The 142,941-nt window shown below is 51.0% G+C and overlaps 1 protein-coding gene, 2 long non-coding RNA genes and 1 pseudogene across 3 annotated transcripts; all 4 read right to left on the bottom strand.

Moving 5' to 3' along the window:
* Positions 1–10,343: 10,343 nt before the first annotated feature.
* On the bottom strand, positions 10,344–11,378 carry LOC116527723 (annotated as a pseudogene).
* A 23,303-nt stretch (positions 11,379–34,681) lies between these two features.
* On the bottom strand, positions 34,682–117,334 carry SMAD6 (SMAD family member 6). Its single transcript, XM_032244590.1, has 4 exons — positions 115,371–117,334; positions 107,768–107,824; positions 103,346–103,423; positions 34,682–36,407 (listed from the first exon to the last, which is right to left on the bottom strand). The coding sequence occupies exons 1-4, from the start codon at positions 116,164–116,166 to the stop codon at positions 35,869–35,871; spliced, it is 1,470 nt and encodes a 489-aa protein (XP_032100481.1). The 5' UTR covers positions 116,167–117,334; the 3' UTR covers positions 34,682–35,868.
* Positions 66,952–77,212, bottom strand: LOC116527578. Its single transcript, XR_004258615.1, has 3 exons — positions 77,202–77,212; positions 69,359–69,363; positions 66,952–67,030 (listed from the first exon to the last, which is right to left on the bottom strand). It is a non-coding gene; the product is annotated as an uncharacterized LOC116527578 (long non-coding RNA).
* On the bottom strand, positions 99,447–103,336 carry LOC116527579. The gene is made up of 2 exons (XR_004258616.1): positions 102,072–103,336; positions 99,447–101,952 (listed from the first exon to the last, which is right to left on the bottom strand). It is a non-coding gene; the product is annotated as an uncharacterized LOC116527579 (long non-coding RNA).
* Positions 117,335–142,941: the final 25,607 nt, after the last annotated feature.

Genomic DNA, 142,941 nt, shown 5'->3' with positions numbered 1-142,941 from the left:
AAATAAGAAGGCAGAGCACTTGCAGTGAAGGCACAAGCCCAGCAAAGGGGTGGCAGCAGGTTATATGAGGCATGGCAGGGCCTAGAGGCTGGGACATTGCCTGGGTGGCAGATGCCCACAGTGCTGAGGACTCTAGGGGCTGCTGCAGCCCTCCGAGGCCAGCGGCTGTGTTGGCATCCTCCAGCAAGAGCTACGTGGCTTCTCCTCCACTCAGGCCTGACGTTCCTCAGCACCCAACTCCTGAGGTGATTTGCTAAGTTCACCTGCATATGGCAAAAGCTCAAAAACCCTCCTTTCTTCCCCATTCCTGCAGACCCCCAGTTCTCCTCCCTCAAGGTCACCTTTGCTAGTGCAGGTATGTGTGGTTTTTTCTTTACGCAAATAATAGCTTTCTGCATTTACAGGCATGCACCTTGCTTCTTTCACATATTGTTAGATCTTGGGTTATTCCGTACCAATCCATGCCACTATGACAGCTCCATTAGCATGTCATAGGAGTTCCACCAAATGGGATGTGGGGGAAGCACACAGCTCCCCAGCCTTTGCTGGAGAGAACAAAACAGAAAGCAATCTCTTGTCTACTGACTGGGAAGCGTGGGAACCGGGGCTCAGGGCCTGTGTCTGTCTCATCTGCCTGGGATGCCTGCTTCCTTCTCGTTCAAGATTCAGCGCTTGTGTCCACTACGCTGTGATGCGTTCCCTGACCTCTGGGTTCAGAACTGATTGTCCCTCCCCTGCTCTGTGCAGGTGGCCAGCAGAGCCCCCATCATCTGCAATCTGTAGTTAAATTGGTTGCACATGGCCAGGTGTGGCGGCTCATGGCTGTAATCCCAGCACTTTGGGAGGCCAAGGCAGGTGGATCACGAGGTCAAGAGATCGAGACCATCCTGGCCAACAAGGTGAAACACCGTCTCTACTAAAAATACAAAAATTAGCTGGGCATGGTGGTGCGCGCCTGTGGTCCCAGCTACTCGGGAGGCTGAAGCGGAAGAATCGCTTGAACCCTGGAGGTGGAGGTTGCAGTGAGCCAAGATCGCAGCACTGCACTCCATCCTGGCGAAAGAGTGAGATTCCATCTCAAAAAAAAAAAAAAAAAAAAAATTGGTTGCATACATGTCTGTATCTGTCCTCAATCGCCATAATCATGCTGCATAACAAACAACCCAAAATTGCAGATTTGAACGTTTATTATTTAGCACAGAGTTTGTGGGGTTTGGCTGATCTGGGTTGGGGGTCTCTCCTGTATAGGTCAGCTTGTTGATCTATGAGGGCTCAGCTGGGATGACAGAGGGGACTTGGCTTGAGGCCTCATCTAGTCCTTCAGCAAGCTAGCCCAGCCTGGTCTCATGACAATGGCAGAAGAGAAAAAGCAAAAGGGGAAACGTGCCAGTGCTTTGCGAAGCCTCTGCTGTGCCAAGTCAGCTACCGTCCTGTCAGCCCAAGCAGAGCACAGGGCTGAGCCCAGAGCCCAGGCTTGGCAGGACATTTTACCCGGGGCAGGAGGGTACTACAGAGTTACTTGGCAAAGGACATGGTTACAGGCAGTGGGGAGGAGTAGCAGGGCCCTGCACGCGGCTGATCTGCCACCGTGTCCCTCTTCTCCACTAGACCATGCAGCTGTTCCTGAAGCGCTGACTGACCTTCGGTGGACTCAGACTTCTGCTCAGGTTCATTGGATTTGGGTGTGAGGACAAAAGGCAGAGACCTCGCCATTTCAATCTCTGTGACCTTGAGCAAAAACATCTGACTTCTGCTCCAAGTCCTGGTTTCCTCATTTGTAAAAAAAGGAAGATGGAAGCCTGCCCTCTAATGTCACAGAATTGCAGGAATGATGGCGACCTGGGATCTGCCCTGGCCATAGAAAGAGTGTCACTGCATCAGGCTAGTGATTCATTGTGGTTCCAGGCTCCTGCCCCGAATCAGCCTTCCATTGGCTCAGGATGTCACAGACACCCTGTGGCCCCCAAGGCCCCGAATGTCCCATTCCTCCATCCTCCTTCTCTCTCTCCATTCATTCCCTCTTGCTTGCCTTTCTTTCCTGCCCATAGGACACAGGTCTAGGCTGTTCCTAGAAGTCCTCCTTCCTATTCTTCCTCTGGCCAGCTCACCTCACCTGTCCTGTCTCGGCAGAAGCCCGGTCTGGAAGCGGCCTGGGGCAGCACAGCTTCTGGAGCGTGCGCCACACCACCGCTCCACTCTCCTAGCCGTGGATCTTGAACAAGCCTTTCCACCTATTGAGACTCAGTTTCCTTACCTGGAAAATGGTGAGAGCAATGACACTCACCCCACAGGAACGTGGTGAGAATCCAGTTATCAACGATCTGGTGCTTCGGGTGCTGCAGCCACACAGCAAGTCCTGGCCTTTGGGAAGAGTCAGCGCTCACTGTAACACCTCGTTCTTTTCTTTCCACGCACTTGCTAAATTTTGTAATTTTGGTCAGGTGTGGTGGCTCATGCCTGCAATCCCAACAAGCTGACGTGGGAGGACTGCTTGACGGCCCAGCCAGGGCAACATAATGAGCCCCCCGTCTCTACAAAAATAAAATTTAAAAAACTTAGCTGGGTGTGGTAGCGCATGACTGTAGTCCTCCTGGTTACTTCGGGGGCCGCCCAAGCGGGAGCCTCCCAAGTTGGGCCGGAGAATTGCTCGAGCCCAGGATTTTGAAGTTAGAGTGAGCTATGATCACACCACTGCATTCCAGCCTGGGAGACAGAACAAACCCTGTCTCAAAAAAAACTGTAGTTTTGTGTTTATTTGTATTGATGTGTGTGACTATTTGTTTAAGACCTTTCTCCTCCATGTGGACTGTAAGACCTAGGAGGGCAAGACTCATCCTCATCTGGAACTGTATCCCCAGGGCTGGGAACAGAGAAGGGGCTTAAAAAATGTTTGTGCGGTGGCTCACGCCTGTAATCCTAGCACTTTGGGAGGCCAAGGCGGGTGGATCGTGAGGTCACGAGATTGAGACCATCCTGGCTAACATGGTGAAACCCCATCTCTACTAAAAATACACAAAATTAGCTGGAAGTGGTTGTGCTCACCTATAATCCCAGCTACTCAGGAGGCTGAGGCAGAGAATTGCTTGAACCCGGGAGGCAGAGGTTGCAGGGAGCCAAAATCGCAACGCTGCACTCCAGCCTGGGTGACAGAGAGAGACTCCACCTCAAAAAAAAAAAAAAAAAAAAGGTGTGGAATGAGTGATGGCATGAATGAATGGTGGATGAGAGGAAGGAGGGACTGTGGCCAGGGAGGGCACAGACACAGACCCGGTCAGGGGTCTGGCGGGAGTAAAATAGGCTTCATTATCTGTGGCCGGTGTGGCCTATTACAAGGCTTATCACCAGGTCTAATCTCCTTCTATCCGCAAATCTTAAATGTCACAGGAACCTGCTCCACCCACTTCCAGGCCCTGTGCAGGGAACGCACCCTCTCCTAGGAGTTGATCACCCCAGCTGCAACCCCAGGCCTCGGCACCCTAAAGCCTGGGGTCTCTCCCCACCAAGTGGGGCGGGTCACACACTTGGGCTCACTGTCCACTCCCCCACCCCTCACAGCAGCCCGCCAGGGGGCTAAAACAGCCAGTACTTCCATTTCTTACAGGAAGAAATTGAGGTTGCTAAATTAACGAACAAGTCTGTCCCATGCTCCACAAAAACATCCAAGAATTAGCTCAGAGCACCCCGGGGTGAGTGGACGTTGAGCAGAACCAAGCTTGGGATCCACGGCCTGCCCAAGCCTTCACCCCTGAGAGTGCTGGGGAGAAAGAACCTCAGGCTGGACGGTTCAGCAGAGATGGGTTCAGCCCTGACTCCAGCCCGTAGGGGTCTCCATGGAAGGGACTCATTTTCTGCAGCTTCCAAAGTCCTCTACCCCCAACCAAAACTCAAGTCCATATGCTCACCAAGCAGGCTGCCTGACTGCCTCAGCCTGGACCACAGCCACCCCGGGGATGCCTCGGTTATTTCAACCACAAGTGCTGATGGGCAGTTATGACGGTCTTGGATCCTTAGAAATGGGAATGAGGGGCCGGGTGCGGTAGCTTATGCCTGTAATCCCAGCACTTTGGGAGGCCAAGGTGGGTGGATCACGAGGTCGGGAGTTCGAGACCAGCCTGACCAACATGGAGAAACCCCATCTCTACTGAAAATACAAAAAACTTAGCTGGGCGTGGTGGCGCATGCCTGTAATCTTAGCTACTTGGGAGGCTGAGGCAGGAGAATCTCTTGAACCCGGGAGGCAGAGGTGGCAGTGAGCCAGTGAGCCGAGACTGTGCCACGGCATTCCAGCCTGGGCAACAAGAGCAAAACTTGATCTAAAAAATAAATAAATAAATAAAAGAGAAATGTGAATGAGGATTTCTTCCCAGTTACTGGGGAGCGCACTGGCTTTCTGTACTGAGGCTCTGCTAGGCTACTTTCTGCACACCTTAGAGCGCCATCAGGTGAGGCTCATATTTCCATTAGGCAAATGGGAAATCTGAGGCTGGAGTTATTATTAGTATTTTTTAAAGATGAGGTTTCACCCTGATGGCCAGGCTGGTCTTGAACTCCTGACCTCAGGTGATTCACCCACCTCGGCCTCCCAAAGTGCTAGGATTACAGGCGTGAGCCACTGCGCCCGGCCTGAGGCTGGGGTTATTAAGTGATTGGCCCAAAGTTACCCAACTAGGCAGTGATGGAAGTTGGGGTGTCTTAACTGTCAGTGGCTTTGGAACCATTTTCCACTTATTTATGCAAATTCAGTTGCTTGGGTTGCCACAAGGGAGGGTTGGGGGTCATTCCCTTTTATGGAATTTTTCTTCTTCAAGGACTTGTCTGGCAAATGTAAAGCTTTCAAAATACAAGATGGCACAGGGGAAAGTGAGATGGTTCCTTGGTGGATGTCCAGCCTTTATATCAGGCTCAAGTCTCCCCTGTAAAGGCCCCTGGCCTTTGCTCCTATTCTCTGGTCACAGACAGCCCACCACTTTGGGGGTCAGTGCCTCCGTTCTGGCCGAGCCTGTGAGACCTGCCGGCCTGGAGGTTCCCAGACACTGCCCTACTCAGAGATGCAAACATGTTCTCCTTAGAGCCCGTGGCCTTGAAATTGTCTCTCATTTTCTGAGGCCAGCCCATTCCTTTCTTCCCAGGGAGATCATATGTGCTCACGTAATGGAGCTGTGGTTTCCACTCCAGCCTCCAAAGCCAAACTCCGAGGAGTTTCAAATATCCCCAAGGTCTCCAAGGAGGAAGGCCCTGAGCATATCTGGGGAAAGGGCTGCATCTGGTCTGCGTTATCCAGTAGCTGCTGCTGCCTCAAACCCTGTCAGGGAATGGAGGCCCAGATCGAGGGGGGACCTGGAGGGAGGACCTGGAAGGAGAGGTCTCCGCTCCCTGCTAGCCTTCCTCCAGCTGTGCCAGCCCTTTCCATGGGACCAAAGAGCTGGGGAGGCCCTCTGCCCTCATTTCGGCCAGATGCCCCATTTCCCAGGGTGGCACGGGTAGCTCTGTGGCAGGACCATGAGGCACTCGGGGCTTCTGATACTAATCAAGAGTTCTTTCCACTGCCCCATGCCAGATGCTTAAAACCTGGCAAGTGCAGGGCAGGGCCTTCTCTCTGGAGGGGGACACTGCCCTGCTGCCTCCTCACCAGTCATGCTGCCTCAAGATGGCATAGGCAGGCGGCTGCTGGAGACCAGCCTGGGCAGAAGCAGAAATTGGCATTAGAGGTTTACATGACTTCAAGATGAAGTGGGGAAAAAAACACCCCAATGCTGCAATAAGAAGAAATGATTCACAGAAGACTTGTGCTTCCCAAGCCAGCAACAGAAAGAGTTTCTTAAAAACACATGCTTTTTGACCTGCAGAAGCTCCTCCCTACCCCCAAGCCCATCTTCACAGACGGGGCTCAACCCACATTTCCTGAACTCCTGCCCCAGGCCTGGTCCTCCCTCCCACCAGTCCCACGTGTCATCCTGGTGGGTTTTCCCAACAGCTCCATTTCACAGATGAAGGAACTGAGGCCTCTCTCCTCTCTGACCAGGTGATCCTGTGCTAGACTGGGGAGCCAGCGTCACGGGCCTGGGTTCTGGGGATCTAGCCATTTATTTCAGTTGCTTCCCTGCACTTCTGAGCCTGAGCCAAGGCATGCGAAAATCCACTCCTGGGGTTTGCTGGCCTTGCTTCCTGATGCCCGCCAGACCTTTGTCCTGGGGCTCCACCCAGTGCGCAGCGGGCAGGGGCAGACAGCAGAATGCTTATGACCTGATTTTGTTTGTGTGCCTGCTCTCGGGTCCTGAGAAGCCTTCAGCACAACACTTTATATAAACAAGAAAGAAAGAGGGTGTATTTTTGGAGATGAGTTTTCTACCTCCCTACTCACACCCCGCAACTAATGATTTAACAGTTTTAAGTACAAAAACTTTAAGGAGTGCTGGAAAAATGTAAGCAGCGCTCATTCATTATCCTCAATTTCTGACTAAAAAATAGGAAAAAAGGAAGAAAGAAAAAAGAAAGAGAGAGAAGAAGAAAAAGGAAGAAAGGAAGCAAAAATGAAAACTTCCCGAAACCCACGCGAGCACAGAATGGAGAATAAGAGCCTCAGGCAATGCTGACACTGTCCTGCTCGGACCGTGTCTTGGGAGTACAGAATTACGTGGGCTCCCTGCTCTACCATAGGATTCTTTAAGAAACCAGCCACCTCAGGGCACATGGTCCAGCCCCACATGAATTCTCTAAACCTTTGGCTAGATGTTTCTTATTTTTTCCCCATTATACGTCTGAAACAAAATTAGAAAGACAGAGAACACTGGAAATGTGAATTGCCAATATTCCTACCATCTATTGCAATCAAACACACACACACCCACACACATATACATTCAGCATATTGCTTTTTTTCCTTAGCAACAGACTGACAGATTTGTTTTAACCCCAGCTTCAGGCAAATTGCTTTGTGCCTCTGTGCTTGTTTCCTCATCTATAAAATGGGGTAACAGTCATGCCATAACGAGTATGTGAGATAATGTGTGGGAAGTGCCTGGCCATGGTGAGGAAGTGGTTCATTAACGATTGCAGTTATTAATGCTGTCATCTTGGATGCTGCCTCTCTAGTACCTCTTGTGGGCCCCAGGGGACTGAGATGACCTCTACACTCTTATCCATTCCATAGCCACTCAGAGGGTGTGTGCTCTGGGCCAAGCTCTGCGCTGGGTGGCAAGGGCCCAGAGATGAACATGACCAGGTCTTGCCCCCAGTCCAGGAAGGAAGGCAGATACATAAACAAATAAGTGACCATCTTGGGTGACAAGAGCGTGGTGGCCACGTAGGTGGGTGTTGTGGGACTCCTGAGTTAGGAAGCCACTCAGACTCTGAAAAGAAGGTGATGGAGCAGCCAGCTCAGGAAAGAGGAAGAGGAGGAGATGTGTAAAACAAACACGTGCAAGGACACGTCAAATAGACAGGAGAGCAACTGCCAATCCCCAGAGGCCCTTCCTGGGAATAGCAAGTCCTCGACTGCGGCTAAACAAATCTAGCAATGTGACAATTAGGAAGTCTCTTCCTCTCCTTCTGGCTGTCGGTTTCCTTGTCTCTCACGTCAGATGATTGGGCCAGGTGACCTCTGCATCCTGCCCTTTCCAGTCCTGATTCTCTCTAGGGTCCACGACGTGCACCGAACCGCTCGCAGTCCTAGAATACGCCATGCTTTAGCCATCGTCCAAGCCCTGCTCGGGCCATGTTCTCACCCTGGAATAGACCTCATCTTTGGGGGCTTATCTCAAACGTCCCATCTCAGAGTCTCTTCCCAGGCTTACCCCTCAGCGAAGCCTGCTTCACATTGCACTGCACCTGCAGGGTGTCAGTGGTTTCTGCCCAGGAGGTAAGTCTCACAAGTGTAAGTCTCATAGACGGTGAGCCCTGGAGAGGGACCAGTACTGGAACTTCTGAGTCTCCAGTGACCAGCAGGGAGTGGTGTACAGCAAGAGCTCAGCTTTTTGTTCATTTTTTTCTAACTAATAATATGAGCAGGTAATATTTATTGAGGCCTTACCTCTAGCCAGGGAATATTTGAAGCACTTTCCATGGAATGTCTTATTTCAACCTTGTAACACCCTACCCACGAGGTAGTCACTATTATTGTCCCTACTTTACAGATGAGAGACCTAGACCTGAGATTCAGAGAGGTTAAGTGACTGAACCAAGGTCACACAGCAGGTGAGTGATGGAGTCAGGATTGTATCCCACGTCCGTCACGATCCAGAGGCCCTGTTCCCTAGACAATGACTTGATCTCTGTCAGATATCAAAGCCCAGATGTTGCCCGGATGCCAAGTACAGCTAGCCAGTGGTCACCGTCTAAGGCCATGGAACTCTGTAGAGCTGCCTTGCTTTTTTTTTTTTTTTTTAAATTAATAGGCTTCATTTTTTAGTAACAGCTTTAGAGAATAATTAAGCAGAGAATACAAAGTTCCATTAACATCTTGCATCAGTGTGGTACATTTTTTGCAACGAATGAACCAATATTGATACATAGTAACCAAATTCCATAGTTTACCTTAGGGTTCCCTCTGTATGTGGTTCAGTTCTATGGGTTTTGACAAATGTGTAATGTCACGTATCCAACATTACAGTATTAGAATAGTTTCACTGACCCAAAATCCTTTTGCTTCACCTATTCATCCCTACCCCGAAACCCCTGGAAATCATTAAACTTTTGAGTCTGTAGTTTCCGCCATTTCTGGAAGAGTTAAATCACACAGTATGTAGCCTTTTCTGACTGGCTTCTTTCACTTAGTAATACACATGTGAATGGCTTCCCGGCCTTTGGCTAAGATGGACTGCAGTAACATGCATTTGAGCTTCCTCCATGTCCGTTCATGGCTTAATGCTTCATTTCTGTTTATCGCTGAATAATGTTCCACTGTGGAGGCGTACCACACTTTATCCACTCACTTATTGAAGGACATCTTGATCGCTTCGACTTTTTGGTAATTATGGACAAAGCTGCTCTATAAACACTCATGTGTGAAGGTTTTTATGTGGACATAACGTTTTCAACTCAACAAGTACCTAAGAGTACAATTGCTGGATTGTGTAGTAAGAGCGTGTTTAGCTTTGTGAGACGCTGCCAAATTGTCTTCCAGAGTGGCTGCACCATTTTGAATTACCACCAGCAACGAAGAGAGCTTCTGCTGCTCCACATCCTGGCTAGCACATGGTATTGTCGGTTTGGATTTTGGCCATTCTAATAGATCTGCAGTGGTATCTCACTGATGTTTCCATTAGCATTTCCTTAGTGATAACTTATGTTGATCATCTTTTTTTTTTTTTTTTTTTTTTTTTTTTTGAGGCAGAGTCTTGAGCTCGTTGCCCAGGTTGGAGTGCTGTGGCACGCTCTCGACTCACTGACTCACTGCGACCTCCACCTCCCGGGTTCAAGCAATTCTCCTGTCTCAGCCTCCTGAGTAGCTGGGATTACAGGCATGTGCCACCACGCCTGGTTAATTTTTGTATTTTTAGTAGAGATGGGGTTTCATCATATTAGCCAGGCTGATCTCAAACTCCCAACCTTGTGATCTGCCTGCCTCAGCCTCCCAAAGTGTTGGGATTACAGGCGTGAGCCACTTCACCCGGCCTCTTCTGCCATTTTAAAATTTGCCTGTTTGCTTACTGTTACATTTTAAGAGTTCTTCATATATGTATTTTGAGACAGGGTCTCACTCTGTCACCCAAGCTAGAGGGCAGTGGCGGTCATCACAGCTCACTGCAGCCTCTACTTCCTGAGCTCAGGCAATCCTCCTGCCTTAGCCTCCTAGAGTAGCTGAGACTACAGGCATGTACAACCATGCCCAGCTAATTTTTGTATTTTTTGTAGAGACGGGGTTTCACCATGCTGCCCAGGTTGTCTTCACATATTTTGAATACAAGACCTTTATCAGCTACGTGTATTGCAAATATTTTCTCCCAGTCTGTGGCTTGTCTTTTCATTCTCTTAACGGTGTCTTTGGCATAACAGAGCTTTTATTGTTAATGAGGTCCAACTTAAACATTTTTTCTTTCATGGTTCACCGTTCGGGTGTTTTTTTTGTTTTTGTTTTTTTTCTGAAAACTCATTGCCAACCCAGAGCTACCTAGATTTTCTGATATCTTATGGAAATTGTATAGTTTTACGTTTTACATTTAGGTCTATGATCTATTTTAAGTTAACTTTTATGAAAGGTGTAAAGGTCTGTATCTATATTCTTTTTCTTTTCTTTTTTATTTCTTTGCATGTGGATGCCCAGTTGTTCCAGCACCATGTGTTGAAGAGACTGTTTTTTTCTCCATTAAATTACCTTTGGCCCCTTGTCAAAGATCAGTTGACTGTATTTACATGGGTCTATTTCTGGGCCCTCTATTCTGTTCCATTGACCTATTTGTCATGCTTTCATGAATATCACACTGTCTTTATTACCGCAGTAAGTTTTGAAGTCAAATACTGTCACAAGTCCTCTGACTTCTTTTTCAGTAATTGTGTTGACTATTCTGTTAATATCAAAAATAATTCACTGAGATTTTAATTGGGGTTGCACTGAATCTATAGAACAAATTGGGAAGAGTGATCTAATGATATTAAATTTTCCTAACTATGCACATGGAATATCTCTCCATTTTCTTTTTTGTCTTTTCTTTTTTCTTAATGGGAGCGTCTCACTTATTTCAGACAAAGTATTACACTTGCCATTAAGAATTACCTCAAAGTGATCACTGCTAGTCATTACCACAAAGGTAGTGAAGCAGGAGGGAGGCAGATACTGCAGAGCCACCAGCATGCCCAGAGCCGAGGCCAGCCCTAAGTGTTCACCCTTGTAGCCTCTTTCTCAGCCTTTCCCTCAGCCTCCTTCTCCTCCTCCACCTTCTCCTCCTTTTCCAGCATTGCTACAATCTCAGCCACCTGACTGGTAGAGATATAAACATCTTCTCTGTGCACAGTTCCATCACCTTAACGAGATTGTTAATGTTGAGCTTGCCATTCTTATTTTTATCCAGTGTTGAGGCCAAGCTTATCAGCTTGTTTTCTGGAATGTTCTTAATTTGCTTCTTGTTGCTGATGAGCTCAGTGATACTGATGACTTTCTCCCCTACTCCCCCTGAGCCCTCTGCCTGGCCCGGCTTGCCAGGCCTCTGATCCATCTCCAGCTGTGCAATCAAGCAGTCTATCCACCAGATGATCTGCTGAACTCTGTCTGTCAGTCTCTTGCTGGCTTTAGGTTTTTCCATGTATTTTTCTTTGCTGGTCTCAACTTCCTTCTTGATCTCTTGCAAGTCATCACTACAGTCCTGGACATCCTCCCTCGGCAGCCCCAACTCCTCCTTCTCCTTGGTTAGGGACTTCTTTTGCTCCTTCAGTTTAGAACTGTCTTAAGTGAGACAGACTTAAGGCTGGAGGGGAGGCCTTGGGTGGTCTAACCCCAATCAGAGGAACCAGTCAGATAAGGCTCTGATAAAGTAGTTTCTCTGGAGGGCTGGCCTTTGTGACTAGGAAAGCTCTGGGGGTATTTCAAAATGGTGATTTTTCCCCTCTTTCTGTCTGGAATGAAGAGGTAAAACCCACTTAAATATTGAAGGGGTACCTACAACTAGGCCCCCAGAAGTTTTAAATTTACAAATAAGTCATTTTTAATTTCCAGAAATTCATCAAAATTACCAACACTTCAGGTGTTCCCAGCAGTTCCTGGTTTCTGCTTCAAGCAAGCCTTGATCTCGGCTGTATTCACTCATCTCCCCAGATTTCAGAGTGGCAGTTTGCCCTGTGACCTTAATTCTCTGATGAGAATTAAGAAACATTGTTGACTTTCAGTTTGTTCAACTCATTTCATGATGTGAGGATGGGCCTGACAACTTCCAAACCCTTTATACATCAGAGCTGAAACCAGAAGTACCCCCCGGCTGGCGTTTTAACATATCTGCCAAAGGCCTGCCTCCCAGTCATGGGACAGAGGGACAGAAAACTGCAGGGGAAGCAAAGCCAAGAGGAGCCAAACCCATGATAGATCCATTCAGTAGACCTATCCCACTGCCCTGCACAAAGGAGGCCCAACCAGGGAAAACCAAGGCCCTAGGGAAGGAGCCATAAGCTTCATGCACCAGATCTCTCAGACTCCCTGTTCCTCTGCCAGCCCTGGCCTCTGGATCCCCCTCTGGGGCTTGGGTTGGTTTGCAGTGGAGGAGGAAGCATAGGGCACATGAGGGTGGCTGAGGTTAAGCCGGCCACGCAGACGCCACCAAGCATGAGCTACACCCCTCACTAACTGCAATACCTTGGCTTGGTCACGGCTTTCTGGGGCCTCAGTCCTCATCTGTAGGATTATAATATAACAGCACTATCCTGGTATAACTGTGGCAGGGAGGAAAATGCCTGGCACTGAGCCTGGCACACCTCAGTGTCATACAAACACACCTTCTTTCCCCTTTAGGAGTCATCTCCAATGCAGTATCCCTGCCTTTGCACTGCTTTTCCTGACTCCTCCCAGGTCAGCACCACCTTCCCTTCATCCCACCCAGCCCACGGGCCACCCAGAGGAGGGAAAGATGGAAGGCTGACAGCAAGTGGCAAATGTTAATGGCATTATGTGGCAACCATTCTTCTAAGCATGCTGTATGTATTCACTTAGATATATGCACCAAAAGAAGGTATGATCTAGAAAAACTCTTACCACTGTACTACAGAAAAGGAAAATCAAGGTGCAGAGAAGTTTAGCAATGTCCAAGATCACAGTCAGTAAGTGGCGGAGCCTAGGTTAGAACCCAGAACCCTCATTTTAGGAAGAGACATAAAGGAAGTGAAGATCCTCCGCCCTGGGAAGTGGCGACTCAGCAGGGTGAGAGCATCCCACTCGCTGTACTAGTTTGGCTGTGGGGTTTTAAGGGCTGGAGGCTTCCTCCAGTGACCTCAACTTCCTGGGTTAACTGAGGGGATGCTTGTGCCAATGAGGAAGGCAGAGCCCCTGTGGAGCTGGACCGAGCATGGTGCAGATGCCAGATCCCCGTTATCCTGCAGTGGGTCGGGGTCAGGGATCTGCCGGCGTGTCTGACCCAGGACTTCTTGAACTTGAATGTGCCCACAAATCCCTGGGGATCTTATTAACACGCAGATTCAGATTCAGCAAGTCCCAAGTTGGGCCCACGATTCTGCCTTTTATTTTTTTTTTATTTTTATTTTGTTTTTCTGAGACGGAGTCTCACTTTGTCACCAGGCTGGAGGGCAGTGGCATCATCTCAGCCCACTGCAACCTCTGCCTCCCAGCTTCAAGCAATTCTCCTGCCTCAGCTTCTCAAGTAGCTGGGACTACAGGTGCGCACCACCACGTCCAGCTAATTTTTGTATTTTTTTTTTTTTTTTAGTAGAGATGGGGTTTCACCATCTTGGCCAGGATGGTCTCGATCTCTTGACCTCGTGATCCATCCACCTCGGCCTCCCAAAGTGCTGGGATTACAGGTGTCAGCCACCGTGCCCAGCTGATTCTGCATTTCTAATAGGCTCTAAGGCCTTGTCGATGCTGCTGGTCCAGGGACCACATTCGGAGAAAGAGTTCTCTGTGGGACCCTAAGTCTCTCACAAGCCTCACTTCCTTCACTTGTCTTCCGGCTCCTCTCACTCCGCTTGCCTGATTCTCCAGCTCTGAAGTGATCGTTCTCCCCATTGCTCCACCTTTCAGGTGGCAGGACAGCTTCTGAAGGGCATTTTAAGAAAAGTTATCTGGGGAATGGCCAGCCAGATGCCATACTAGTTAGCCAGCGTGGACCAATCTCTGAGCTGGGCCTAGAACCATCCATCACTTCTGAGAGCCCAGAACTGTGGCTTCTGGTGAAAAAGCAGCATTTATATCACCTGTAAAGTGGAGAAATGATCATAGAACCTGACCTCAACAGGTTGGCTTGAGGATTAAACGAGTCAGCATATGCAAAGCCGTCAGCTCAGTGCCTGACACACAGCACTGCCTACGCCTTAGGTCTCACTTTGCTGAATGACTCTTTAGCAGCTGTGGGTTTGATGTTGGCCCACAGATGACTGCATGCAGTAGTTCTCGAACTTGAGCAGGCATCAGAATTGCCTGCAGGGCTTGTTAAATACGAATCACTGAACTGCACCCCAAGGTTTCTGATTTAGTAGGTCTGTAGTAGGGAGCTGAGGATTTGCACTTCTATCAAGTTCCCAGGCGTTGCTGATGTGCTGGCCCAGGGACCAACTTTGAGAACCTCTGATCTAAGAGCAACTCCTGCCCCTGCCCTACAAGGAGCCTGAAGGCCAGCGCTGGCAGTGCTGCGCCAGGTCACACCCAGAGTTAGAAGCCCTACCAGCCAGGTGCCCTGGGCTCCAAGGACACCAGAGAGGGGCTTGTCTGAGGCCCGATGTCCCTCCAGAGGCCTCTCCTGCAGGCCCCTGCCTCCTTCCTGGCCCAGTGCCCTGGCCCTCGGAAGGCCCCTCCGCCCAGCTTTGTTCGCATTCCTGGAGCCTGCGTCAGCCTGAGCAGTGGGCATGTCTATACAGGCTGGCCTGGAGCAGCTCTGATGGCTGGTCCTGCACTCCAGGCCTTCTGGGCTGGGGCCACAGTGGCCACACTGGGCTCACTTTGCAGGCTGGTGACTCATGCTTCCTCCCCGATTCCGGGAAATGCCTTCCTGCTGCTGCTGCTTTTTTCTTGTTTAATGAGAAGTTCTCTGCAGACTTCCATGACAACCTCAGAATGGGGAGGCAGGGGGAGGACAAGACCAAATCCATTCCCAACAGGGGCCCCGAGAATTCCCATCTCTCTCACACATGCGAACATGCTCCCACCCTGTTGCCAGCCCTGGCCTGAGCCCCCAACCCACCGTGGTGCTTTGGTCCTGGAGGGCCAGCCCCAGAAATGCTTGCTTTTATTAAAAGGAATGGCCTCACAAAGGCACAACTGTAGGAAAGGTTGTAATTTGCCCAAATAAAACTTAATTTGATCCATGAAATAGCTGTGGTTTATTGTGTAATAGATGTGCTATGTGTTTCAATTTAATAGAAGTCAATATAATAGGAGGCAGTAGGGGCCTCCAGAGGCCCACCTCTTCCCCTACTCACAGTAGGGCCACGCAGCCCACCCCAATGTTGAGACCCTCCACCAGGAGAGGATGGAGAAGGGCTGGCCATAGACCTCTGGCCCAGACCACGGAGGCTCACGGGAGACAGCCTGGGAACAGAGCGAGTATGAGTGCTTAAAGGGGGAAAAAAGAGGAAAGAAATGAGAACCACCCTTTTTCCAAAGCAAGGCTGCGGGTGTGCGAGTCTGAGGAGGGGGCCGTGGGGGCTGAGTCACTTTCCTGTCCACTGCTGGAATTTGAAGGGGGGGGTGCCTCTGCTAGGGGCTGTGGGAGAAAGAAGCCTGGGTCTGTCAACTTACAGGAAGTGTACAAGGAAGAGCATGTTGAGGGGTCCCTTTGAAGAGGCCTTTAGGGACAGTTTCTTGGGTGGTGGGCAGCTGCTTCGGTCCCCAGGGCCTGTGTGTGCAGCCTGTGCGCGGGCTCAGAGCAAAGGTAGTACCAGCCAGGGGTAGGAGGAAGACAGGAATGGGGCTTCGTCGGGTCTGGTGAGGCTCCCAGAGGTGGTCCCATCCAGCATCCCCTGCCCCCAGCCCACCCTGGTGGTCAGACTGAGGCCTGGAGAGGATGAGTGAACGAGCTCAGCTGGCCCTCCTCCCACAAATTCTTAGTACGCACTTAGATCAGGGACGGGGGTAGGGTGGGATGCCAGGCTGGCTTTACAGGACCCACTTCCAGGAGTGCGGAGCCGCTGACAGACAGCAGCAGGGGAAGGGACAGCAGATATTACTCTAAGCATGTCATGTACATCATCTCATTTAATCCCCATGACAACACACTATGGTAGATATTGGTGGCCCCGTTTTTCAGCTGAGGATATTGAGGCTGGGGCACCGGCTTGTCCAAAAATCACAGTGACCCCTCAAGCCTCTGCTGCTTCTTGTGAGTAGAGACAGTACCCCCTCCATCCCCCCATCCTTCTGGATTCTGGGACTCTGGCCCCTACATTTAAGTTATTCCTCATTCATTCTTCCCATTGGGTGCTTTTCTTAAAAAGGCCTTTATTTGGCTCACCGTAACCTTGGGCAAACTTCTGAGCCTCAGTTTTCTGATTCGTAAAATGAGAATTGCATGCATCTCACAAGGGCTATTCTAAAGGTTAAATGAGATACCACATGAAAAGCACCTGAGCCAGGGCTTGGCATTCATTAGGTACTCACAGGTACTCATTAAATTCATCTGTTTCTAACAACCCCCACTGAGGATATCATAAACCAGGTAAGTTCTGGATGTTAATTTGAGAGGGAGAATGACCGGGATTTGAATTCCAACGCTGCCATTTACTCACCGAGTATTGGAACACGATCTCATCTTACCTCTCTGAACCTCAGTTTCATCAACTGTAAAATGGGCATAACATTACCCATCGCAGGGATGATGGGACAATTAAATAAGATAATGGATGCCACATAAAAGGTGTTCAATAGGCCGGGCGCGGTGGCTCACGCCTGTAATCCCAGAACTTTGGGAGGCCGAGGCGGGCAGATCACCTGAGGTTGGGAGCTTGAGACCAGCCTGACCAACATGGAGAAACCCAGACTCTACTAAAAATACAAAAATTAGCGGGGCGTGGTGGCACATACCTGTAATCCCAGCTACTGGGGAGGCTGAGGCAGGAGAATTCACTCGAACCCAAGAGGCGGAGGTTGAAGTGAGCCAAGATCATGCGACTGCCCTCCAGCCCTCCACAGAGTAAGACTCCATCTCAAAAAAAAAAAAAGGTGTTCAATAAACAACAGCTGTTATTCATCATCATTACTACTGCTTTCTAAATGCTGTTCTGTGGGCTGGCCCCCAGGGTAGATGACCAACGTGTCTAGTGTGACGTTCCCCCCTTAGTCTTGGGCATCTTGGCTCCTCTCATAAGAATTTTTCAGTCTGTCTGTGAGCTGGGGTTTCTGCCCTGAGGCTGAGAGAGCCTCTGTGTCCTGTCTGCCCCAGAAACAAATCACGCATGAATTCAATGACTGAGGAACGGGAAGCAGTTACCCTGGAAGCATTTGCAGGCCACAGCCTTCTCTTTGGTTCTTCCAAGGAAATGCCACCGCACTGCCAAACCCACTGTTGGGCTGAGAAGGGCGGGTTGGGGGGCAACACGAGGGGGAGAACTTAGTCAGGGACGGTGGCAGGAAGCCTTCTCTGAAAGCCACGAGAGATGAGATGCCCCCAGCCCCTCATGAGGACCCTGGGCTGCTCCTTTCCTCACCTGCTGTCCTGACAAATCCCACCAGTGCCCACTGGACCACAGGGAGGCCAGGAGGCCCAGTTAGAAAGCTGGGCTGTGACCAGATGTGGTGGCTCATGCCTATAATCCCAGCACTTTGGGATGCCAAAGCGGGAGGATCACAAGGTCAAGAGTTCAAGACCAGCCTGGCCAATATGGTGAAGCCCTGTCTTTCCTAAAAATACAAAATTCACCTGGCGTGGTGGTGGGTGCCTGTAGTCCCAGCTACTTAGGAGGCTGAGGCAGTAGAATCACTTGAGCCTGAGAGGCGACAGTTGCCGTGAGCCGAGATCATGCCATTGCACTTCAGCCTGTGCGACAGAGTGAGACTCCATCTCAAAAAAAAAAAAAAAAAAAAAAGAAAGCTGGGCTATGGCTCATTCATCGAAAGCCGCACTCTGGGACTTGCATGAGACTGGAGCCCTTGAAGACTGTGATTCACCCAAGGCCACAGCAGGTTTGTGTGCACGTGTGTGTGCATGTCTGTGTGTGTGCATGCGTGTGTGTGTGCGTGCGTGCGTGCATGTGTGTGCGTGCGTGCGTGTGCATGCGTGTGTGCGCGTGTGCGTGTGCGTGAGTGTGTGTGTGTGTCTGCACCTCCTATATCCATATGGCGAGTGATTTCCCTTCATCTCAGTACTTCACGGCGTGCTACAGGAATCAAGGGAGGCGGTCATGTGCGGAAGTCCACTATTAAATGATACAGATGTGAGGATTTATTTATTGTCTTTTAATAGAGTCAAACATCAATTAAGCAGAACACTGGCAGCCAGAAATGTTTAACTGAGATTTAATGGCAAATCCTTTTTGTTCAACATTTTTCGTGGAGAAACTTTTTATAATTATAATTCATAATGAAGTTTAATAGAATGAAAATGATATATGATCTGTGTAGGAAATTTCAAAAATGTGGGAAATGATAAAAGAAAAAGGATACAAAAATAATTCCCAACTCCAGAACCCAGATGTATTCACCGGTTATTATTTTATATTCATATATGCAAGCATTTATATCATTAAAATCATTATTGTAAATTTGTATGCATATATATACCATTTTATTATGCCAGGGACTGAATTCAGTGCTTACGACATTATCTATGTATATATGTATAAATGAAGTATCACATTATATGCATGTATGTTTATTATCTGCTTTTTTTTTCCATTTAGCATTATGTAATGATAATTTTTCTTTTCTTTTTTTTTTGAGATGCAGCCTTTCTATGGCCCAGGCTGGAGTGCAGTGGCGCGATCTTGGCCCACTGCAATCCCTGCCTGTCGGGTTCAAGCAATTCTCCTGCCTTAGCCTCCAGAGTAGCTGGGATTACAGGCGCTCACCATTATACCTGGCTAATTTTTGTATTATTAGTAGAGACGGGGGTTTCACCATCTTGGCCAGGTTGGTCTTGAACTCCTGACCTCGTCATCCACCTACCAAGTGCTGGGATTACAGGTGTGAGCCACCGCGCCCGGTCTCTAATAATTTTTCTACATAATGAAAAATATTAGCCGGGCGCGGTGGCTCAAGCCTGTAATCCCAGCACTTTGGGAGGCCGAGGCGGGTGGATCACGAGGTCAAGAGATCGAGACCATCCTGGTCAACATGGTGAAACCCCGTCTCTACTAAAAATACAAAAAATTAGCTGGGCATGGTGGCGCGTGCCTGTAATCCCAGCTACTCAGGGGGCTGAGGCAGGAGAATTGCCTGAACCCAGGAGGCGGAGGTTGCGGTGAGCCGAGATCGCGCCATTGCACTCCAGCCTGGGTAACAAGAGCGAAACTCCGTCCCCCAAAAAAAAAAAAAGAAAAATATTCTAAAACATGATATTTTTCTTTGTAACAAGAATACATGTGCATGGTAAGGTAACTAGTCCAGAAAAATAGAAAGTAGAAAGAAAACAACCTACTTGTACTTCCATCTCCCCAGATGCAAGTGCTAGTAACAATTAAGCACAATGTTTAAAAGTTGCATAATATTTTGACACATAGATGTGCCATAGTTTCTGTAAATTCCTATTACGGGACATTTAGACTGCTTCAGAATTTTTTCTGTTATAGAAAAATGAATATTTCTCAGGAAAGATCCCCAGAGGCAGCCTTGCTGGAACAAAGGGCACAAACATTTTTAAGACTTTTGATCCAGATTGAGAAACTGATTTCCTGAAAGCGGCTGCCATTAGAGCCCCGTCCGAACGGAAGGAGAACATGCTTTTTGCCCATCTCATTTTATCTCGGCCCCAGCGAGCATGCCTTACAAAAAAAAATGCTTTGGCCCAAGTGATCAGCGAAAAACCACATCTCCCTGTTTTAATGGAATCTTGTTTTCTACTGAGATGAGGCATTTTTCCCATATACTTAGCCACTGAAATTTTCCCTTTTGATTTTGTTTTTATATCCATTGCCCCATTTTTCTGTCATTCTGGGTGTTAGACTATTTTTCTTTTTGATTTGTAAGTGCTCTTTACATATTTCTTTTTATTTTCATTCTGTTTATGGTGTGTTTTGATGTACAGAAGTTTCTAATTGTTAAGTATTCAAATATACGCATCTTTTCCTTTATAATTCCTTCCATTACTGCTGTGCTTGGAGAAGCGCTTCCCAACCAGAGATCAAAATCATGAACATTTTATGTTAGTTATTTTATGATTTCATTGTTTTCACATTTTGTAGTCTCATCCATCTGGAATTTATTCTGCTCTGTAGTGGGAGGTGAACATGGAGTTATTCGCTCCCCTCCCCATCTCCCTCCACCATCTCTTCGGTTTCCCCAGCTCCACTTCTTAAGCAAAGCTGCCTTTCCAGGGAAGTTCTGTGAAGTGCGGCAGCTCCAGGCAGTGTGCCGTCACCATCTGAAGACCCCGCAGTCCTGCAGCATCACCTACATTTACCCACCATGTGCCACCGCCCTCGCCTTCTCCTGGAGACACAGACCCCAACACGACACAGTTGCCACCCTCGGGCAGCTCCCAGCCTATGGAGACAACAGGCCTGTGAACAGACAGTCACAATACCATGTGCGAAAGACTGGCACAAAGGCAGGGGTCTGGGGGCTGTGGGAGCCCTTGGGGAGGACTCAGGGGTCACCTGTGCCAGGTGAGGGGAGAGCCTTTAGGGGATGCATCCCTGAGGAAAGGACAGGTGAGCAGGAGCATTATCAAGCCAAAATAATAAAAGAATCGAAGGCACATACCAACAGGTAACCCCAGGGGATCACAGTGGCTGGGCCTGGGCTGGAGGAGACGGTTGTCACTATGTGCCATTTGGTCCACATGCATGTATCTCTTAATAAAGACATGAAATGGGGCCAGGCGTGGTGGCTCACGCCAGTAATCCCAGCACTTTGAGAGGCTGAGGCGGGCAGATCACAAGATCAAGAGATAGACAGCAGCCTGGCCAACATGGTGAAACCCTGTCTCTACTAAAAATACAAAAATTAGCTGGGCGTGGTGGCACGTGCCTGTAGTCCCAGTGACTCGGGAGGCTGAGGCAGGAGAATCGTTTGAACCATGAAAGTGCAGTGAGCTGAGACCGCACCACTGCACCCCAGCCTGGCGGCAGAATGAGACTCCGTCTCGAAAAAAAAAAGACATGAAATGTTCACAAGATCACCATTTTAAATGAACAGAAAGGAATTTCTGTTCTGCAGTTCAGCAATGGAGTGGGTGAAGGGCCTTCTAGGAAGAACATAAATCAAGGCTTGGGGTCACAAACCAGGAAGGCGTGACGGCTCAGCCTAGGCAGGGTGAGGCGCTGCAGACTAGGAAGGGCCTTCCATTCCCTGGGAAGAGCTCAGACTTGGGCGGGCAGCCGTGGGAGGCTTTGCACCAGCACTGTCTTGGCCAGGGCTGCATTTTAGAAAGACCCATCTGGCTGCATTGCAGAAAGAGGAACCAAAGTCACTCCTGGGGTAAACGGAGGGACCCAGGATGAGACAGCTATGGTGATGTCACAGAGAGACAATTATGTACTCAGAGCCGTGGTCCCGGGCTGCCTCTTCCAGTCTGGAAGCTCCTTCTGAAAGAAGGTGAACCTGTGGACATCTGGCATTTGGTCACTTTGGGATCCTACCATGGGGGAGGATTCTGGGTCTGCTCTGCCCAGGCCCCAGCCTCAGTGTGCTTGGTTTCTCTGGCGGTGAGAGTTAGGGGCTAGAAAAGCTGAGGCGCCCCAAAACAATTAGTCTCTGCAGCAAGAAAGATCTCAGGCCAGACCCTGACTTGGTCTCTTCTTTCTCGTGAGAACTTAAACAAATGGCTGAGATCCTGCCAGCCTGATTTTTCTGTATCTGCACAACACGACAAAGGGGTTAGTGAGAGTGTCCAGTGTGAAGTATCCCATTAGAGAATATATAGAAGGTTCCATGTGCATGGGCTCCCGTTACGTCACATGTAAAGTACAATGCCACTGCTCTAAAGAGGAGGAGTGCTTCAAAAGGAGAGTCTGGGCCAGGTGCAGTGGCTCACGCCTGTAATCCCAACACTTTGGGAGGCCAAGGAAGGCGGATCACCTGAGGTCAGGAGTTTGAGACCAGCCTGGCCAACATGGCAAAACCCTGTCTCTACTAAAAATACAAAAAATTAGCTGAGCATCGTGGCACATGCCTGTAATCCCAGCTACTCTGAGCTAGACTGAGGCATGAGAATTGCATGAACCTGGGAGGCAGAGGTTGCATGAGCCGAGGCTGCAGTGAGCCAAGTTTGCACCACTGCACTCCAGCCTGGGCAACAAGAGCGAAACTCCATCTCAAAAAAAAAAGGGGTTGGGGAGAGCCTAGAAGATGCACTGCTTAACTCAAAGCCATATCTTGGATTTCAGGCACAGGAAGGCAGCTCGTGAGAAACCCTGGCCCAGACTCTGATCCGCCCTCTCCACTCTGCTCTGTCCATCCCAGGCCCTCTAGCAAGCCTCTCGTTCTCTCCTGGGCCACGTCTCAGACCATATCACTGTCCACATCAGCACCTCCCATTTTCCAAAGCGCTTTCCTGTTCCTTAGCTCATTTTCTCCTCACCACAAGGCCTAAGCATGTCTTAGCTCCATCTCACAGATGAGGCAATGAAGATTCCCCTGTGAGGAGGGGTAGGGAACCCACCAGCCGCTCCATGCTCCCCCAGCCTTTAAGCCTCCCAAGGGTGGTTTCCAGAACCAAGAGACATGAAATGCCACAGACAGGGTCTGTGGGGCCCATGAAAGAATTCCAGCAGTTAGCCACGCATGGTGGCTCACATCTGTAATCCCAGCACTTGGGGAGGACCACCTGAGGTCAGGAGTTTGAAACCAGCCTGACCAATATGGAGAAACCTCGTCTCTACTAAAAATACAAAATTAGCCCGGTGTGGCAGTGCATGCCTGTAATCCCAGCTACTCAGGAGGCTGAGGCAGAAGAATCACTTGAACCCAGCAGGTAGAGGTTGCAGTGAGCCAAGATCACGCCACCGCACTCCAGCCTGGGCAACAAGAACAAAACTCTATCTCAAAATTTAAAATGAAAAACAAAATCGCAGCACCTTGAATGAGGGAAAACTACGGAGGCTGAACTTAGGGAGCACCGGAGCTGAAGTCACGTAGACCTGGTTCCAGCCCTGTGCCAACGCTTTGTTGTGTGACCTTAAGTAATCGCTTGACTTCTCTGATCTTTTGCTTCTCCTCTGTAAAGCAGGCACCATCCCCCAGAAACTGAAGCATCACTGTGAGCATAAAACAAAAAGCCTGATGGTGCAAGAGTTATCTCTTACCTATGTAACAAATTATGTATCTTTGAAGAGGCTGCCTGAAGGCAGTCGGTTCAATCTGTCCTGTTTGTCTACACCACCAGTCAGGTGCCAGTCATCACTCCATGGGATGATGCATGCTCCCCCCGCCTCCTAAGGCGTCAGAAGAACGACGCGTGTGGGGTGGGGCCAACAGCCATAAGTGCTGACAGGTGTTTTGCATGGCAGGTGCAGGAGCTGGCCTAGCTCATGCTATTTCCTCTAACTTCTTAGTTCGGTAAGGTTAAGGGAAATGGCGATCAGATAATGGTCAGAGCCGTCTGGTGGAGGATGATCAACCCTGCAGTCCTTTAAATGTAAGGCACTTGCACCAGTTTGGGAGAGCTGCACCAGGCATCTTCCGCTGTGAGAAACACTCTGGGATCTAAAGTGTCCACGCCTTCCCAGGTGCTGGGGTGTTGCTTTCTTCCACCGACCCAAAAGCACCGCAGTAGCTATAAATTCACCTTTTTTCCAGTTGTGCCTTACGTGTACCCACACCTTTCTTTCAGAAGGTTCAGGTATGAGAGCAACAGGGTATTTGTAAAAAATTTAATCAGAATTCAGTTTGAACCCCCAAGAGACCAGCATGGGCAACATGGCAAAACCCCATCTCTACAAAAATACAAAAATTAGCCGGGTGGGGTGGCAGGTGCCTGTGTCCCCGTTACTCAGGAGGCTGAGGCGGGAGGATGGCTTGAGCCTGGGAGGTCAAGGCTGCAGTGAACCTCTTGGCCAAGCTAGCAATTGTAGGTTGTATCAACTAGGCTGGCCATTCAGGGGAAGTCAGAAGTACAAGGCCCAGGAATTGCTATGCTAGAGCAGAATCTCAAAATTTCCAAGTTGATCTTTTTTTTTTTTGAGACAGGGTTCTCACTCTGGTGCCCAGGCTGGAGTGCAGTGGTGCAATCCTAGCTCACTACAGCCTCGACCTCCCCCAGGCTCTCCCGAGTAGCTGGGACCAAAGGCATACACCACCATGCCCAGCTAATTCTTGTATTTTTGTAGAGATGGAGTTTTGCTATGTTGCCCAGGCTGGTCTTGAAGCGATCTGCCCACCTTGGCCTCCCAAAATGCTGGGACTGCAGGCACAAGTCACCATGCTCGGTCTCAAAATTGGTCTTTATAACGCACCGACCTTTCTCATCCTGGTCATTATCCAGGAAGTGGATAATAATAATCCCTTTGTGGGGTCAGCCAGAATCAATCACCAAACTGCCTTACTCAGGTGTGTAGATTAGGAGATGGTGAAACAGAGCTGGAAACCTCCACCCAAGTCTTGAGGAGGTTGCTCCAACTCTCAACAACAGTATCGGATGCCGGTGGATGGCGGGAAGCATGGAAGGTCATGGAATACCTTGATGGTCAGCCATTGTTGAGAGCTTTCTGCAATCAAACGCACATTCTTTTTTTTTTTTTTTTTGAGATGCAGTTTTGCTCTTGTCGCCAGGCTAAAGTGCAATGGCACAATCTCAGCTCATTACAACCTCCGCCTCCTGGATTCAAATGATTTTCCTGCCTCAGCCTCTCTAGTAGCTGGGATTACAGACGCCCACCACTACGCCCAGCTAATTTTTGTACTTTTAGTAGAGACAGGGTTTTACCATGTTGGCCAGGCTGCTCTCGAACTCCTGACCTCAGGAGATCCACCCACCTCGGCCTCCCAAATTGCTGGGATTACAGGCGTGAGCCACCGCGCCAGGCCCAAACGCACACTCTTATCAAGCTGTAAATTGTCCAGAAAGCTGAAAACATGACAGAGATAAGTTTCAAGGACTACAATGTTGTAGCTGGAATTGGCTGGTGAGACTGCCACAGCAACCCCAGAACCTGAAAACGTGTCAAGAGCAGTGAGGGAGCCAACAATAGCTACCAGATGGGGCAACGCTCCAAGGTGGTCAACCTGTGATAAGCAGACGGAACCCTTGCCCACTGAGAGACATCCAGGTCAGCTTTCGGCAGGAGTCACGAGTCTGGCTGGCAGTGGTGGAGGCATGGAGTCCTTTGCTTTGTATACCTCTATGAAGTAGGAGTGTTGCCGTGTCTGGCAGGATGACAGGTACAGGCAGCAATGGGGGCACTCTGGGCAGAGCAAGCTTGCCAGTCAGTATCAGAGCACAGGCCTCTTATGATGGGCATCTAAAGGAGTGACCCAGGCAATTCGATCAGCAGCCTCAAACGTTTCCAGTTGGCAACCCCAAAGAGGGCTGTCTTTAATCTGCCAGTCTGTGGTTTTCCAAGTGGTAGATCAAACAACCGAGCCGTGGGTTACGTTCGAGAGTCAGTAAAAATATCACAAGTTTCATCCAAGGGAGTTGGCCTGAACTGTGAAAACAGCATGAAGTTCTCCTCATTTCTGGTTCCACAGAGCTGACACCGAGGTTGGACAGCCACAGCAGCCTGGTGGACACCGTTGGGTTTTGGCCCAGTTGAACCATCAGTAAACCAGGTCAAGGCATTTGGGGGAACCTCTGTGGATCAGGGTCCACGCTGAGCCAGCAGCTTCGCTTCAGGTGGCAGAGTGGGGACTGAGATGCTGCCGGGCCAGGCGAGCTATGTTGTTGAGTCCACCGTTTCCATTGGATGAATAGAGCTTGTTGGACCCTTCCCACCTTGTGAGTCATTGAATCTGAGTTGACCCACTCCAAGTGGGAATATCAGATCATCCCCTGTCCCATAAGTATCTCCCTCACCTCAGTGGAGGTGCCTTACAGGAGAAGAACCCTGGACTTAGGGAACCCAAATCTTTCATAGTGGGCAGTAAACATGCCTGCCCTTTGTACCAAAGGGAGATACTATATCTTCTAATGCTTGTGGCTATCATCTATCCTTGAAAAGATAGTCCAGAACAAAGGCCATGAGTTCTTCTGCTTGCAATATTTGCAGAGAGACCCATGGAGAATTGTCTCTAAACACAATATGCTTTCTCCTTTGATTCCTACATGGTAGAGGATATCATCCCTATTTTACATATGAGAAAATCAAGGCCCAGGGGAAAATAAAATGCCTAAATTCACACAAACTGGAAAATGACGGAGCCAGGATTCAAACCTGAGCCCACTTTCACTTTCTCTGAAGCTGGCCCCTCCATCATCATCAGTAGCTCAGGAATAAGGCTTGATGGAGAAAGTACAGAAATCTCTCTGTTCAAGGATGATTTTCATTGACTCTGTGGACTTTAGGTGCCTAGGGTCTCCTCTCTTCCCAACCATGGGAAATTCAAGAAGAAACTTACGTCAAAGGCCTTTGGTTTCTCCTGTCCACTTGGGAGCCCACACCCAAGGCTTAGAAACTGTCACAGAAGATGTTTGATGACATCTCTTGCTTCCTCTGGAACCTGGCCAACCCTCACCTAGCAGAGCACTCAGGCTCAGATTCAGACAGAACAGAGCTTCCCAGATGTATGGACTGACAATTCCTCGATTTAAAAATCTGCATGGCTCAAGTCTGGTTCTTTTCTGCAAGCTGTGACAAGGACACCTCTCATCATGGCCAGGGTGGAGCAGAGATCCTAGATGTGGGCCCAGATGGTGCCAAGTGGCCCAGGAGCCAGAGCTCAGAGCCCCTGGGCCCTAGAGTGATTAAGGCTCAGGAGCCACCAGGGCAGACCCAGTGCCACTCAGCTTTTTGGGGACCTGATGTGGCTTTTGATATTCATTGATATTATATTTGGGGCAGCACAAAGCAGAGAATTCTTAAAGGATCAAAGTAGTTGTCATCAGGGCCAGGAAGGCAAACATCCTTGCCCCATGGGTAGAGAAGGAAAGGAAATAAGGAGTTGCGGGGGAGTCACCACTTCCAAAAGATCAGCTTCTAATGTACACGCTCTGCTTGGAAAACACCAAAATGCTGCCCATTTTAGGCAACTTAAGGAACTTGGCCAACATTGAACAGCCTATTTTGGAGGATATTTTTTTTTTTCTCCTCTACAAAAACTCATGAATAGTTGCGTTTCCATTACAATGTTAACAAAAGTGCATCTTGGACTGAGTGCATATATGCAGTGGTGTTTATGTGCGTGTTTTCCCGGGTATTCCAAAAACTCCGTTTTGTTCATTGCTCAATGATGAGAAATAGAAAGCAAAACCACTTTAAAAATAAACAGTTCCAATTTGCTGGTTCAAGCAGAACTGACCAAAAAACTGTCAACAGACATGATACTTTCTTTATTTAATTTTTAATTTTTTAAAATTATAGACAGAGTCTCACTATGTGGCCCAGGCTGGCCTCAAACCCCTGGGCTCAAGTGACCCTCCCACCTGGGCTTCCCAGGTAGCCAGGACTACAGGCGCACATTACCGCACTTGCCCAAATGGGATTATGTTTAAAAATTCAACAAATACTAAATGTCACTCACGATGGGCCAGGCCCTGCTTAACTACTTTACAATATTAACTAATTTAATTTAATTTCCCTGACCACCCTATTCTTATGCCCATTTTAACAGATGAGGAAACTGAGGCTCAGAGATTGTAAGTATCGTGCCTAAGTCACTTAGCTCAAGGAAGAGCTGGGCCTGGAGCCCCAGAAGTTGGCTCCAAAGCCTGTGTGCTCAGCAGCTGTGGAAAGTCAAGTTCAGAAGTGCTGCCACCAGCAGGGGTGTGGGGGTAGGAACAGCAGCTCCGGGAAGGGACCTGAGTGTGAGATCCCGCTCTGATACTTACCAGCTGTGTGACCTTGGCAAACTTGTTTAACTTCTCTGAGACTCATCTATAAAATGGAATAAGGATTACATGACATAATATAAACATAACAAGTACATAACAAGCCCCTCAGTAAATGATAACTGCTATTATGATCACTAAGCAAAGTAAGAGTTCTATTGCTAGCAATTGTCCTAGCTTCTCTCAGCTGGTTCCGCGTGAAACTTCACCTTACCTGCCTCTCTTGGAGCATAAGACTTTTGGGTGAAGGGCAGGGGTTCTCTTGAGTTCCTCAGTTCCCCCAGAAGCCATCTGACCCAGACTTTTCTTTTCTTTTCTTTTTTTGAGACAGAGTTTTGCTTTTGTTGTCCGGGCTGGAGTGCAACGGCGTGATCTCAGTTCACCACAACCTCCACCTCCTGGATTCAAGTGATTCTCCAGCCTCAGCCTCCCCAGTAACTGGGATTATAGGCGTCCACCACCACGGCCGCTCATTTTTTTGTATTTTTAGTAGAGACGGGGTTTCTCCATGTTGGTCAGGCTGGTCTCAAACTCCCGACCTAAGGTGATCTGCCCCCCTCAGCCTCCCAAAGTGCTGGGATACAGGCATGAGCCACCATGCCCAGCCAGACTTTTTATCTGAGGGGGCAATTGAGGCCTGGGAAGGGGGGAAATCTCCCAGCATCACTTACCCAGGTCTCCCATGGTACCCCAGAGAGTCCAAGGAGGTCAAGTTGAAAACCATCTCTCCTCGGCTCAGACCATAGATTCCCAATCTCAGGCTCAGAAATCCCGGACGCTTACTCTATACTCCACTAGCCGCATTGATAGTTGTTTTGAAAATGGTTAGAGAGGCTATAAGGCTGTTTCAAAGGCTGTGTGCCTAGTGATGATCAGCCTAGTCTGAACACCCCCTCCCCACCCCCGCACAGCCTCCTGCAACCCCCCAACTGGGCCAAGGTGACACGCACCCTCCTCTAGGCTCTCAGGGCTGCTGGAAGTCAGCAAAGGCTCAATATCCCAGGAAGAAGGATTTAAAAACCTGTCTTCATTCGCCTCTCATTGAAAAGCGTAGGGAATGCAACAATGAGAATGCGCTTAATGCCGCAGGACTGCGCACTTAAAAATGGTTAAAAAGGCACATTGTACAGTATGCATGTTTTACCACGGTAAAATGTAGAAAATACAGGGAAGATGGAAGCGATTCTGAAGATGGATGGGGGTGATGACTGCACAATAATATAAATGTATTTAATGTTGCTAAACTGTTCACTTAAAAGTGGTTAAAATGGGGAATTTTAGTATATATATATTTCACTTGAACATGGCTAAAATGGGAAATTTTAATATACATATATATATGTATATTTCACTACAATTAAAACAAAATGAAACATATGATCTGCACCCCAACCCTTCTGGCCCCTCAGCTGCTTTGCTCAGGCCAGTGCTGGCTTCCCAGACGCCTTTGCTGCATTGCTGAGGCTGGCTCCGGAAGGAGCTTCAAGTCATGCGCGGGCCTCCATCTGCTACTGCCTTGCTGTGTGACCCTAGTTAGCACCCTGCCCTCTCTGGGCCTCAGTTCCGGGATAGCCATGACACTAGACGTACCCTGAGGCCTTTCCCAGTTCAGATGTTCCCCAAGTCTGTGGTTCTAATCCATCCCATGGACCCCTCCCCACCTCGTCCACCTCCCACCACAAACCAGGAATTATTTTTTTTCCTCCTGTACTTTAATAGATGCAAACAGCAATTCTTTTTTTTTTTTTTTTTTTTTTGAGACGGAGTTTCGCTCTTGTTACCCAGGCTGGAGTGCAATGGCACGATCTCGGCTCACCGCAACCTCCGCCTCCTGGGTTCAGGCAATTCTCCTGCCTCAGCCTCCTGAGCAGCTGGGACTACAGGCACGCGCCACCATGCCCAGCTAATTTTTTGTATTTTTAGTAGAGACGGGGTTTCACCATGTTGACCAGGATGGTCTCGATCTCTTGACCTCGTGATCCACCCGCCTCGGCCTCCCAAAGTGCTGGGATTACAGGCTTGAGCCACCGCGCCCGGCAAAACAGCAATTCTTGCCACTACACTCTCAAGAAGGTAGAATAAGGCTGCGGGGCATGACCCCCCCAGAACCCCGGCCTGAGGGTGGAGGAGGGGTGAGTGATCTTCAGGGCCTGCAGGGAGAAGCCAGCTGGGGGTTGTCATGGAGACACATGATGCTAATAAACACAGTCCCCTCTACATGCATGCTTGGTCCCTCAGAGTTTACATAACTCGCCCACACCTACTACCTCCATGGTCTTTTCATCCCACAAACATTCAGGGAGTCCATCCTTTGTATCTGCCACTGGGCTGGCCCATGGCCATGGGGGCAAGTAAGATATGAGACATCTCTAGCTCTCGGGAGTCTCCAGGGGAAGAAAGAGTAGACAGCGGTGTGGTCAGAGCCGGGATGGGGCAAGCTGGGAGATGGTTGAAAGGAGGGGGCAACTTGGGCAAAGGCCTGAAAGACAGACAGAGGCAGACAGAGATCAGCCTGGAGTGTGGTGTCTGAAGGGGGCTGTCTGGGGTCGCGATGGGGCAGAACCCGATGCCCCTGGGGCCTCACTCTGAGAGGCAGGTCTACAGCCTGCGGGTACAAGGAGTCATCCGGGCACTGGGAGGAGGGGCGGGTTGGATTTGGGTACAGATCATCCCAGCGGGTGGAGGATGGAGGTGGCAGGAGAGGGGTCAGGGGAGGGACGCGACTGTGGATCATTGATTCTACTTCGCAGCTGAGGAAACAGGGGTTCACACAGGTCAGGTGACTGCCCAAGGCCACCAGCAAGTTGAGGGATCTGGATCTGAGTCTTCACACTTGAGGAGTCCCCACACCAAAGCTTTGCCCACCTCCCTGAGCTGCCTTCCAGGCCCCCAAGTCAGACCTGTGAACACCTGATGAGTGTCTTTACAGGCCAGGTCTGAATGCCTGACAGGCACGAGTTCACCTAATCCTACCAACAACCCTAGGAGGTAGATACTCTTATATAATTGTTGCTCACTTTTGCAGATGAGGAAACTGAGACAGAAAAGTCAAGTAACTTGCCCAAGGTCACATAGCTGCTGAGTGGCAGGGCGGGGACTAGAACAAGGCGGCTGCAGCCAGAGGCAGTTGGAGCTTTTATGTTCCTTGCGATGTGTGGGATGGGAGTTTGCAGGAGGGGACAGATGGGCAGGGAGTGAACTATGGCAGTGTGGAGCACCAGGAAGTCTCCAGAGATGAATAATGTATGTGCATGCTGTGTGACCTCAGGTCACTCACACCCCCTCTCTGGGCCTCAGTTTTCTGAGACAAGAACCCCAAATCTCCAGGCTCCATGCTTGCTTCCCATCTGTTCCTCTCATTCCTTCGGTCAACCCCTCTATTCCTGCCCTCAACATACACACCCAGAGACTAAGGCAGGGAAGGTGCCGGAGATTGGGGGGCGGATACGGAATGGATGGGAGAGAATATAGGGACGAACCCATCTCCAAAAACCTAGTCAATTGCGGGAATCCTCCTAGGGCATCACCTTGGTTTTGGGAGGCAGTAAGTCCTACCAATCTTGCCTCCCAGGGCCTGCAGGGACCGGGCTCCCCCCAACACTCTGCAAAGACCCAGGGCTTGTTTAGAAAGTGTCTCTGTCGGAGCCTGAGTCACCCAATCCCTGGGTGGTCTAGGGAAAACCGCATAGTTACCGGGAAGCCATGAGACTAGGAGAGGAGGGAGGACGGCAGGTCCCGCCACGGCTGAACTCAGCAGGAGACCAACTCCCAGAACTCGGGTTCCTCATCTGTGAACTGAGGGGCTGGAACTGGACTCTCAGACCCTCAAGAAGGCAGCCACAGGGCTTCTCCCTGACACTCAAGGCCAACCGAGGACCCCAGGGAAGTCCTCAGCTTCGGAGCAGGAGATAGCTTCAAGGTTGAGTTCCCTGGGTCCCCAGAAATCGGTCTTTCCGGTGTACATATTGTCCCCCGAGGGACAAGCCCACTCCAACAAAGCCAATCACATCCAGGGCATGGGGAGAGCTCCAGACTGGCATTTGAGACGGGGCAGGGGGAGCTTGAACAAATGGCCATTAATGTCATCATCGGCTTCTTTATCTGTAAGGGCTCCCAAGCAGTGAGTTAGTGTCACTAGTCATTCCTCCAAGCACATTCTCACATAGAGCAGCCAGCTATGAGCTGGCAGAATTCAGACAGAAGGGCCAAGGCCTGAGCAGGGCAGGACAACAGACTGCAGAGACAGGCACCGGGACTCCCACGCTAGGTTTGGGCCTCGGGGTTGCAATGGGAAGGGGTGTAGGAGTTTGGGCTGGCAGCAGAACCGGGAGAGTTTTCCTTGAAGGGCAGGGTAGGGCCAGTAAGGCTTAGCTCTGAGAGGCAATGTCTGCCGGGGATGGTGGCTCACGCCTATAATCCTAACACTTTGGGAGGCCCAGACGGTGGATCATCTGAGGTCGGGAGTTCAAGACCAGCCTGACTAACATGGTGAAACCACGTTTCTACTAAAAAAATACAAAAATAAGCCGGGAGTAGTGGCAGGTGCCTGTAGTCCCAGCTACTCAGTAGGCCGAGGCAGGAGAATCACTCAAACCCAGAAGGTGGAGGTTACAGTGAGCCAAGATCGCACCACTGCACTCCAACCTGGGCGACAGAATGAGACTCCATCCCAAAAAAAAAAAAAAAAAAAAAGCAACGTCCTCTGCCTGGCTGATTGCGCTCTGAGAATCTGGGGGACAGACAGGGAGAGGATGTGGGATCAGGAAACCTGGGTCACACTCCCTGATTACAGGCTTGAGGTGAGCACTTCCCTGCTCCAGGCCTCAGTTTCCTCACTAATAAAATGGGGCTTCAACCCCCGATGATGTCAGATCATAATGATCACTTCCACATCCAGGCATTGCGGAGTGGAATGGCAAGGAGCCCCTCTCAGGAGACTGGCATTGGTGGGCACCAGGCTCAAGGGGAGCCAGGAAGGGTTCAGGGCTCAGGGGACCCTGCAATGATCCTTAGGAGGCCCAGGTCTGCTCATCTCCCTAGCCCACTAAGAAACCAGCTCACCTTCCCCATTGCCCCCTGAAGATCACCCTCGCTCCTCATCTTGGTGTTTGAGGCCCCCCAACTACCTTTCCAGCCCTGGCCCTGTGTTAATAATACCACCTGGGTCAGGCGCGGTGGCTCACGCCTGTAATCCTAGCACTTTGAGAGTCTAAGGTGAGTGGATCACCTGAAATCAGGAGTTCAAGACCAGCCTGACCAATAGGGTGAAATCCCGTCTCTACTAAAAATACAAAAACTGGCTGGGCATGGTGGCACGCGCCTATAATCCCAGCTACTCGGGAGGCTGAGACAGGAGAATCGCTTGAACCTGGGAGGCAGAGGTTGCAGTGAGCCAGCCTGGGCACAGAGTGAGACTCTACCTGAAAAAATAAATAAATAAAATGATAGCTGCCGTGTCCTGCTGACCAGACAGGTGCTGCGTGGCGTGCTTCATTCTCCCAGTTCGTACCTACTTCTGAGGTGGAGACAGTCTTAGTCCCATCTTACAAACGGTAACACCAAAGCATGTCAAGAAGTCATTGAGGTCACTCCGAGGGGCAGAACTGGGATTTGAACTCGGGCAGCCTGGCCTCTCCTGCTTCCGGGTTTCTGCCACCCCCAAACCCTGCTCCTGCGCCTTCTGCCAACCTTAGCCTGCAAGCTTGCTGCTCACTTGTCCTGTGAGGCAGAGGTCAAAGCACTGAGCCCTCCTAGCAGGCCTCCCGATTCCCCTCCTCGGCACTCCCACGGAAGCGGTTGCTTATTCCTTTTGGCTGTGCACCCACAAACTGCCTGTGAGCCTGAGGTGTCTCCCAGCCCGCCGCTAGACCAAGAGCTCTCTGAATATTCACTCCAGTGAGACGGACATCTCTGCCGAGTGTCTTCAGAGCAGGGCCTCAGTGCGGAGCACCTGGCGTGGCCAGCTGTGGTCAGCCTAGAAGCACCGGCATGCCTCAGTATGGGGACAGAATTACGGGGCGGGGGGCAGCCTATTGGTAAATAACTTTGGGAAACAAAGTTAAACGGTTTGACTTCTTGGAGAATGTGGCGGCGCTCCTGGCATTCATGTCCTTGTGTGATCCCTCCCACACTGTAAAGAGTTGGTTTGTATGACTAGTAAGTATGGCAGAAGTGATGGTACGTCACTTCAGAGATATAGTTACAGAAGACAGCAGCTTAGGTTGGGCATGGAAGTTCGTGTCTGTAATCCCAACACTTTGTGGGGCCGAAGTGGGAGGATCACTTGAACCCAGGAGTTCAAGACAAGCCTAGGCAACATGGTGAAATCCCGTCTCTACCAAAAATACACAAATTAGCCAGGCAGGATGGTGTGCACCTGTAGTCCCAGCTATTCAGGAGGCTGATGCAGAAGGATCATCTGAGCCCAGGGAGTCTGAGGCTGCAGTGAGTCACGATGGGGCCACTGCACTCCAGGCTGGCTGACAGAGCAAGACCCTGTCTCAAAAAAACAAAACAAAGCAAAAACCCAGCAGCTTCACCCCTGCTGTTGATCACTCGCTCTGGGGAAGCCATGCTGCAAGGCCCAGGGGAGAGGCCCACGTGCAGGGACCTGAGGGACCCTGCCAGCTGCTACGTGAGCGAGCTTGGATCAGGTCCCCCAGACCCAGTCAAGACTCAGATGACTACAGCCCTGGCCGACAGCTTGATGGCAACCTCACAAGAGACACTGAGCCAGAACCACTTGGCCAAGCTGCTCCCAGGTTCCTGACCTACAGAAACTGTGGGAGATAATAAATGTTAGTTATTTTAAGCTGCTAAGTTTGGGGATGATTTATTATGCAGCAAAAGATAATACATAGGACTTCTCAGAGCACTTAATATGTTAAATATAAATGTCCAAGAAAAAAGATACACAATGCAACATTCCTCTTCATTATCTGGCCAAGGAGACCTTCTTTTTTTTTTTTTTTTTTTGAGAATATTCTTCAGAAAGCTGATCTAATGATATGGCTCTGGTCCTACAATTTGATGTAACTTCAAACCTTGATTTTGTCTCATGAGCAAGTCATTTATTCTTCCAGAACCTCGACTTTTCCCTTTGACAAAGTTGAAGTAAACCATCTGCCTTTACATAGATCATTAATACAGCCCTGGATGGGCAGATTCTGAGCTATTTTTGGCTGGGGGTGGGAAATAGCCTGTCTAGGTCCTAAGAGAATCTACTCACCATGGGCTCGAGATGGTTCTGCAAGGCAGCAGGTGGGTTCAAGGCCCATTTCAGTCTTTGTTCCCCAGGCTGTTTCCACAAAGTGGTGAGCAATAGCGTCTTCTTCAGGCTTGCTCATAGCTCAAAGATGGTGGGTGTGGGCCTGGGCCCTTCTAGGCTAGGACATGAACCTCCTCCATCAGACTGGAAGAGCTTGTCCATGATAAAGTGGCCAGTGTGTTCTCCCTTTCCCCACCCCCATCCCTATCCGAGAGACACACCACAGCCGTGGGCAGGAAGGAACAACAGAACCTTCTCTGGTTTACTTCGGAGTAAATGTGACTTTCCTCCCTTTTCAACTTGTTCTATCTTTATCCAATAAAAGTAAAACTTGCGAACTGAGGTGAAGTTTCAGAGTACATGGCGGGTTGGAAATCTGCTGAAACCCTACCTGCCCCTCTTCGTAAAAAGAAGACAGTTTAAAAAAAAAAAAAAAAAACTACAATGCAAATACTTTATTATCGAGTGACTGGTATTAGCTTTTGTCTGCGCGTTCATAGCTCAGAAACCATACACCAAGCCCAGGCTCTTCCACCTAGCTCTGCTGTATCATTTTATATATATATATATGTGTGTGTGTATATATATATATATAAAGGAAAGAAGAGGAAGGAGGAAGAGAAAGAAAATATATCTGTATTGAAAGAATTATAAGCCAAAGTGCGTCTTTCTTGTTTTGTCCATATACACACATTGCACCATACATAAATAATTACATTGTAAAAATGACTCCATAATTACAAGTATAATAGATATTTCCATATAATATATAAAACTTTATATTAAATCTAGGTAGATGCTATCTGGGGGTGCTCGTCCGTGGGGGCTGTGTCTCTGGGCCGCGGCCCCCCACCTGCCCGTCCGCCGGGGCCGCCGCTATCTGGGGTTGTTGAGGAGGATCTCCAGCCAGCAGGGGCAGGAGGTGATGAACTGCCGGGAGTAGCAGGGCCCCCAGCCCTTGGCGAAGCTGATGCGCACGCTGTTGGGGTCGTAGGGGCCGTCGGCGGCCTCGGGCTCGGGCGCGGGCTGCAGCCCCGAGCGCTGGAAGTCGAACACCTTGATGGAGAAGCCGGGCGGCACCTTGCGCACCACCAGGGCGCGGCCGCCGGGCACGTCCAGCGTCGGGGAGTTGACGAAGATGGGGTGCCCGCCGCGGTTGTAGGCCCACACGCCGTCCGGCTCCTTGCTGAGCAGGATGCCGAAGCCGATCTTGCTGCGCGTTCGCCGCACCGCCTCGCCGCGCTGCTCCAGGTGGAGCTGGCCCAGGCAGAAGCCGCTGCCCTGAGGTAGGTCGTAGAAGATGCTGACGGCCTGGTCGTACACCGCGAAGAGGCGGCCCACGCGCGTCCGGTGCTCCCAGTACGCCACGCTGCACCAGTGGCTCGGCTTGGTGGCGTCCGGGGACATGCTGGCGTCTGCGGGACAAGCACAGGGACCGCCGCGTTATTTGGGGTGGGGAGGTGGGCGCTGCTGTCCGCACAGTGGGCGCTGGGAAGGTTTCCAGCGTCCGGTGGTCATGTGGGCACCGACTGTGTGCCAGGCTATCCGCAGGAGACGCAGCACACAACGGGACATCTTTCTCACACGCAAGAAGGAAGAAACAAAGGCAAGGAGCCACAGAGGGCAAGCCAGAGCGTGCCCGCTCTACGCTAGGTGCTGTGAACCAGTCGACGTGAACCCACGAACCCTGCCCCTGACTCTCCTGCCAGCAGGAGACACACAACTGCCTGCACCCTCGACGGAGGGATGGACTGCGGGGCACCCCCGGGGACCAGGCGTGGAGCACCATACTTCTTATTCACCACGGCACATGGAACTCACGTGGTCCCCACGATCACTCTGCAAGGCGCCACCTTCTCCTCGTTCTACAGAGCAGGGCACCCCGCCAGGATTTGAACACACTAGTCCAAGCCCCAACCCGACAGGGCTAGGCTATTGGGGGATGGGGGGGTTGAAATCACCACATTCCAGGACTCAAGCACGAGGAGGCGGGCTGGGGGTGGGGGGATTTGCCCCAGGATCCCTTCCTGCCTGGAGCAGTGGGATTCCTGCGGTGGCCTTGTTATAAATATGACTGCCTGACTGCTCCCTGCCTCAGCCTCAGTCTCCTGCTACCGCCCACCTGAGTTGGCGTTCTTGGCAGGAAATGCAGGTTGGCACCAGAACTGCAGTCACTTCTGCATGGCAGAGGAGCTGAGGGTCCCTAAATGACAAAGAAAATGGCTCCTTAAGGGCTCTGGAGATGGCCAGCAGTTCTGAGGTGTGTGCTGCTCCTCTCTGGGCCTCAGTTTCCCCACTGTATAGCAAAGGGGTAGCTGTTACTGAAACCCCTTGTCACTCTGACTGGGGGCGTCTGTGTGTCTGGAGGAGTTTAACAATTTTCTGAGACCAAAGTTCAGACCAGCACGGGCCAGGGTGCTCCCTGCTCTCTGTGGCCAGCTTCTCAGATTCTGACATCTGGCCTTTCCTTGGAGCTCACAGCTCTGAGAAGCAGGCAGGCACCCATAACTTCGAGGTGAGGTGACATGATTTGCCTGCCACACCTGCTTCCACACAGGTCACTGGCCAGGCCTATGCAGAGGGAGGCATTCTGCTGGAGGCTTGACAGAGCAAAGAGAGGTGCTTCATGGCTGTTTCTCCGAGGAAAACTGATCAAAGTCCAACCAAATCCCAGAGGACAACACTTCTAACAGCTTCACCTGGGAGCTTGAGTGAGGCCGGCTCCGGCTGCCTTTGCCTTGCCCTGGCTTTGCCCCTGCCTAGAGGCCCCAGAAGAACTGGGTGGCAGGGCCCCTGACATCCCCTTACACACTGGGAGGCCCACCCAGCCACCTGGCAGGAAGCTGTCTGCCTCAGGGGTATCCTGGAGGCTGACTGCTCTGCTGTGGCTTTGGGCTGGGCACAGGCCCCATGAGTGTGCCCCTTGCCCTGTGCCTGGTACTGAGGTTCCAGACACAAGTCCCCAGGCCTGCTGGTGATAATCCAAGTCCTCACACCAGCCCACGGCTTGGATCATTTTGCCTCACAGTCTCCAGCGAGGACTCTGATGCTTTCAGCTGATGGTCAGGATGGAGGAAGAGGTCCTGCTGCATCCTGCCCTCAACTGAACTGCCCCTTAGCCAGTGGGCAACAGAGACAGAAACAGCTCAAACCCATGGGAGGTCATCAGGCTGCAGGCACCGGGCCAGTCTCAGCAGGGGGGCAGTTGGAAACAGCCAGCCTGAGCTCCAGCCACCCCATGCCAGTGCCCCTCTCCCCACTCATCTATCTGGCATAGGTCTGGGAGCCTCCAGGGGCCAGAAAAGCAGCACTGTGCCAGCCTGGGCATGAAACTCCAGTACCCACGCTGCTCACCAACCAACAAGAATTCCATGAGTATGCCAGGTAGGGATGCGAAGAAGCAACGTCTGGAGTAACGAGGCAGGACGGGCAGCGGCGCTGACGAGTGCCTCCTGTGAGCTACACCCCTTCTTCACAACAGCCTCGTTTCACCTCTACTAGCACCCCATTTCACAGGTGAGGAAACTGAGGCCCAGGGTACACCAGTGAATGCTGGGGCCGCCTCAGTGCTAGGCCACATTCTAGAGGGGAGCTCTTCTCCACTCTCCAGAGTGTTCAGCCCTGGCTCCCCCCTAAAACCTGCGCACGAAGCAAGTCCCTCTCCCTCCCTGAGCATCAGTTTCCCCATTGGTAACCATGGCTGCTCTCATGGTCCATGAGTCCTAGAGGTGACTTTCTACAAGCTGGGGCGTCCCTATTCCCACCCTTGGAGGACTCAGTTTACTCTCACTGAGGGAGCAGTCACTGCTACCCTCTTCACAGACAAGGCTCTGAGACAGCTGCCCAGCCACGGAGTGACAGCATTACCTGTCCATGGAAAAAGGCAGAGTCTAGCTGGGGAAGGGCAGGGGCGCAGGGCATGGGTGGTGTGACTTTCTTTTTCCCAGCTTCTGAAAGGTTTCTGGCTGGGAAGTCTGGGAGGCTGAGGCAGGAGAGTTACTTGAGCCCAGGAGTTTAAGCCCAGCCGGGGCAGCAAAGCAAGACCTCATCTCTACAAAAAAACTTTAAAAAATTAGCTGAGCATGATGGTGTACATCTGTAGTCCCAGCTACTCGGGGAGCTGAGACAGGAGGATTGCTTGAGCCCAAGGCTTTGACGTCACAGGGAGCTGTCATTGTGGCACTGCATTCCACAGAGTGGGACCTTGTCTCAGAAAAAAAAAAAAAAAAAAAGAAAGGCTTTTCGGCCAGGTGCGGTGGCTCACGCCTGTAATCTCAGCACTTTGGGAGGCCAAGGCGGGCGGAACATGAGGTCAAGAGTTTGAGACCAGCCTGGCCAACATAGTGAAACCCCGTCTCTACCAAAAACACAAAATATTAGCCGGGTGTGGTGGCGGGCGCCTGTAATCCCAGGTACTCAGGAGGCTGAGACAGGAGAATCGCTTGAATCCCAGAGGCAGAGGTTGCAGTGAGCAGAGATCCCAGCCTGGGCAACAGAGTGAAACTCTGTCTCAAAAAAAAAGGAGGAAGAAGGAGAGGAAGGGAGGGAAGGAAAGGGGAGGGGAGGGGAGGAAGCTCTTCAATTCAAGGACAGATGAGACTTCCTATCCCCCTCCTCTCAGTTGCCCCCATCCCAGCCAGGTCAAACTCCCCCCGTCCTCCCACCTCAAAACCTGTGTCCCCAGCCTAGCCCCAGCGCTCCTTATGGTACCCTATGACTGGGGATGAAGCCACAGAGCTGCCCTTAGGCCTCGCCTGCCCCAGCCATCCAGGTCAGGGACACCCAGGGCAGGAGCCAGGCCCCATCCCCTGCAGCTTCCTTGGTTGAACAGACTGGGTTACACCTCATCAGGTCTGTGCTCCTAGCCGATTCTCCCAAATTCAGGGAGACAGACTGCCACCTCTGGGAAGCCCTCTCTGACCTCTCCCCCCTCGGGCACCTGAACTGCAGCTCCTCCCTTGGCCTTAACAAGTGTCTGGGCTGCTGTTCACTGCCCCCGGGTTGGTCTACACTCTGACTAGGAAGGGGTGGGTCTCCATCTAGCCCAGGGCCTCATATATCCCTAGGACGCTCTCTTTGGAACATGTTATTAGGTTGGTGCAAAAGTAACCGTGGTTTTTGCCATTGCTTTCAACGGCAAAAGTCACGATTACTTTTGCACCAACCTAATAAAAAGGAAGGAGCCAGGAAATAAAATACATCCCAGTGCCTGCACATTGCCCTCACCCCACGGGAATCCTGCCCAGCAGGTGGGCTGGTGGGCTCAGGCCCTCGGGCACTGAATGGTGGTGGGTAAAAACTAAGGTCCCGGGCCGGGCGAGGTGGCTCACGCCTGTAATCCCAGCACTTTGGGAGGCCGAGGCGGGTGGATCACGAGGTCAAGAGATCGAGACCATCCTGGTCAACATGGTGAAACCCCATCTCTACTAAAAATACAAAAAATCATCTGGGCATGGTGGTGCGTGCCTGTAATCCCAGCTACTCAGGAGGCTGAGGCAGGAGAATTGCCTGAACCCAGGAGGCGGAGGTTGCGGTGAGCCGAAATCGCGCCATTGCACTCCAGCCTGGGTAACATGAGTGAAACTCCATCTCAAAAAAAAAAAAAAAAAAAACTAGGGTCCCTTGTCTGATCCGGAGAGGGAGCCACCCACTCTCAGCCTCCCTGTCACCCCCCTACCTGCTCTCAGTCTCAGGACTTCAGAGCTTCAGCATCCGCCGACATTGTCTTATCCAGGAAGACCCAACACTTAGGGCTTCCACAAACCAACACGGTTTTTAACAGGGGAGTTGGGAATGACACAGGGTTACCACTGTAGCCTCGACCTCCCAGACTCAAGCGATTCTCCCACCTCAGCCTCCCAAGTAGCTGGGACTACAGGTGCCCACCACCACACTCTTGTTTTTTTTAATGTAGAGACAGGGTTTCGCCATGTTGCTCAGGCTGGTCTTGAACTCCTGGGCCCAAGCAGTCTGCCTGTCTCGCTCTCCCAAGTGTTGGAATGACAGGCATGAGCCACTGCACCCGACCTACCACTGCTTTGTTTTGCCACGTACAGACTTGTTTTCTAACTGATTTTTATTTCTTTCACCATGGACCAATGAAAACTTAGTCTTGAGACTGACCTGTTGGGACCACAAATGGAGTCCAATAATCTGGTGTCCCAAAGACAGTACCCTGGGGCGTCGAAGGGCTTGCCCAAGGACACACGGCAGTGGGTGGCAGACCTACGGCCAGAACATGAGAACCCAGAATTCTACTTTAACCCATGCTGCGTGATCCAAAAGGTTTCCCAGTGAGACCGACCTAAGGCTGCCACCATGGACTGGATGCGAGGCCATCGATCGATACACTGCTAAATGTCCCCAAGCCTCAGTCTCCCCGTTTGTAAAAGCATTGATTCATAATAAAGTGCCCCACCATTCACACATCTTTGAATTTTCTGGAAACTCCAGCAAAATCAGCTGGGTGCAGAAGGAAGGAGCTACCTTGTTTATGGGCCCCAGTGTTGGCCTTACCCTTCAGGGGCCAGGGATCTTTAGTGGGGCCGGGGGTCGCGGCCCAGGGTCACCACTATGGACGGTCTCAATACTACTGTGGTGACAAGGCCCTTTGAAAACTGCCAAGCATTGTACAAATGTTAGGGGTTGGTCCTTAGCCTGGCACCTATGGAATGGAAGAACAAAGCAATGAATGCCTGAATAGACGCATTCCCTCACACACGTGCATTCAGATTTCATGTGGGGTGTCCAACACAAGCTGACATGCTCTCTGTGACACCACGAGTGAGGTGGCGCCCCCCTAACCCATGGGCCCCCCTCTGTACTTCCCACAGCTGCACAGCCCCTCCTGCTACGTCTCTGAGTCATAAGCCTGGGCTGCCACTCAGGTGAGGGGACAGTCTCTTGCAGAAGGATCTTTTTCTCCTGGTGGCTCTTAGGTTGTGGTACCGCCATCTCCCACAGCCATCAGCCTAATTAGGAACCAGCTCTTTAATTGCAAATAAATACCAGGGAGTCAGACCCGAGTGAACAACATCAAAGATGACCGAGCTTTGACCGAAACTCCCGCTCACTGCCCCCTGCTCAGGGCCTGGCCTAGTTCCCAGCCCTGCTGGGTCCTGCTGGGAGGGTTCTGTGGGGAGGAGGAGAGGAGCTGTGTCTGGGGTGGATCTGGCAGAGTGGCACTGGCCTGGGAGGAGTCCTGCTTCCTGGCCCTGATCAGCAGGCCATCTCCCTCCTCTGGCCTCAGTCTTCCCATCCGAACAATGACGTCATTACTCTCCCCAGCTCTAAATTTCCATGGTTTAGTTAACATTCCTAGGACTAGCAGCTCTAGTCCTAACCACCGAAACTCAGAAACTAGCTCAGATATCTATCAACAGAAAACCAATAAACAAAAACTAGGCACATCCAGCCAATGGAACACAACTCACCAAGAAAAAGGAGCAAGCTACTGACACCAGCAACAAGGTGCATGAATCTGAAGGGCATCCTGCTAAGTGTGGGAAGCCAGACACAGAAGGTTCACGGTGTATTTCCACTGAGGCAAAACTCTTGAGAAGGTAAGCTAATCTACGGTGCTGTAAACCAGAACAGTGGCTGGGTGCGGAGGCTCATGCCTGTGATCCTAGCACTTTGGGAGGCCGAGGCAGGTGGATCACATGAGGTCAGGAGTTTGAAACCAGCCTGGCCAACATGGTGAAACCCCGTCTCTATTAAAAATACAAAAATTAGCCAGGCGTGGCAGCCCATGCCTGTAATCCCAGCTACTTGGGAGGCTGAGGCAGGAGAATCGCTTGAACTGGGAGGCAGAGGTTGCAGTGAGGCGAGATCACGCCACTGCACTCCAGCCTGGGTGACAGAGCGAGACTCTGTCTTAAAAAAAATAAATAAATAAAAGCCAGTGTGGTGGCGGACACCTGTAATCCCAGCTACTCAGGAGGCTGAGGCAGGAGAAGAGCTAGAACCCCAGAGGCAGAAGTTGCAGTGAGCCAAGATCGTGCCATTGCACTCCAGCCTGGGCAACAAGAGTAAAACTCTGTCTAAAAAACAAAAATAAATACATAAAGCAAATCAGAACAGTGGGGAGAGGGAGACGGCTGGGAAGAAGCACAAGAGAACTTTCCAGCATGATGGAAATGTCTGATTTCTTGATTGGAACCCGGGGAACTTGGGCATCTGTGCTGTAAAAAGCCACACCCTGTACACTTAAGAGCTGTGGATTTCATTTTAGGTGTGATACCTTGAAAAATTAAAAAAGAAGAAAGCGGCAGTGTCCTGTGGCTGTCCTAGAGTGGCCCTAGCAGGGCTCCACAGCGGCCCGGGGGACAAGCCCTGTTCCCTCGCTCCCGGTGGCACCCACATTCCTGCCACCAGAGGGTGGTGGCTGGCTGTGCCGAGGAGGAGGCGACCGGCCCCAACAACAGGCCTCCTCCCAGCACAGGACTCGGCCCTCCGTGGCTAGCATTCTTTCCTCTTGGCCTCTCTGCCCAGGGAGGGTGCTGTGAGCCCAACATGTAATTTTGTGGGGGCGCGGGGGCACCAAGGGGGCTGACTGCAGTCTGAGGGAGGCGGGGAGTGCTGAAATCCCAAGAAAAGCCTTTTCCTTCTTCGAATCAGCAGTTTTCTGTCAAAACAAAGGCCAGGAACGCTCCTGTGTGCTCCCCTGCGGACTGCATGCTCCAAGAGCCTGCGCACAAACTGCCGCCTGCTTTCTTCCGGCTTCCCGCTTTCCTTTTGGCCAGACTGCCCTGGACTCAGCCATCCCCTGCAGGAACCAGCGATGTGCCCAGCTTAGACTCCAGGGTTCAAGCCATTCTCGGGAGGCTGAGCCTGAGTCCTCCAGGTCTTCGGGGGTCTGGCCGGGCGGTCCCTGCTCCTTCACCTTCCAAGTCTTTGCTGCTGTTTCACACCCACGTGGGCCACGGCCGCCACCCAGGTGGCTCTCTAGGGCTGGACGGAAAGGGACCCACTCAGCCCCTCGTTAATGGGCCTGAAACAAGGGCAGACAGGCCCAGGCCCCCCTGAGAGTGAAGAAGAGATACTTGAAGTCTCAGAAGCCTAGACAGGTTAAGTGACTTGCCCAGGGTCACCCAGCAAGTTGGTGGCAGAGCGGAAGAGGGGCCGAGGGCTGGCTTTTTCAATCCCGTTTGCACAGGGCTGCACTGAGGCCTCCCACCCCCCTGGAAAACTCCTTTCTTCTGTCCCGTGTCATGCCTGTGGCTTCAAGTTCCTGTCCAACCGGCAGCTTTTCATCTGTGGCTCCCAGGCCTGGGAGTAATTACGTGGCCCTGCATCTGGTTAACCTAACACCCCTTTTAAAGCCTTGTTTGCCCATTAGATAAGTAGTTTTTGTTATCAAACTTAGAGGGAAAAAGGAGTTTCCACTTAAGTCTCCTTTGTCGTTTTAAGCTACAGAAATGGCTTCGGGTTTTGCAGCAAGTCTAGAGATGCAACATTAATTAGACGCTCTTTTTCTTTTCTTTGTGAAAGGAGGGGAAGACCAGTTCTTCATCTACTGGGCTCCGGTAGTAAACGCAGAGAAGGAATATGTAGAGGGCCATGTTAATGGTCAACAGCTTAGAACGAGCCTCTTTGCTGAACTCCTTCCAAAAGCTGGGCCCAGCTGACAGGAGTTTCCTCTTGTTCGCTCCCACCCGCCCCTCCCCACCCCCAACCTCAACTCCAGCACCTTTGGCTCCTAGAGGAAGCCCGGCTTCCAAGGGGAAGCTCCTGATCGGTCATTACATCACGGGCGGTCTGGCCACCACCGCAGCCTGCCTGCACAGGGCCCACCTCGGGGCTCTTTTGGTGGCTGGGCTCTACACTGACTACCACCCTCCAGACAGCTGCTCAGCTGGTCTGCTGGAGGTGGAGGGATACCCACAAGACAGGGAGTGTGATGGGAACAGGGAGGCCGAGTGACAGCATCAGGAGGAGGGACACGGAGGAACGTGCAGTCCACATGGCTGAAGTGCAAAAACAGGCCCAGAGGTAAAGTGACTTGCCAAGATCACAGTGGAAATTAGCAACCCAGCTGGGACCAGGATGTCTCCTGCATAGGGTTAAAAGCACGGACTCAGGAGCAAAGGTGCCTGCGTGTGAATCCCAGCTCTGCCACTCGGCAGCTGTGAAATCTTAGGCAAGTGCCTTCACCCTTCTAGGCCTCAGTTTCCTAACCTGTAACACCGGGATGCGATCACTGGTTACTTCATCAGGGTGTGAGGATTCACTTCAAGTGTGTCAAATAATGCCTGGCTCAAAAGAGGTAGTGCATCATGTATGATTACTAATAGTACCACCATGTAGCCTTATTCACATACGTCTACAAATCATATGATAGAGTGCGCCTGTACAGTTCACAAGGGCATTCGTATTGGGTGGTAACACCTGCAAACAGAGTATCTGCCAGCAGAGTTGAAAATCAAGGGGAAGTAATAGGAATCATGATAATATAATAAACTAGCTCACATTTAAGAAACCCTTACCAAATAACAGGCAGCGTCTGAAACTCTTAAAATGCACTACCTCAACATTCATTCTCCCATCTTTTTATTTATTTATTTTTTGAGACGGAGTCCCGATGTGTCGCCCAGGCTGGAGTGCAGTGGCACGATCTCGGCTCACTGCAACCTCCACCTCCTGGGTTCAAGCAATTCCCTTCCTCAGCCTCTTGAGGAGCTGGGATTACAGGCGCCTGCCACCACGCCTGGCTAATTTTTATTTTTAGTAGAGATGGAGTTTCAGCATCTTGGCCAGGCTGTCTTGAACTCCTGACCTCATGATCCACCGGTCTCAGCCTCCCAAAGTGTTGGGATTACAGGTGTAAGCCACTGTGCCAGCCAATTCTCCCATCTTAAGATGAGGGAGCTGAGGCCTGAAAGTCTGGAAACATATCCCAACTCCTCAGCCAGGAAGCTGCAAAGGGGGATTTGAGCTTCCATCCATCTAGGCTTAGAGGCGTGGACTCCTTGCATCACTCCTGCGGTTGCAACGTGTGGGCTGCCCAATCCCAGAGGACGTCAGGGCAATGGCACAGAGACCATGCTGTAAGAAGCCAGCCACGTCCACTCCAAGTCATCACGTGGGGGTTCTGCAAAGACTGGACGTTAAAAGGGGTCCTCAGGGGTGACACCGCTAATGACAGTGCCCCCGCGGCATGCTGTCCACCTTCCCAGGAGGGCAGTGGGCTTTTCAAATACCACGCCCTAACAGCTATTTCTGGCCCCCTATGTAGCCCTGCAAACACACTTTTTGGCTTTTTTTTTTTTTTGAGATGGAGTTGCACTTTTGTTGCCCAGGCTGGAGTGCAATGGAGTCATCTTGGCTCACTGCAACCTCCGCCTCCTGGGTTCAAGCAATTCTTCTGCCTCAGCCTCCTGAGTAGCTGGGATTACAGGCGCACACCACCATGCCCAGCTAATTCTGTATTTTTAGTAGAGATGGGGTTTCTCCGTGTTGGTCAGGCTGGTCTTGAACTCCTGACCTCAGGTGATACTCCCACCTCAGCCTCCCAAAGTGCTGGGATTACAGGCGTGAGCCACCACACCTGGCCACTTTTTGGCTTTTAAGTGTAGTTTCTCCCCCACACTCAAACATTCTGCCCCTGTACAATACAAAAACGAGTATTTTGTAGATGCATTACACTCATAATAATTCATCTTGGAAAAGGGTTGCTAGCCCTGGCTCGTCCCTGGGGAGTGGGAGGCGCTCTGCACTCTTCATTCATGATCCTTTTTGAACTGTGCAAGTCCAGGAGGCAGAATCATCCCCATCCCCAGGACAGACCCAAAGTCAGGGTGCAGCACAGGAATCCTGATGGACCAGCCTGACCCTGAGCCCACCGTCTCTCTACTGGGCCCTCCTTGGTGCTGTCATGCTCCCTGAGCTCTCTGGGGTGGTGATCAGAGTCCCCTAGATGCAGGAGGGGTTGGGAGTGATCTGGGGTACCCTGACAGTCGGAGGCCACCTGGCTGGGCTGTACGCAGCCTTCCGAGACCGAGGCTTTTCTGCAGCTTTTCTCTATGGAAAGGCCTCCCTTTCAGCCTCGGCGCCCCGACGCCAGCCTGCTCCGCCCCACGTCTCTGGCAGACCAAAGTGGCGGCCTGGGCTGTGATGGGTAAGGTTTCCATTCTTTTATCTCTTACAGTGCTCAAACAAATCCTGAACAGATGAACTCATCTTGCAATGACACAAAACAAGCTTTTTTGCCCAGGTTCTAATACACAGGCCTGCTCAGTGTCTCCCCTACAGACAGTTCCCCCAGGAGCTATTAGGCCTTACCACTCCAACGGCAAGGGGACCCACCAGAGGATGAAACCCGGGGCCCCACTCCCATAAGCATGCCTCTACCCGCCCTCCACCTGCAGCTCACCCATCTGGCCCTGCCGAAGAGACCTCCCACCTGCTAAGACTGTTCTGGGTTCCCGGGGCCCGGGCAGCGTGACTTTTCTCTCCGGGTCCTGGGGCTCTGTGGACAGGCTCCCTTCCTCACTACACTCTGCAGGCAGCTGTAGCTGCAAAGAGCCACACGAAGGCTGGTGGCAGAGCCATCTCCTGCATCAGAGGACGCAGCCATCAGACTCTGCACCAGAAACAGTGGTGCTGCCCTCTTAAAAGAAACCCCAACAACTTAAGCCTGAAAAGGACAAGACCACCTGGCAAGCAAACAGGGAGCCCCTCAGGCCCTTGGGGAGGAAAGGAGCCCAGGTGGGGGAACTCTGGGTGGGGGAACTCTGGTTCCCTGTGTCCCAGAGGGAAGGAGCGTGGACAGGGAGAACCAGGGCAAGATAAGCAGATTATAAAATCAGCCCGGGTTTTAAGAAGGAACCAGTTTCTGCAACAAAAGCCTCTGAACTTTGCTCCCATTCCAAGTCCTCTTTTGTTTTAACACAAAGTCAGACTCCGGAGTGTGTTTGTTTGTTTTCTTACTCAGAGACCACCTGGGGTGGGAAAGCCTTGCTTTCATTATTGCCTCTGGAAAGATTCTAAAATAACCGTGTACAAGACAATGAAGCTGGGTACCTCGGTTCCCAGGTGGCAACTGTGAGATGGGAAGGGGCCCCCAAATCCTCCCAGCCTGTGGGTCTGCACTGCCTATGGCCGAACTGCTGAATTCACTCTTACATCAGGCATTAAATGCCCAGTTTCTCCAACTGAACCCAACCCTGATGTCCCTGGTTAATCTGAGACCATAGAGACAAAATTGGCCCTTTGGGGGGTTCAGAGAGGGACAGCTTGGGTGTGCATCAGAGGTGCAGGGATGCTGGTTTGCAGCAGATGATGGTATATTTCAAGAAAGCACTTCTCAGCGTGGCGTGTTGGCTCACACCTGTAATCCCAGCACTTTGGGAGGCCAAGGTGGGCGGATCGCCTGAGGTCAGGAGTCCAAGACCAGCCTGGCCAACATGGCGAAACCCTATCTCTACTAAAAAGACAAAAATTAACCAGGCACCCGTTATCCCAGCTACTTGGGAGGCTGAGGCAGGAGAACTGCTTGAACCTCGGGGGTGGAGGTTGCAGTAAGCCGAGATTGCGCCACTGTACCCTGGGCGACAGAGCGAGACACCATCTCAAAAAATGTGTATTTCTCAAATACAATGTGTTGTTTTGGCAAACCTACTGCCTTAGACTTCTTAGACCCATAAAGCCATAAAAGCAAAGTACCTAAAAATTGCCCTCAATTAGCCTGTCTCAGCTCTCAGGAGCAGGCACCCACACTGGTGTAGAAACGTCCCAGGGGGTAACCAGGTAAGGTACCCACAGCCCAGCACCCTCAAATGCTTGGCCTCACCATTTCCTGCCACACTCAGCGTGAATTTCATCCATCCCACTCTCTTGATCTGGAATGCTTCCTGAAACCACAGTTGATGGAGAGGTGAACTGGTGCAAATCTTCACAACCGTGTTACTGTGGGCAGGTGACCACATCTCTGAGAACCAGGACCAGCTACCTAATTTTGAGGTCCCAGTGAAAAATGAAAATGCAAGGCCCCTTGTTCCAAAATTATTAAGATTTTCAAAATGGTGAAAGCAGAGCATTAAGTTAAGCAGAGACCCCTTCCAAGCAAGAGTCCTGAGTTACCCCATACATTGAACACCCATGGAGCAGGCCCTGCCAGGGGCTGGTTTCCTCCAGGAGATTACCTAACTCACAGGGGTTAAGGTATTTAGAGAAGGGCCTGACCACAGTAACCAGCACTCGGGCGACCGTGAGTTTCCTTCCCCACTCCCCAGTACTTGTCAGAAACTTGCTTAACCACCCAGACACCACTGTCACCTCCTTTGGAAAGCCCTTGGGTCTGAATCACACGCCCCTCTTCTGTGACACTCTAATTTCTGCTGTCAACAGAAGGGTATGTGTCTCCACCCAACTCATCCACCAGCAGGCTGGCCTGGGATTCAGCTGGCCTGATCTCTCTTCTCCTATCCAAGGATCTGGTGCTGTGTGGCCTAACAGAGGTGCTCTCAGCAATGGGGAACTGAATATAAAAATGCAGAGGCTGGAAGGGGTTTTGGAAAGTCATCTGCCTCCTTTCAAACCCCGCCCCAGGTTTGAAAACGGCACTGTGGCAATATTATTCCCATTTAACAGACGGTACTACTGATGCTCAGATGTCAGGACGTTAGGTAGGCGGGGAGAACCATTGTCCCCACTGGCTGATCCTCATGATGCAGCCTAGTTAACAGAATGACAAATTAGCTTACTATGTGTGAGGCTTGTTTTAGTGGATCAAAATAAAATAAAATCACCTAAAGCCTACAAGTCATCCTACCTGGCAATGGGGGTGGATTTAATTTCTCTGGCTTACTAAGTCTATGAAGGTAAACTGGACAGGGAGCACGGCTTTGAATGGAACAGTAAAGAATGGGGTGGAAGAGCTGTTTTCGTATTTGCAAACTCTCAAACACAAGCCTCATCTAACACCAGTTTGTTCTTATTTACCAACTAGAAAGAATCATGTGGCCTTTGCAAGTCAAATATACCTGCCTCGCTTTACACCAAAGATACAGGCTGGCCGTGGTGGCTCACGTCTGTAATTCCAACACTTTGGGAGGCCAAGGTGAGAGGATCGTTTGAGCCCAGAAGTTCAAGATCAGCCCTGGCAACATGGCAAGTTCCCATCTCTACAAAAAAACAAAAAATTATCTAGGCATGGTAGCATGCTCCAGTAGTCCCAGATGCTCTGGAGGCTGAGGTAGGAGAATCGCTTGAGCCCAGGAAGCCGAAGCTGCAGTGAGCCGTGACCGCACCATTGCACTCCAGCCTGGGCAACAGAACAAGACCCTATCTTAAAAAAAAAAAGATGCAGCTTGGGATAATCACTCCAAAATTAAAAGTACAAAAATGGGGCACTAGATAATAGTTCTTGCATTAAATCCTTTCCTTTAAAATAGCCTTTTAATCCACACCTCTTTGGTGAATGCAGAGGTCTATATACTGAATTTTCTTAAAGTGAGGATTGCCTCGATAGATCTTGGGCTATTTCTGGAACAAACAGGAACGCATCATAATTAGCAAAAGGCTAATATTGACTGGAGAGATTATTAATCCACAATTAAATACTAATATTTACTGCAGAGAATGCAGTAACATGAGACTTAAGCGTTCCCAACAAAAATGTTGCAAAATGCCCTACTAGCTTGGCAGAAGTGTGTGGCTCTGCCGTGGCTCCCCTTCTATTCTCTGTGGCTGTGCTACTGTGCAGGCAAGCTGAAGCTGCTTGACGCATCCATGCCCAAGCGCCCAAGCGCCCAAGCTGCCCAGAAAGAGCTGCCTCGTTTGATCGGGGTGAAGGGTGCAGAGGAGGGAGACACAGCCAGCCAGTACATCCATGCCACCAGGCCAATAGGCAGACAGCCCCACAGAGACCCCAGGACCCACACCTCTACCCCAAGTCCAAGACTGGTTTCCAAGGTAGGGGGAGGCCAAGCTTGGTTCCCACAGCCCATGCCAAGAAGGCGGTTCTATCCTCATAGATGGTAATAGGGGGAGTATTCTTTTGAACTGTGGAAGGTTTCCCAACTCTGCAAGCCCATTCATAAATGACCTTGTTTTAGCTTATGGAATATAAAGCTCAGAGGTTTGGTGACTGCCCCATGGCCCACAAGGTTAATGACGAAGCGATCAGATGTTCCTTCCATCGCCACGGCCACCCGCCCAGCTTCTTGAAGAAGGTGAGTTATCATCTCAGTAACAGTTTCGTATTTCTCAGAGTGACTCTTAGCCTGTGTCTGGGTAAAAGCACACACTGTGTGACGAAAACCAACACAGCAACAACCATGAGGGCAGCGATCACAATCGTCACCAGCTTCTACTTGGTCTTCTATCCCCAAGGTTAAACTTTCAGTGAAGATGGGCATGCCATGTTTTCCATGATCCAGTTCATAACTGTAAATTTCTTCTAGAGAAGACAAGAGTCCCAGAGAGACATCTGGGCTGAACTTGATGATGGCAATGCCCAAGTGCCTTCTAGAATGGTCTCCCTCTCTGGAGGGCTGTTTGCAGCTACAGGGACCTATGTGATAGGTGGGAGGAGGAGGTGCCTTTCCTGAATCACAGGGAAGCCTTGCTGGGGTCTAGCCAGCAAGCAACTTACATTCATGGGGCCAGCAAACATTGGCAGAGATTCGCTAAGTAGGGACCTTGCTTAGGGTGCTGCAGACACCCTTGGTCATCTCTGGGTCTCCTATGGGAATCCAGTGGCTACTGAGCGCCTATGTCCACATACCCCATCTCCTTCAGTGCTGAGAACAACCCTAGGAGGCAGGTATCATTTTACAGAGGAGGAAATGGAGGCTCAGGGAGATTAAGCTCCCTGCCTAAGGTCACACAGCCAACGAGCCCCAATCCGAACGCAGGGCAGCCAGTCTCCGCAGCCATTCTTCCTGCCATTCATTTTTCTTCACGGAGTGCATCCTGAACGGGGCTAAACTTCTAGACTGTACCTAGTTCCAACAGGCAGTCAGCACAGTCCCTCTCCCTGACGTCTCCCACGGGTGTGACTCGTGCCTCCTCCACGAGGCTGGCGCCTGCCCCCTGCCCCCCATTCCTTCCTCCTCCCTTCCCCATGGGCACAAATGGCCCTGCAGGACGCCAGCGTCTGCATTCCTGGAGCACATGCCCAACTCGGGCCCACTAAGGAGGATCCTGAGTAATTCAGCCCATAAATCATGGCCATTGTGAATTTCCCTTTTAGCCACAGGCAAAGTCAAACTTTTCCTTCCCCCACTGTAGTTAACCACTCTTTGTTCACTGTATCTCTTTCAGCTCCGTCTGGCTGGGGGCCAGCTCTCAATTATTAATTAATCTGGGAGGCGCAGGTTGCATTCCTGGCCACCTAACCACTTCCTCCTCAGTGGGGAACTTGCAGGCCGGGCCTTTTGAGTTACATCAAGCGTCTCACAACATCCCAGCCCTGTCTTGTGGCCACTGCTGCAAGCAAGGACGTCTAAAACCAGAGTTAAAAATAACAGCAGAAAACCCAGAAGTCACCCTATCCAGCCCCATCCCATAGCACCAACCCAACCTGCATGCCCCCATCATCATAAAGCTGCCATGCACCTTGGTTTCTCTTGTCTGTGAAATGGGGAGATGGGCTGGGCGCAGTGGCTCACGCCTGTAATCCCAGCACTCTGGGAGGCCGAGGTGGGCAGATCACCTGAGGTCGGGAGTTTAAGACCAGCCTGACCAACATGGTAAAACCCCGTCTCTACTAAAAATACAAAAATTAGCAGGGTGTAGTGGTGGGCGCCTGTAATCCCAGCTACTCAGGAGGCTGAGGCAGGAGAATTGCTTGAACCCGGGAGGCGGAGGTTGCAGTGAGCCCAGATTGTGCCATTGCACTCCAGCCTGGGTGACAGAGTGAGACTCCATTTCAAAGACAAACAAAAAAAGGAACAAAGAAATGGGGAGATGTCCCCCCACTGAGTAAGGCTGTGGTCTGTGTGTAGGAAGCGAAATCAGCAAGCCCTCCCCACTGGTAATTCTCACTAGCCAGAAAGGGAGACACCAAGACTTCAGCAGCAGTCCTGAGGCTGGGCCAGAGCAGGGGCTGCCTCTCCCCTTCTCCACTCACTGTCTCTTCGCTGGATGAAGGAAAGTGCCAAGCGGCTGGGGTAGAGGGGACAGCGTGGGCGTGGGTGAGGGCTACGACTCGGCCTCATTACAGTCATTCAAGCATCTTCAGAGATAGTGAGGGAGACGACAGAAGTATGACCCCTCTTTGCTGGGTCAAGTTTTCAGGAGGCCTTTGCATGGACAAACACTCGAGACACAAAGGGACCAACCCTGGTGTGAGATGGAGCCCTGTGGCAGTGAAACCCTGGGGTGAAATCTGAGCACAGTGTCCTTAATTGCTAAAAGTAATAAAGCACTTTCCCTCCTTTAAGTGACAAGTTAGAATGGGCACTTGATGTCAGCAGCAATGCTGAACCTTTGTTGCTAGCGGGATGGAAGACAGAATGAAGCCGTGAGATCACAGAAGGACAGTGACAGAGGCAACCTACCGTAGCAAGGACAAACACTTATGTGGTCACTGCCATCTAGTGTCCTCGTCTCCTTCTGGTCCTCTCCCTCCTCTGGACCCAGGCACAGCTTACAGTATGTCATCCTCACCCACAGTATCCACTGAGCTGTCAACTGTGAGCTCCACGGACCCAGCACCTTCGGATACACAGTCTAGGAAAGGTCTTTCAGTCTCATGTTTTCTGCCTTCCATGTTATATCTGCTTTTGATGTGATAAGACAGATGACTTGGCCCCACGTCTTCACATGCTCTAGGGAGGAAGGGACGCTTTTGTCTCTTGGCTTCCCTTTCCTAAATACTGAGGCTTTCGGATAAAGCTCGCATCCCACCAAGATAAATCACTGTGCACATACAATAAAGTACCATTCATTAGGACTCGTAAATCCAGTCTGTAATAATACCGAAAGCAGCTGGGTCGAAGTTAAAAAAAAAAAAAAAAAAAAAGTTTTGATAAACAAATGCAAAATATAAATAAGGTTCAGGAGAACTGTTTATCCTACGAGCACTGTATAAACAACTGGCATACCAATTACAAATTGCTCTTATCTGTTCTCGAAAGCAGATCTCTGCATGACCTCTAACAGGAAATATTATCGAGTATCACAGTCTACGGTATTTGGAAATCACAAAACCTGGTTTCTTAGACAGTAACCTTTCCCACCGCCCACCACGCAATCAGCCTGAATTGGTGAGGAGCCCCTGAGCTGTCAGTGTTCTTGCTCTGTGTATCTTGAAAGGAAGTCCCGTGGATAGCTGAGGCTCCCCAGCCATGCTCTGGTACTCAGGGCCGCCCGGGAAGGAGCGGCAGCCCTTGGCTCTGGCATGCCAACGTGCCACCCAGTTATCTCCATGCCCATCTTCAAGAAGCAGTGTTTCCTAGGGCGTCTGGCCAGGGGACCTTGCCAACACAGGCATTTCCAAACGGGCAGGGTGGGGCCCCACCCCTGAGTGGAAACCCCTCAGGCGTCAACTGCAGTAGGTGAACCAAGGACAGCCCACGTTTGTGGCCTCCTTGGTGATTTTCCCGTTAGCTGGGCCCCAGGTTCCCTCCTTGGGAGGAAGCAGCATTTCCAACCCTGGAAGGGACAGTAATAGTAACGAAGATGGGGTGGGGGCCCTAGATAGGCTGGGAGTACGGACTGGCAGGAAGAGGCCCTGGGCGAGGTGGTGAAGCCATCGAGTGGAGAGGGTGCGTTGGTCCTGGCCCAAGAGGGACAGACTGCAAGGCCCCAGAGAGGTGGGCAGGGGGCCAAGCTGGAAATACCGAGGGCCGCTCCAGCTCGAGGAGACTGTCCTGCCAAGTCAGGGAGGCGGCACTGACGGGAGAATGGCAGGTTCCGGCCGGGCCGGTCCCCAAGGGCACCGAGTCAGGAGCAACCGCCTGTGTCTCTGGGCACGTGGGGGCTGGAGCCATGCCAGGGAGACCCAGAGCCGCCAGTCTCCCCAGGGTGCCCCTGTCCTGGTGCTACCCTACGGCCCACTGGCCTGAGAACCCCTGAGGACTGCAGAGCCCCTCCAAGTGGCACGCTGACTTTGCGCAGGGAGTCAGGCCTGGCCACCAGGCTGAAAGAGTGCTCTTCTCCCCTCCACCTTCTGTCTCCTAGTTCTGGAGGCACTCGGCAGGGCTCACCAAGCCCCCCGTGCAAGGGGGCCCTGCTGCTGCTTGCCTTGAGGGCACTTTGGACAGCTTCTGGCTCAACAAGACCCTGACCGCACCCACTGGGTAAACGAAGCACCTCAGAAGGGGATCCCAAGACTGGCAGGGATCTCCCTGCTGTGTCCTTTGGGGAAATGCCTCCTTTGGAACAGGGAAGCCAGGTGTATTGGTGCACTCCTTTTTCTCTCTCTCTCTACCAACTCCTCTGCATCTTTCCCTTGGGCTTCAAAAATTGCTATCAGGTAAGACCAACAAAAACACTGCGGTTGGGGCTTGGCACTGGGCATGCACCCTGCCACCCATTCTGCCACAGACACCAGGGGTTCTGAAGCTGACCCTTCATCAACGGTACAGTTTGGTGGGAAGGATTCTTCGTCTCTATGTCTGGAATGTGAGCATCCACCAGGTTCAGCCCTCTTTGCCCTCATGGCATTTACTCTAAAACTGGCAGACCCACACAGAGTCACTAACCAGCAGGTCCTTGTTGGAGTCTGACCACCTCTACCTCCCCCAAAGCCCCACTCCAGAGAGTGCTCCTGCCCCCCCACACCCGCCCCCCCCCACACACAGAGGGCTGCCCAGGCCTTGAACACAGAGAGCTCCATCCAGAAACCCTGGAAGCAAATTCCCTGAGGGGAAAGAGCGGGTAGGACGTTTTCAAGAACCCTTCATTGTGGGTTTGAGCTTCAGCCAGCAGAAGTGCCACTGAGGTGCCAGAGAGGCGTTTCCTTGGGAGACTGGACCCCTCTCACCCGCTTGCTAAGCGCCTACTGTGTGCAAGGATGCACCCAGGCAGGCACACGGGAGGAACGATGGATGCAGTGGTGAGGGAGGACTGGAGGTGGAGAGGGAAGAAAATAACGTGGGAGTCCAAGGAAATCAAGGAAATTTGTTTCTGTAAACATCATTCCTTCCTGCTGGTCAGTTCCAAGTTCCTTTAGTGGGCGATACACGCGTTATTTTTTTCTCACACATGGAAATAGCCCTCCCTCAGACTGGAAGAAGAACACAAACATTCTTTGCTGCTGGCCTGCAGGAGGTGAGCAGTCGCCCAGGACTGTGCTGACTGCAAGCCCGGAGACATCCCAGCCTGGGAGTTCTCAGCATCACTTCCTTCTCCCAGTTCAAAATGGACTCTGGTGTCTGAGGCATCCGCACATCACCCCAGTGGGCGATGTGACTGTCACGGGGTGAGGCGGGCATGCCACCCTTGGGTTGGCAGAAGCTCTGAAAAGTACAGGGTGCTGTGGAATGCACTGTCTAGCAGCAACGGCGTGCGTATTTCAAAGAAACCTGGAGGAAGCCAGGGGAATCTAAAGCATTCCTTGGGAATGTCGGCTGGAGATCACTGGGCCTGACCTCCTCCCCTTACAGAGGAGGGAACTAAGGCTCAGAGAGCAGAGATCACTCATCCAAGGTCATCCAGGAGGGTAGGGCCTTCCAGCTAGGGCTGCCGCCTCCGAGGAAGGGCCCCCGTCCTAGATACCACCAGGCCCAAGGAACGGAGACAAATAATCCTGGTGAGTCCAGCCAACATGAATTATTTTTGCAAAATGGTCTGTTTATTTGTTCTTGTGGGTAGAAGGGAGAGAGTCCTTCCTCGCACTGCTGTCGGAACAGCTCCCCGCCTGTGCCTGAGAAGTGACCCGCCCCGGCTGGCCAGCACCACCACCGACTCTCAGGCAAAGGATGTGTGTTGCAAAAATGGGGCAAAGTTTCCTATTCTGAAGATAACATTGTAAGACACAGGAAGTCTGAGAGCAGAGCCTGGTTTCCAGAAAGCCTCTGCACACCCGTTCACAACCCCTTGCACTGTATGGGGCTGCTAGAGATCCTGAGGCTGAGGGGTGAGGCAGGAGGGACGGGGACAGTGCTAGGAAGTGACAGAAGCCACAGAACAGGTAAGAGCCCAGAGAGGGGTTTTCCCGGCTCCCAGCCTCACTGGGCCTCATGGCCATGCAGACGCCACTCTGAGTTACAGCTTCTTCGACTGAAAAATAAAAGGGTTAAAAGAGGCAGCGTTTCTCCTGCCCTGGTGTCCAGATTCCCAGGCCCCGCCCCTGGAGATTCTGATTCATGGGTCCTGGGTGGAGCCCGGGAATCTATGTTTTTAACAAGACTTAGGAGGTCCCTTTTGATATGTCATGATCTCTCGAGAGGAGGGTTCAACGGCCTGGCACGGTGGGGAGGGAGCTAGCTTCCTCCAGGGAGGGATGACAGGGGCAGGAAGGAGACCAAGCCAAGTTCACTTCGCAGCATGAGATGGACATGGTTGGTCCCAGTGCCAAGCCTGGGAGACTGGCGGGGAAGACGACACTCTGGAGCCGTCGCGGATGGCCCTGATGAGTATGTCTGGGTGTGTTTGAGGACAGGCCCTTGGGATGGTGCGCACCTCCCTGTGGGATTTGGAGTCAAGGCCCACAGTTCAAACCCTAGCTCTGCCACTTCCTAGCTGTTTGTCTGGGATGAATGCCTCAGCCTCTCTGGGCCTCAGGTACATAAGACCAGGAGCGGCCATGAGGATGAATCATTGGCAGGGGGCTGAAGTATTAATTGCTGACAAGTCCTTCAAGCCTGTCATGTGCCAAGCATGCCCTAGTTCTCACAACAACCCTACAACATAGATGTTCTCAGTTTTCAAAGTCACCGGTGATGCAGGATTCACAAACATCCAGTGTGACTTCTGCTCTGGCATGCAGAGTCTTCCCCCAAAGCTGCCTTCCTTCCCTTCTCTGAATTCAAAAGGCAGTGCCTAGCACCCATGACGGGCACTGCTCTGCATGGGGCACCAGGAGACCAAGACACATGTCTGCCAGCAAAGCTCCAAGTCCAACAGGAAGAAAGGGCGTGACCACAAAACAGTATTATAAATGAGGGCAGCAAGGCAAGGAACAGAGAGACATCACATCCATCTAGAAAGGAAGGTTAACAATCAGGGATTTGAAGGCTGAGCGCAGTGGCGGGGATGGTGGGAGGGATGGGGAGGAAAAGTGGCATTCCAGGTGTAGGGAATGGCATGGGCAGAGGCACACAGGCAGAAGACAAGGCCAGCATGGACCAGACTGCAGAACCTCATAAGGGCTAGTGAAGAACAGACCACGCAAGGCCCTGATTATCTGGCCAGGATAAGCACCTGTGTTGTGGGCACAGGGATGGCAAGGTGTTGAGCAAGGAGAGCCAGGACCCAACCAGTTCCCAGGTTCAGGTATGCACACCGCAACAGAGGGCAGGGACCCTGCTCACACTGCCTCTGGATCTCTGGATCCCACCTGGTGCTGACAAGTGGATGCGAATAATACTAGAAGACAGGCGGATTCTACGAGAGCAAACTTTAGGACCGTACAAAGCACTGAACATTCCGAGCTTCTGTTCCTGGTCTTTATTTGTGAAGCCTATTCAGAGTAAGACAGACCACTTCAGTTTAAAAAAATAAAAGCAGTGGGCCAGGCACAGTGACTCACGCCTGTAATCCCAGTACTTTGGGAGGCCTAGGAGGGTGGGTCACAAGGTCAGGAGTTTGAGACCAGCCTGGCCAACATGGTGAAACCCCGACTGTACTAAAAACACAAAAAATTAGCGGGATGTTGTGGCGCACGCCTGTCATCCCAGCTACTCAGGAAGCTGAGGCAGGAGAATCGCTTGAACCCAGGAGGTGGAGGCTACAATGAGCCAAGATTGCACCACTGCACTCCAGTCCGGGCAACAGAGCAAGACTCCATCTCAAAAAAAGAAAAAGAAAAAAAGAAAGAAAGAAAAGGAGTGAATGAATATCCAGCAAAGTACAGTGGGACAAGCATCTATAAACACATGCATATGTAGATCATCAAATTCACTGTGCTGCATGCAGTTCACAATTGCAGAGATACAGAACCAAGCTAAGTGCCCATCAATCAATGAGTGGATAAAGAAAATGTGGTATTTGGAATACTATCCAGCCATAAAAAGCAACGAAATAATGTCCTTTACAGCAACTTGGATGGAGCTGGAGTCCATTATTCTAAGTGAAGTAACTCAGGAATGGATATCCAAACACGGTATGTTCTCACTTACAAGTGGGAGCTAAGCTCTGAGGATGCAAAGACATACAGAGTGATATAACGGACTTTGGGAACTTGGGGGTAGCAGGGAGGATGGGAGGAGGGTTACTACATATTGGGTACAGTGTACACTGCTCAGGTGACAGGTGTACTAAAATCTCAGAATTCACCACTGAAGCTGGTTCATCCACGTAACCAAAAACTACTTGTAACCCAAAAGCCATTGAACAAAAAAAGTTTACTGTGTTGTTCATGAATATTTCCCTCTCTCTCTCTCTCTCTCTCTCTCTCTCTCTCTCTCTCTCTCCTCCTCTCTCTCTCTGTCCACTACTGAAAGCATGATTATAAAGCCCCACTTTTCTGGGGGTTTATCGAATTCTCTTGTTTCTGTCCATTTTTGATTTCAGTATTTCAAAGACACGTTGTCAGGTGTACAAACATACTTGATTATTATACCTTATAGATCGTTTTGGTTTCTATATAAATAAGGAATCCACAAAAGAGAAATTTGGCCTGCCAGCTGTTTTTATCGACTTCTGCTGGAACGTAGGCATGCTCACTGTTTTATGTATTACCTACAGATGCTCTCGGGCTGCAGTGGCAGAGCTGAACTTTTGCAACAGAGACTGCGTGGCCTGCAAAGCCTAAAATGTTTACTATCTTTTTTACAGAAGAAGTTTGCTCTGAACTCTGTAGAATATGCCTCTCAGTTCCTGCTTTTTTACCTGGAATTTTATTACTTCATATTAATATTTCTCCTCTTGCCTTCTTTTTCTTTAGCATTGACTAGTAAGTCTTCTCCCCATTCCCTTTAGTTTCAACCTTTCTCCATAATTTTGTTAAGGTGTGTCTCTTCTAGATTAGCATGTAGCTGGATGTATAAAGACAAAATCTGAGAGCATTTAGCTTTTTTTTTTTTTTTGGAGATGGAGTCTCACTCTTGCCCAGGCACAATCTCGGCTCACTACAACTTCTGCCTCCCAAGCTCAAGTGATTCTCCTGCCTCAGCCTCCCAAGCAGCTGGGACTACAGGCACCTGCAACCATGTCTGGCTAATTTTTGTATTTTTAGTAGAGACGGGGTTTCACCATATTGGCCAGGCTGGTCTCGAACTCCTGACCTCAGGTGACCCGCCCACCTCGGCCTCCCAAGTGCTGGGGTTACAGGCGTGAGCCACCGTGCCCAGCCCCAAGAGCATTTACCTTTTAATAGATTATTTTAACACATTCATATTTATTTTTATGAGTATTTGGACCTGCCATTCTGTTCTTCGTTTTTTGAAATTTATCATGTTTTGTTGTAGTTTCCATCCTGCTGAGCTTTGGAGCTCCATCTCAGGAAAAGAGTGGGATGGGGAAGAAAGAGAGGCTTCTGCTTTAGCAGTATATTTAAATTCTATACAGAGAGAGAATATCACCACACTACTTGCATAATCATGTATATTTCATATTAATAATAATAAAAAAAAGGGTTTTCAAGAACCAAGAATCATGAGTGTACAAGGATTTCTGTGACTAATTCTCAGGTCAGCAAAAGTTCCAGTCACACTTTCCTGCCATTGTGTCCACCCATAGACACACAACGACTATAACTTTCTATCCATGGATTAAATGTGGAGTTTGCTTTAAGCAGGGTCCCACACCCACTCCATCAGACCAACAAGAAGCTCGCCCTTCTGGGCTCTGCTGGTGGCCACGGGAAAGTGCTGTCTGAGGCAGGTGCATATGCCTGAGAGCTATCCCTGCTGCCCCTAGTCAGGCCACCAGCACCACGTCTGCAGAGCCTACCGTGGTGCCCAGGATGCCCAGCGCATTCCATGCCACTCTCTTCTCCTGCCAGGACTTCGAGGCTCGGTGGACATTCTGGCGTTCAGGCTGTGTGAGCAGAATGCAGTGCTCAGGGAAGCCCTGGCCAGACGCCCTCCAGGCACTGAACTGCTGCCCTCGTGCCTCTGCCGGAGGAGGGGGGCCCACCTTCAGAATTCTCTTCAGCCCTCCCCAGAGTGTCAGAGCCAGGCAGGACCTCCAAGAGACTGCGGAACAAGAGCCAGAAGGGGCCAGCATCAAGGCAGAGCAGCCCCCGGCCTGGGAAGCAGGGAGACCCAGCCTGAGGGTCCCACTGGATGCCCCTCCAGAGTGAGCCTGGGTTCAGCTCTGCCTCCAGCCAGCCCACACCATCTCTGGCCTCTGCTCACTCCCTGGGGCTAATGTGTCCACTGTCTCCTGAGTCCACATGAACCCCTTATTCTGGGGGACTCCTCTTTAAAGAAAGGGTGGCTGGAGGGGGTCCCCAAGCCAAAAGTAAAGTGGCATTTCTTCCTATGTCTGACACCCCTAGATATCAGCTTCACTCCTTCAGAGGCAGTCCAGGGCTACACACCATGCCTCCTTCTGCACCCTGGGTATCAGAGTTGGCAGATGGTGAGGATGTTCAGTGTTCCCTGGACGTCTGCTGTGTTTGCTGTGTCTTGCCCCAGCCCCCTCTATTAGATCCTATGGCATTGCTGCGGGATGAGGACTATCACCTACACTACAGATGGGGAAATTGAGGCTCGAGGAGATTAAGCAATGTCCTCAGGACACAGAGCTAGTCAGCAACAGAAGCTCCCCATTGCTAACCCTAAGCCCAGGGACTCCCAGTCAGAGTTTTTCCACTGCCCACAACCGTCTCAGGGAGACAAGAGGCAGGACGTCCCTCCCAACGTACGATCATCAGGCCCAAAGCTCCCTGCAGGGGAGGAGGATGCGGTCTTCCCAGGGAGGAGAAACAGCCAAAACAGCCACAGGGGTAGCATCTCCCACCGGCCCCCGCTCATCTCTGTGCAGGGGACACAGCTCATGCTGCAAACCACTCTGCCCCGAATTCACTGTGTGACTTTAGGCAAGTTAATTCCCCACACTGGGCTTTGGTTTCCTCAAACCCAAGAGGATTTGGTGTCCTACTGGAAACTCTGGCATCCCTTCTGGCCCCACCAGTCCAACCTCCACTGGCAGATTCTGCCATGTGTACAGGACCCTCCCCTTTGCGGGTATGTGGGACGGAGGGGAGGGCAGACAGAACGATGGAAAACAAATATTTTCAAGGGATGGGAGTAAACACCACTGTTGGCATGGCAGCGCCAGTGGAGCTGCTGAACTAGAATCCTGAAACCGTTAAAAATAGGAAAAGAAACGGTACAGTTCACATATTTTGCAAAGCTAAGTTAAATCAACATCTGCAAAAAATATCCCTGTTAAACGGAATAGCAGGATTTCATTAAGTAAATTGCAAGTTGGCAAAAATTCTGAAAGAAAGGGGAAAAGCCACGGGCTGGCCTGTAATTTAAACCTTATTTTAACTGTGACAGCATGACTGCAAAGGGCTCCGTTTCCAAACGAAAGGAAAAAAATAAAATAAAATCTAAAAAAAAAATTTTTTTAAAGGGCCTCCTGCACTCAGGCTCCCCCCACTCCCAGCTTCCACGTACCCACAATATTTTCAGTAATTATAATGTTACCTAGTTTTCCCATGGATACAACAAATGAGGGACAGGGGGAGGTGTGGGGAAGAAGGAGGAAAAAGTGAACACACAGACAAAGTCACCATTGTCACCTCTAATTAGGTTTTTTTTTTTTTTTACCAAAATGGCTTGAAGCATAGAACTCTGGGAATCTTTTCCTTCCTCCAGGAGGCCTTTCTGTTTAACCCCACTGTGGGTTCCCCTGGCATGAAGCCCCATACAGGGGTAGGGGCCAAGCCCCGCTCAGCCCAAGGAGGAGGAGACTGTCCCCTTCACTTGCTGGGATGACCCTGCTACTCACCTCGGGCAGGCTCCTCCCTCCCTGAGCCTCAGGTCCTTAGCCCTGGAATGGGGTGGCAACAGTAGCCACTGCCAAGACCCAGGAGTACCAGCAGGGCAGTGCTGGTACTGCTCCGGAGGACAGGAAAGCCCTTTGTAAAACCCAGAGGACCCAAAAGTTCAGGGACAAGCTTGGGGCTCTTCCACCTGAAGCCCAGGTAAGCAGATGGCTGCAGTAGCAATTTCATGGACCTGTAAGCAATTGTGGACACAGCCTTTAACACTCAAGATCCTGCCCTACATCCTCTACTGAGCACTGCACCCTCTCCCGTCACAGCTAAAACCCAGGGTTCCCTGCATCCGTCCCTGGGGTGTCATTCAAGGATGGTTCAATACCTAGATTGTGCTTATAAAAGAAACTTGAGCAGAAGGGATCATCTACTTGGCTGTTAAAAAATCAGTTTTCTTATTTAGCAATGGAACACACATTCACCCCTCTCCTCTCATGAAGAGTCTTACTGTTGATGGATGCAGCAAACCACCATGGCACATTTACATCTATGTAACAAACCTGACATTCTGCACGTGTACCCCAGAACTTAAAGTACAATTTTTTTCTAAAGTGAAAAAAAAAAAAAAAAGAATCTTACTGTTAACTCTCGTATCTAAAAAGATCCATATGAAGCCAGCCTATCATGCTGGCTGGGCCTGTGAGTCCATGAGAACCTGCCTGGCACCATTCCGTGAACAAACAGAAATTTTTGCCTGATCCTCAAATCGGTGGTAACTCTTCAACATGGCAGTGGCCCTTTGTACTAGGCCATGACTCCTCCTCATCACCCCCAAACCCTTATGAAGTCCTTGAAGGATAAAGATAGCACTGGAACCAATAAACAGCTTTTTTTTTTCTGCACACAACTGATCTGCCGCCAGTTTCCAGAAAAAAGCAAAAATGGACAACACGAGAGTGTGCAGTAATTTACAGGCCCAGAGAAGGTGAGGTGCTTGCCTAACGTCACACAGCAAATAACCAGCAGAGGAGAGGATTACAGGTAAGAATAAAGCAACCTATCCCTCAGCCCCTACCGGAATCTTATCTGCTTGGTGAGGTGAGACACATAGTACCCCCAGCCCACACAGCCCCCCTTACCTAGCACCACGACCTCTGCTGGGAGCCACAAAGCCTCATTCTGTCCTTTTCGCTGTTGTCTTAAATGGACTTTTAGCTCCCACCCTGTTGGGAGCTAAAAGTTGACATGTGCCTTTCTTCTGAGCCTCAGTGAATCCATCTGTAAAATGGGGTTATAATTTATCATATCTCATCCTCAGGAGAGTTATAAGGACTCTGGGAGACACTCTACGTAAAATGCCCAACTCTGTGCTGAACAGCTAGTTGGCACTCATTCTGCATAACCCTACAAAGCCCAGCACAGAAGGCGTGCTGAGAAATCACTAAATGGTATGAAAACAAGAATAAATGAATCCTACCCACCTCGTAGTATCAATGCTGCGGGACAGAAAATGGGCACATGCATTCACTGAGCTCCTGCCTGGTACCACCGGTTGTGCTTCACGAGGGGCCTGGGTGGACGGTGTGCATCCACATGCAAGTGGAAGGTGGTCAGGGGAGGCTGTTTAGAAGGTGCAGGTATGAACCCCTGAATACTGCAAAGCTCAGTCCAGTCTTTCTGGAGCACAGGAAGAGCCTGCCCATTCCCCAGGCAGTGACACCCGGAGCTAGGCAAAGGTCTGACCTTTCTGCAAGTATAAATTTCAGCTTGACCCCTGCCTTTAATCTGAGAGCACAAGCGAGAGGTCGGCCCACTTATTAGGAGTGGCAGAGGTTGAAGAAGTCCAGAGAATACAACCGAGTCAGGTGGAGTGACCGGAGGAATGAGAAATGTGCCCTTGTTTTTGAAGACCAGGTAGCCATAGCATCCATGTATGGAGCACTTACATTCTCAACTCAATCCTGAGATGGGATTTTTACTTCTACAAAGCAGGGCAGATGAGCCCGTCACCACCCACCTACGTGTCACTCATGTAGAGCTGACATACGAACCTGAGCTCCCAGGCACCCTGTACACTGCCCTTTGGGGCCTCTGAGGGCAGGGAGTGCCAGGAAGCTGGCAAAGAAATGAAACCCAAGTCATCCTGCTGGGGCACCCCTGAGCTGGGCCCGAGGAGTCCTGGCTCCCTGTTTGGGGCTCTGCCTCAGACCTAAATCTCCAAAAGGGTGATAAAGTCCTGCAAGAAGAGGAAGAAAAAAAATATAAATTTCCTCTTCAAGTTCAATGAGGATCTTTGAGGAAGGGAGGCCTGCGTTGTACAAGGTGGGGAGCCAGTATTAGATCCCATTGGCCCTCCTGCCATGGGAGAGGGCTAGAAGCCACAAGGGTCACTCCTAGCTCTGCCCAGTCCCTACTACGGTACGACTGTAAGTAAGCCACTTTCCTTCTCAGAGCCTTGGTTTCTCCACCTGCAGAATGGACTCAGGCCCAGAAATAAGACCCTTACAAAAGGCCACCCAAGGGAGCTGAGGCAGGAGGAGGGATCAGGAGAAGATATGAGGCCTTGAGCAGCAGTGCTGAGTGTTACAGGAACAAGGAGGTGTCACTGGGGCTTCTTGGAGATGACCCGATGCAGAAGGACTCATATCTGCCCACAACTCTGCGCCTGGGGTGACAGGAGGGCAGACTGGGGTGTGACGGGCTGCTGGAAGTGGGATGGGCACTGGGATGTCCCGGACCCTACCTGGACACGCCCTCTTACAGGACCCACCACCTTTCCCACATCCCAGATCCTAAAAGGGCTGGGAGGCTCTGATCAATCCTCAGGGGCCTTTGTGGGAAATGCTTGGGAGGCTGCGGAGAAGAGGAAGGAAGACGGGCTTTAAAACCTGGGCTGCCAGGCCCCAAACAAGCCTTCTCCCCTCTCTGGGGCCCTTCAACTTCACCTGCAAAATGGCAATAATTAACACACAATTACAACTTTCCAAGGATTGTATGTCACAAGGATTCAGTAAGACAGCACACTGAAAGCATGCAACACATGTACGCCTTTGGCAAATGCTACGACTGTCCCCCTACACCTTCTCCCTGGATGGCCCTGCTGTCCTCTGCACTAAACATCACCTCCTCCGTGAAGCCTTCCCACACTTACCTAGACAATTCTGCTGGGTTCCTACAGCAAAATGTTCCGATCTTTATAACAGCTTTCTGGATTTTCTTTTTAATTTTTTTAAAAGAGATGGGGACTCACTTTGCTGCCAGGCTGCAGTGAAGTGACACAGTCATAGCTCACTGTAGCCTTGAACTCCTGGGCTCAAGCAGTCCCCCCACTTCAGCCTCCTAAGTAGCTGGGTTGCAGGTGTGTGCCACCACACCCAGCTAATTTTAAAATTTTTCTGTAGACACAGGGTCTCACTATGTTGCCCAGTCTGGTCTTGAACTCCCAGACTCAGTAATCCTCCCACCTCAGCCTCCCAAAGTGCTGGGATTCAAGGTGGGAGCCACTGTACCTAGCCCTAGGCATGTATTTTTAAATTATGAGTCTGCTTCCATCAAACTGTGAGCATTTTGAGAGCAGAGGCAAGAGCTGGTAGAGTGACCCAAGACCATCTATCCTAGTGGAAGAACTCAAAACACCTTCCAAAGTCACACAGAGAGCCAATGCCAGACCTGGCCTTGAACCTGAATCTTCTGAGCATGAGCCCAGGGCTCTCTCCCCTGAGACTCTCCAGCAAGATCTGTGGTGTGTCAGAAAGTGGGGAGGGCCCGCACAGAGGCAAAGCTGCCAGTACTGGCCCCCGCCAAAATCTGGGCCTCAATGGCTCCAGCTTGAAAGTGGGCAATGCTCTTTCAACCTCCCTCAATGGTTTCCTTGAGGAGCAACTGAAAAGCTGGATTATTAACTGCCTGAAAAAGAAGGGGTTCCATTAAACGAGGGGATTTTTATTATGTTTATAAGCAACTATAATAAAACATACTTTACATAGCAGCTTCCTACGGAAGGAGTAGGAGGAAAGGCAGGCTGGCCCTCTAATCCTGGCCGTCACTAAGTCACCGTGTGACTTGGAGAAGTCACTGGTGTCTCTGAGACTGTTTCCTCTTCTCAACAAAACAAAGGTTTGGTCTGGCCAATCGCCAAAGTCCCTCCAGCTCTGACATCCTGCTCTGTGCCTGGCACTATGCAGGTGTGGGGGGGCGTAGAGCGGACAACTCAGGCGTCCAAGCTCTGGTGAGTCAAACATCTGGCACAATGACCCACCGAAGACAGGGTGAGGGCCATAGCCAGAGCATGGCCAGCCAACTCCTCCCACCACTGGCTTCACACTTTGCTTTGACCGTGACACAGGCCTATCACGTCAGGAAAGCAGTGTAGACTAGGGACTCAGGAGGCCAGGACTTTGGGTCTTAGTTCCTATGGGCCTCAGTTTCCCATTGTGGAAGAGGCCATGATAGACCCATCCAGCCTGCCATCTCACAGCCTGATGTGAGGGCCATGGGAGGACATGCGCTATTGGCCAGGAAGGGAAGGGAAAGAGAATGAATAGTCCTGGGCATCCACTATGCACTCACACCAGGCACTGTTCATGGACTACCATTCAAGGCTCACAGTCGGTGGGGAAGTAGGTTCAACAGCTTCTCCAAGGCCACTGGCTACCAAGAGGCCAAGCTGGGACTGGCCCCACCTTCAGACTCTGGAATAGGGGGTAAAGGCTTTAGGTCTGAGCCCTCTAAGCGAAGATGATCACCACCATCACCCTCTGACTTCCTGCAGAATAAGACTCAGCATTTTGCAAATTGCTTTTACCCAGAGAACCTCAGGCACAGGGCCTTCTCCGTCTTTGTTTTCCAAAGGGCAGGGGCTTGCTGGGTGCCCCTTTCCTTAGAACAAACTACTCCTCTAGGAGACCAGTGTGGGGGATGGGGGAGTCTGGGTTACTCTCGGTCTGGCACGTGGAGGCCCAGCAGACACTTCTGCGGTGCTCTGCTCACATCCCCTTGGCCCCCACCAACTCCACGCAAATGCCAACACCTGCTTTTGTTCTGGGACCCACCCTGCCTGCAAGGGCCTTGTTCTGCCTGAGTGCTGGGAAGTGCCAGGAACAGATGCGCCAGGAGTGGTGGGTTAATACCCCAGCTCCCTTGGCCCTCAGAGAGGATAGCTGGGGTGAGTTCTGCACTGCTTCCCTAAGTTCCCAGCAGGATTCGGCTCCAGCTGCCCGCAGAAGCAGCTGGCTTGGTAATGCTGCCTGCACTAGCCCCTTCTCTTCCCTTCCCAGCATTCTCCTAGCTGCTGTTTCCTGGGTAAACCCCCCTGCCTCGATAAACTGTGCGCTCGCATTTTTGGTGCGAGATCTGCTCCTCAGGACACTCAAACTAAGAAAACCACCTCTTGGCACCAAATAAATTAAACCATAGTCAAGCCCAAGTCCCTCAAAGATGGGAAGCACTGTGAGAACAAGGCTTAGGTCCTATCTGCTTTGTACCCCACACTGAGCACCAGGGCTGGGCTCAGAGGAGGTTCCCTTAAATGGGGCAAAATGAATTGGATGAGTCATTCAATGAGCATTCACTGGCCACACGGAATGTCCCTATCTTCTGAAAATACAGGACACTTGCCCTTGTCCTCAAGGTACCCCCAGCCTAACTGGGAGCTAAGATATGCAACAGTTTATGAAGACACCCACAAAGAAAAAGGGGTTTGGTACCAAGGGGGCTTTCCTAGGCATCTAGATTTGATGTCTCTGTCTTACTCAGCGGTGACTGGCCCAAGGTCACATTGCTCTGCTGCCTATAAAAACAGATTTCAAGCCATTCCAGGGCAGGGTTGCAAATAAGCCTCCCTGCGTCCCCCACGGCAGCCCACAGGGTAAGCCGGCAATCAATACAGGGCCACTGGTTAATCTCTGAGGAAAGAATGTGTCTGTGACGGCTGTGTGTGCTTCCCATGTGTACACATGAACCTCGAAGGACAAATCCTCGCCAAGACTGGAAAACGTGCTGAGGACACCTGATCTTCCCTTTCCCTCTTTAGAGCCCAATCCAATCTGTCAATAGGCTCCACTGTCCCAGCAACTTTGAACAACTGTCCACGCATAATGCTTGATTCCAGCATACAGAAGGGGGTGCCACAGGGGTCAGGCCTCCTTGGGCAGGTATCAGCCAAGATTAGAATCACGGAGTCCCTAGGCCCAGGAGGATTCAGCCAGACACCTTCCACCATGCACTGAGCTCACCGGGCACAGGGAGTGCCCAGTGATCACTGTGTCTCTGCCCCCTAGTTTCCTAGACCTGCAAGGGCCCTGTGGAGTTTCCACTCCAGCACATTTTTTGGTTGTTTTGAGATAGGATCTCCGTCACCCAGGCTGGAGTACAGCGGAGCTATCATATCTCACTGCAGCCTCCAACCCTCTGGGCTCCACTCTGCCGCCATCTCAGCCTCCTGGGTAGGGGCAGGCCAACATGCCCAGCTAATTTTTGTTTCTGTTTTGCTTTTTTTTTTTCTGAGATGGAGTTTTGTTCTTGTTGTCCAGGCTGGAGTGCAATGGCATGATCTCGCCTCACAGAGGCCTCCGCCTCTCAGGTTCAAGCGATTCTTCTGCCTCAGCCTCCTGAGAAGCTGGGATTACAGGCACCCACCACCATGCCCGGCTAATTTTTGTATTTTTAGTAGAAACGATGGGGTTTCACCATATTGGCCAGACTGGTCTCGAACTCTTGGCCTCATGATTGGCCCACCTCAGTCTCCCAAAGTGCTGGGATTACCAATTTTTGTATTTTTTGTAGACATGAGGTTTTGCCATGTTGCCTAGGCTGGTCTTGAACTCCTGTGCTCAAGCAATCTGCCCATCTCAGCCTCCCAAAGTGCTGGGATTACAGGTATGAGCCACCACACCCAGCCCACTCCAGTAATTTTTAACCAAGAAGGCACACAGAAGCTCCTGGGCAACTGACTGAATTAGACTGGGCACTGGGCACGTGTACTGTTGACAAAGTTCTCCTGGGGTTCTAACCTGAATTCCTGATTTAACAGAGGAGAAACTGAGTCTCAGGGAGGGTGGTGACTGACCCAGGAATCCACAGCTCACATCAAGTCCTGACAAATTAAATATTTTGAAAAACACATCCCCTGTAAGTCTCTCCCTATAGCTTTAAAAGGAAACTCCCGTCGAGTCTCCTTTTCCTGATCGTGTTGGGCAAAAAAGCAAGTTAAGGAACAGCAGGGAAGGGGAACAGCCTGGGGAAGGACAGGAGAATAGCAGCTCCCTCCCCTGAAAGGGCCTTGCAATCTAATGAAGTGAAGAGAGGGAGATTCAGGTGGCAGTTCAAACGCTAACGTTTTAAAGATGAAAGTATGCAATTCAATTAAATGTTTAAATAGTGTTTTCTCATACTAAATCACTGAAACGTTTGTGCATTCCTTGAATTTCTCAGGGCACTGTTCATTTTTATTTATTGTTGTAACCCAATGCCCTTTGCTGCGTGAATGGTGCTATTTGAAGGAAACTTGTTTTGCAAAGGGGAAACTTGTCCCAGGTCTCTTAAAAGCTTCATTATGTGCATGGTAACCAGGCCCTATTAATAATCCTGGACTTACATAGGCAGGCTTACTTTCCATTTAGCATTATATTTTCCACGATTCTGTAAACAGCTCCTCCACACAAACTCTTTTGATATTGAATTCCTCCCTATTTTTTTGCCTAACCAGTCTTCTCTCTGGGCCTACTCCTTATTTAAAAAAAGGGAAGAAAGAAATCACCAAGCACACATATTTTTTCAATTAAGCCATGCTTGGTGCCAAAATATATGGATCCCACTAATAGCCATAAGTAATCTTAAGGTCTTTTCCCCAAATATTTTGATTATTTTACAAATCCCCCAAGGAATGTGCTCTTAGGGTGATTTATGGAGCCCAGGGAGGCTCATGATTGGAAGGAGGGGTCTGGCTACAATGGGGCAAGTTAGGGCATGGGGGTGGCCGTGTGCTGGGGAAGGAAAAGTGGGGTGCAAAGGGCTCTTAGGGAAGACTTCAGGCCATCTCTGCAGGGGCGAGAATGGGAGGGATTAAGGGTTCCCACGTGGGACAGATGGCTGCAGTCAGTCCTGAGGAAATGGTGGCCGGAGCAGAAGTGAATACCTGATGTCCAGTAATCCCCAAGTCACTCGAATTGGCCCTGCATTCTAAGGCAGGTGTCTGGTTCAACCTCTATCAAATTAACGCTTCTCATGTTCCAATTATCCTAGGTAGGTATGACTAGGGGGGAAACTTGGAGTCGGTGTCAGAGGAAGGCTAACCTGGTATTAAAAACTCCCTGTGAATCAGCTTCGGTGAGAAGTAGCAATGCCAGCAGGCACAGGGGTGGTGCTAACCAGGCAGGCTCTGCGATCAGCATCTCCCACCCTCCTGACCATGACGTCCCGACACCGTAGAGGGAACACCCAGAAGAGGGCGAGGGCCGCGAAGAGCCGCCGGGAGGAGCAGGCTTTGCTCCACACAGGGAAGCAGTGTCTGGCCAGAGCCTCCTGCTGACGAAGGGGGTCCGAGTCAAGGCCAGGCTCCTTAGTACCAGCAGGTAAGGCGATCATGAAGAAGGGCAGGTACGGGGGGACGGCCAGGCCTTGGCAGCCAGAGGCCCATGGCCCATCCACGTCCCACCCCGCTGGCCTGGCCGTGCAAGCTTGGCAAACCATGCAACCTCTGGCCATGCCTCATTGTCCCCACTTGTCACAAGAATTTCTGTCCTTCTGGCTGGATCCTCTCAGGGAAGATAAATTGGATCAATTAGATTAGTTGGATTATGTTTGTAAAATGAAAATCAAGCCAGAAAGAATTGTATGCATTAGTGCTATCATAGCAAGAACTGACATACTAAATGACCAAAAGCACAGTACCCCAGAAAATCACTCAAACATACTCTTCTCTTATTAATACTGCAAAACACAATAAACCCTTTGGAGCCCTGGATCGCGCCCCCAACTCTGGGGGATTCAGTTCTTCCCCCACGGTCAACTCTGAGTTGAAGGGTCTGGGAATCCCATGGAGGGGGGGGACTTGCTGGATTCACTTGTGGGCCACTGTAAGTTCCAGTCCAGAAGCGAGCCCCCTGCACTACCTCCGCCGCCTGCTGTCAAATCCAACCTCGCCCCGCCTGGTCAGCTGAGCAGTTTGATTATCACGTCCACCGAGGACACAAAATCAGCCACAGCCAGAAGTGGCCAGGCCTCAGCTTGACAAAACTCAGAATACCCAAACCTCAGCAGTCACTGTCTCAGCCTCCCACACGCAAGAGGGTGTCTCAAAACAGCATTTTTCTCTGAACGAGCCAGTGACTTTTAATGAGCAGATAAGCCCAGATTCCCCAGCCCCCACCACCCACAGCAGGACCCCCGCCCCACCCTAGTGCAAACCCAGAGAGGAACTTGGAGCCTCTGTGTCAGCAGGGGGAACAATAGGCTGAAGTCAGGGTCCTTGAGGATGTGGAACAAAGAGCTGGCTCGCAGAGGAGGGAGACCTTTAACTTCCAGACTTTAAACCGCACGTCCCAGCCCACATGCCCCACATGCCCCACATGAGAGAGGAGGAGAGCCTACGGGTCGGGCAGCCTTTTGAGGGCTCCAGCTTTGCTGGGGCCAGGAAACCCCCACTTCACAAAGGATTAATAGGACAAGAGTCACTGAAGCTGCATGGCTGCTGTGTCCCTTTCAGCAAATCTACCATTTATCAAGAAACCTTCCCTCACCTGTATCTGAGGGCTTGGGGAGGCCCCAGAAGGGATGGACAGAGAGGCTGGTGAGCCCAGTGCCAGCCCGCTCCGTGCCCCCCACCCCCAGCACTGATTCTCGGGGAGCCTCGGCCGCTTATCAGGGACTGCCAGCCAGGCCCTAGCACACATCCCCACTGGCCACACTTTCTGCCTGCAGCAGGGCTTTGTCTCTGACTCTTAACTGGCTGTGGGCAGTGGGGACAAGGGAGGGGTGGGGGTACCACAGGGCTTCAGGAGAAAACGGAGAAACGGCAGGCGGCCTCCTCACTTGACACGGTGTGTTCTCATGAAGACAGAGAAAGAGAGGGGGAAAGAACTCAAAGAGCATCTACCACCCACCTGTTCACTCTGTGGGTGAGCCTGCTGAGGCCCAGAGAGGGAAAGGGACTTGTCCAAGGTCACACAGCAAGCCGGAAGCAGAGTTTGGGCTGGAGCCTAACTCTGAGTCTTATGCCAGGCCACTGCAGTCCTACATGCCCTGAACAAGCAGCAGCACTTTTCTGACACTTGGTGTCCTCGTCAACAAAGTAGATTCACAGTACTCAGATCACCGAAATACCAGGAAAAGTCTAAGACGCGTGTTTTTGCCAAAGTAAAAGTGTCCTCCAGGAGTAGGAAGGTCTTTTCCCCTGGGCCTGTGGGGAAGGGGCGTTTACAGGAACAGGAGGGAGAAGGCCACTGAGAGCTATTAAAAGCCGGCCCAGGAAGCAGGGTAGGGGCAGAAGGTATGCCAGCTGGGGTGGGGGCGCTGTGAAAGAGGGGCCTGGGGGAAGGGAGCGGGTGTGGGGCTCAAGGCTTAGAGGGCTCGACTAGAGCTGCAGATTTTAAAAGCAGGATGTGTGGCTGGGGCCCCTCTTCTCTCAAATAAACAATCCACAACCTTACTCAAAACAGAGAGGCAGCCAGAGCGGGGTCACCTTATTTCCATACCTCCTGGGGGTGCCACCAGCCACCTAGGAGGGTCCTGCTTAGAGGTTTTGGGGAGGGCAGGGTCCTGGGCTGGAAAGCAGTTATCCTCTGGCCAGAGGTCACCTGGTCGTAGGTTGGACGTGTAGGGCCAAATTCTGCCAACCAGCCCTCTCTCAGCCCCCATCTTGACCACAGGCACCCAGATTCTTGGCAAGAACCAGAAGGGAGCCCCCAAAAACAAAGTCTAGTCCCTTAAGAAAACTGAGGCTCAGTGAGGCCATTGCCCAGGTCCCATAGGAGCGGGGGACATGAAATCAGGCCCAGACTCTCCACCCAGTGCTTCCTGGCACCTACTAGAGGGGCTGACGGTGAGGGCTCTGGGCAGCAAGCTGGCTCATCCCACTTTCCTGCTGGGATCCAGACCACTCCACCAACCTTCTTGGATTCTCCGGTCCCATAGAGCCTTTGTTCACTTGGCCAGTATTTATGACAATGATGAGGTTCTAGGCTTCGGGAGTGTAGCCAGTCATGAACAAGACTCAAACCTTACTTCAAGGAGTTCACAGTCATCTTCTGTGGGTAGCACACTGCTTTTTGCTGTTCAACAAATACTCATTGCACATCTAGTCTGCGTGGCCCTGAGCAGGTGACAGGGATGGAGGTGGATGGAGTGGACATGGTGGCCATGGCCCCACCCTCAGCCTGGACCTGGGACCCAGTGGTCTTTAAGGTGTTTGTCAGGTGTCCCGACATGCATTGTCCTCCCCCTCGAGGCACATGGAAGCCAGCTGAGGACACAGACCTGGTCTCTACTCTTCAGTCTGTTCCAGATGGCCTGGCCCGATGCGGGCCACACAGCATTCACTCAAAAACTGGGAGCAGACTATTTGCCAAATGCCTCCCTTCCTCTGGCAGGAAGTCGCTCCCAGAGCCGTGGTTTTTGTTTTTTTCGACTCTTTCTGGGCTCGTGGTTTGGAAATAGAAAAGGGTTGTGAGTTACAGGATCCGGGCCCTCTCCTCTAGCGCTGCTGAGAGAAAACGGATACGGCCTTTCCGGAGGGCACTCTGACCTTAGATGTGTGTAGCCTTTGACCTGGCAATCCCACTTCTAAGAACATATTCTAAGGAAATCACCAGTGACGTGCACAAAGACATACGATGCTCGCCAAGTGGCCATGTTTTATGATTTTATGATAGGTTTTTTTTTTTTTTTTTTTTTTTTTTAAAGTCACTGCAACAACCTAAATATCTAGCCCTGGGGGATTGGTTAAGAAAATCCGGCACAACCATGACATGGAATACTAAGCAGTCATGAAAAATCAGACTATGTGTTGAACTGAGGACATGGCTTCAGCATTGCTAAGAGAAAAGAGCTACAAAACAGCTGTATGAACTTTTTCATTTGGCTACATGGAGACCATTTCTACTTCCCATATTTTGCTAAGAAAGAGGATGACATGAAAAATAACATCCAGATAATTTTAATAATAATTACTATTTTATTTTAGGGTGATTTAAGGGTAATTTGATTTTCCTTTGTGCTTTTCTTGTTTTCTAAATGATCTGCATGAATCATGTATTATCTTTAAAAAAAATGAAAGAGGGAATGCTATTGAGGTAGGGTTTGGGCCCAGCCCCTTCACTAACTGGCTGGCTGAACAAGCCATGTAATGTCTTTGAGAGCCTCTTTTCTGTATAATGAGGGCATCCGTGATGATGATACCTAGGAGGATTACACCTGCACCCGTGTGGGCATGCATGATCTCATTCACATTCACAAAAGCTTTTTCAGGTATATACCCATTTTACAGATGCAGAAACTGACTCCATGCCAACCCAGAGGCCCCTGCTCATGATTCAAGCCCAGCCATTCCAAGAGAATGTAGTCCAAGTCAGCCTTGTGAGATTGGCTCGTTGGGGGTGCCCTGGGAAATAACTGCTCAGCCCAGAACCACCCTCTTTCTCAGAAAGAAAACTGCCACTCTCTCACTGCAAACTGCAGGGAGCTCTCAGGATCGCACCAGGAATAAGGCACTGGAGGGTCTCTGGCTGGTGGGAGTGTCCATCCGTTCACTCCACCTTCCCTGGGCAGCTGCCACATCAAGAGTAGAGTGACACATGGCGGGACAGGGCTATAAAGGCCCTGTTGTTTGACAGAGAGGGAAATTGAGGCCCACAGAGGGAATGGTCACATGGTCATGGCATGGACCGTCACCACATGCTAACCGTGGGAGGGCAGCTGTTCTGGAATGCTGGGCTCAAGGTGGGGGACTCCAGGGAAAAGATTCCCAGGCTGAAGATTCAGGGAAGAACCCTGTAAGGGCACTCAAACCCAGAAACAAAGCCAGGCCTCAGGCCAGGGAGCACAGCGGACAGTCCAAGCAAAGGGAACGGCCACCAACCTGACTTCCTTCCCTGATTTCCCTCCCTGGCTTCCTTAAGGACAGCTCGGGGCCCGGGAATGGATGCTGACTGTGGACAGGGTCAGAAATGCTGGTGGTGACCCTGAGAGCCACAAGCTTCACTATGAGGGGGAGCATAGCCAATCAGCCACTCCTTCCAAAAAAAGGGGTCAACTGTGGCTGACTCCCATTTTCAGATCTACCAATTACTACCCAGAGGGGCTGGCTGGACCCCATGGGACCTCAGGACCACAAACATTGGGGCTGCAGAGGATCTTGTATAGAGTTTCACTGCCGGGAAGATTCAAGGGGGAGTGTCCTGGCCAAGACCACCAGACATACGCTCAGCCAGGGCAGGAGCATTGGGCAAAAAAATCAAACATTGGTGGGATTATGACAACCAGAGGCTCAGCCCCTGGCAGCCAGAGGAAGGTCACGTGCTCAGGGCAGAGAGGGGATGCTGACTCCGTGGGAAGTGGGCTGAGAAAGGGGAGATGGGCTTCTCCAGGGTGCGGGGCCACCACTGTACTACCTGCGTTGTGGCTGTGAGATGCTCAAACTGCCACAAGAATTTCATATGCTGAACCTTAAAGGGTCACTAGCTCTGAGTAAGTGACTGCCCTGCTCACAGGGTGTGGGGCACTGGGGACCAAGAAAGGCAGCAAGACCTCTGCTGCCCTGGAACGCCGCAGGGAAACAGGGTCCTCTCTCTCCCCCAGTCTGGCTTCCTCCTCTCAGAAACTTCTCATCTTAACTCATAAAGGGCCTGAAAACCTGATTCTGTCACCAGGAAACCCCAACCAGGAGAGCGGGGAACACAAGGCTCCAAGTCAATGCCTCAGGACGCGCAGTTGAAGAGCTGCCCAGAGGGACCAGCGGCAACTGGAATCCCAGGGCATTTGAATGAGGGAATGGTGAAGCTGCAGAACGCCGCAAATATACTAAAAACCACTGAACTGTGGACTTCAAAATAGAGTTCTGTGAATTTAATCTCCATTTTTTTCAATTGCCCCAGACATGCACACTCAGAGGCCCTACCCTAGAGATTCTGATGAGTGAGCCTGAGCCTGGGAACCTGCATTTAACATGTGCTGCAAGGGATGATGGTTCCCCGTCAGGGCTGAACACGCCCAACCCCAGGACCCTAGTTTTCATATAACATTGGATCTATAAGTTGTATGTCCTCCCTCCCAACCTCCTCCTCATTTTTCAGATGGGGAAACTGAGGCCGGGAGCAGGAAAAGGTCCCAAAATTCCTTCAGGAACCTAACGAAATACAAACAATTCTTCCCTAATAAAGAGCAGGGTCTGCTACAGAGGGGTCCTCTGAGGCAAAGCCCCTCAGCCATCCACCTCATGGCCCAATCTTCTGGCAGGTGAGGGAGGGTTGGGGAGGGTCAGGGATGGCCTTCCTTGTCCAGCTGCCCTGAACAGAGAGCTGCTTACAGGGAAAAGGCATCCACCATCTCCCCACCTGGGCCCAAAGAAACCAGAAGGCCAGAGGAGATGGAGATTTTTTTTTTTTTTTATTATTGTTATTTTTTAAACACGAATTATTTCCAGCCGGAAGGCAGAGGGATGAGGGCCATTGGAGGCCTCCGGCCGCCGGCACCCAGCCAGCCTCGTAAATGTCTGGCAGCTGGGGAGAGACTCAGCTCATTGCTATCGAAATGAGCTCGTTCCTGCTAATTTCCCTGGCTCACCAACTGATGTATCCAGCGTGTTCCCAAATCTCCAAAGACGTTTCCTAAGCCAGCTTCCAGGGATCTGAGAAAGTCATGAGGTGTAGGTGGGAGCTTCAGGGTGGCCTCAGTTTCCCCAACCAAAGTGTGGGCAGAAGAAAAGGGAGCAAAGATAGTTCACTCAACTGTAGTTGAGTCAACTATAGTTCTGGTCAACTTTTACCCACTGGGCTGCTCATCGCTGTGGGTGAAAGGGGAGATGGCAGGAGAACAGCCCCAGCGCTGACACCCAGAATAACCCCCACCCCTTATCAAGCACCCAACGTGTCCCTGGCATAGTACTGGCACCTGGCACATAATCTCTTTCTGTTTTCACAAGAACCAGACAAATGGTCCATTGTTATCACCCTTGTTTTACAGAAGAAACACCAAGACTCAGAGAGGTTGAGGAATTTGCCTAAGGTCACACAGCTAGTGAATGGCGAAGTGTTGCTCTAAAGCCAGACTCTGCAAAGACATCAAGAAAAAGAGGGCAAACATGGCAGGGACGATCCCACCATGCCATCTGGGCAGCATGTACTAAGGATCAGACTCTTGGGAGTTCAGAGAGGATGGCAAACACCCACTGGCCACCCCAAGCTGGATGACCAGAGAAGGCTTCCTGAAAGAGCCTTCAATTCATGCCCGGGGCTGCAGAAGCTCAAAGAGGGGTATGGATAACGCTGGATGTCCACAGGACTGGCAGCCAGGCGTGCACAGAGGACTGCCAGGGTGAGAGTGCCATGGCCTGCAATGTGGGCAGACCCCACCTCCCAGCCGGGGCTCCTTCTCCCACCTGGGAGGCCAGGTGTCCAACTCACAAGCTAAGAATAAGAAGTAAGTCAGCCTAGCAGATCCATAGGCCAGAATAGAACACAGCCATCAAAAACAATGTTTATGAAGAATGTTAATGACACGGGAAAATATTTATGTAATGCTGAGGAGAAAAGGCAGGACACAAAACTGCATTTTTTAACAGAACAGCCAGGTGCAGTGGTGTGTTCCTGTGGTCCCAGCCACTTGGAAGGCTGAGGTGGATGGAGCACTGGAGACCAGGAGTTTGAAGCTACCCTGGGCAACAAAGCAAGCCCATTTCTTAAAAAACTAACTTTTTTTCTTAAATGTAAACAGAATACAGGAAAATGTTAACAGTGGCTGTCTCTGGACAGTCAGGTTATGGGAGGTCCCTCCCTGCATCTCTTTGCACTTTTCTCTACCTTCCAAGTTTTCCCTAACAAGTCACACGCTTCTTTGCAAAACAAAAGCAAATAGGTATATTTAAAGCAAACCACAAAGATGCCACTGTCAGCTCCCCACACACCTTCTGCACCCCTTACCAAGGGCTCTTAGCAGCGCACACCTGTAGTCCCTGAGCAGCTCTGACCTGCCTGCCTGCCCACTGCTCCATGGGGGACAGGAGTGGCTCTGTGCTGACAGTAAGAGGACCTGTGTAAGGCTCCATCTCTAGAGCCCTGGGACAATGGACACACAGTGCCAGACATTCACTGGTCACCTCTAGTGTCCAAAGGCTACAGGCTAGAACGGTCCACACCTGGGTTCCATTTGCAACCAGATGAGGGCCTTAGTTACCCTCCATTGATACAGGACCCAGAGAAGAACACCTGTGAATGCACTGCAGTGACTCCAAGATGCCACCTAAACAGTCTCGGCCTCCACCATCCATGACCTTGCTCCAAATAGATGCCCTCAAACTGCCAAAGCGTCCCTCCTCACTCCTACAGTTCAGCCCACCCAGCTGAACCCGCCCTCTGGCCCCAGATGCAGCCACTTCCACACCCACCCTGCCGCTTGGAGGGGAATTCATGGCGGACAGCCTCCCTGGACAAAGCAGGGTTATTCGTAGACATTTGGAAGCCTGGGTGCAACACGGAAAAGTGTTTACTGTGATGTAAGGTGAGGAGGACAGAGAGGAAAATGTTATCTTCTCTGCCACTGGGCTGTGATCAAGTGGAAATATGTGCGTGAGGCAAGAGATTGAAGGACAGAGGAAACGGCATGGCGGCTGTAGAACAGGCGATCTTTTTCTATTTTCCAAACTTCCTGGAGGATCGTGACACTCCTCTCACAGCCCCCTGCCATGTTCACGGTGACATGAATAGATCCATGTATGACCGCAGCATGCACGCACATCCCCGGTGTCCTGTTCGGAGCTGAGCCTGGAGCGTGCGCCCTCTGGAACATCTGCAGCTGTGCCTCGCCATCCTCCGCCTCACCATCCTGCCTCGTACAGCCTTCCCTGGCTCCATGGGCCTCTCTGTCCTGGGACTGCCTGCCCCACAACCGTGGGAGCTTCCCACAGGCAGGGGAATCTCTTCTTCATCTGTGTCACCAGCTATTGATATAAAATAGCCTCTGGGAACGGGGCGTGGTGACTCACACCTGTAATCCCAGCACTTTGGGAGGCCAGGGACGGCGGATTGCCTGAGGTCAGGAGTTTGAGACCAGCCTGGCTAACATGGCGAAACCCCATCTCTACTAAAAATAGAAAAACTATCGGGGGGTGGTGGCAGATGCCTGTAGTCCCAGCTACTCAGGAGGCAGGGGAATCGCTTGAACCCAGGAGGCGGAGGTTGCAGTGAGCCAAGATCGCACCACTGCACTTCAGCCTGGGCAACAGAGCAAGACTCTGTCTCAAAAAAAAAGCCTCTTGGTATACATTTTCCACAGGATAAAATATGAAGCTTTATAAAGCCATTCTCCTTTTGCCAGATTCAGAGTTCTGTGGATAAATGGTGGTGACAGTGGCACAGCAATGTAAACGTACTTGACACCACAGAACTGAATGCTCATGGTCCAGACGGTCAACCGTGTCACAATTTTTAAAAAGCCTTTCTATTATTGCCATAGAGCAGGTACCCCGGGCTCCCTCTCCTAACCAGGGTCCTCACTCCCCCTCCGCCTCCCTTGCCCTATTTCAGAAGGGAGGAGGCAGCACACCTCACTTCCTTGTTTATCCAGAGTGAAGTTCTGGAAAGCAGAGGCTCAGCTCCTCGTTGCTGGCGCTTGGGTCCCAGGCTCTGGGTTTGCCACTGGGGCCTTTGTCCACCTCCCCAGCCCTGAAGCTGGAACTGCATGACTTCCTGGCTCACTGGCTTTTTTTTTTCCTTTTTCTCTAAAGTTGTTATAAACCTGTTTACCTTTGGGCTGCAAAGAGCCAACGCTCCAGGCAAACAGAACTTAGGTGCCAAGCAGGAAGGGGAGTAGGGGGAAAAAGGGGGATCCCTCCAGGGCCAATAGGGTGAGGAGGAAAGACAGGACCTTATGCCCCCAACAAAATCCTTCCTTCCTCCTTCCTTCAATTCAACGCCCATATGCCAAGTGCCTACGCCACGCCAGGCACTGCCTTCGGACGTGGAGAAGTACTGAGCGAGCAGTGAAGTGGGGGAGCCGACCCTTGCTCACTTCTGCTAGCAGAGGGCTCCTCCTGAAGCCTGTGCCACGGCTCAGTGAAGGATGGGGTGACCAGCCCTGCTGTGGGGTCAGGGCAGACTCGAGAGAGAGGTGATGTGCGTGGGACCTTCAGAAGGAACAGGAGGAGCCAGCCAGATGGGCAAAACCAGGCTGACAAGGGCATTCCAAGTAGAGGGACTGGTAAAGGCTGTGAAGGAGCCTAGCATGCAGGCAGTTTGGGGCAGAGCCCGTGGGCCAGGCTGAACCTGGGCCTGCTGGAGGCAAGGACCCGCCAGGGTGCTGAAAGGAGAGGTGATACCAGCCCCTCCGGAAGCCTGTGCTCCCTGCCTTCCCCCTGGGTTTATTCCTTCCCAGATTCATGAACAACGAGAGCTGGCAGCCCAGGCCAGTGATCCTCGGCCCTGGGTGCATGTTACACTCACCTGCAGCTTTAAAAGGGAAGTGAGGGGAAGGAGAGAGTGTCTAACAGGGACCCTGATGTAATTGGCCTGGAGCCACATTAAGAATCCAGAAAGAGCCCGGGTGCGGTGGCTCACACCTGTAATCCCAGCACTTTGGGAGGTCAAGGTGGGTGGATCACGAAGTCAGGAGGTCGAGACCAGCCTGATCAACATGGTGAAACCCCATCTCTACTAAAAATACAAAAATTAGCCATGCCCAGGCTAATTTTGGTGGCACCCAGGCATCAATATGTTTCCAAAGCTGCCCAGATGATCCTCATGGGCTCTGCTGTCGGGCAGCACCCTCTGCGGCCCTGGTGAGAGAATGCCCCCAAAACCCTTTTGTTAGTGCTGTACCCAGCAGGGGGGAAAAACATAAGCTTCGGGGTCAGCCCCACCTCACTATGAATCTTAGCTCCACCACTTATAAGATGTGTGACCTAAGTAGCGTTATCAGACAAAACACAGGTCACCCCGTTAAAAAGCTGAGTTCCAGATAAACAGCAAATAACTTTTCAGCATGCGTATGTCCCCAATATTGTATGGGACACATGACACTAAAACTCACGTTAAACTTTTCTCGTTGTTCTGAAATTCCAGTATACGTGGGCATCCTGTATTTTTATTTGCTAAATCTGGCCGCCCTACACCTGGCGCTGGTCCTTTACCTTTCCCGGGTCTCGCTTTCCCCATTTGTCTTGGTGAGATCACCGAGATGGAGACAGGCAGCAAGATGCTTGGCACAGAGCCAGTCCTCGGTGGGTGGCTTTGCTTCCTTCCTCCTCAGAACTTTGTTCTAGTAGAGGGTTATTTTTTAGGAAAAACTTCAAGCATACATCAAAAGCGAAAGAACAGTAACAATAAACCCCCATGCACCCATGTCGCGGATGCTGTGACACGTCCTGTCCAGGTCCTCTTTACCTCTACCTACTGGGAATCTTGGGGTAATGACGCACAGATAAATCCTTTATTGGGAGAATTGTCCTGGGTCAGGCAATGATGCTCACCTCCAGCATGGGGCGTGTGTATGTGTGTGCACGCGCATGTGCCTGACTGCCTGTAGCCAATGACCAACCGACATAGGAGCCAACGTCTGGGCCCCACACCTCAAGGTGTGACCACTCGGAGGGGCCGTTCCCTCTCCGTGTCCCCATGGGATCGGGCCGAGCTGGACTCCAGCTGAGACCACATTCTTGCTGCCCTATCCTGCTCCCCTCACTCCTTTCTTCTGAGAACACGCCCCCCAATAAACTATGTGCATCTGAATCCCATCTCAGGCTGTGCTTCTAAGAACCCAAGCTAAACTACCTGTCACCAAGATTCAAAAGTTTTCAAGAGTTGTGCCACACTTGCTTCATCTAGCCTCTTTTATTTGGTGTCTTACTTGTTTGTTTTGGCTAAAGTATATAATTTCCCCCTACACCCTTCAGGATGCATCTCTAAAAAAATAAAAGCAGCTAAGTTTTGACTTCCTTCCCTGGTTTCCCTCCCAAAGGAGAAGGCTCTTGTTGGGGAAAGAGTCATAACTCCTAGCGGTGCCAAGGGACAGAGGCCAGAGGCCAAATAGGTGGGCACCTGGCCATCCACTCTGGCTCCCACCCAGCCCTGGACTATGGCATGGCCAGCAGGCCATGGTCACCTCAGGTCCCATCTCTTTTGTGTGGACCAAGGGCTCTGGGATGGCACCCTGGCATCCTCATGATGACGCTGCAGGGCCTGAGTTTCTCTCTATCCTGAAAGCAGGGGATGGCGTGAAAAGGCCAAGCTGGCTGTGGCTATCCTGCTGGCCACAGCCCCTACGCATCCTTCTGCTGGGATCCCAGGTGGTCCTACCCACTGGGCGACACAGCCACGTGGGGCCACACTCTACCATGCCACGGAGCATGCTATGGCAGAGGTAGCATGGAAGGCACAACAGCTTTTATTTTAAAATATGGTAAAATACACATAACATAAACCTCATACCATCTTCACTGTTTTAACGTGCACAGCTCAGTGGCATGAAGTACATTCACACTGCTGTACAACCATCATCCTATCTAGTTCCAGAGCTCTGACATCATCCTCAGTGGAAACCGTCTACCTCATAAACAGTCACCTCCGTCACACCAGCGTTTGAGTTCAGGGAAAATCTGGGTTCACATCACAGCTCTTTCACTTGTGGTCTGTGTGACTCTGGCAAGTAAATGAAGCCTCCCTGAGCCTCAGTTTCTTTATCTGTAAAATGAAATTGCTCACAGGGCATCACAAAAGTCAAAGCTAAAGGGTAGAAAGTACTTGGAGCTGCTCTGGGCCCGATTAAATGAAGACCAGGCTAGGGCCTCTCTGACTGAAGAGGTTCCTCCCCTCCCTCGACCTCGGTTCCCCCTTCAGGTTCCGGAGCTGCCTGCAGTGATCAAGGGAGAGGAGGCTGCTTCCCTCTCCCAGAGGCGGGCGAATGGAATGAGCACGAATGCGTTCCAGTGTTTTCCCCTAGCCATGCCCAGAACCCAGTTCCAAACCAAAGAGTTACAAAGGCCTTTAAACTCCACACTCGGTACCTCGGGGTGAGGTCAGCCAAAACCCGCATTTCCAAGCACAGTGCTTTTCTACTCTGAAAACAGCCAAATGCGAACGGGCCACTCCTGAGGGTCAGAGCTCCCGGAAGAGCCTTGGGCCTCCCGGCTGCAGGCACTGATGGCCACCTCTCCGCCTCTCCCTCCCTCCCTCCCAGCTGCGGAGTCACCTCTTAGTCACCATGCCGGGTTGCCTTTCCCAGTCCAAATCAAGAGTGCAAGACCCCAGGCTGAGCACAGAGACCTGTCCTCTCATCGGCCACTGTGCAGCCGCAGGCAAATGCCCTGCCCTCTCAGTTCTGTAAAATGAGGAAAGGGTTCCCATGACAAGGATCCAGCTCTCTCCAAATCTCCCACCCTGCAGTTTATGTGAACATCAGTGTCCAGGCGGGATGGGCCCTCACCAGGTCTTTGAATCCAGTTTTCTCCATTGCCTTCCATTTTACAGACAAGAAACTCGCACCCGAAGGCCAACGCAACTTGCCCAAAATGTCACATTTGTTTCTGGGAATCCAGAAGAAATAAATTCTTCGCTTTGCAACCCTTCCCCTGAAACAAGGCACTCAACACCAAGCATCTAAGCTGTGAAAGTCCTGTGCGTATATGGTCAGGATGTGAAAATCAATTCTATTTCTATATACGAGCAATAAATAACTGGAGAATGTTTAAAAGTAACATTGACAATAACACCAAGAAACATGAACTGCATAAGTACAAGTTGGTAAAAGGATAGACGCATAGACAATGGAACAAAATTAAGAATCCAGAAAGAGGCCAGGTGCAGTGGCTCACGCCTGTAATCCCAGCACTTTGGGAAGCTGAGGTGGGCAGATCACAAGGTCAGGAGTTCGAGACCAGCCTGATCAACATGGTGAAACCCTATCTCTACTAAAAACACAAAAAGTATTTTTTGGTATTTTTACCAAAAATACCATGGTGGTGCACGCCTGTAGTCCCAGCTACTCAGGAAGCATAGGCAACAGAATCTCTAGAACCCAGGAGGCAGAGATTGCAGTGAGCCAAGATTGCACCACTGCGCTCCAGCCTGGGTGACAGCATGAGACTCTGTCTCAAAAAAAAAAAAAACCACACATATATGATCAACTATTTGAGACAAGGTTAATTCAAAAAGAAAAAAGGAGTCTTTTAACAAATGATACTATAATAGAACCTTTATATGTTTAAAAAAAAAAATAGAACCTAGACTCATATTTACACCTTACACAAAAATTAACTCAACAAGGATTATAAACCTAAAACTGTAAAACTTCTAGAAGAAAACATAAAAAAAAATTATGTCCTTGGGTTTGGCAGAGTTCTTCATATAACTGACATAAAAAGCATGAAAAGAAATAACTGATAAATTGAATTTCAGCAAAATTACAACCTTCAAAAAACTTCATTTAAAAAAAGACAAGCCACGGACTGGGAGGAAATACTTGCAAAACATATATATTTTAAATGGCTGCTAACTAGAATATGTAAAGAACCCTCAGAATTCAATAATAAGAAAACAAACCAATATTTAAAAATCAGACAAGTGAGATGGCTCACACCTGCAATTCCAGTACCATGGGAGGCCGAGACAGGAGGATCACTTGAGGCCAGGAGTTTGAGATCAGCCTGAGCAACATAGCAAGACTCTGTCTCTAAAAATATATATAAAAACAATAAAACTTAGCCAGGCACAGTGGCACACAGCTGTAGTCCCAGCTACTTGGGACTCTGAGACAGGAGGATCACTTGAGCCCAGGAATTCAAGGTTATGGTGAGCTATGGCTGCACCACTGTACTCCAGCCTGGGTGACAGGGTGAGACCCTGTCTCTTTGGGGGAGAGGGTGTAGTGCAAAGATTTGAACAGACACTTCACCAAAGAAGATATACAGATGGCAAATCAGCACATGAAAAGATGTTCAACATAATTTATCATTAGGAATGTGATTTAAAACCTCAGTGAGGCCAGGCATAGTGGCTCATGTACGTAATCCCAGCACTTGGGGTGGCTGAGGTGGGAGGATCACCTGAAGCCAGAAGTTCAAGACTCGCCTGGCCAACATGGTAAAACCTCACTGCTACAAAAAATACAAAAATTAGCTGGGCGTGGCGGCGCACGCCTGCAGTCCCAGCTACTCAAGAGGCTGAGGCACAAGAATCACTGGAACCCGGGAGGCAGAGGTTGCAGTGAGCCACAATGACACCACTGCACTCTAGTCTGGGTGATGGCACAAGACCGTCTCAAAAAAAAAAAAACAAAACCACAATGAGTACCGATACCACCACTTGTCTGTTAGAATAACTCAAATAAAAACTAATGATCACAGGAAGTGCTGGTGAGGATGTGCAGTCACCAGAATCCTCATACAGCTGTTGGGATTGCAACATGGTACAACCACTTCGGAAACAGTGCCTGTTGTAAAGTTAAATGTACTCTCAACCATATACCCAGCAATCCAACTCCTAGGTGTTCACTCAAGTGAACTAAAAACCACGTTCACACAGAAACCTGAACACAAATGTCTGTAGCCAAAAAAACTGGAAATAACCCAAATGCCCATCCAAGCAACAACACAGACAAATCTCAAAGCAGTGTACTGAGTTTTTTAAAAAAGGTACAAAAGGTTACTTGCTGTAGGGTTACATTTGGAAGACAGTCTGGAAAATGCAAAACTATAGACACAGAAATCAGATAGATGAGTGCCAACGCTGGGGGTTGGGGTCGGGGCCGACTACAAAGACCCACCAAGGAACTTTCTTTTTTTTTTTTTTGAGACGGAGTTTCACTCTTGTTACCCAGGCTGGAGTGCAATGGCGCGATCTCGGCTCACCGCAACCTCCGACTCCTGGGTTCAAGCAATTCTCCTGCCTCAGCCTCCTGAGTAGCTGGGATTACAGGCACGCACCACCATGCCCAGCTAATTTTTTGTATTTTTAGTAGAGACGGGGTTTCACCATGTTGACCAGGATGGTCTCGATCTCTTGACCTCGTGATCCACCCATCTCGGCCTCCCAAAGTGCTGGGATTACAGGCTTGAGCCACCGCGCCCGGCCTGGAACTTTCAAGGATAATGGAAGTGTTCTCTATCTCGATTGTGCAATAATCATAACTATAAAAATTCATACAATAGTACACTTTCACAACCTTTCACTGTATGTAGATTATGCCTTAATAAACCAAAACCAAAACAACAAACTCTACACAGCATCATGGAAGCTCCTTGTTTCTCCAGCCTCTGAGCTCACTGATAGAATGTGACGATCATTCTGGCCCAGGAAATAAAGTGACTCATCCAAGAACATAAGCTCGGAAGGCAGGCAGGCCTGGGCTCCAAACCCAGTCCGGCCATTTACCAGCTCGGAGCCCCTGGGCAAATTACCTCTCCCCTCTGAGCCTCAGTTTTCTCACCTGTCAAGTGGAGATAAATTACAATAGAACTCGTCTTGTTCGTAGGGCTAAATAAGGTTAAGGAATAAGGAATAGCACAGGGTCTGTCACCTGCTTTGTACTCACGTTTTAGCCGCTGTTATTACCACTCCTACGGCTCTTGTCATCACCACGTGAAAAAGCCCAGTGCGGTAGCTCACGCCAGTATTCCCAGCACTTTGGGAGGCTGAGGTGGATCGCCTGAGGTCAGGAGCTCCAAGACCAGCCTGACCAACATGGTGAAACCCCATCTCTACTAAAAATACAAAATTAGTCGGGCATGGTGGCACATGCTTATAATCCCAGCTCTTTGGAAGGCTGAGGCAGGAGAATCACTTGAACCCGGGAAGCGGAGGTTGCAGTGAGCTGAGACAGCGCCACTGCACTCTAGCCTAGGCAACGGAGCAAAACTCCATCTCAAGAAAAAAAGAAAGAAAAGAAAGGAAAGAAAAGAAGAAAGGAAGAAAGAAAGAGAGAAAGAGTGCTGACTTGTGGGGAATGACTCCACACCGTGTCCTCCTGCATGAAGTGGGCCATGCCAGGCGCCAGGGCCACCAGTTTTCTGGTTACAACCCCAAGATGCAAATGCAGGCCAAGGTCCTGCCCAAAAGTCACTCACAGTCTGGCTGGGACAGATCAATTCAGTGCACTACGAGGGAGCAACATAGAGATGAAAGCCACTGAAGGTTAAGAGAGAGGCCACTGTGGGCTGTGCAATCCCTGAAGCTTCCTGGAAAAGGAAGGCTTTTCATGAGCCTTCCGGTCAAATCAGATGTAACAAAATCAAAGGAGAGGAGCTCTCAGGAAGGGAGGAACCAGAAAATCCCTCTACCCAACTTCTACCCCACAGCCCAGCCCATCCCTCCATCCATCCCTGGCAAAAGGCAGCGGGCAGTCTGCATCCTTGGCATTTCATTCCAAGGAACAGCCCTGCACAAGGGGAGGTGCGGGCGTGACAACAGAGAATCTGGACACCCTGCGTCAGCAGGGCACCCACATGTGTCCCCGCATCTGGGCAGGGGGTTCTGATGGAGGGCTGGTCTGGGATCTCGGGCTTTAACTCCCTCCCCACCCTTTTTTTCCATGGACCTGAATTTGGGTTTGTCTGGGGAGTGTTTTCTTAAGCCCAAGTGTTTTTCCTGCAGCCCGGGCCCACCCCTCCCTGCCCCTTCTGCGGGCCCAGGCCCTCCTCTGCAGCCGCGAAATGCTGACTGGCCGGCCCGCAGTGCCGCCTTTGATGCACACCACCCTCCAGACTTCAATGTCGCTGTGTGCACGGCCCCTTTAATAAGTTATTTCCGTGGAAAACCCTGGTAACTCGGTCGTGAATCAAGCCTATAAACACCTCCAACCCATCAAAGCACCCAAGAAAGAGGGGGCGGGCCAGGGAAGAAAACCCCTTACGGTAACTCACACAGTGCTCCCTCAGAAGGGCCCGGGAGTCCATGCTGTCAGAGGGGCCCGTGCCCCCTCACCTGGGGCCCAGCCAGCCGGCTGAAAACACCACACAGTCACCCTGAAATCCAAGGATCCAGAGACCCAAAGGACACTGCCCGTCTGTGTGTCCTGGGAACAATCCTGACCCAACTCCCAGCAAGATTTACAGCCCGGACAGGCAGACCCGGCCGGCTGCTGGGGTACAGGAATGTAATGTTTTGGCTACCGGTGAAAGGCCCAGTTTATTGGAAACACACTTCTTTTCCAATGTTTAGTTTCCTTTCACTCTTTTCTCCTTTTTGTTTTTCCCAAAGTGCACTGCCCAGGGCCTTAGGAAAGGACAATTAGGGAGCTCGAAATCCTGCCTCGGGGTGCGGGGGGTTCAGGGGGACAGGACTCGGTTTTGTTGGGTAGCAGGATGGGCACCACCTTGGTGTGGGCAGAGGTCCTGGACCCACAGAGGGGAGACTCTGCTCTGGGCCGCACTCTGCCACCTGGGAGCTGGGGACCAAGCACAGGCGGTACCCCTCTCAGGGCACCCCCATCTGTAAGGGAACGAATGACCCAAATCTCCCCCACAGGAGCTTCTAAAATGCTGTGGTCTTGGAACACAGTCTGGCACAGTATCTAACAAGGCTGAGCACACATATCATGTATAGCTCAGCAATCCCACTCCCAGGTATGTACGCAAGAGAAGGATGACCTTGCGTCCTCAAAAAGGCTGGTACAAGATATTGATCATAACATCATGGGTAGGAATCAAAAGTCGGGCACTATCAATAACTGGGAACCATCAGTAACAGAATGGATGCGTTAGACTAGTAGAATCACAGTTCATTCCCACAGAAAATTATCCAGCTCTAAGAATGAGTAATCTGCAATACACACAACAACAATGCAGATGAGGCCGGGCGCGGTGGCTCACTCCTGTAATCCCAGCACTTTGGGAAGCCAAGGCAGGCAGATCACAAGGTCAAGAGTTCGAGACCAGCCTGACCAACATGGTGAAACCCTGTCTCTACTAAAAATATAAAAAATTAGCCAGGTGTGGTGGTGCGTGCCTGTAATCCCAGCTACTCAGGAGTCTGAGGCAGGAGAATTGCTTGAACCTGGGAGGCAGAAGTTGCAGTGAGCCGAGATCACGTCACTGCACTCCAGCCTGGGCAACAAAACAAGACTCCATCTCAAAACAAACCAACCAAAAAAAAAAACAAAAACAACATGGATGAATCCCATGAATATTGTGTTGAGCTAAAGAAGCTATATTCCAAAAAAGGCCACCAGATATGCCTCTGCATGCATCGGGTTCAAAAACCAGAAAACTAGACAATGGGGTTGAAAGTCAGGATACAGCTAAAGTACCCCTGGGGAGCAGAGAGTGGGGAGTGACTGAAAGGGGACATGAGAGGGGGCTTTTGAGGTCCTGGTCTGTTGCTTCATCTGGGCTTTGGTGACACAAGAATGCTCACTTTGTGAAAATCGTTCATATGTGACATCTGCGCTTTTCCACATGTATTATGCATCGGTAAAAAGTTTATGTTAAGCAAACAAAAAAACTCTACACTTTGGGGCCATACAAACCCATTCACTAAGCCCACAGTCATCCGTCTATCAATCAAAAGTATTTCTAGGACGTCCATCCTTGAATGACCACAGACAGAAGGCCAGCCCTCTCTGAAGCGGGATTCAAGGCCCTCTCCCTGGGGGCGTCAATCCTTACTGTCCTGCCAAGATCGCTCCCCATTCCCAGAACAAGTGTCCTCACATCTTCCTGCTTTTGCCTAACAGTCCCCCTCAGCTGGGATGCCCTTTCCCTGCTGAAGCCTGGTGAAATCCTCCACCTTCAAACCCAGTCCTGACCCCAGCATCCCTGGTAGCTGATCTGGGCAGCAGCTTCCTCCCAGCCCACACTACCCATTGAAAACACAGCATCTATGGCCGGGCACAGTGGCTCTTGCCTGTAATCTCAGCACTTTGGGAGGCCAAGCCAGGTGGATCACTTGAAGCCAGGAGTTCACGACCAGCCTGGCCAACATGGTGAAACCCCGTCTCTACTAAAAATACAAAAATTAGCCAGGCGTGGTGGTACACACCTGTAGTCCCAGCTACTCCAGAGGCTGAGGGAAGGGAATCCCTTGAATTTGGGAGGCGAAAGTTGCAATTAGCTAAGATAGCCACTGCACTCCAGCCTCATGACAGAGTGAGACTCTGCCTAAGAAAGAAAAGAAAAGAAAGAAAGAAAGAAAGAAAGAAAGAAAGAAAGAAGGAAGGAAGGAAGGAAGGAAGGAAGGAAGGAAGGAGAGAGAGAGAAAGAAAGAGAAAGAAAGAAAAAGAAAAAGAAAAGAAAGAAAGAGAGAGGAAAGAGCACTTGCCCTGCTTCCCTAGGAGGCACTTTTCCCCTAGTCTTTTCTATTAGATTCTAAGTTTGCTGAGAATGCCCAGTCTCCTGGGTATTTTCTCCTTCTGACAATCCCGTCCCTCAAGCTAACACTTGATTACCAATTCACTGAATTACCATTCACTGAAAATTACACGTGTGCCAGGTACACCGTGCTACACATTGTCGTTGTGATCTCTGTGACCTCCTACAAGCTGGTGCTGAGCCCACCTTTCAGGAGAGCAAATGAGGCTGCAAAGGGAAGCAAAGTGATGTTGGTGGCAGCTCTGCTTGGCCCCGAAGCCTGAGTTTTCAGCCTCTGCCTTCCCCTAGCATCCCCCGGTCATCCCTACCCCTCATTCCACACCCCATTGCAAGGTCTGGAAGCAGGCCTTGGCAGAGCTGTGTCTTCCTTTCTTCCTTCTTTTCTTCCTTCCTTCCTTTCTTTCCTCCTTCTCTCCCTCCTTCCTTCCTTCCTTCTTTCCCTCACTCCCTCCCTGCCTCCTTTCTTCTTCTTCTTATTTTTAGAGACGGGGTCTCACTGTGTTGCCCAGGCTGGAATGCAGTGGCTATTCAAAGGAGAGATCCCACTACTGATCAGTACTGGAGTTTTGGCCTGCTCCATTTCCAAGCTGGGCCAGTTCACCCCTCCTTAAGTAACCTGGTGGTCCCCCGCTCCCGGGAGGTCACCATATTTACGCCAAACTTAGTGCAGACACCCGATCGGCATAGCGCCTTACAGCCCAGAACTCCTGGGCTCAAGTGATCCCCCCACCTCAGCCTCCCGAGTAGCTGGGACCACAGGCACGTGCCACCGCGCCCCGCATGATTCTTTACTTTTAGTAAAACCATTCAGACCCAAGGCATCAGGGCAAGGTGTATCAGGGCTCAGGTGGGGCTGGCTCCAGCTTTCCTGAACAATCACAGAGAGTCTACCTGCCTGCACAAGATAGGATGACAACATCTGCTTGGAGGAGTTGGTCACAAATGTCACTTTAACTGACCACCAGACTCAGTGTGCTCATCTAAAAACTGGAAGTTACAACACCTGCCCCACCAGGTTGTGGCGAGAATGGAATGCCAAATGGAAGGTCACCCAGTGACCCTGCCAGGGATGGTCAGAGGTAACCTCCTTGCACAGCTAACCCCCAGAACACAGACCACAGCTATACAGCAGAGCCAGCACAGCTCACAAAAGAACAGGCTGTTTCAAGATGCCACGTATGCTTATGCCCAGAAGTAATCAGGCACCGGGTGGGGGCTCCCATACAGAAAGGACTCCTGCCTTGAGGGGAAGATGGTCTGGCGCTCTGCGATCCTCCCAGGTCCATCTAGATTTGTGTTCTTAGCCCAGGCTGTGCCTTAGAGTTGCCTGGGGAATTTTTAAAAATCCCAATGCCCAGTCCGGCCCCAATCCTTTTTGAAATGGGGTCTGGGCTTTTCCAAAACTCTTCAGGGGACTAATGTGCAAAGAGGGTCCAACCCATGAGTTGGACCAACTGACCCACTTACACATAAACAAGCCCAAGTGGAAGTAGTTTGAGGCCACCAAGAAACAGGAAACAGAGTCAGGACTCGGAGCTGAGCCTCCTGGCCCCCAGGTAGAGGTGGTGCTACCTCTAGACTCAGCAGAACCCCTGGGCTCTCTCTGACCTTCACCCTGTGAGGGAGAAGGCAGCTAAGACAGCTGGGCAGCCAGGTGGTAGGAGACAGGGTCTGCCTTCTGAAGAGCCTGGGCCCTCTCTCCACCCTCCTCGGCTCCTCTCTCGGTCCAACAGCAGAGGTGGCCCCAGAGATTTCATCACCTAGCCCCTTAACCCGAGTCAGAGTCTCCTTGGGCCTGAGACAGACAATCCCAGCTGAGAGTCTGGGGGTGTGGAGAAGGCTTGCCCTCTCTGTGCAATCCATCCTGTTTTATTTTGAACCCTTGGAGGTGAGGAAGGGACCGTGGACCCCTCTGTGAATCACAAACATAACCCCAACATCTACTACACACCAGGCTCTGCCCTCAGAGCCAAGCCCCCCAAGCCTCATTCCCACCATCCGCCGTTGGGGAACAGCCTGGAATGCCCATTATGGAAACAGTGTCTCCTCTTCCCCAGTGATCCCAGGGCGGGGTACAGCAAGGGGGGTAAGAGGCCTAGGAATGACCCTGCACATCCCTCGGGCCCAGCAGCCTCCTCCAGGGCCGAACCTGAGGTCCAGAGTGGACATGTGGTTTCTAGACCACACAGCCAGGCACATTCCCTGGTGGCAGGGCCAGGGACATTTTCCGTGAATGTCCTGTATAAGGCAGTGGTCAGGAGGACTGAGGAAGGTGAATGAAGGGGTGACAGGTGGAGGAGATCAGTCCTGGGACACCGGGGCACACATGCCCTGATGGGCTGGCGTGGCCACCTGTCTGCAGCGATGCCTGCTGGGTGCCCCATTTCACCTCATTTCTCCAAGGAGGCTGGAACCAGACAGCTGTCCCCACCCCAACCCCTCTCCCAATTCTTCCCCCACTGACCACGTCTGCCCAGCAAAGCCCCTCACCTTAGCTGCCTCCCATGGCTGCTGAGGAGCCAAATGGTGCCCCGACCCCCCCCAATTTCAGCCTGTGTGACGGAGCTGGCCTCCCCGCCTTCTTCCCCACCTGGCACGGAAGGCCTCCCAGCCCAGCTTCTCCTGGCTCTGTCCAGCACCGGCACTAACCCAGACAACTCGAAGAGATCAAAATGACTGTGAGGCCCCTATCTCTGAGCTCCCACCTCTCCTTTTCAAGATCAATTAAAGGCTTGGCAATGATTCACCTTGCAGTCTGGGATGGTGGCTTTGACGTCCGCTCCAGACATGAGACCTCTGTTTTTCCAAATCTAGAAACTGCTACCAAATGGTGAGGGTAGGGGCCCTCCCTGGGGTCAGAGCAGCCCCTGCTTTGCAGAGACGCCAGCCCCAAGGTCTTACCCTCTCTGGCAGGGGTGCCAGGCCCTGACTGGGGGGCATGGGGAAACGGCCCATGAATATCAGGAATTCCTTCCACAAAGGACAACTGGAAAAGCAATGCACCTCTGCTTCCCTTGGCAGCCAAGGGCCACGGAGGAAAAATGTTTAATATAAAAACATCTGACAAAGTGCCTTCAGGATATATTTTCTGCATCAAAGAAGTAGCTCTTGGCAACAGCCACTCTACCCTGACAAGGAAACTTTCGAGCCCGGTTCCCGATTGTTACAGACGCCCGGGGAAAGCATGCCAGTGGGGATGGGAGGAGGCGGACCGTGGAGCCCGGCAGGCAGATGGTTGTGATTAGGCTGGACGCAACCAAGTACATTTTCTGGAATTTCAGGTCTCCTCAGACAACCTGCTAGGCCCCCTAATGATGCAGGCCGCCAGTGTACAGTGAGGGGTAGGGGCCATCTGCAGCCAGCCCTGGACAGGCACCTGACACCCCACCTCACCAGCAGCCTCCCCTCAGAAGCCCACCCACTTGCCATCTCACTGGTCATTCATTTATCCATTCAGTAACCAGCCAATGAGCAGAGCTGTAGGGGACTCAGGTGATCATTGTTCATGCTCAGTCTCAGGTACTATGGGACACAGACGCCCCAGAAGCTCAAGAACTGTGTTTGCATCCTGAATCTTCCAGGGCTAGCAAGCGTGCCTCATCAGACACTGAGGAACCCAGCAAGCGCCAGACTGCCTGGGTTTTAATCCCAGCTCTATTGCTTTCTAGCTAGGTGACCTTGGGCAAGTTACTTAACCTCTCTGAGCCTGTTATTTCTTCCTTTAATTAGGCTGATGAAAGTGGCTTCCTCAGAGGGTTGTAGGGAATAGTCCATGAATAAATGTATTTACGGCCCTCAGAATACCTGGCACGGAGCACTGTGTTAGCTGTGATTATTAAACATGTGTGATGATCTTTGTCTTTATGCTCTCTCTCTGGATCTCTTTGTCCCAGGCAAAAATTCATTCATTCATTCATTCATTCATTATTCCACAATGACTCCCTGCTGTGAGCTAGGTACAGTACTAGAAGCTGGATGAGGTCCTTCAGGACCAAGTGTATCCCACAGTTCCCCGGTCTCCATGACCATGATCCCTCGGTTCCAGTTCATTCCTCTAGTGTTCAGGACAATCACTCTGGATTCATCTTTCCCCATTCCTCCATCTCTCGCATATTTACCTTCCAGCCACAAACTCTTAGAACATATGGCATTCCATGCATGCCTCCTCGCTTTTGCAAAGGTGTTCTTCCTACTTGAAAGGATATCTATCTGTAGCCTGTTCTCCTCGTGGCGAATTCTTAGTCATTCTGCAAAACCCAACTCAGAATCACCTTCTCTGTCAACGTGAATACCCCCTGAACACTCCCATCCCCACCCCAACAGAGTCCCCAGTTCTGAGCACATCTCGAGGGCGGCACTTAGCATGATGAGTCACCACAGTTTGTTTGCTGTCTGCCTCCTTCTAGACCAACAGCTCTTGGAGGGTAAGGCCCAGCCTTTCTCTATTTTGTATTGTCTGCCACTGGCATGCAGGAGATTATTTTTCCCCTTTTTTATAGTAGATTCTTCTTTTTTATTTTTTAATGTTTTTTTTCTTGATTCATTTTCTTAGAGGCAGGGTCTTGTTCTGTCGCTCAGGTTGGATCAGAGTGCAGTGGTGCTCACTTCAGCCTCCAACTCCTCAGCTCAAGTGATCCTCCCATCTCAATGGCTGGGACTACAGGTGTGTAGTCCATGGCCGGCTGATTTTTAAATTTTTTTAAGAGGCAGGGTCCTGCTATGTTGGCCCCGGCTGGTCTCAAACTCGCAGGCTCCAGCAATCCTCCTGCCTCAGCCACACATGCACAAGCTACCATGCTTGGCTGCAGTAGGTCCTGAATAATAAATGTTCAATACACTGACTTGTCATTCAAAAGCCCACACTCAGGAAACACAATAGCCCTGAGGTCCTTTGTCTGAGGCCATGGGGAGTCTAAAAGCTCTGTTACCGCTGCTGAGTCAGTTGCCCTCTCTGGACATTCCAAATATACCTCCACTCCAGTCCCCAAGCTTTAGTGCCTTGGGGTGGAGGGGTGGAGGGGTGGAGGGCCAACACACTGATCCCCTCCCTCCTCATGACTTTGTTCCATGCCACCATTGTGCTTTTGGACAATGACAGGAGAAGCTAAGATGCCCCAGGCCAGAAGCCCTAGCTCTATGACTACTCCCCATCCCAAGGCCTGGGAGCTGGTACCTACAGCCTGCAACACATCAGCACCAAGGAGCCCCTGAGATCAGTGACCCAGTGGACCCAATACACAGCTTAGCAAACGGAGACCAGAGAGGCGAAGAATTTGCCTGAGGTCACACGGCAGGGAATGGGCACAGCTAAGCCTAGAATCCACTCTGGCACATTGCTTCTTGGCAGACACGGGTTGGCTGGGCCCTCCTTCAGCTGCCTGTTCCCCCGGGACTGCTCTGGTCACTCCCTTCACTCCTGCTGACCGCCCCTGACACCTCTACCTCAGCCCAGGAAGAATGGGTACTGGGAGATGCTCACGAGGAGTTAGGAAGGGAAGGCACTTTTTTTTTCTCCCTTTGGTTGGTCAAAGCTAGAAAGACACATGGCAGGGGTCTGATGTGAGTAGTAAATACTGTCCGTTTGGAACTGGAGCTGAATGCTCCTTCTCCCCCACCCATTTCTGAGTTGGAAATGGCAGGCTGGTGCTGGCCAGAATCGGTGTCAGTCTGACAACCTGTCCACCGCCTCTGGGCTGGAGCCTGACCTCTGGGGATACGCAGAGTGGGCACAGGTCACACCCGAGGGCCACCTCTTAAACCCATGGGGGCCAGGCCAGGTTCAGGTCTGACGGTTTCAGGGCACCATTCACCCCAGATGAAATACCCTTCCTGCTCTCCAAAACCTAAAGAAACATTCTTTTCAGCTAAAATGCATTGTATCCCCTGCCCTCCTGCTTTCTCTGTGAAAGCTCTGCACACAGTGCCCCAGGCCCACAGGCAATGAGCATGTCATGTGACAGGTTTTGGCATCATCATGTGACCCCAACGTTCTGCAGGCCCTGTCTATCGGTCAGGTGTGATCACCCCATGAAAATTCACTGAGCTGGGCACTTATATGTGCACTCTGCATATTTAGAAAAAAGTTAAAATAAAATCTTTCCCGGGTCCTGGCCTCCACCCCTCTCGCCTCCCACCAACATCTGGCGCTTTGCTTCCCAGTCCCTTGAAACTCCTCTGGTTTCTCAACATCAAGCTCTCTTCACGCCTCCAGGTCCTTGCACTTGCTATTCTTTCTACCTGGAATGCTCCAAATCCTGTCTTTCTGACTTCCATTCATTCTTTAAAACCCAACATGGATATCGCCTCTTCCAGGAAGTCTTCCTGAGCTACCTCCCTACCAAGCCAAGAGTTGATCACTAATCCCTTCTTCCTCTGGACTGTCTGTTGTCACTGTTTGTGTCTTTACCTACCTGTGAATAACTTGAGGGCAGAAATAAAGTAACTTTTATCTCTGTACCCCTAGCCCTATGCACAGTGCCTGGAACATTGCAATGGCCACCCCCAGCACATACAGTGTGCCAGGCCTTGGCTGACTCAAAGGCATCATCTCATTTAACCCTCACCACTAGGAATACGTTGTTATATCATCCCATTTTACAGGTGAGAAAACTGAGGGACAAAGCAGCTGAGAGGCTCTCCCAAGGTCACACAACTAATAGATGGCAAGCTCAAGGCTTGATCGCTGGGCATAAGGGTGCAGAGCCCATGCCCTTCGGCCCACGCAGCTATTGGGACTCAGAACACACTGAATGTGCTGAACCGCACACCTCGGGACACAGAACCCTAGAGTCTGTTACATGAGGGTGTCGAATGAGAGCACTGGGTCCCTGTAATCAAGAAAGCAGCAGGAAATGACACTGCACACATACACTCCTCTACCAGCTTCAGCAGGCACCGACGATGACACCAGACAGGACCGACCCCAAGTGACCCCTGAAATGGCAAATGGCAGGCACAGTTCCTATCACGTGGTGGGTGGGTAAGCAGTATGGACCCACCTAGGTTGCAACCCTAGGTGGGTCCACACAGCTGTGCTTGCTGGGTGGCTCTGAGCCAGTCTCCCAACCTCCCTGAGCCTCTGTTCCCAAACTCTGCCACCTTACACAACGCAACAATCTACAGCATGATCTGTGCCCTCAAGGAGCTTACGGTCCGGTTGGTGGAGGAAAGACACTTCCATCCAGCTCAGCCCCCAACTCTCCATGTAGTCTAACGTGGCTCCCTTCCTTCCCTGGGAATTCTCCTTTCTAAACTGAGGGGCCGGAGGCCAGCTCTCAATAACACAGCTCTAAAGAAACCCACATGCTGTGAGTACTGAGATCCCAGGCACACACGGCCAAGGTCCCAGAAAGGACTGCCCCATCTCAGTGATGTGCAGTGTATACGTGCCCTGCATACAGCTGGACGGTGTGACTACCCAGCTCCCACCCTGAGGGCTCTGCCCCATGTTCCACAACAGGCAGCCCCACCCTCTTCCCCAAGCCAGACCCTGCCAGGGACAAAGTATCTCATTTAACCCTCATCATTAGGGGTATGTTGGTATTACCATCCTCATTTCACAGGTGAGAAAACTGAGGGGCAGGGTGCTTAATAAAGCACCTGAATGGTCACCTTACAGGTTCTAGAATAAGAGTACAGGGGAGCCACTGTCCTAAAGAAGCTTGCCCAGTGACCTGTCCCCAGCCCCGAAGCAGGGAGTCAGGCAGGCCTGGGTGCTTCAGCAGCTCCACCACATCAGGTTCCTGCTAAGTGACTCAGAGCTCACCCAGCCCGGCCTGGCCAGGGCTCCTTCCCTCACCCAAGGCTTAAAGCTCCTTATGACATGTTCGTTGTTTTTCTAGGCTGGATTCAGAGATGCTGAGAGAACCCTGCCCTCTGCCACCAGCCTTTCTCGGAGCTGCCATTCCTTCATCCTGCAATCCTGAGATTTATGGCATGTTCTAATTTAAAGTTGGGAAAAAAAAAAAGTGTGCCTACCAGCCACTCACACCTTAGTATGAATTTCTTAAACTAGCTTCTCTTCTTTTCTTCCCCAAACTAAACTGAAATCAAGCAAATGGAAGAGGAATAGAAATACTGCCTGGCAGAGGCCTTGGACAGGCAGGGGACAGCACCCCAGGCCCTGAATTAGGCGAGGAAACCAGAGTGCCAGAGTTCTGAAGGGACTCCAAAAGTTCTAGGCTTTTAATTTTTCCCAAATCCCATCGAAGACTCCAGGTGTAAGGTCTTCGGATTTGGTAAAAGCTCTGCATTCTAGCCTTCCTCCACCACTTCCCTCCCCAGTGACCTTGGTGAAGCCACTTGCCCCCTCTACACTGTTTAGTGGAGATCACGTATCCAAATTGGGAGCTGACATAGAGATCAAATAAAGGTTTTCCATCAACTACTCAGCAGAGAGCTGAAGCAAGTGTGTCTCCCTTCCTGCGGCCCCTCGCTCTGCCCACTCAAGCATCCTTGCCTGCCCACGCATGGGACTAAGCCTCAAGAACCCCACCATTCCCCTAAGTGGCCTCAACAACAGGACACGGAAGTAAAGCAGAGACCATGGAGCTGGATAAAACACAGAGTCCCAGGCCCAGCACTGGGGTTGTCCTCCTGGGGGACAAACAAGGGCAATCTCCATCGTGGGGCTGCAGAGACCCTGTTTGAGGATGACATCCATCCCAGGACACCGAGGGTGACAAGGCTCTCGGGATCGGCAGACCGCCAGGACACAGGGAGATGGAGGGCCAGGCAGCCAAGTGGTGTGATCTCCGGGTGGTCCGCAGGTTTGTCCAGTGGTGGCCTGGAAGGGCATGGAGCCGCCCTGCACCCTTGCTAGGCTCCTCATCCCTTTCCCCGGTACTTAAATCAGGACAGGTGCCCCCAGGCTCCTTGTGATCATTTTACTTTGCTCCTGCCGGGTCTAGCTTGGGGAAGGGGATGAGGGCACTTGTGGAACGCTGGGCGGGGCTTCTCAGGGTGGGAGCTGGGAAGTCACACTGTCGAGGCTTACATTCCAAGCCTGCCACTTACATTATGGGCAGTTGGTCCAGCAATGAACCTCAGTTTCCTCCTCTATGAAATGGGGAGAATCACACCTGTCTCACTGGGTCATGGAAAGAAATCACTGAAATGAAGAATGCTGGAGCTTAGCAAAGTGCCTGACACATAGTGAGTGTCGATAAATGTCAACTGCTGTCATCATCAGCACCATCATCATTTGTCCTTAGACATCAAATACCCTGGCCTGGCCCAACATATGGTGCCTACCTCTGCCTCTTACCTTTCTGACTTCACCTCCGGCCCCGCCCTCCCACACAATCTTGCATTCCATCTTGCAGGAAGATTCATGCCTTCACCACCCACCAAGACCTGTCACCCCCAGGCCATTTCCCTTCCTGAATATGTCCTCCAGTGTGACAGCCAGCACACCCCCATGTCTGTGGGCTCCCAGTAGGCAGGTGGGCAGCTTAACCCACAGGACCTCAGATCCCCATAGCACAGAGCAAGCTGGGAAAGCTAACAGTGGGCCCTCAGGAGAGAGGGGACATTCTATGCATGGCATCTCTGGAAGGGACTGGGAGGACACAAAGGGAAACACTCCACTCAAATACTGAGGCCACCCAGAATTCAGACCTAAGTCCTTCAAGACCTCACTCAATGTCCTTGGCATACGAAATCCCCAATTTCTTCCCCAAAGCCTTCTACCCCTTAGAATTCTAAGTCATTGGATACATTTCCAACACAGTCCTTTTGCACCATCAAGAGTGGCTGGGACCTTCTTACTAACCAGTACCAGAGACTGCTCTGGGATATCCGGGCAGAAATCTCAGAAACAGGCCCAGTGAGGCCCAAAGTCAACAAAACGAATGGCCTAGGGGTCTCTAGAGACCTCCCAGCCTCCAGATTGAGGGAGGGGCCTTCTGCCAGTGCTTGGGGGTCTGGTCCTTCTAGCCTGAGCCACACCAGGCTCCCTCTGGAATGGCTGGGATCAAATAAGACTACATCTGCAAACACCTTAAAACTGTTAAGATGTGTGTGTGTACGTGAACATGTGCGCGCGCGCACACACACACACACACCACGGACTTTCTGACATTAGCAATTGGGAGAAAGAGGATGTCAAAAAATTACCCATCTGTCCAGCCAACCAATGCCAACGCAATCCATCTGAATCAAGTATACTCTGAGGGCTGGCAGTGACATAAAGTCATAAATTCAGAAATACTTTTAAGCGCCTTGCTTCAAAATTATATGTGGCTTTCATTCATGTAGGTACAGAGGAAAAAGAAAGGGTTGAAATTTTAACTTGTGTTCATCTGGTTGGTCTTTGAGAGGAAGAAATTAGAGAAGGAAGTACCCTAATTGGGTGGGCCACTAGAGACCAGAAGGCATTGAGGGGTAAGACCCAGAAGGCCTGGACCCCAGCATCACCTGGACCCCAGTACCACCTGGACCCCAGCATCACCTGGACCCCAGCACCACCTGGACCCCAGCATCACCTGGACCCCAGCATCACAGGGACCCCAGCATCACAGGGACCCCAGCACCACCTGGACCCCAGCATCACCTGGACCCCAGCATCACCTGGACCCCAGTACCAGGTTGCCCACTGTGGAACCCTGTGTGGCAAGTCACATTCCTGCTTCTGCTTCCAGCCTCTCCATCTTTGCAACAACCTACTCTTGTAAGCTCCCCTGCCTCGGTGAGAAGGGAATGGATGGGCAAAGGCTCTGGGCTGGGGAAATGCCCAGGCAGCCGTGAGCAGCCAGAGCTGCATTATCCTTAAGAGTTGCAGAGAGTCTATATCAAGAATGATGGAACTTTACAGAAATACATTTATCGAAGGTGCATTTGGCCCTTGCAGAAAAGTGGGAGACAAACAGTGATGGGGAGCACAGGCCCTGGAGGCAAACAGCCTGCGGCTGCTCCCGGAGAATGCACATAAAGGGAGCTGAGTGGCGTGTCCGGCCATGGCATACCAATAAATGGCTACGATGACTGCAGCTGCTGCCATGCATGGATGTGGACAAGGGAAGAATGGCTCCGACGGAGACACGCAGCCAGCCAGCCATACCCACTAGGGATGCAGCCCCAGCCTGAGGGGCTGTCAGTCCCAGCCAGCACACCCCCAGGCCACAAGCCCACCAGCCATGCTCCCAAAAGGGCCCCACAGACCTTGCCCCTGGTCCTCGATGTCCCCAGTCCAACACCAGCCTCTCATTTCTCAAGGAAAGTTTGATTCGGGTATTCCTCCAGATACGGGGGTCCCCACAACCAGCTTCTAACTGCAGGGGCTAGAGGACTCCAAACCAGGGTTCCCTTGGCTTCTATCCCAGCCTCCGCTGCTCAGGGAGAGACACAGAAACCACTGGCCTTTGCCAGACTCCTCACTTGCCAGATCCTCCCTGCAAGTTCATTCAGCCGGCTTCATTTCCCCCAATCTTCTAACCCTTCACATCAGTCCCTCCCCCAGAGTGGGGACAGGAGGAAGATAAACGTGTAACACAGCACTTTGCTGCCTCTCGCAGCGGGGGAAGAGGATCCTTACTAAAACAAGAGATGGAGAGCTGTGCTGGGCTTCTATCCTTTCCAAGAGAGACAAGACAGAGACAACTGGTTAAAACGTGGTAGGCAGGGGCTTTAAAAGTTATCTTCAAGTTTCACTCGCACGAACTGTTCTTAACCCCAAGAACACCAGCGAGTGAAACACGGGCAATCTTCCCATCCAAAGATTTGGAGGAGAAGGGAAACAAAAAGAAGAGGGGAAGTCAACAAGCCCCCCACCAAGCCCCCTCCGCAGCAGTCCCCTTTGATAAATTTCAACACCACAGCAATGGACAAGAAGAAAAACTGCCGACCTGAGAATTCACCCGGAGCAGTGATGAGGGAGTTGGTGGCCTCTGTTTCAGTGTAAGACAGTGTGGAATCAGACAGATCTGTGGGAGGAAAGAAAAAGAGAACTTAGTTGGCCGTGGGGCAGCACGCTCTTTCTGCTTCTTTCTCATGCATCTGTGTATGTGTGCACGTGTGTGGATGTGTGTGCTTGCAAAGGGCAGCATGTCCCTCCCGACTTTCCGATGTCACCCTGTAACCCCACCTCAGGGTCACCCCAGACCAGACCAGCCAGCCCAGGAGCTCTTCTGGAAAATGCTGACTAGTGAAGCTGGTACCTGAAAACGTTGCAATTGCCCTGACCACAGAAATAGCCCAAGTTCAGGGGACAGAGCAAGTAGCAACTTGGAGCCTCCGTGGGTAAGGTTAAATTAAGCCCCTAAACAATTCATAGTTGCTATTCTTAATTACAACCATTAAAATTCTTGAAGCTGTTCCTTCTTGCTTCCTTCCTTCCTTTCTTCCTTCCTTCCTTCCTCCCTCCCGCTGGAGCTGGGGAAACTGTTTTAACAAGTCACCAGCCATCCTCACTCTGTCCTGCTTACACCCCTCTAATTAAGGGCTCAAGCGTTTGCTCCCCAGATTAACTTTGTTTTTTCCCTCCCCTCCCCCACTCCCTGACACCCAAACCTGCTCACAGAGCAACTTTCAAAGCCTGGACTGTTTTTCTCAGGGCATTCTTCTTTTTTAAAATTGTACATTGTTGGTTTTCCTCTGTCTGCAGTACAGCTAGATAAGAAAGAGAAATTCTTTTGCACATTTTCTCTAGAACACTGAGCTGCTGGCTTGGCAAGCCAATGGCTTTTGGGACAGGTAGACTTGGAACATTTTTCCTGGGCCTGTGCCTCTGCTACCAGCAATGGGTGTTGTCCCTGTTAAGGGACAGGCCTGTCCAGGCGTTAGATGGCCTACAGCACATTCATCTTCTCACCTAGCACAACCCAGGACCGGCTCAGGTGGCCCCACCTGGCCCAGCAGAGCTACCCCAGGCGAGGGATTCTGGGATGGAACCGTTCGCCTAGGCCCTCACTAGCTGGAATTCCATTTGATCCTGCAGGAATTTTTTTCCTTTTACCACATGGCTTGAGGAGCCGGAAGATAAAACATTAACCAATTTGGCCTTTTTTTCCCCCCTCTCTCGTTCCCACTTGCCAGATGCTGACTGGGTGTTCTGGGTTTTATTTTGTTTTTTGCTCTCATGTGATCACAGAGGCTTAGAAGTGAACTGGCTTTTTGTTTATGAAAAAGCAACAATGCAAGGAAGAGACATTATTTCCCAAAAAATAACCTGGGACTATTTATCAGGGAATGAAAAAGTTATCTGCTGGTGAAACATTTAGGAGAAAAATAAGGACGCACAGAAAAAGCTTTAAAACAAACAAACAAACAAAACCTCAATGCTCAAGTGGGAACTTCTTAAAAGAGTGTTGCTTTTAATACCTAATGTTCCCAAAGTGCTCTGTGCCCAGAGCCCCGCTGCCACTTCTCATTTGAAGCAGCAACCTCACAAGCCGAGTCCTATTTCTCAGTGAACTGCCTTACAGCCAACACAGACAGCATTGTGAGGTTTCCAGAAGAGTGGGAACGACAGGCGGTTTCCACCTTTCACAGCTAGGAAGTCCCTAACACGCCCGTGCCAAACCCTCACATCTAGTGTTTCTAGTGAGGCCCTGGACAGTGTCTCCATGGCTGCTGTGCAGAAGAACGTTCCCAGCCTCCATCGCTGCTCAAGCCTTGAGGATGGAGAGCTCCCCCTGCAAGCTGGAGCCCCAGGTTTGGGTCCCCACCTCCCGAAGTGATTGACTATTAGTCAAGCAACATCAGGGCTCAACAGCTTTAGCTATAAAGGGCTAGAGGTTAACATTTTCAGCTGTGTGAACTATACACTCTCTTCCGCAACCACACAACTCTGCCGCAGCCATGGACAAAATGGAAATGGACAAGCCTGGCTGCATGCCAGTCAAACTCTACTTCCGGACACCAAAATTGGAATTTCATGTCATTTTCAGGTGTCACAAACTAGTATGCTTCTTTTGATTTTTTGTTTAACGACTTCAAAAATAAAAGCCATTCTCAACTTGCAAGGCATATACAAACAGGTGACGGGCTGAGCCGTTTGACCACCGGTAAGTGTCACTTCCTCTTTCTGGGCCTCAGTGGTTTCATTCGTAAAATCATGGGAACAACTGCTGGTTTCCACATGGTCACTCTGCAGGGCTGGACAGTGTCCTGATTTTTGCTGCTTTATCACAGGCTGACTGACAAACCTTCAGGGCGATGATCCTTGACATTCAAACTGAGGTGCTAAGAACTTTCACTAAGAACTTTTGAGGGTTTTCTTCTCTAATGGAACCGGGGATCTTGCAAACAACTAGTGCAATTATGCTGACTTAGAAAATGCTGAGACGGGCCTACGAGGGAAAGACAGCGAGCCACGGACCTGAGTGGGGGCTGCTCTGAGTTTGTGCCTCAACCCTGCTGTTCATTAGCTGGGCAGCTCCTCGCCCTCAGTCAGCCTGATGCTTCATCTCTTACATGACAAGGTCCCACCAGAGAATCTCTCCAGTTCCCCAGAGAGCTAAGGCTCCCCGACACATGGGACAATCCTACTTCTGGAACAAACAACAGGGTGGCCACCATGGTTTGGCTGCCGCACACCCTCATGGGACAGCCTCTGCCCACCTAGCCTGAGAAGGTCACACTCCTGAAGGGGCTGGTGGGCATGCCTGACTTCACAGCGGGTGAGGGGTCTGGAAGGAAAACTGGGGCAGATGCCTGAACATCTACGACACTAAGAAGTGACCTCCCAGGTGATGCTGACACGCTGCTGGGAGGAGGCCCTTACCAAAAACCAAACACAACCCAGTAAAAGTGGTCACTTGGTGGAAAGTTTCAGCATCGTGGCCACGCCATCTGACTTTTAAAGCTTTGGTCCCGTGGGACTGCTCAGGCCACACAGCTGCTCTCCTGGTACTGTCAGGGCCAAACTAACTTGCCCCATGATCAAGATCCTGTAGACTCCATCGCTTCTCTGCCTTAGAACCCATGCTCTGAACTCCCACTAGAGGAAACAGAGAGCCAAGTAATCTCCACTTTTATTTTCTTTCTTTTAGAGATGGGGTCTTGCTGTCACCCAGGCTGGAGGGCAGTGCCACAATCATACCTCACTGCAGCCTCGAACTCCTGGGCTTAAATGATCCTCCCACCTCAGCCTCCTAAGTAGCTAGGATTACAGGCCTGAGCCACCACATCCAGCTAATTTTTGTATGTTTTATAGAGATGGGTCTTGCTATGTTGCCCAGGCTGGTCTGAAACTCCTGGCTTCAAGCAATTCTCCCATCTTAGCCTCCTAAAATGCTGGGATTACAGGCATGAGCCATCATTCCCAGCCACAATCTCTACTTTTTTTTTTTTTTTTTTTTGAGACAAGAGTTTCACTCACTCTGTAGCCCAGACTGCAGTGCAGTGGTGTGACCTCAGCTCACTGCAACCTCTGCCTCCCAGGTTCATGCAATTCTCCTGCCTCAGCCTCCCAAGTAGCTGGGATTACAGCTACTTGGGACCATGTGCACCACCATGCCTGGCTAGTATTTGTATTTTTAGTAGAGACGGGGTTTCACCATTTGGCCAGCCTGGTCTCAAACTCCTGACCTCAAGCGATTTGCCCGCCTCAGCCTCTCAAAGTGCTGGGATTATAGGTGTGAGCCAACAATCTCTACTTTCGAAACCACTTGCATCTACCCCAGAATATGGGCTGATCACCTGGGCTCAAGGTTTTACAGAACGCACGTTCTGCCTCTGAATGGGAGTTGTCTAAAATGACATTACCAACTCCACTAAACTCACCTAGGGGACAGCGCACGCCAGGGGCTTTGTGTACCAATATACATTCCTTTCTAACACTCCGACTGTTGTTTCTGCTCAAGTGAACATCTTGGCTTAAAAAGGGGGAAAATATACAGCTCCTCCCTACAAAGACTTCATGCCCAACCTATTTGTCATACTACTAATTAATACACTCGAAAGGAGAATAACCCAAGGCTGGGGGTGGCCCGAGACAGACAGAAGAGGCACAGAAATACCAACCCACCTCCAGTGAGATACTTAAGTCAAAACCCATTCATCTCCGACAGGCCCATGTTTAAAGGTCACCGAGAGGCTAATGATGAGCCGTGGAATTCTAGATGTAAATAGCCTGCTGCAGAAGCTGGGTCTGCTTTGGCCCAACTGTGGGAGGGTCTGTATAACTTCACCCCACTTCACAGCAACCAGCCCGGCTTCCACCCCTCCCCTCCAGCCCTCCAGCCCGGAAGCTGGACAGACCCTGGGCTGAAGGGGAGCCAGTGAGGGACACACCTCCGCGAGGGGAGGAAGGAGGGCACACTTACCCAGTGGCTTGTACTCGTCGCGAGGAGACAGCCGAGAATAGGGAGGTGGTGGAGATTCTGGAAGACAGAAGACAGCGTGTCACTGCCAGGGTGGGGGAACTCACACCTCAGGTTCTACATGCTTTTAATTATTGGTTTCCTCCAATAGTAAACTCAGCCTCCAGGAAGCCCTCCCTCCCCACTTTGTCCCACCTCCTCTGCTGCCCAAATCCCCTCAACAGTTAAAGCCACAGGCTTGGGGCGCAGACAGATATGGGCTCAATCCCAGCTCTGCCAGCTTTGGCTGTGTGACCTCAAGCAAGTTCCTTTGCCTCTCTGAGCCTGTTTCCTCAGCTCTAAAATGAGGATAATAATCATCTAGACCTCCCAGGTTTGCTGGGATAATGTACGTAAAATGCTTAGTGCAGCTCTTGGCACTGTTGAGAAACACCTCCACAAACAGTAACTGTTATTACTTTAACAAGAGAAACGTGAGTGCAGGGGAAGTCAGAGCCAGGACTGCCAGGTAAAACACCGAATGCTCAGTTACACTTGAATTTTGGATCAACATGGCATCACTTTGTAGTATGGCTGTGTCCCCTTCAATACCGGGGGCATGCATACACTAAGATACGGTGTGTGGTTTATCGGACACTCAAATTTAACTGGGCATCCTGCATTTTATTTGCTAAATTTGGCAAGCCTAGTCAGAGCCAAGTGTGAGTGCAAAGGCCCAGACACGGAAACTCATGTCCAAACAAGCTGCATGAGAGCTAGCATTCCTAGGTGCAGGGGAGGACAGTGGAAAGAGTTAGGACCCAAAAGGCCAAACCCAGCTATGTCAACAGGAGGCCTTAAGCCAGTCACTTCCAGCTCCTGGCCTCAGTCTCCCCTTTTGCAAAGGACAGGGGTGAAACACAAGCTCTCTATAGCTCAGACACTACGATTCCTTATTGTCTATGATATTTTTCTTTGGGTTTCCTTTCATTTGCCTAAAATACTCCTCCTTAAAAACATATACTTTGCCTTCAGAAGAATTCCTTAGCTTCTTGCTTTACGGGAAGTAACAATTTACTAAACTAAGTAACAATTTGCATGAATGAAATGACCCCTCATTTTCTGTAAATGAAACTAAACACAATCAAATCGCAAACTAAAACAAACTCTCAGTGGTAATAAACTGGTAATAACTATTATTAGGTGGGTATCAGTAATGACACAAGGGGTAATAAGTGTTTTTCCCAATTGTAATAGGGCACAATTAGTTGTAGGAGCATTTGTTTTGCTCCGTACACCCAGTGAGGCTTCTCCTCTTCCCTACCCTGGCTTTTCCAGCTCCCAGTTACTTCCAACAAAGTGAAGGCTCTGAGGTTTAGAAACAGACTTTCTGTGACCAGATGTTAGGGAGAAGGAAACACGAATCAGAGAGTAGCCTCTGAAAGAGCCGTTTTCCTGGTGCCTACCTTGTATCCCACTCCCTGCCAATCACTTTCCATTTTATTTATTGTATTTTATTGTTTCAGACCTCAGGTACAGAGTAGTTAATCATGCTCATCAGGCACCTATTTTTATATCATCCTTTCTTAAAAAAACAAAAAATAAATGAGATGGCATTATTATCCCCATTTTACAGATGAGAAAACTGATTTGCGCATGTCCCCTGAGCCAGTCATGGCGGAGCTGGGATTCCAGTCCAGGCCTGACTCTGCTCTGCCACCTGCTGAGATGAATCAAGAGATGCCCTGTCTTACACCCCTTCATCCCCGCTGGGTCTGGGACACCACCTGCTCGCAACGTGCTCACTAAATATGGACAAAGGCAACTGGGATGAGGATAACGGTAAAGTTGAATGCACCTGTGGACAAAGACGTGCAGAAGGAGGACCTAGGGGTCCCTCAGGCCTAGAGGCCAGCCTTGAGTGAAGAGCAGCCTCTCAGAACAAGACGCAGGGTATAGGAAGGGCTGGAGTTCCACGAAGAAAGAGAATTGAGGCCAGTGCTCCCACCGTACAGAGGAGGAGACTGCAGCCCGGCGAGCGGAAGTGACCCCTCAGGAGTCAGGTACTGAGCCAGAACCAAAGCCAGGTCTCTGACCTCCATGCCCTTTCCGCGATCCCCATGAGCTTATCAGAAAGCCTGCAAATCCATAGGGTTACCTGTGCAAAAATCTGATTGGCTGAGGCCCAGGCCACACATGGCATGGAGCTCTGGACATCTGCCCCCCAGATTTGTCCCCAGAGGTGAAACAACAATGGGCAGTAGTGGCTGCAGTCAAGCCTCTGTAACCAATGCCAGCATCTCTTCAGGGCTGCTTGCCTGGGGCTCAAAAGGCGAAAGGCAGGAAGGGCTCATGAACTCCCACCTGGAAGAGCTACCTGGGCCTTGAGTTGTGACACTCACTACCCATGGCCATAGCTGAGTTGGGACTTCCAACGTTGTGAGATAGAAAGAAAATCCATGAACCTGAACCATGAGACATGCCAGCTAGTGGAGCACTGTAAAGCTCTCAGGAAGGACCTCACTAGGCTCCCACTATTGGCTCTGGCAAAATGCTTTGCACACAACTGTTTACCAACTGCAGAGACTGAAAGCTAATAATGAGATTCCATGATTCTTAAAAAGTATGAAGGCTTTAGACTCCACCCCACAACACGAGGATTTAGAGTGCCAGAGACAGAAGGGGCTTTGGGGTTCTCCCAACTCAACTCCTTTTTACTGATAGGAAAACTGAGGTCCCACTTGGTGAAGGACGTGCCCAAAAGGCCACACATGAAGGTAGGCTGCAGGCGTAACGGGGGAATAGGAGAGACCAGCTGGAAACCAGTATCAGGTAACCCTTTCCAAAAATTGAGATATAATTCACATACCCTAAGATTCATCCTTTTAAAATATACCATTTGGTGGTTTTTAGTATATTCACAGTGTTGTGCAACCATCAACCACAATCTAAACACATTTTTTTCATCAGAAAAAGAAACATCATCCCCATTAGAAGTCACTTCCTAGACCCCAACCCCAAAACTCTGGGTGACCACAAACCTACTTTCGTCTCGATGGGTTTGCCCATTTCTGGATATTTCATTTAAATGGAATCATACAACATATGGCCTTTGTGGCTGGCTGCTTCTTTCATGTGGGACAATCATCGTGGTTCATCCATGTCGTAGCATGTTTCGGTACTGTCCTTCATTCTTTTTCATGGCTGAACGATAGTCCATTCTTTGAATGTACCATATTCCGTTTACCCATTCATCAGCTAATGGACATTTGGGTTGCTTCCTCTCTTTGGCTGTTACAAATAATGTGCTATGAACACTACTGGGTACGAATCAGCTGCCACTCCCACAAAGCTGCGCCTCATGGACCTGGACTGACGGAGCCCCGGGATGTTACCTCAGGTGGGCACTCAGGTGGGACACGTGGTGGGTGAGACCAAAGGTCAGAAGAGAAACTGAGCTGCCACCAGGCCCTCTGTCCACTCTAGTACTTTTAGAAGTTGTGTTGATTTTAAAATAGCCAATATGCTCTAAATTTTAACAGGAGAACTTTTAGAGCACCACTTCTTTCTTCTGAAAGAAGTGGACCTGGTAAAGAGAAAATGAAAAGAGAGGGAGACTGGAAGACATCAGAAACTCCAGCCCCTTGGACATCCAGCCTGAGGCATCCACTTTAGGAATCTCCTCCAACTTCCTTCAGAAGCAGGAGCAGTCAGCCAGGGGCCAGTGCGCCAGAAGGTTCAGCTCAGCCCAGGCAAGCCTCTGGTTGGCCCCCAGGGGGTACTTAGCCTTTTGGGATCTAGACCTAAATTCTAAAGCCAGAAAAGAGTTCACAGCCTCTCCCAGTGCCTGGCAAAGTTTCAGTTTGGGACATTTACCTTCCACCCCCATCTCTGCAGCTCAGCATCTTGCTTAGGAAAAGATCCACATGCCTCCCGAGTTGCCAAGTCTCCCCCCTCCCAAAGAGGGGCTGTGGGGGGGGAGGGGGTCTCCTGAGTGCCCCTCCTTCCTGCCCCCGGAACCTGAAGACTCAACCCTAAGCCCCATGATGGGAGACGCAGAAAAGGAGCTCCTGGCACTTTAAGGCCGGCTGAGCCTAATTGCCCAGATTCCCCTGGCAGCCAGATAAACAGCGCGGCCGGCTGGCGCCAGCAAGAGGCAAACTGCACATTATCACCCCTTCCTCACCTCCAGGAGGAGCTAGGAGGAGCAGACAAGCAGGGCTAGGGGCCGCTGAGCTGGGCGGGGCGGGGGCTTGGAAGCCCAACTTGAAATTGATCTCATTTCAAAGGGATAATGCCAGGCCAAATAAAAGGAAAACTTTCTAGCCCATTCTAATTCCTATGGTCCTGGCCTGGGAACCCTGTGTTTTCCTAGGCGGCCTCCTCCAGTCGTTTAGAAGTTCTCTCTCTCGCTCTGTCTCTCTTCCCCGGGCGCAATTTGGATAATAGTAATTTACAGAATATAATTACAGAAAAAAAAAAAGTGGGGAAGCAAAGAGCAGGAGATTTATTCCAAAGTTAATGGATACTTTCAGGAGAAAGGAGCTCTATAAACACAGGTTAGAGCTGTGATTAAAGTATTTCTCCACATTTCCGTCCACATAGGCACCCACCGAGCTCAGCGAACTGGCTTTTCCTGGGACAGAAAGACACCCAAGGGGGAGGCAGAGCTGGGCCTGACTCCCACGGGCTGAGAGGCAAGGAGGCCCCCAGCCCGTGCCCAGCAGAGGCGGGTTCCCTGCTGAGGACCCCAATTTCTGAGACCAGCCTGGAGCAGAGCAGGGGACGGGAACGAGGCCTCTGTGGCCTGGCATCCGCACATCAGCCCTCAGGGATTCCCTCCAACCCCTTACTTTAGAGATGGGAAAAGAAGCCCAAAGGGGAAATTTGCCCCAAGGTTCCAAAGCAAGTTGACCCGGATGGAGAGTGGGCTCTGAACGGCAGGGGGTCCACACTGCCAATGAGGGGTCTCCTGTCACTGGGGCTCCCTGCAGTGGCCCGTGGAGGTGGGGGGGAGGGGTGTGACTGCTGCCAGGTGGGAGTCCCCCTTTGCCAGTGTTCCAGCGTACTTTGCTCGCTAGCTGTGTGCCTGCGCTGTGTGCGCGCGTCTGCCTGCCCGGTGCCCGGCCCTCTCCCCAGAGCCCTGGAAGGAGCAGTCTCCTTATCAGGACGCGCACGGCTGAGCCCCAGCTATGCGCCCGCCCAGTTACGGGAGCCAGGCTGGCGGCCAGGCGGCGGGGGCGGGGTGGGCAGCCCAGGGCTCCCCCAGCTCTCAGGCCAGCGGCACAGACTGGAAACTCTTCCCTGGCCATCGGTCCTCCCAGCTGTCCCTAGGGTGGCTGAATGGGGGCCCCCAGAGACCAGCAGCTAGCAAAGAGGAAAGGGAGGAGACTCGGGGTGCTGCAGCCCCCCCGCAACAGCGCCTCCTTCTGGGAGAAGGAAAAGAACCACGTCCTAAGGTTTAGATGGGGAGAACGTTCCCAGAGCCACCCCCACTGACCACCACGGTGGCTGACAGGGGAGATAACTCATCCAAAGGCAAGCTGCAGGTTACTAGCTGGGCAGAGCCCAGGACTAGGTCCATAGTTAAGAACCACTCCACCCCAGCTTGCCAGGTACCCCTTGACCTGTACCTGTCCAAGACCACCAAATGCAAACCAACACCCACGCCAACTCCTAGTCCAGGGAGTAGTAGCAGGAGTGGTTCTGTCCATTGCCTCCAACTTTTTCATACCTCCCCTCCCTGCTCACCCACCTGAGTGTGCCTGGCACCTTGACTCTGAGCTGGCTGGCTCCCTCTCCTCTGCCCCATCCTCCAAGGCCCTGCTTCAGGTTGGAGCTGCAGAGCTCCTGCAGGTGATCCTATTACATACACACCCACGGCCTTCTGGTAGCTCAGACCCACAGACCTGGCCCTGCACACTTCCCTTCTTCCCCCATCTCTTCCCCATAAATCCCCCAGGGGATTATGTTTCTTGAGGGCACAGATCGTACTCATATTTCCACTCTGCCAGCCACAGCACCCAGCACAGTGCCTGGCCCAGAGTAGTTGCTCAACAAACATTTGTTGGCACACTGAAGTGGCGAGAGAGAAAAACACCAGCCAGGGGCTTCTACAGAGTGGAATGGGCCCACTTAACAAAAGAAAAAGGTGGCCAGGAGCAAGACAGCCAACCACAAATAGGGTCTCCTTCCCCAGAGCCAGGGAGGAGGCAGAGTTCGAAGAGGAGAGAAAGCCACTTTCAGGGAAGCTGTCAGGAAGGGGAAAAGTACACAGAAACCCTGGCATGAGCCACAGCTCCAAGACTGCTCATGGCTCCTGAACTGGGCCTGGAGTGACCAGGAGGGGAGTGGGGTGCCTGATCAACACAGCCCCTCCTCACCCACCCCCATCAATGCCCTCTATTCAGGAAACATCACTGAAGAAAAGCCTCCTTTCCTCTCCAGAAACTACTCCACACACAAACAAGACACCTGGGACAAATGCACGATCCCAGGCCCACCTTCCCCTTCCAAAGTGAGAGTCGGGAGACCTACAATCTGACCTTCTACGAGCTCCCAACCTGGGTGCTGACTCTCCCCGGGGAAGCCAGAATGGAGGGACCCAGAGCCCTCCCGGGCTCCGTAGCCTGCGACTCCCTGACAGTCCCACTCCTGCAAAACCCCAGTGCCACCTCATGGATTCCCATACATCCCTCAGAGACCAGCTACAAGCTAACATGTGTGTTCCCCGCAGGGCAGAGTTCAGAGCAAGGCGAATGCAAGCTCCTGGCCTGCTGAGGCTTCCGCCTCTCTGGACCTGAGCGCCGGGGCCTGGCCAGGTGAGCAAGGCTGAGGGTGGAGTGTGGGCAGAGAATCTCAAGAGGAGAACGAAGTAGGGGGACAGTGCTCAGAGGTCATCACGTATCTGGCTTCTGTACCTACTCATAGATGCCCGCAAGACCCTCAACGCTATACAAAAGCTGAACAATGCGAGGAGGATGGAAGATCCTGGCACCTGACACCCAAGGGATGTGGGGAGTAATGGCATGTGGGAAATAAGCAGGGTGCTCTTTACTCCAGAGAGGCTACCCTGCAAAGCTTTGTCCAAAGTGTACAAAGGCATTAGTGAGATATTTGATGAACGCTTGATTCTAGCTGTGATTCGTGTACACCCAATTTCACAGCTTACAGCTACTTGGACATAGAAAAGCACAATGTGGGTATGGGCACATGCCTACAAATGCCAGAGGCCTGGGCACAGTCTGGGGCAGATTCTGGAATAGGGGTAGGAGGAGACAGCACCTACTTCTCCGACCTCTCGTCGGCCTGCCCTCTGCTTTCCCTGCCTACGAAGTTGGAGCCCACATCCTGGCCCTGAAACTGCACAGAGAAACTACGACGCACACCCTTTTAAGTTTGCCGGAGCCTCGAGATAAAGCTGCCACTTGATGTGTGTGCTGGGACACCCACTACCCTGGGCCGGGCTGAGACGCCTCCCCTAGGGGCTCCCACGCTCCAAGGACACCCGGGGGAGCACCCGCAGCTGCGCCGACCCGCAGGGCCACAGTTGGAGAGAAGGGCAAGGAAGGGGACCGGGAGGAGGAGCCGGGGACGCCCCCTCTCCCCGGCCGGCGCTCGCGCTCACCTGGCCCGCAGAGCCGGCTGAAGTGGTAGGGGTTGCAGCACACAGTGGGGCCGTCGGCGGCGGCGGCGAAGCTGTGGCAGCCGCACAGGGGCTTCAGCTCCACGGCGTGCTGCAGGTCGGGCCAGCGGAAGAGGCGGCCGAGCAGCAGCTGCGGCGGCGCGGGCTGGCCGCCCAGGCGGAGGTCGGCGCGCGGCACCAGCACGCAGCCGCCCAGCACGCCGCCGCGGGACTCCACCGCCTCCAGCAGCGTGTCCAGCGAGCGCTCCTTGAGCCGCTTCAGCAGCGAGTACGTGACGGCTTCGAGCTCCTGCTCCAGCAGCAGCAGCCGTGAGCGCGCTTCGCGACTCCGCCCGCCGCCCGCCGGCTCCAGGGCCGCGCCGGCCAGGGGGTCGCTGGCGTCCCGCTCCGAGAAGAGACAGCAGGTCACCGTCTCGCAGTCACTCTCGGGCAGCCAGCCCGGGCCTCCCGGCTCCGCCGCGTCCAGCAGGGAGCTCCCAGCGCCGGCCCCCGGCTCCGACAAGGGCCTGGGGGAGCCCCCCGCGCGCCGGCGCCTCCCCGCGCTCTGGGCGCCTCGCTGTCCCACTGCGTCCCGGGGCCGCCGCGGGTCTACCAGGCGGACTTCGGAGCGGCCGCAGCCGCCGCCCTCTCGTGCCCGCGGGGCCGGCTCAGCTCGGCTGCCCAAGCTCCCATCCTCGTCGCCGCCGCCGCCGTCGCCGTCGCCGCCTTCCTCCCGGTCGGGGACCACACGACTTCGCCAAAGTCGCCGCACCAGCCCCGAGCGTTTGGACCTGAACATACGATATCCTTTGGCGCCAGGGGTGGGGGGGAGGCGGTCTCCGATTACCGGGGGTCCGTTCCCTCAGCGAGGCGCCGGCTGCGCGGGTCGCAGCCCCACATGAAGCTCCGCCGCGGAGCGCCGCGCAGACCGCGCACAGCCTGTCGTCGAAGGGGCGCCGCAGGGCTGCAACATGAGGGAGCTCGCCGAGGCGGGACGGCCGGGAACACGCGCACGCCGAGCCGCAGTCCGCGCGCGGCCAGGGGCTACACGGACCGCAGCGGCGGGGCTGCTCGACAACTCCAGCGCCCGCGCTTTAGGGGGGCTGCAGGCGGCGCGCCGCCAGAAAGACCCCACATGGGCCGGCGAGCCTTCAAAAGTTGCGCGGCTGGTCCATGAGCACAAAGCGCTCGCGCCGAACTCCCAAATGTGTATGGAAAGCCTTGCCTTTTAAACCCAAGCGCTTAACTACATGGGCTTTTCCCGCAGGATCCGAAAGGCAGGCTTGTTGATACCCCCAGCTCCCTTCTTACGCCCTGCAAAAAGAAAAAAGGAAAAAAAAAAAAAAAGGAAAGAAAGAAAAGGAAATCCCAAACAAAACCTAAATCCCTGGATTTGCATGCACGAAAGGCCAACTCCGTCTCAGGTCCCAGGCGCTAGATGCACTTGGAGCAAGTTTCTCCTGGACGCGGGTGTCAGCACATGAGTGGAAGCTGTAAAAATCCCAAAGAGCTGCTGGGATCCTTAATTTAAAATGCAGTCCACCGAGGCAGAGGTCGCAGCCCGCCCCACGCTGCGCTCGGACGCTCCGGGCGCGGAGGCTGCCGAGGTCGCCCCTCCTCCCCCCTCCGCAAAAGTGCCTCCCGGTGGCCCCCGGGTCCCAGCGAGGTCTGGCGAGGCAGCGCCCGGCGGCTCTTTCTCTCGGCTCGGCTCCCTCGATCGCTCCCCCGCTCGGCTCTCTCTCTCTTTTTTGTTCTCCTCAAACGCACACTGAGGGCCCCCGGAGGAGCGCCGCGGAGTCATTGGCTGCCTCCCATCATATGCCAGTCTAGACACTTTGGCGGCTCCGCGGCGCTGATTGTTGCGCAAACAAGGTTTCAAGTTTCTTAACTCTTAAAGGAGAACACGTCCCATTGCAGGGCCCGAGGCTCCAAGGGGCCGGCTCCCGGGGCGGGCGGAGCTCGGGCCCCCGCCCCACACACCGCCCCGGCACCCCCGCCCCAGGCCTGACAGCACCCGCGGCCCGCTTTCGGATTTGCGTTGCGCCCCGGGCACGGATGCGAGCGAGCACACACACGCGCGCGGACACACACCACACACACACACACACACACACACACACACACAGGGTCACGCAAACCACGGGCAGGCGCGCGAGGGCTCGGCGGACGCTCTGAGACTCGGACGCAAACGGGGCGCTTTGCCCATCCCTGGCTTGTGCACGAGCTTACAAACACAGTTCGCACTTTAAAGTTGTCCCAAACCCCCATGCCGGGGCAGGCTAATAAAAACGGGTGTGCTTGTGCGTGCCTTCCTGGGCTGAGCCTCAGGAGCAGGGGCGGCTGATATGTGGGGGTGGCGGATCCCCCGTGACTGCAGGAGGGGCTCCACGCTCCTTGCAAAGTCGGGGGTCTCTCTGCCGGGCCAAACTGGGTGCTTAGGACGCTTTGCGCACGGTGGCTCCAGGCTCGCCCGGAGTGGGGAGATGGAGAGGGAGGGGTAGAGGCGGGGAGTGTCTACTCGCTGGCTCCTCTCGGTCGCCACGGCCCTCCCTCGGAGCGAGGCGGGCCGCTGGCCGGCCGGGCCCCCTTCAGCCTGGGTGCTTCCTCTCCCGTCCCCAGTTTACTCTCCGCACTTCAGAGACGGCTGTGGGCGAGGGATCGCGCTTTCCCTGGCGAGGTTTCCACGCAAACATGGGGGTGGGCGGCGGGAGGGATCGGGGGCGCGGCGGCAGTAGCCTGACGCCCGGCGCGGGAAGGGTTAAGGCCGCTCCTGCCCCTGGAGCCGGCGCGGCGGGGTACCTCCTCGGGCGCGCTCGCTCGTCCGAGGGTGGCAAAAGTTCAAGCTTGTAAAGTCGGGATTGGTCCCGCGCGGAGGGGAAAAAAGGCCTGGGCCCCCCTCTCCCCCCGGGCGCGGCGCCGATTGGCCAGACGGCGGGGCCGGCACCGCCCTCTCCCCCCGCGCGCGGCGGCCCCACCCACGGCGCGGCGCCCCGCCCCTTTCCGGGCTGGAGCCTGGCCGCGCGCTGAATGAAAGAAATTCCGCTACTCTCATTGGCCCGGGGCTGGGCGCCGTTCCCCCGCCTCGGCCTCGCGGCGCGGGCCAGCGGGTCTCCCTCGCGGGTGGCCACGCGTGGGCTGGCCCGGGGAGCGTGCGGCGGTACCAGCCCCCGGCCGGGCCCTGAGACTGTCTGCGCTGGGGGAGGAGTGGCATTTGCGAGGAGGATTCAGGACCATTTGCTGAGCGTACCTGAAGCCAGGTACTGTTCGCGCTGCGCTGTCTGGAAGTGGCAGCTGTTCCCCGAATTAAAGATCGGACTCGGAAACTTCCTCACGCCCATCTCCTACTACCTTGGCCAAATTAAATTAGCCGTCCTAGCCTCACTTCCTTATTGGAAACCGCGGATGAGGATGCCTGCCCTTCGTGCGTCACAGAACCATGAAGGTCCCAGGACATAGTGCAGGTTAAATGCACAAATCGCAAGCGAACAGCAGGATGACTTTTCACAAGTAAACAGACACACGTGATGTCACCAACACCCAAAAACCAGCGTGACCCGCACCCTAGAAGCCCGTCTTGTGTAAGTCACTTTTCGCTTTGGGGAAATTAATACATCTTAAAATACAAAGAGAAACTCAATGTATTTTCTTTTATCCCCGTGTCTGCTCTTTGAGTGTGGATTGCAGTAATAACAGTTCATGCTTATTGAGTCGTTACTGTGGGCAAGGTAATGTTCCAGGATTTGGCTGATTCTCACAACACTTAACATAGATACTATTATTAATATATAAGCACTGAACATCTTTACTATTATTTATCTACACTTACAGATGAGGAAAACTGAGGCACAGGAACGCCCTCATGTAACTTGCCAGTAAAACAAGGATGGCATTGGCAATGCTAACATGCTAAAACCAGAGGGGCATGAACCAGCACGCCTGCTCATCCTGGCTGGAAGTGGTGTGTAGGTCTGTGTTGCCAGATTACACTCTTCAAGAAGGGATTTCCAAACAGGCCCACCAGCTGAATCAAAGTGTCAGGGGTTGAGGTCCCCAGACTACAACATTTTGGGGATAGGTATGGTTGTTACTACCATTTTATTTTTATATTTTATTTATTTTGAGACAGGGTCTTGCTCTGTCCCCCATCTGGAGTGCAGTGGTGTGATCTCGGCTCACTGCAGCCTCTGCCTCCCGGGCTCAAGTGATTCTCGTGCCTCAGCCTCCTCCCAAGTAGCTGGAACTACAGGCTTGCACCACCATGCCTGGCTAATTCTTGTATTTATAGTAGAGATGGGGTTTCACCATGTTGGCCAGTCTGGTCTCGAACTCCTAACCTGAAGTGATCCACCCGCCTCGGCCTCACAAAGTGCTGGTATTATAGGTGAGAGAGTTACCACTAATTTGTAGATAAGGACACTGAAGCACAAAGGCTTGCACCAAGTAACTTGTAGTTACTGGCAGAGGCCGGATTAAAACCCAGACAGTTTGGCTGAAGAAGGGGTGTGCTTGTGTAATGGAAGCAAAGGAAATGGGCCGGCAGGAAGAAGGATTACCAGCAGGTAACCTGCAGGACCTCCCCTGAGGGCAGGGACTTGTGTGCTTCCACAGATGCTCAGCACAGAGCCCTAGGGGCTCCCTTCCCCCCACTTCCACCCCCATGCCTCTCTGAGGTACCACTCTCCCAATCTGCAGAGTTCCCGGAGGAGCGCCCTGAGAGATGCCCCAGTAGCCTCAGACCAAGGAGAGGCTGCAGCAGTGACCTTACTCAGGAGACCTCCCTTCTTTGCTGGGCAGTAATGGGCAAAATCTGGCATCATCTCTTGCTCACTGGGAGACGTGGCATCGTTCCTGATGTGCTCAAGAATGATGCTGAATGAAGCTCACTGAAACCAGAGCCCGATGGGCCGAAATTCAGTACTGACCCTACTTACCTCCCTCAACTCTATAAGCCTTGGGATTTTCATCTGTGAAGTGGAAATAAGAATCATGCCGGAGGGCGGCCGCAGTGGCTCATGCCTGTAATCCCAGCACTTTGGGTGGCCAACGTGAGCGGATCACAAGGTCAGGGGATTGAGACCATCCTGGCTAACATGGTGAAACCCCATCTCTACTAAAAATACAAAAAATTAGCCAGTCGTGGTGGCACATCCCTGCAGTTCCAGCTACTCAGGAGACTGACGCACGAAAATCACTTGAACCTGGGAGGCGGAGGTTGCAGTGAGCTGAGATCGTGCCACTGCACTCCAGCCTGGGTGACAGAGCAAGACTCCATCTCAAAAAAAAATCATGCTGGAGGTGGCTGACAAAATTAAGTGACAAGAGGACCTAGAAGCAGCCCTTGTTATAGGACCACTGCATCTGAGTGAAGATAATGTCAGGAAGGGAAGGGCAGTGGCAGTCCTGCTGTCCTTGGATTCCTAGGGCCCATCCAGCCTAGTGCCTGGCACGCGTTGTGACCACTAGAGGGTGCGTGTGGCGGGGCCCAGCAGGGCAGCGCCAAGCTACAGCTTAAAAACACCCTCCCCTGAGGCTGCCAGACCACAGAGCAAGCTCCAAATCCCTAGGGATGTAGGGAAAAGAGAGCAAAGGAAGAAGGGAGGGTCCCTGATGCTTATCCACAGGCCTCTGCACCCAAGTTGCTCACAAAATAACTCACAAGTAACTCTGACCCCCTCAGATTCAAATCTGCCCCCAGTCTGTTATTCCAGTATTTTCCCCAAAGCACTCTATGCATCCCCTTTACTGGGCTTGTCCCATTTCAAAACCATACACTCTTTTATCTGTTCTCCTCTACCTTTGGGATGTAAGCTCCACAAGGGATGGTGAGAGGAGCAGGCCCAGGCCACCTACAGCAGTGTGGGGGCAGTAGAGTCAGAAACAGGCCATTTGCTGCTATTCTGTCTGTGCCATTGAAAAGCTAAATCACATAAGACAGCTCTTGCCCCATTTATTCTTCCTGGTCCCTGGTTCAATGCCTGTCACATAGTGGGCACTCAATAAATATTTGTAGGGTGGTTGAAATAAAATCCCTCACTTAACTCCATACTTAACCCTGTGCCAAGCACATCAGTAGCTCATCAAATCCCCCAAACAACACAGTAAAGGAGGTATTATTCTTCCTAGACCCATATTTTTAGAGAAGGAAACAGAGAGGTTAAGTAATTTGTTGCAGATCACACAGCGAGTAGGTAGTAGAGTCAAGACTTGAACCATAGCTGCTTGAGATATGTGTGCATCTTCTTAATACCTAGTCCTAGAAAAGAAAACCAGTCCCTTGCCCTTGGGAAATGTCCCTCATTACTGGAAAGGCACAAGGCATGAAACAGCAGAAATCATGGAAGGGAAAAGTTACGTCTGGGTGGTGGAAAAGGGGCAGTATTTAGGAGCTGCCACTTAGGAACAGAGACGCCACAGAGGGCATCTGAGCCACCTCTCGCTGTAGGCAGGTGCTTTGGCAGGTAGACTGAGTCATCATGACCCACTTCATAAGAGACTGATGGATAAACCAGGGTCTCAATTATTAACTTTGGAGGCCCAAATTTTATAGACTAACTACAGGCCCAAGTGGCTAAGTGGCATTCTCTCCCCCTTTGGAAGGTAAATCTGCTTGGTCAACATAGCCCCAAATGGGAGACAACCTTAGGCAGTGGTAAACAACCCTTCTGAAGCTCTGATGAATGCTCTGGACCCTCTCTGCCTTGGAAAATGCACATGTGAATGAACGGAACTTTGCGTTCATTCATTCAACACATAATTACCGAGCTCCTACTGAGTGCCAGGCCCTCTTCTAGGTGCTACCAATCCTGCAGTAAGCGGAACACAAAAATTCCTCAACTCAAGGAGTCTAAGGGGAAGATCACAACAAAATAACCAGGTTCCCAGTGAACTGGAAGGTAAAGGTGCAAGGTCAAAAATAAAGCAGAGAAGAAGAGAGAGGAGTGTAAGGAGCAGGCAGGTTGCGGTTTAGGGAAAGTGGTCAGGGAAGGCTTCCCTGAGAAGGCGACATTTGAGCTAGGTCTTGGTGGTGGGGGTAGAGTGAGAAGGAAATTAGCTATGATGCTCTCTGGGGGAAGAATGTCACAGGCACAGAGAACAGCAAGTGCAAGGGCCCTGAAACAGGGGCAGACCTGGCACGTTCCGGGATCATCAAAAGAGAGATGCGATCGGAGTAATACTGGGGACGGATTGTAGGTTTGCATAGGCTATTGTTGGGTCTTTGGCTCGTCACCTGAGTGACTTGGGAGCCCCTGGAGGTTCCGAGCAGAGAAGGAACAGAATCTCCCTCTGTTTCAACAGGCTGCCTTGAACTGCCTTGTGAACTGACTGCAAGGGGGCGGTGCGAGCAGGGCTACGTAGGAGGCTGTGGCTGGGGTCCAGGCCAGAGGCCATGGGGCTTGGACCAGCGTGGGAGCAGTGGATGTGGGGGAGCAGCGGTTGGATCCTGGACATTTTATATATCCTGAGGATACAGCCAGCATGGCTTGCTGTCATATCTTTGAAAGTATAAAAGAACATCTGAGGCTGGGTGCAGTGGCTAACCTCTATAATTCTAGTACTTTGGGAGGTCGATGCGGGCAGATCACCTGAGGTCAGGAGTTCGAGACCAGCCTAGCCAACATAGCGAAACCCCATCTCTACTAAAAGTACAAAAATTAGCTGGCATCATGGCGAGCACTTGTAATCCCAGCTACTCAGGAGGCTGAGGCAGGAGAATCACTTGAACCCAGGAGGCAGAGGTTGCAGTGAGCAGAGATCACGTCACTGCACTCCAGCCTGGGCAACAAGAGCGAGATTCCATCTCAAAAAAAAAAAAAGAACATCTGAACAGTATGCTCATGTCATTGATGCTTAATCTTTTACTGGTAATAGTAATGATAGCATTAGGGGGTCGTTTTGAAGATCAAAATGCTTAGTGCAGTGTCTGGCACCTAGTAAGTGCTCAATTAAAAGTAGTTTTTATTAGTGAAATGAGCATGGAGTCAGTCACTACCAAGTTAAGCCACCGAACTAACAGCAACCCTGCAAACTGTTTAACCTCTGTGACCCTCAGTTCCCTTGCCTGTAAAATGGACCCACTTGACCAAGGTGGAAATTAAATGAATAAAGTTCTGGCACACTGTAGGACTCAGCAGCTCAATAAACTGGTTAATGGGCTTACTAAGCGTAGGTGCCTACCTCGTTTGGTCATTGTGAGAGTTGATTGAGATAATATGTGCAAAGCATTTGGAGCTGCCAGTTATTCTGCTCCTTGTGTACCCACAGGGGAGGCAGGGCCCTGGACATTATCAGCTTTCAAAAATATTGCATGGATGAATGAATGAATGGAGGCACGAATGAGCAAAGTGCAGTGGGTTTCATGGTTGTTAAAAGGGATGGAGGCAGTTGCACAGAAGCCAGGGTGAGGACTGTGAGCCTGCGTTACCTGGACCCATCCTCCTCAAACTGGGCTAATGTGGGGCCTTTTGGAATCAAGGGATTTTTCTGGAGAGCTTGTTTCATTCACAGATGTTAGGGAAATTTACTTATTTATTTATTTATTTCATTTTATTTTTTTTGAGATGGAGTTTTGCTTTTGTCACCCAGGCTGGAGTGCAAAGGCGTGATCTCAGGTTACTGCAACCTCCGCCTCCCAGGTTCAAGTGATTCTCCTGCCTCAGCCTCCCAAGCAGCTGGGATTACAGGTGCCTCCACCACACCCAACTAAGTTTTTGTATTTTTAGTAGAGACAGGGTTTTACCATGTGGGCCAGGCTGGTCTCGAACTCCTGACCTCAGGTGATCCACTGGCCTCGGCCTCCTGAAGTTCTGGGATTACAGATGTGAGCCACCACGCCCAGCCCAGAAATTTTTATATATTACATTTGTAATATATTTGATCTTTAATATTAAAGCTAACCCAGATATATCAGGGAATAGAATGCACAATTCTCATGAGTTCTAAACAGAGATGAGAAACTTTTTTTTTTTTTTTTTTTTTGAGAATGTCGTTCTTTCACCCAGGCTGGAATGCAGTGGCATAATCTCAGCTCACTGCAACCTCTGCCTCCTGGGTTCAAGCGATTATCCTGCCTCAGCTTCCTGAGTAACTAGGATTACAGGCGCCAGCCACCACACCCGGCTGATTTTTGTATTTTTAGTAGAGACAGGATTTCACTATGTTGGTCAAGCGGGCCTCGAACTCCTGGTCTCACGATACGCCCACCTCGGCCTCCCTAAGTGCTGGGATTACAGGCCTGAGCCACTGCGCCCAGCCTGAGATGGGAGACTTCTCGTCAAGCATGTCACGGTCACTATGAGTAGCATCAGACCCTGACCTCAGACTGATTGCAGACCCGACCCCGGCCCTCCTGGAGGAGGCTCACCCTTCCAGCCTCCAGGGAATTGTAGAAGCCCTCACATGAGGAACGACAGCAAGGGATGTGCCACATCTTGGTGCTTGGCTATAATTCAACAGAGCACTTCTACTGGGCACTTCCTATGGGCATTTAGTGCACGGAGCCCTGCCCTTCAGTCACTAGGAGTTTATTTGAAGATATGTCTGCATTCAATCACTCTTCTATAACATGGCCAGAGAGAGCCTTCTAGCAGTCCTCTCTGACTATCAGGCTTCCAGATTGAGAAAGCTCTGGTAAATCCCCGTGGCTAACCAGCTAAAGAGGAACCTCCCAGCCCTGTTAGGAGCAGGTCTCACTTCATCTCCGCCACCCCGCTCCACTCATGAATCCTGAACAAGAGAAGGCTGCTCTCTGGAAAACCCCAAAGGGCCCCACCTGCTCTCTGATATCCCAGACTTTGCACTTGCTGGTTCATCTGCCTGGAATGTCCTTCCTCCCATTCCCCTGGGCAAACTTTTTCCCCCTTTCTCCCCGGTGACTAGCCCAAAGCTATCTTCCTTGCACTGCCCTGGCATTTTACAGTCCTGCTTCCCAGGGCTGGAGAGGATTTGTCCACATTGACGAGCAAGCCTGAGTCCCCCTCATCTCTGCACCTCCTAACCCAGCACCCAGGAGGTGCTCCCTTTTAGGGAGACGAGGCAGATCTTAACTTTTGATAGAAGTAGCCAAACTGGGTACCCCAGAGAAATTCTACCAATTTCCCCTCCCTGCAGCAATGCCCACACGTCGACCCTGCAATTCCAGTTTACACATATACCATACAAATGTGCTTGCATAAGAGTGAAATGATACGTGTATATGGTCGTGTATTGTATAAATGAAAGGGGGGAGTTAGGCTCCATAAGGTCACTTTACAGCAAAAGGAAAGAGATTGGAAACAACCTTATCAATACAAGATAAAGAAATTAGTGCCAGTTAAATTATGGTGTATCATCCAGCTGTTGAAAAAGAAGGAGGGACCCTCCCCACCCCATATAAAAAGATAACACAGGCTGTGCACGGTGGCTCACGCCTGTAATCCCAGCACTGTGGGAGGCTGAGGCCAGCAAATCACCTGAGGTCAGGAGTTCAAGACCAGCCTGGCCAACATGATGAAACCCCATCTCTACCCAAAATACAAAAATTAGCTGGGCGTGGTGGCACATGCCTGTAATCCCAGCTACTCGGGAGGCTGAAGCAGGAGAATTGCTTGAACCCAGGAAGCGGAGGTTGCAATGAGCTGAGATTGCACCATTGCACCCCATCCTGGGTGACAAGAGCGAAACTCCACCTTGAAAGAAAAAAAGAAGATCAGGACATTAACTAACAATGATGTGTGCAGTGTGCTACAATTTGCATGAAATTTTTAAAAGCATATGTGCTGGTATGTACATTAATGTTGGAAAGATACATGATAAGCTGGTGTAAATGGCTGCTTCTGGGGAGGGAATCCAGAAGGCTAGAAAGCTGGCTGAATTAACTCTTAAACCCATATGCACCTGGTTTTTGGCTTGCTTGCTTGTTTTTATTCTATTAAATAGGTAATACTTGAACTTGGTACAAAATATAAGTGATACCAAAGATTCAATACAAAAGGGGCCTCCCCCTCCCTCCTGCCCTTGGCCTTCCTGGTGTACATCCTACAGTGTTTCCTGAATGTTTGTACCATGAGCTGAATTACCCATTCAAAAACAATTAAGCCAGGGCCAGGCGTGGTGGCTCATGCCTGTAATCCCAGCATTTGGGGAGGCCGAGGCAGGCAGATCACAAGGTCAGGAGTTTGAAACCAGCCTGGCCAACAGAATGAAACCCTGTTTCTACTAAAAATGCAAAAATCAGCCAGGTCTGGTGGCACACGCCTGTAGTCCCCACTACTCGGGACGCTAAGGCAGGAGAATTTCTTGAACCTGGGAGACGGACGTTGCAGTGGGCCGAGACCTGGTCACTGCACTCCAGCCTGGGGGACAGGGTGAGACTTCTCCTCAAAAAAAATAATAATAATAATTAAATTAGAGCCAGGCACTCTGGTAGTGCCAGCTACTTGGGAAGCTGAGACACAAGGATTGCTTAAAGCCAGGAGTTTGACGCTAAAATGTCTTCTGATCATGCTTTGCATAACCACTGCACCCCAGAGCCTGGCAACATAGTGAGACCCTGTCTCAAACACACACACACACACACACACACACACACACACACACACACACACAGTCAAATATTTTAAAATAATAAATATATTATTAAAATAGTAAATATTTGTTGAAGAAAGGAAGAAATCAACAAAAGAATTGTTGATAAATCCTTAGGTACATGAAACAGTTCAGTAACCTACAAAGCGGAACACTAAGTGACAAATGAAACGACAAAAACAAGAAGAGATCTAAGTAAGAAGTGACGCCAGTCGGAGCGTGCATCCTGTCTTGTCTTGCTTTTAGTTTCCTGTGTGTACATCTTCTCTTCCCAGCCAGACCAGGGCAGGCTTTATGCTCTTATTTACTTCCCAGAGTGAGGCGTACAGAAAGTATGTAATAAACATTCCTTGCTTAATTCCCAGTAGCCTGAGCCATGCTCTGGAAAAGGCTGAGGGACACAGTCTCCAGTACCCTCCAGGCCATTACGACTTACATGGGCCTTGGACCCTGTCTCCACAGGCCTCTTCTCCCATACAATTTTTTAAAAATAGTGTATTGGCATCAAGATAAATGAAATCCAGGCTGGACTTATTTTTATATATTTATTATTACTATTATTATTATTACTGTTTTAAAGAAAATTAAAATGAGCCGAGCGTGGTGGCTCATGCCTATAATCTCAACACTTGGGAGGCCGAGGTGGGCAGATCATGAGGTCAGGAGATCGAGACTATTCTGGCTAACACAGTGAAACTCTGTCTCTACTAAAACACACACACACACACACACACACACAATTAGCTGGGTGAGGTGGCATATGCCTATAGTCCCAGCCACTGGGGAGGCTGAGGCAGGAGAATCTCCTGAACCCAGGAAGTGGAGGTTGCAGTGAGCTGAGATCATGTCACTGCACTCTAGCCTGGGTGACACAGCGTGACTCCGTCTCAAAAAAAAAAAAAAGAAAATTAAAATGAAAACATTTTGTAGGCCCCCTAAAATACCATGGGCCCTAGGCCCTGGACCTGCTGTCCCTAATGGGTAAGCCAGCCCTGGGCCTGGGCCTTGGGCATGACTGGCATTCAGTAAACACGTACTGCTTCTAGGAGCAGCCTGGCACAGAGAAATACACATTGGCTTTAGAATCGTAAAGACCTGGATTTGATCCCAGCTCCCGCACTTACCCTCTGGGCCACTGTAAAGCAATCACTAAGGCTTCCTGAGCTCAGAATCCTCCCTGTTAAAATGCAGGGCTGTCCTGAGGATTAGAAATAATGTAGGATGCTTAATAAACGCCCATTACTACTGGTTATCTGTCCCCAGAATGGAAGGGGTGTCCTGGAGGTGGGCCAGGTACGTGGTTGGCATGGGGAAACTGACCACAGCCAGGAGTCCTGGCCCCGTCGGAGGGAGAGGCGGAAGTAGTGGTGGGAGGTGGCCTTCTCTTAGTATAAGTCTGGAGCAGATAAGGACAGATTAAAATTCAGAATCAAGTCTCTGCTCAGCGGTTCTCAGCTTTGGCTGTGTATTAGAGGCACCTGGGTGTTTTTTAAAAAACTACTAAAGCGCAACCCCCACCACAAACCGATTTAATCGGAATGTTTGGTGTGGGCCCAAGTGTGTGGATTAGTTATTTTTGCTTTAGCTTCCCAAGGTGATTCTAGTATGGGTTAGGGTTCAAGATCTCCATGGCTGTACCTGTAGGTGGAAAGGGTGAGCTGGGGAGGGATCTGTCTTGTCCGGCAAACAGCCTCTCACCCCAATAACATCTAAGACCATGAATTCTTGCTGGCTGACGGGAGTGGAGTGAAATTGGGCAAACATCAGTTGTAGGAAGCCCTTGCAAGACCCTGTACCAACAAAGTATTCTTTGTTTGTTTTTTGAGATGGAGTTTTGCTCTTATTGCCCAGGCTGGAGTGCAATGGCACGATCTTGGCCCACGGCAACCTCTGCCTCCCAAGTTCCAGCGATTCTCCGGCCTCAGCCTCCCGAGTAGCTGGGACTACAGGCAGGTACTACCACGCCCAGCTAATTTTGTATTTTTAGTAGAGATGAGTTTTCTCCTTCTTGGACAGGCTGGTCTTGAACTCTCAACCTCAGGTGATCCGCCCGCCTCAGCCTCCCAAAGTGCTAGGATTACAGGCATGAGCCACCGTGCCCAGCCCAAAGTATTCTTTTCTTAAAGACAGCTTCCCAAATTGCAGTTTCAGGCTGCATCCAGCCTGAATCCATCCCTGTGGGTGCTGTTTTTAACCCAAAACCCTGCTGAGCCCCCAGATAAAAGGGACCAGAGCATGCCCCACCACCCAACAGGGGAGTAATTAAGAAGAAACAGAACTTATCCCAGCAAGCAATGGGTGGGTTTCTGCCAGGGGGGACTGCAGGCCCCTCTACCTGAAGGCCTAGGTGTAACTAACCTATAGACCCCTGGGCCATCCAAGGTCCACTGAATCAGCATCTCTGAGTTAGGCCAGAGGCTGCATTTTGTACCTGCTCCTGAGGGGAATTCTTACACACAGTAACATTTTTGAGTTAAGAAAGGATGTACATTTCAATCTGGAAAAAGGTTAAATGTTAGATACATATGTAAGAAAATCATCAAGGTTTATACGTAAGATGTATGCCTTACACACCTGACTCAAAAGACAAAAGAGAATCTACCTGCCACGAGTCTACAGCTTTGGGAAGGAGAATCAGGGGAGGCTGCCTGGAAGAGGAGCTCTTTGAGCTGGGGCTAGATGAGCAGAGAAACAGGGAACAGAGCAGAGGGAGTTGTGAGGTCCAAGAAGAGAGTCTTGTAGCAATAGCAGTGGAGAATCGGAGTGGAAATGGAGGGAGGGCTGGTTCTGAGGCCTTGTCAGGTAGCTGCCTCATCCCCACCCAAGAGCAGGGTGTCCTCAGAGGACCAGGGGCTGTGTGGTCAGCAAAGGTAGCCCATGTAAACTCCCAACTTGCCTGCAAGTGCATCCAGGTCATTCTCCCCAACAAGACAGCATTGTTTGGGGTTCCAATGCAGGGCAAGAAAAACAGAGAGCCCAATTGTCCCTGTCATCATGGGTATATAATTTATAATAATGTCAGCTATTAAAGGATTGTTAGTAATTAACTGACAGTGGTGTGCTATTTCACTGCATTTTTGCCTGCCATAATGATCTTGAACTTTGCAAGGCAGTTTTGAACTTGCTCAAAATAAGCCCTGAATACAAAGAAGGGTGAGATAATTCCAAATGAGGGGTAACAGGGGTTGGACAAAATGGGGCTGTCCTCCTCCCAGGAAGAGGATGAGCCATGCAGAGCCAGGGAGGCTGAGGCCCCTGCCTTCCCCAGGAGCTACCCACCCAGTAAAGTGCATGTCAGGCCAGAATGGTCAGTAAATCAAGTCAGCTGTTTCATGGTAATGTGATAAGTTGCATATTTTCCTTTTTTTTTTTTTTTTTTTTTTTTTTTTTTTGAGACAGAGTCTCACTCTGTCACCCAGGCTGGAGTGCAGTGTCGCGATTTTGGCTCACTGCAACCTCTGCCTCCCAGTTTCCAGCGATTCTCCTGCCTCAGCCTCCGAAGTAGCTGGGACTACAGGCGTGTGCCACCACACCTGGCTAATTTTTGTATTTTTAGCAACAAGGTTTCACCCTGTTGGCCAGGCTGGTCTTGAGTTCCTGACCTTGTGATCCATCCGCCTTGGCCTCCCACAGTGCTGGGATCACAGGTGTGAGCCACCGCACCCGGCCAAGTTGCATATTTTCAACACACTTTGTTTGCATGATACACAGCTAGGAATATTTTTCCGTTCCTCAAAGAAATATGCGTCCTTTTTTTGCTTTTCCTGAAAAATATGACTCTCTTGGTATATCTTTTGCTCTTTTGATTTTTAATAGAGACATAAGAATAGGAAATATTTCTTTCTCCTCTTAGTTTCACTTAAAAAAAAAAAAAAAAAGCCGGGCCGGGCACAGTGGCTCACGCCTGTAATCCTAGTAATCCTAGCACTCTGGGAGGCCAAGGTGGGTGGATCACCTGAGGTCAGGAGTTCAAGACCAGCCTGGCCATCAGGGTGAAACCCCATCTTATTAAAAAAAAAAAAAAAAGCCAACATAAGCCCAAAGATGAATAGACACCGACACTGTGTACTAGAAAGGTATTAAACCATGGAGGCGTCTGTGGCAAATCAGTGAACTCAGGCCCAGTGTTAGCAAAGCATCTGCTTCTCCACAATCAGGACTGCAGGCCCAAGGCAGAGACAACCTTAACTGACAATCTCAATTCTCCCCTTGCTCTTTAGCAGCAGAATGATCATTCTTATTTAAGTTATTTTTAACTGGGCAAATTTTATCCTGGAGAAAAAGACTACCTTGGCCTGAGCACAGTCGTATGAGTACCCCAGTCTCTCCCTTGCACTTACTGAAGCCATGTGACTATTTCTGGCCAATAAGATGTAAATCGAGTCAGCAGGGGGCTTGCTGCAGAAATGGAGATTCTCCTCCCATTTCTCTGTGGAGTCAAGAGAATTCAGGTGAGAGGAGGCATGCGCATTCTCCCTCCGTGGACTTTGGGCAGAATATTGTAGCATCTCTTTGGCTTTACAGGTATTGATCGACTTACCACCTATGCAACTTACTACCATTCGACTTTACGACCACAGTCGCTAGCCGCGACTGCTCCGCGTCTGGCAGCGCAAACGTTGCCCAGCTGGGCGTAGGACAGTGCGGGCCAGCTTCCGGCAGCACTACCATCTCCGCGTGCGCCATTTCAACTGTACATATAGCCTACTCAACTTACGACCGAATCGTGTTACGACCGGTCTGCGGTCCCGACCGTGGTCGTAAGTCGAGCACTGGCTGTATGGGACCTTCCCAGAGGTAGCTTGTTGGAAATGGGATTTGCAGGAAAGTTCTAGTTACCATGTCTGGAAAGAGGGAGATGTTCTGTAACACTGGAAATAAATTGGTGGGATTTCAAAAAAAAAAAAAGTAAATCAAAGCATTGTATGTGACTTCTGGAAAGACTGCATCAAGGCTGCTGAGTCAGACAAGAAGCACCCTTTTTTTTTTGCCTTCAACCTTTCCTTCTTTGGCTTATAGAGGTGATGGCTGGAACCCTGGAAGTCATGGTGGATTATGAAGCAACTCAAAAAAAAAGGAAAAAAAAAAGCCATACACCGAAGATGGAAGAACAGAGAGAAGAGCTAAGTCCCTGATGGCTTTTTGAGTCTTCCATGCCAGGCCTGAGCTGTCTGTTAATCTTCCGACTTCTTTTATGTGAGACAGAAGCATCCCTCTCATTTAAGTTGCACTGTTTGGAGTTTTTCTGTTATAATTGGCCCAACTTAATCCATGTTAAAGTAACCAGGCTCAGTGCAATGGACTGCAAAACTTATACGCTGAAACCTAATCGCCAATATGATATCAGGAGGTGGGGCATTGGGGGTGATTAGGTCACGGGGGTAGAGCCCTCTTGAGTGGAATTAGTGACCTTATAAAGGAGGCTCCAGAGACCTCCCTCCACTTTCCACCATGTAAGGACACAGCAAAAAGACAGCCATCTATGAACCAGGAAGGACCTCACCAGGTACCACATCTGCTGGTGCCTTGATCTTGCACTTCCCAGATCTGTGAGAAATCAATTTCTGTTGATTATAAACCACCTGTCTATGGTATTTTATGGTAGCACCCTGAACAGATTAAGATACTCACTGTCACCTCACAGTCCAAATTTCAAACCTAGCCAGGTATACAGATTTGTAGATGACATATGATGATGTCATAAATGTTAGAAACCACATAAAAATATTTAAAACACTGAGGAGGCCAAACAAACCATGTCTGTGAGCTGCATTCAGCCCAAGTGGCCCTCTGGCCTATACCACAGATGGTGGTAATTAGTCCTATTGAAAACAGCCAGTCCTACCATTTTTGTAAGGATTGAACTTCACACTTGAACTTAAGTGTGACCATATAACTTGTTTTGACCAATGAAATATGAGCAGAAGGGATGTAAGACGTTTCTGAGCAGAAAATTCAGAGCCAGTGTGGGGTCGGCCACATCTTTTCTCTGCTGCCGCCATCATGAAAGCATGTCAACGTGGAGCTTCCTTCAGCTGGATCTCCAAGTAACTTGGAAGAACGGAGCAGCACCCTGATAACCTGCTTTATAGTGCATACACAAGAAATAAATATGTTTGTTAGCTGCTGGGATTGGAGGGGTGTTTGTTACCGCAGCATTACCTAGCCTATCCTGACTCACCTGCCATCATGCATCCTGGATATCGATCACTGGAACTGTACAAAACCCTCCTGTGGCTTTTTCTCGGTGGCTGAAATTTCCCCCTCTTTCTAGCCCTCCTACTCATTCTTTTTTCCATGTATTCTTTCACTCATTCATATATCAGACGCATGGGGGAGCCTTCTAGGTGGCAAGTCAAGCCACTGCTCTCAGGGAGCTCACCTGGCTCCTCTGATTGGGTGATCTTTTCTTACGGATCCTTGTGGACCCTTCCCAGCCTTCCTCAACCAACCCAGCCATGAATGGAGAACAGAGCGGGTCGGGTGGTGTCCTTTGAGGACAGCCTCTCAGGATCAGGATTTGTGTCAGGGTTGAGGTTTTTGTTTTGTTTGTTTTGAGACGGATTTTTGCTCTTGTTGCCCAGGCTGGAGTGCAATGGCGCCATCTCTGCTCACTGCAACCTCCACCTCCTGGGTTCAAGCAATTCTCCTGCCTCAGTCTCCCAAATAGCTGGAATTACAGGCATGTGCCACCATGCCTGCCTAATTTTTTATATTTTAGTAAAGACTGGCTTTCACCATATTGGTCAGGCTGGTCTCGAACTCCTGACCTCAGGTGATCCACCCGCCTTGGCCTGCTAAAGTAATGGGATTACAGGCGTGAGCCATTGCACCCGGTCGGGCTTTTGTTGTTATTTAATTCAACCCTTACCACCTCTAATGAGAAACCCAATGCACAGAGAGGTTAACTAACTTGCCCAATGTCACACAGTTAGGAAGCAGTACCCCTAGACTCGAAGCCAGTTCTGACAACTTGCCAGGCCTGCGCCCCTTTTGACTGGGGTCAGTACCATACTCAAACACCATTGGTAGTTTGGAGCAGCACAGCAGGTAAATGAACAGGCTCTGGAGCCAGACTGCCTGGGGTCAAAGCCCAGCTCTGCCCTCTCATACCTGTATTACTGTAGACAAATTAACCTCAGTTTACTCATCTGTAAAATGGAGATAATACTTGAGTCTATTTGAGCCAATATAAACAAGGTACTTAGAGTGGTACTTGGCACATAGTATATGTCCAAAGCTTATACGTATATCACTAAGTACTTTAAAAAGCAGAATGGTCTCCTTTTGAGCAAATCTGTTTAGATTCAGGATTAGTAAAACAGAGAGACTCAGAGCCAGATCTGTTTGTCTTCAGCTCTGGAGGAGTTTCCATGACATGACTTAGATGGAGAGGAGTCCAGTGGTGTAGGAACATGCTGGGACAGGGAAACCCCAGAAGACTAGGGGTGCAGTCATTTGACAATGGCCACCTTTTGGGACTCCACTGTGGGCAAGGTGGGCATGGCAAATCCATCATACCAGCTGCTGACCAACTGACTTTCTCTGATGAGCCAAGTGTGATTCTTGTGACAGCACCTTCCTCTCCTGTTTCCATCTGATTCTCTCTAAAGGCCCCAGCCATGGCCAGCCTTCCTTGAGCTTGCTCTGATGTCTGGACATAAGCAAGTCCTGCAAAACCTGGATGGGGGAAAACACAACAGCACTGAGGCTGGGGAGTCCGTGCTGAAAAAGAGGGGCCTACTCACCTGCCCCATGTGGGGAGGCTGTGCCAATGATGCATGCCTAGACTGGGCGGGACCCACATTAGCCTTTAGCTGATGGACAGGGAAATGAAGGCTGAGAACCTGGGTCTCTGTGACTGCACCACACCTCTCAGGAAGGTGGGCATTGGAAAAGAGTCTCCTACCTCTGCCCTCTCTCCCAACCATCCCAGAGACTCAGATTTCTCCTCAGTTTCTCCTAAGTTTAGAGAAGAACACCCCCGTGACCTACTTCTGTCTCTTTATTTTGTCATAGATTGAAAAAGGATTTGAAATTCTCACTGAATCTGATGCGGTTAGTGCAAAACTGTGGTCAGCAGAAGAAACAGGAGGGCGTGACCTGCACTCTGTGGAAGCTAAGAGAGCTTGCACAGGGGCTAGAACTTGGTGGATGGCAGGTCCATTAGGATGCTTTGGTGCTTTTGATTGGGTAAAAAATTTTAAAAGAAGGGTTTAGGCTGCAAGTAACAGGAAATCCAACTCAAAGTGGTTCGAACAATAAGAATCTTTATTATTTCATTTTTAAAAACCCTGGATGTAGGACAGGTAAAGAAGCTCCATGAAGTTATCAAGAGCCTAGTTCTTTCTGTCTCTTTGTGTTTCCATCCTCAGTGGGTCAGTTTTGCCTCTGCTGGTTTCCCTCACAGTTGCAAAATGGCTGCTGCAGTTCCAGATGTTGCATCAGACACATTGAAGAACATCTCTCCTGCTGTCTCCTTCCTAAGAGTAAAATACTTTTATCCAGAAACTCCCTACCAGGTTTTTCCTCAAATCTCATTTGCCAGAACAGGGTCATCAACTGACACAGGTGAAAGGAATTTCATGTGTTAGGAGGCTCCTTCTGTGTGCCCCTCCCCTTCTCCACCCTATCTGTGTCCTGCAAGGCTGATGTGGCTGAGCCACATCTACAGGCAACCTTGCTGTCTGACTTCAAGGTGGACTTAGCCAATGGGGATACCACGGAAGTCCTCACGGAACGGGAAGAGGGAGAAGTCAAAGTGTTTGTTCCCCCGGCGGCCTCCTTGCTGGGTCGCCGTTAATCCCCTGTGTTTTCCACCAAAGGCCACAGCTTCCATCAGGAAGTACTCACCATACTCTACCCCACTCTGGTCCCAGTTCCTGCCCTTCCCTTGCCTTCTCAGACCTGGGAGAAGAAGTAAGCTCCCAGTCATTGCCAGCCCCAGGCTACTTTAACATCCCTTGATGCAAATCTCAAACCCTTCCCACACTTTTGCAAGTAATCCTTTGTCCAGATACCTCCGTTACCCAGCCAGAAGGTGCTATGCTCTAAACTTCCTCAAACCTGATCAATACACTGGGCTGGGACAGAGCCCCCTTTGCAGCCTTGAATCACTCCTTTGGCCTCTTCCCAGGTCCCTTTAGCACTTCACCCTCAGTCCACCAAAGAGCATTCATCTGCCTATCCCTCATCATGACTTCTCCATCTCTGCCAATGGCACCTCCAGCCATACGGTACCACAGGGTCACAACCTGGGTGTCAACCTCCACTCTCCCACAGCCCTGCCCCCATTCCACACAGAATAGGATCTACTGGTTCCACTTCTCTCTCTGCACCTCAACCCTCTACTCGAATTCCGGCCTCCATCACTGCTCATCTGCCTCGTGACAGCAGCCTTCTAAGTGATTCCGCTGCCTGCGATTCATGCCACTTTCTGCTGCTGCAAGAAGCTTCTTTAACCACAGCTTTATGATTTTATTCTGCTCAAAAACCTGCCCCATTGCAAATGCCGTAATCCATCATCAAAGCCCTCCACGCTCAGCCCCCTACCCAGCTTCCTGGTTTCAGATCCTGTACACGAGGAACCCTCTGGCTAGACAGGTAACATAAAATTACTGCTGGGTAAAATCATCACCCCAAAACTCAGTGGCTTAGAATAACAGCTTCTGTTATTGCCCAGTTCTGCTGATCTGGGCCAGGCTTCACTCACTCATGTGTCTCAAGCAGCTGACAGCAGGCTGGTCTAGGGTGCCTCACTCACTTGCCTGGTGGTTGTCAGGGTGTTGGCTGGGTGAAAGGAAGTGACCAGGCCATATGTCACTCATCATCCAGCAGACTAGCCTAGAGGTGTATTAGTTATCCATTGCTGTGTAACAAATTAGACTGCTAAAAAATAATACACATTTATTTTCTCAGTTTCTGTGGGTCAGGCATTCAAGTGCGGCTGAGCTGCGTTCTCTGGCTTAGCCTCTGTCACAAGGCTACAGTCAAGATATCAGATGGGGAGGATCTGTTTCCAAGTGAACTGTGCCTTTTGGTAGCTCTCAGGTCGTCACTGGTTGTTGGGGAGAGACATCATCTCCTTGCCATTTGAGCTTCTCCATAAATGAAAACAGTGGACCCCCTTGGCAAGGGGACAGTGACGCCCTCAGCAAGGGAACAGAAAAGGGACAGCAAGACGGGTGTCACACAGACTTCTGAAACCCAAGACGGGTGTCACACAGACTTCTGAAACCCAAGACGGGTGTCACACAGACTTCTGAAACCCAACATTAAGGACCGGTGCGGTGGCTCATGCCTGTGATTCCAGCACTTTGGGAGGCCAAGGCAGGCAGATCACCTGAGGTTGGGAGTTCGAGGTACAGCCTGCCAACATGAAGAAACCCCATCTCTGCTAAAATTACAAAAAAAAATTGGGCGTGGTGGCACATGCCTGTAATCCCAGCTACTCAGGAGGCTGAAGCAGGAGAATCATTTGAACCCAGAAGGCGGAGGTTGCAGTGAGCTGAGATCGCGCCATTGCACTCCAGCCTGGGCAACAAGAGTGAAACTCCGTCTCAAAAATAAAAAATTAAAATAAAACCCCGTATCAGAAGAGTCAACCCATGGCTTGAGCAGTATTCTATTGGTGAGAAGCAAGTCTCTAGGTCCAGCCCATACTAAATGGGAGAGGATCACACAAGGAGTTCACGCCAGGAGCCATTTTCAAGGCTGCTGGTCACACCCGGCTTGATCTTAGGCCGTAGCAGTGTTCCGCCAAAGAACAGCAAGAGTGAGTGCAAAAGCGTGCAAGGCCCAAGGTTAGCATTTGCATACGGTTAGTCAAGGCAAGTCACAGGGCTTAACCCAGATTCAACATGTGAAGAAACAGACTCTTACCTCTTGATGGGAAGAGTTGTCAAGTTACATTGCAAAGGGGCATAGGCACTGGCAGGCATGGGGAATGATGTCCATTTCTGCAAAGAACCACATGAACTTTCCCAAGTGTTTCCCTGAAATGCCTTCAAGCCCACAGCCTTTTTTTTTTTTTTTAGACGGAGTCTTGCGCTGTCACCCAGCCAGGCTGGAGTGCAATGGCATGATGGCTCACTGCAACCTCCACCTCCCAGGTTCAAGAGATTCTCCTGCCTCAGCCTCCCAAGTAGCCCGGATTATCTGCCACCACACCTGGCTAATTTTTGTATTTTTAGTAGAGACAGGGTTTCACCATATTGCCCAGGTGGGTCTTGAACTCCTGACCTCAAATGATCTGCCCACCTCAGTCTCCCAAAATGCTGGGATTATAGGCGTGAGCCACTCCTCCTGGCTGCCCACAGGACTTTGAAGGCTCAGTTTCTGCCTCCTGTGCTGTCCTGCCCCACTCTGCCTGTGACCATCCTGTGAGTCTTCAAGGACCAACTTACACTCTGTATCACTTTCCTTTTTCTCCTGTAACAAATTACTATTAACTTGGTGGTTTCAAACAACACATATTTATTATCTTTCTTACAGTTCTGGGAGTCTGAAGTCCAAAATGGGTGTCACCTGGTTGAAATCAGAGCATTGGCAGGGCCTCGTGCCTTTCAGGAGGCTCTAGGAGAAAATTCGTTTTCTTGCCTTGTCTAGCTTCCAGAGGCAGCCTGCGTTCCTTGGGTTGTGGCCCCTTCCTCCAATTCAAAGACACTAATTGCTGGCAGAGCGTTTCTCACTCATATCACTCTGACGATGACTCTTCTGTCTCCCTCTGCCACTTATAAGGACCCTTGTGATTACACACATCCCCATCAGATAACCCAAGATAATTTCCTGCATCTCAAAGTCAGCTCATTAGCAACCTTAATTCTACCTGCAACCTTAATTCTATCTGCAACCTTAATTCCCCTTTGCCCTGTAACCTAACACCTTCACAGGCTTCAGGGATTAAGACATGACATCTTTAGGGAGCCATTATTCTGCCCACCACCCTACCTCACTCCCACCCTCTTAGTGCCCTGTAAACAATAATGCCAGAAGCATTTATTGAGCACTTACTAGGTGCCTGCCATTGTGCCCAGAGCTTCTTCCCAGAAGGTCTCTTTGACCTTTGAATGACCCATTCCTCACAGCCCTATGGAGAGGTTTTTTCTAAGTGTTCTCATTTTACAAACTCAAAGAAGTAACCCCCCAAGGTCACATTGTGAGTAAGGGCTGGATATAAGAATTTGAACTCGAGTCTGCCCAACTCTGAAGCCAGAGTCCCAACCACTTGCTCATGCTGCCTCCTTTGAGGATACCCCGATCCCTTCTATGCTCCCATAACTGAGTAATTGGGCCTTTCTTTTAACAGACACTCATCTGAAGTTTCTATTTTGGACAGGCCACCTCCCCAGTGCCTCTGTCATAGTACTTCTTTAATGAAAATCTCCTATGCGCCAGATCTTTCACATAAAACATCTCATACTCTCTGCTAAGGCAGGTTCTGTTTCCACTTTCCAGCGGAGAAACCTGCGATGTATGGAGTTCTGATTCTGCCACGGCATTCAGTAGTGTCAGCGCTGGGAGTAGGACGCAGGTGTAATTCCAAAGCCCTTCTCCTGTGCTAGGCCACCTCCTGCAGCTGTAAATACCCATGACCTTGGAACACAGAGTAGAAATACATCACAAGCCCGCCTCAAGATGGTTGTGCAGCACGTTGGTTACAGTGGGGATTCTGGAGCCATGCTGCTGGGGTTCCAATCCCAGCCCTTCCATTTTCTGTTTGTGTGACTTTAGGCAAGCTACTTAACCCATGTCTGCCTCAATTTCCTCATCTGGAAAATGAGTATAATGATAGCACCTACCTCCTAAGGGCTGTTGCAAAGATTAAATGAGTTAATATACCTTCACTGGCCGGGCGTGGTGGCTCACGCCTGCAATCCCAGCACTTTGGGAGGCCAAGGCGGGTGGATCACCTGAGGTCAGGAGTTCAAGACTAGCCTGGCCAGCATGGTGAAGCCCCATCTCTACTAAAAATACAAAAATTAGCCGGGCATGGTGGCACGCACCTGTAGTGCCAGCTACTCGGGAGGCTGAGGCAGGAGAGTCACTTGAACTCAGGAGGCGGAGGTTGCAGTGAGCAGAGATCACGCACTGCACTCCATCTGGGTAACAGAGCAAGAATCCGTCTCAAAATATATATACATATATATATATGAAGCATCTCTGCAGTCATGCCACGTGGTTAAGTACTCAAAAGTGTTAGTGTTAGCTATGAGTGTGAGTTGGTCTGGTCGGCTGAGGGTCACTCAGGTCCCCTGCCCTATCCCAGTTTGCTGGGCATTTCCCTTCTGTGTTTATTACCCCAGAGAGTATGAATGGAAGGCCATCTGGAAGACCCACAAAGATAAATGTTGAGAAAATACTTTGTAAACTGTAGAGTGCTGTACCCATGTTGGCTATTAATGATCTAAAGTACTTGACAATCAGGCTGGGAAACTGAATCCCCCTGGAGGACCCGTTTCAGGCCTCCTCAGTATCAGCCCCAGGGAAAGAGGGCCGCAGCTGTCATACTGCGTCCTCCCCACCCATCTCCGCCACTCCCTCCCCCAATCCATCCTGGGGTGGCCGAGGCTGCAGGAATGTGATGGTATCTCCACAAACAGACAGTCTGTTCCCAGAGGAGACAGGGCTGCCCCTGGGAGGCCCAACTCTCCCCAGACTCGGCCCCAGTAAACACAAGGCTCTGTCCTCTTTATCAGCTTTGCTCTGCAGCAGCGGAGACAGTCTGCCCGATGGGGAGTCACTGCAGAGCGATAAGCCGCTAGGCCCCTTGTTGGCCGTCCTCCTGGGGCCACAGCCCAGCTGCCTGGGAATAAGAATCTTCGGGCTGGCCTGGCTTGGGGCCTGAACAACCTCCAGGGACTGGGGGGCTAAGAGTGCGGAGACCGGCTGTCTGTACCCCTCAAGGATGAAGGAAGCAAAGACCCAGAGTTGTGTCAAGGGGCCCGGGGACACAGTCTGCATGGCCCCCAATTGCTCTTAAAGACATGTGAATGTGTTCATTACATTGCTTTGCAAGATACCTTCATCATCCTCATTATCTTCACACATTGGTGATGCTTTTACTCAGTCCTCCCTTTACTGGATGAATTAATGCATGTAAAGCACTTCCTACTGGGCCTGGGGAGGGCTCCGTGAAAGTCAGCTAGCAACAGGAGCAGTGTCCTGGTGTCCTTGTCATCATTCTGGTGGTATGGGCAACCCCCAGTTTCCCAGTTTCTTTTTTTTTTTGAGACAGAGTCTCGCTCTATCACCAGGCTGGAGTGCAGTGGCGTGATCTCGGCTCACTGCAATCTCTGCCTCCTGGATTCAAGTGATTCTCCTGCCTCAGGCTCCCGAGTAGCTGGGATTACAGGCATGCACCACCACACCTGGCTAATTTTGTATTTTTTGTAGAGACAGGTTTTCTCCATGTTGGTCAGGCTGGTCTCGAACTCCCAACCTCAGGTGATCTGCCCACCTCAGCCTCCCAAAGTGTTGGGACTACAGGGGTGAGCCACTGCACCCCACCCTCCAGTTTCTTATAAATCATACTAGCTAACGTTTATGTGGGAGGGTCATGCCCATTATGGCTTCAGTTTCTCACCTCCCTGGAGGCGGGGAGTACTGGAGTGAACAGTGTCCTATTTGATAGAGCCCGAAACTAAAGGGCCCAGAGAGGTGAAGAGGCTCACCCAAGGCCGTACAGCCAGGACATGGGACCAGCTGGGAAGAGCCCCAAGTCCTCAAACTCAGTCTGCGGCTTTTTTTTTTTTTCCATTCTGAGCATTGCCTACTGTTGACCAACCAGTGAGGAGCCTGGAGTGAGTCACTGGTCCCTGTCCTGGACCCTTTCTGGAGTCAGGGAGGGGACAGAGAAAGATCCTTGGTGTTAGGAATTTGCTGACAGCACGTTGGAAAATAACCAGTGACTTCTGTGAACCCACAGGATGAGCACTTGGCCAGGAATCCAACAGCTCTGAGTTCTAATCCCAACTCTGCTGCTGTCAGGCTGGTGACCTGGGACTGAACAGCTACCCTGTCTGGGCTTAGTCACAAGGTCCTTATTTCCTCATCTTGTAAAATAAGTCACTTCCTCTGCCTTGGCCATCTCCAAGAGTTGCTGGGTGAATTAAATGAAGCGATACATGGTCAAACCTCCTGGTGGGGAGCTCCGGAGTAGAACCATCTTCTCTTCCTGAACAATTGACTTTCAAACCCCTGACCACCATGGAGGGTGCTCAGATGCTTCCTCTTACAGGAAGCACCAGCTCAGATGCTCCCTCTTCCAGGAAGCCCTCTCTGGTCTTCCAGATCGGCACAAGCACGGCCTCCTCAGAGCTGGCACATCTCTTGTGGAGTACCCTCTGCCTTGCATGGAGTCAAAATTCAGAACTGACTTCTGGCAGCATCCCTGATTCCAGAATAGAGTCTAGCACACATTACGTGCTTAATAAAGCAAATGAGTGACAGAGCGAATGAATGAACTGCCGAAGGGAAAGAGCCCCTCCATCCCCCTCTCTGTCTAACAGAAGGCTTAGAGAGCATGTCTCCCCTCCTCTTTGGGCAACTGGCACTGGGAAAGACCCCTGAGTGGCAGTTCTTCCTGAATACAACTTCCTTCCATTGCCATCTCCTACGCTTGGCTCCAGATCATCAGGGGCCTCCTGGGGCCCCCGGGATTCTAACCTGACTCCCTGGCCTATTCTTTGAAGCCCTTCCCAGCCAGGCCTCTTCTCTGGCCCCTGGTCCATGAGCACTCTCTGGTCCTGGACCTTGCTCTCATTCTACAACGTTCTGAGAAACATGTCTGTTCTCATCAAGCCTGCAATCCAGCCACCACTGCAGGCTTCCCTTTGCTTCCTCCCTTCTAAATGCCCTCTACACAGCTAGGTCCTTTCCCCTAGCCAAGACACTTCCACGTGGCCTTCAGTTCTCACAGACGGGTCCGCCAGCACCTCCCCCAACCTCCAAATGTGTCCTCTGACTATTCCCTCCCTGGCATCAACAGGTTGCGGATCTCAGGGTGGCAGAG

This window comes from Sapajus apella, unplaced genomic scaffold (assembly GCF_009761245.1).
Source record: "Sapajus apella isolate SASKATOON/1434 unplaced genomic scaffold, GSC_monkey_1.0 scaffold55, whole genome shotgun sequence".
Lineage (NCBI taxonomy): Eukaryota > Metazoa > Chordata > Mammalia > Primates > Cebidae > Sapajus > Sapajus apella.
The sequence above is the reverse complement of the archived record's forward strand: the minus strand, read 5'-3'. Positions and strand labels throughout refer to the sequence as shown.

Excerpts from the sequence above, each read along its gene's own strand:
- SMAD6 (XM_032244590.1), bottom strand. The coding sequence starts at position 116,166 with ATGTTCAGGTCCAAACGCTCGGGGCTGGTGCGGCGACTTTGGCGAAGT. Across the intron at positions 107,825-115,370 it reads CAGCCGGCTCTGCGGGCCAG|AATCTCCACCACCTCCCTAT; the intron begins GTGAGCGCGAGC and ends TCTGTCTTCCAG. Across the intron at positions 36,408-103,345 it reads TGCTCCGGGTGAATTCTCAG|ACGCCAGCATGTCCCCGGAC; the intron begins GTCGGCAGTTTT and ends CTTGTCCCGCAG.